The sequence below is a fragment of the Anguilla rostrata genome, chromosome 8, assembly GCF_018555375.3.
Source record: "Anguilla rostrata isolate EN2019 chromosome 8, ASM1855537v3, whole genome shotgun sequence".
Lineage (NCBI taxonomy): Eukaryota > Metazoa > Chordata > Actinopteri > Anguilliformes > Anguillidae > Anguilla > Anguilla rostrata.
In genome coordinates, this window is record NC_057940.1 from 42,710,329 (window position 1) to 42,854,507 (window position 144,179).

The 144,179-nt window shown below is 43.7% G+C and overlaps 6 protein-coding genes across 9 annotated transcripts in view; 4 read left to right on the plus strand and 2 right to left on the minus strand.

Annotated features, from left to right (window-relative positions):
* Nucleotides 1–10,659: 10,659 nt before the first annotated feature.
* Nucleotides 10,660–35,600, minus strand: zgc:63863 (uncharacterized protein LOC393372 homolog). The gene is made up of 8 exons (XM_064348367.1): nucleotides 35,324–35,600; nucleotides 32,283–32,468; nucleotides 31,099–31,179; nucleotides 30,696–30,882; nucleotides 30,138–30,239; nucleotides 24,750–24,891; nucleotides 23,427–23,611; nucleotides 10,660–14,408 (listed from the first exon to the last, which is right to left on the minus strand). The coding sequence occupies exons 1-8, from the start codon at nucleotides 35,397–35,399 to the stop codon at nucleotides 14,153–14,155; spliced, it is 1,215 nt and encodes a 404-aa protein (XP_064204437.1). The 5' UTR covers nucleotides 35,400–35,600; the 3' UTR covers nucleotides 10,660–14,152.
* A 642-nt stretch (nucleotides 35,601–36,242) lies between these two features.
* Nucleotides 36,243–63,305, plus strand: dgat1a (diacylglycerol O-acyltransferase 1a). Its single transcript, XM_064348368.1, has 17 exons — nucleotides 36,243–36,697; nucleotides 42,099–42,186; nucleotides 47,805–47,845; nucleotides 48,540–48,625; nucleotides 50,263–50,315; nucleotides 50,549–50,654; nucleotides 51,371–51,499; nucleotides 52,111–52,185; nucleotides 52,302–52,405; nucleotides 52,922–52,960; nucleotides 53,157–53,198; nucleotides 53,286–53,330; nucleotides 54,264–54,376; nucleotides 59,100–59,165; nucleotides 59,452–59,539; nucleotides 61,182–61,244; nucleotides 61,415–63,305. The coding sequence occupies exons 1-17, from the start codon at nucleotides 36,471–36,473 to the stop codon at nucleotides 61,592–61,594; spliced, it is 1,545 nt and encodes a 514-aa protein (XP_064204438.1). The 5' UTR covers nucleotides 36,243–36,470; the 3' UTR covers nucleotides 61,595–63,305.
* A 314-nt stretch (nucleotides 63,306–63,619) lies between these two features.
* LOC135261765 (cilia- and flagella-associated protein 20-like) lies at nucleotides 63,620–66,923 on the minus strand. Of its 2 annotated transcripts, XM_064348370.1 has the most exons (7): nucleotides 66,799–66,923; nucleotides 66,189–66,430; nucleotides 65,740–65,819; nucleotides 65,482–65,593; nucleotides 64,637–64,825; nucleotides 64,063–64,173; nucleotides 63,620–63,794 (listed from the first exon to the last, which is right to left on the minus strand). In XM_064348370.1, the coding sequence occupies exons 2-7, from the start codon at nucleotides 66,270–66,272 to the stop codon at nucleotides 63,789–63,791; spliced, it is 582 nt and encodes a 193-aa protein (XP_064204440.1). In that variant the 5' UTR covers nucleotides 66,273–66,430; nucleotides 66,799–66,923; the 3' UTR covers nucleotides 63,620–63,788. The 2 variants fall into 2 exon arrangements, with proteins under 2 accessions (XP_064204440.1, XP_064204439.1); XM_064348369.1 differs by having other exon boundaries at nucleotides 66,189–66,907.
* Nucleotides 66,924–67,965: 1,042 nt separating this feature from the next.
* Nucleotides 67,966–98,797, plus strand: trpn1 (transient receptor potential cation channel, subfamily N, member 1). The gene is made up of 28 exons (XM_064348371.1): nucleotides 67,966–68,412; nucleotides 68,846–68,947; nucleotides 74,415–74,510; nucleotides 75,954–76,067; nucleotides 76,416–76,520; nucleotides 77,275–77,373; nucleotides 77,604–77,705; nucleotides 78,066–78,167; nucleotides 79,970–80,068; nucleotides 80,697–80,897; nucleotides 81,196–81,297; nucleotides 82,085–82,183; nucleotides 82,312–82,440; nucleotides 83,371–83,499; nucleotides 83,983–84,099; nucleotides 84,680–84,778; nucleotides 85,359–85,559; nucleotides 86,828–86,926; nucleotides 87,314–87,520; nucleotides 87,971–88,072; nucleotides 88,393–88,491; nucleotides 88,860–89,009; nucleotides 89,973–90,080; nucleotides 90,367–90,564; nucleotides 91,035–91,241; nucleotides 92,113–93,457; nucleotides 95,739–95,885; nucleotides 96,552–98,797. Exons 1-28 carry the CDS (start codon nucleotides 68,266–68,268, stop codon nucleotides 96,740–96,742), a joined length of 4,896 nt encoding a protein of 1,631 aa, XP_064204441.1. The 5' UTR covers nucleotides 67,966–68,265; the 3' UTR covers nucleotides 96,743–98,797.
* An 11,227-nt stretch (nucleotides 98,798–110,024) lies between these two features.
* On the plus strand, nucleotides 110,025–113,040 carry LOC135261767 (G-protein coupled receptor 20). Its single transcript, XM_064348372.1, has one exon. The coding sequence runs from the start codon at nucleotides 110,025–110,027 to the stop codon at nucleotides 111,189–111,191; it is 1,167 nt and encodes a 388-aa protein (XP_064204442.1). The 3' UTR covers nucleotides 111,192–113,040.
* Nucleotides 113,041–130,233: 17,193 nt separating this feature from the next.
* Nucleotides 130,234–144,179, plus strand: part of LOC135261768 (solute carrier family 45 member 4) — a 74,529-nt gene continuing 60,583 nt past the window's right edge. Inside the window, exons 1-3 of one of the 3 annotated variants that reach the window (XM_064348376.1) lie at nucleotides 130,234–130,402; nucleotides 133,469–133,572; nucleotides 142,733–142,773. The gene's annotated coding sequence lies outside the window, so the exon portion shown is untranslated. Of the gene's footprint in view, nucleotides 130,403–130,845; nucleotides 131,733–133,468; nucleotides 133,573–142,732; nucleotides 142,774–144,179 lie in introns of those variants that run through there. The other 2 variants (XM_064348373.1, XM_064348374.1) reach the window with 2 other exon arrangements.

The window sequence follows — 144,179 nt, forward strand, 5'->3', positions numbered from 1 at the left end:
GCAGATTTGAATGGTTGGAAAGAAGAAAAATTAGTTTTGCAGTGGCCTAGTCAATGCCTTGACTTGAACCTAATAGAGATGCTATGGCAGGACCTGAAACGAGATGATCATGCTAAAAACCTACCAACTTGTCTGAATTAAAACAGTTCTGCAAAGAAGAATGGGCTAAAATTCTTGCATGTGTTTTGTGTTTACTCAGGTTCCCCATGTTTAATATTGTATTTTGTCTAAAAATATGAAACTATTCTGATAAATATGCAATCATAGAAGAAATCAGGAAGGGGCAAATACTTTTTCACGGCACTGCATATGTTCTTACTCAGCAGGATTACCTAACTTTCTCTAAAGGTCATTATTTCATTCCGTGATATAATCGTGAAGAGTCTGAGATTTTTCTCCTTCAATTCCAAGAGCTACAGAGGTTCTGAAAGGTCTCCTCCACCTTCAAGAGTCCCCTTTTGGCCAGGCTTGAAACAACAATATCATTTCTGTGGGCTTTTCTTTTGCCACTCTAGCATTTAGGGGCTGCCCATTCCGAATATGTGAGTCAAGATTAGAGGAAGATTGCAGGATTTCAGGGCCCGGTGCTGAGTAAGCTTCCGCTGTGATCTTTAGAAGTCCTCAACTGTGGCCCACGATGCGGTATCACCGTGATGCTGACTCATGCAAGCATCATGCTGTGGACTAGCCCATGCTTTGGAACTTTAATGCAGACTACACACACTCGCACACATATGCACAAGCTAAATGCATGCTCAGCCCACTTGCACAAGCAAAAACATATGTACACAAAACACATATACAGTGCACAAAAACGTACACATATGCAAACATGCATAAAAGTACACACAAAATATACACGCACAAACACAAACACACACATGCACACACACACACACACACACACACACACACACACCAAAATAAAAGATGACAAATTGGGAAAAGGGACTGGAAGCTTTGCAAGTTACTCATGACTTAGCAAGGTACTCATTGGTTCTAATTATTCCAATTCAGAGCAGGACAATTGGGGAGGGGGGGGGTGCATATGACTACTGTGTATACACAGTCAGAATATCAGCTGTGTAGACACTGAATCTGAACCCTCAGCGCAGATTACATCATGTCTGGGCCTCTGTCCAGCATACACTATCTGACATTCCGAGGTTGTTTTCTCCAGAACACCACAAATTGAATATAATAATGAATTCATGCTCTATAAATGCATTAATCTACCAAAAATTTGCATAGCTACCCTTCTGAATTGTGGATCTGGTGGACTAAACTCAGACAAAAAATTTTAATGAACAATTTTTAATTTACAGAAGAACAGCACTGTCTCCACTTCTCTCCCCAAATTTCCTTTTTAACAGTCCCACCGTCCCAGAGCAGTTCCATGGGATGTAGAAGTGGTGCCTCTCCCATTACAAACTTACTTAGTCAGAGACCATGAAAATCGTGGGAGGACCTGAAGGCAAGACACAGCATGTGACATTTTTACTCAGTCCGGTTTGCCACAATTCACCCAATGATCTGCTCAAACAAACATTCTCTGTGTGTGCTGACTAAAAGCAGCCCATCAGAGCTGGAGTAGAACAAAGAGAACTGTGCAAATAATTCCCTGAGCGTGCGTTATATATGTTTGCCGCATGGATTATTCATTTATTGTCATCAGAATGTTTTTGTCTGATTGCACTGACTAAGGAGTTTGACTGCAGTGAAATAATATGTGTAATATAATGTAATGTAGAATTTTTCATTATATTTTCTACATTTTACATTAATGTGCATTTTTGGGACAAACTGAGTATAATAATGATTTATCAGGATTATGCCAACAGTCCTTTCAATGTACAAAAATAAATTATGGGTGTCCAATGTGGGGCAGGACATGTCCAGTTCCCCCTAGTTTGGAATGTCCAGTTGGCTATTTGCAATTGCAGCCACGTTCGTACACGATCCCCATGGCCGAATCGAGCGAACACATCCGCAGTTCTCCTCCAAGACACGTTGTCCAAGACACATGGCCCACAGCCAAACTTACTTACAGTCCAGCTGGAAGAAGACCTTTCATATGCTGCTATTACAGGTACCTGCAGTCCGCAGGTGTCAATGATTAACCAGCATGATTAACCAGCTAGAGAGCAATGAAATGTGGACCTCTAACCAACTGAACCCTCCCTTAGCTTGGGAAATGCAATCACCAATTTTGCATCACCCTGTGCAGCTCCTGGCCACAGTTGGCACTGGCATGATCCGGATTCGATCCGAGACCACGGGGCTGTGCACCACAACATGGGGCCTTAACCAAATGACCCACCCAGCAGCCCCTACGTTAACATCTGTAAGTAAAACTTTTAAGTTTAAAAAATATACACATAAAACAAATACAAACAACAAGGTCCCTCCATAAAACACATCCCTTGTTCAACCCAATTTTACACAGCCACCTCAAACGTGTACAGTAACAGAGTGCGAAGAACAAACTACAGGAAAATCAGCAGAAAAGCAGAATTATATTTACTGAGTTCCACGAGCACAGATTATCACAAGCCCTGAAGCCATTTATCAGTCAACTTTATCTGGGAAACAATGTACCCTTTGCACCCTAGTGAATTCATCTCACTTTCAGACTTTTAAACAGTTTTGAATCCTGTCTGCATATTCTTCGCATAATCTGTAAAATATGTCAAAACAAAGTTGCATGTACAAAACACTGTACACGGTTACCTATGGTTTCCAGTCTCAGTTTGAGCAAGCTCTTGAGTTGCTGCGAATATCAATGCACCAAATGTTGCAAGCAAGCAGGTTTACTTTCTGGAGAGACGCAGACCTATTCATGCCCCTGATATCCATCAGTCTTCTGAAAGGACAGAACAGAAGGAAACCTGGATGCCATAGAGGCTTGGAGATCTCAGAGCTCTCTGTGCTGCTGTCAAGGAATGCAGCCCTAAATTTCCTTCACACCGCCTTCCTGAAACACTGATGCACAAAGAAAGAAAATAAGAGCCGGCTAGCAGCAGGATAGCACTTTAACCTCCACGATAAAGAGCACCTTTGATAATCTCCCCACTTTCAAGGGCACCATCTCCTTAATGATATCCCACAGACTCGAACACAAACAAAGATGGCTGGTTCCCTGTGCGAAATAAACATAGTTTCCATTAGCAACAACAGCAGCAGAACTACTGCACAGGTTGAAGTGTCGAGTTTGAAGTGAAGCCTGTCAGGAACATGCATTTGCACCCGCACAAGCGCACGCTCACAAAGGCACACACACACAGTAACACACACGTACATGCACAAACCTACAGTACATACTCACAGAGGCACACACATAGAGTAACACACACGTACATGCACAGACCTACAGTACATACTCACAGAGGCACACACATAGAGTAACAGACACGTACATGCACAGACCTACAGTACATACCCAGGCACGTACAACAGCATACGGAACGGGTGGGGGAAAAAAAAAAAAAACCTCCAACCAAGACAGTTTGCTACTGTAGTTTGTGGGTATCAATCACATGTGAAATTGAGGTCATCTCCCTCAGTGATGGGGTTAATAGTGGCTGCTCGGGGGGGGGGGGGGAGCACGACTCCGAAACAATTACACAGGCACACCGGGACGCGCGCTCGGGCGCCGGCGGAAACAGCGGAGGGGGTCGACAGGCAACGCTCGCGGGCGGGCCTCCGTCCTCCTCAGAATGATTACAGAAGCCCGGCAATCAACAGGGCTCCTCTGTTTCCCATTACCCAACGCAGCCCCACGGCACGGCGCACCGCACTCCGCGGGGCGGGCCGCACTTCAGAAGGAGGTTTTTAATATCGTTCCCACTTGTCAGCGAACACCCAACCTTGTTTGGGCACTCGACACGTCCCTACATTACATCATTTTTGTCGGTTAATCTTCCCTTTCACTCGCTCGCAAAATGCCGCCGCGCTCTTAAGATTCGTGGAGGGCCTCCACCGGCTGGCTTGATTCGGCAGCGGCTGCCCGGTGGAATGCCTGATTTATTATCCGGCCCGCCGTATTTCCCAGCCTGCGAGTTAAAATGTCTGTTTTCTTTCCTAACCACGCTCTGGGGCATTCCGTTTGCATCTAATATTTATTGCTAGTCGCCCGTTTACAGCGCAGGGAGAGGAACCATTTTTTTTTTTTAACGAAGTGGCGCGAGCGAGCGTTGTGAGTCAGACCGGCCCGATAATTTCTTTGAAGACCCCCAGTCACTTTTGGTAATGTGTTTCAGTGATCGCGAACGCCAGGGGCTCGACTAGCCGTAGACTGAGCAGTCAGCTCTCGCTGCGCAGCCAGCAATTCCTTATTTCTGACATGCCGCGCGCGGAGCATTTCCCTACTGTGTGCGTTTGTCACGTGCGGCCCTCTGCTGACGTGTGCTTTCCCCCGGTCCCTGGGATAAAATGGCCGTCAGGAGGGCGGCTCCAGCCGCAGAGGAATTCCCCCCGCGGCTCCTCTCTGTATTTCATCTTTACGGCACGTTCACCGAGCTTTATTTCTCCTCTGGCCTCGCTCCGCTGTCCCTGGACCTCGTCACACTGGCACGGCTGTGGCATTCCGCTGGTCTTTTCCAGAGGATACAGTGCGGCTGGCACTGAAAATGTTCCCCGGAGGACGGGCTTACTTCCTGTCATGGCCGTCAATGTCTTCCTGGCTCTCAGAAAAGCAATGAGGGATGAGAAGAGCCTGGAAAGTGTTGGCATTTACACTGTTGCGTCAGCTCTGGTCAAATGACAGGGGCAGCGATCATTTCCTGGTTAGCAGTGCTTCTTTGTCAGCAGCTAATTATTGCGCATGGATGCGCTATTCACAGGGCATGGACACCAGTGTGAAATGTACTTGAAACAAGCTCACGTAAAAACGTCGGTTAAAGCTAGCTATCAAACTTTACATGGTGACGAGCCCATAACATAAATTGGTGGCTATTGCATTCCAGTTCACAAGCACTCACTCACTCAGCTGTTACAAAGCTTTAATGGAGACCCAATCCCAAGGAGTTACATAGGGGTGGATACATTTGTTATGTGTTTATGATCACAAAGCCCATGATTTTACTGCAATGTAAAGTAAATTGGTCAAATGAGGAAGGACTCCCTTTGGACACCAGCACAGAAGAAATGTCCTCACATGCCATTAGAGACCTGGCATCAGTGAGGGAACATTGAAGGGGTGCAGCACTCAGCTTTATGAGTAGACAGCTCAACCTGAGCCTCTTCTAGAACTGCTAACGAATGAATGCATCAGTCAACGTGTCAGAACAATATTAAACTGTGTTTTACTGCGCACAAGTAGATATGGTTGTTCTTGCTTCACTGATTTGTGTGTGTCACTCAGAAACTTGTTCCCCTCAAAAACATAGTGGTTTTATATGGACCCCAATACACAACTGAGGTATATTTCAGATTTTTTGTGTGACTCAATTCCATTTAATACTCACCTTTATTGCATCACTGATAATACCAAAGAGAATCTATTAGCTGCTCGGCATAGCAGCAAATAACTGGGTTCCTACCATTTTGGTTTCATGCCTTGTTTGGGTGACCAGTCAGTCCGCAACTCTGAGTTCCTTTGAGTTTCGACTGTATTTAAAAATTATTGGTGGTAATTTTAGTTTCATTTTATGCCCGCCTTTTCCAAAATAGCTCCAACCCAGCACATCTGTTCTACTCTTCACTGCATTAAAAAATAGAGTTTCTGGAAGATATGCAACCTGTTCAATTACAGTGAAATTTGGGGTGTGTCGGGTGTGAGTGCCAGTTTCCCTGTGTCAACACAAGTATTTCCAGAAACTTCTGCACACTCCTGGGCCATCAGAGATTTCTGGACTTGGATATTCCCAATTAATTCATGGACTCACCTGGTCTGGACGCACTGAAATTTCACAGCATGATCTGAGACATGGATGGCTATGTCTGGTAATTTATGGTAAGTGTCTGGACAAGAACCCCTCCATCCACGAAATGATGTCAGTTTCTGATGCAGAACTGTGGTTTCCCACATTAACACACGCCGCACACGGCAGGAAATTTGTGTCCAGTGAAGGTGGCCTAGCTGAGCAGCCACTGAATTCCACTCTGTGCTCACAATCACAAACTTTCATTGAGGCAATTCATGTTATTTTACAGGTGATCCATGCTGCATTGAAACGACACCTTCAAGCTTGGTATCTTGATTGGTTTAATAAGGTGTGCCTTGTTAAAGCAAGGGTAGCCGTACTGAAAAGCAGAATCCTAGAGCCACACCACCATATGCCAGTCTCTCTCTCTCTCATTGTGTGCCATGGAGATATACAGAGGCACGGCAACTGTGTGCTGGCAGTCCTCCACGGACAGGAAACAAATACCCCATCCCCTCCCCCCACAGGAACAGGAACGAAAGGACAAAGCAAGTTCAATGTGCGAGCGGCAACCTCGCTGATAGGCCTGACCTCCGGCCGGACGCTGCCAGCTTGTTACGCCGGGAGCCAAGATCAATCATTCCTATGGAAATAAACACCGCGGCGCTCCGCTCATCCGCTTCTCAGCTCTCTCCATGCGCGGCGCCATCCCATAATGCCTCAGAACGGCACGGTAGAGCAGGAATACGAATCGCCTCACGAATGCAGCGAGCGCCGGTACGGCATTTTAACTGTGACATGATTTTCCACTGCATCCCGCCAACTCGGGAAAAAGAAGAGAAAAGGACTGCAGGAACAGGTGAGGGGTAGCAAAGCTGGCGGAGGTGAAGGACAGTGGCCCAGACTTCTGTCAGTAGCTGCACCAGCTGGCTCCAGGACCCCTGGCCATACAAACAGTGCGCGTCTGCCAAGAAAAAACCTCCATCTCAAACACAAAACCTGTTACATTATTTGCTTAGCAGATGCCCTTATTCGGGGTGACTTACATAGCGAACTCATTATCCGTTTACACAGGTGGGTACATAACAGAAGCAATTCAGATTAAGCACCTCGCTAAAGGGCACAACTTCACTGCCAAAAACAGGATTCTGACCTACCTTGTGGTTTGAATGGCTAGGACCCTAACCATTATGACACATTGCCACCATGTTGGTATTGAGCAGCATAATGCCCCACTGGGGCAACTTCTGCCACATTAAGGTCTGGTACAGGCTTCGTCAGGCATCAACCAGTTGAACATACAATCCAGTCAACATTAATATTATATAAAGCACTACTGTTATTATATGGAACGGGCACAGCATTAAGACTACTGTTCAACCTTGTAAAAAGCCTGTGGGAATGATGTGGAATTAAAATGCTTTGAAGTTCAGCGCTTCTGCTCTGTTCTGTTAGCTATACCATTAACAAATGCAGGCAGGTGGAATTCAGTCACGCTCCCAAATTGACTGGGCTTCATGTCCTTACACTCAACTCAACAGAGCGAAAACAAAAGCGGGAACAACCTGTTCCAGAAAACGTCTGACATGAATGTCCAGACGGGAGTTTTCGGCGGGATCGTACACAGTACAGGAGCCTTACCTTCACCTTCCTGGAGCCCCTTGTCAAATTACTCCTTAGCAGGAGCCCATGAGTGACTTGCGGAGGTCCTGAGTGTCACGGTTCTCTTTGATCCGGGCACAGCTGCTCATCATCAGCCCAGCTTTCACCTCCTAACCACCTGTTCAACGTTATCCCGGCTCGAAAACAAACAGCGTGACGGGTGGTCACGCAGGGCCGACCCGCCCCCCCCCCGCGTTCCCCGTCGCTCTGCGGGGTCAAAGGGCGCGACTCTCCGCTCAGAAAGAGCCGCGGTTTACAGGCGATCCGGCGCCAGTTAGCGGCGGCCAGATGGCGGCGCGCGTTTGACGCCGTCGTGTCTGGCCTGCGCCGGCCGCTCCGGTCTGAGCATCGTCGTACCTGTTAGCGAGCCCGCGAAGCAGCCGGCCAGCCGAGTTCATTCGGAATGACAATGAGTCTCTCGCACCTTTGCGGAGGACCACTTTGTCTTTTCCGTGGCTTCCTTTATCGAGCACCGGGGAGAGCAGCGGAGGGAAGATTTAGTGGGGAGAGATAATTATTCAGACTGATTATTAGTCAATTATGGTTCCTTTACAGGGCATTTGCACTGGAGAGGGAGAAAGTAATCCCAAGCTCAGCGATGTCTTGATAATTGTATTTTGTGCTCGCAATTTAATGTTAGGCACATTATCATCATTAAGCATTTGCTGCACATTTGTGGCGCAATATTCTGGCATGTGATGAAGTCTTCGAGCTGGGAGAATCTAATTCCACCATCTCAGAAGTAGGTCTGCCATCTCCTACAGTGACATTGGATCACCCTTGGTTCTCCTTAATGTGTTGAGACAGTCTGAAGCCCAGCTGCACACTATACCAGTCAACTGGCTTTCTACACAGTCAAATGTATCGTGTTAATTCAGCACTAACAGTATTAATTCAACTCTTAACAGATAACATTCCAGAGTGGGACCAAATGTTAAGCGTTAAATTAACACGGGACATTTTACTGTGTAGAGGAGCTGGTGGTGCAGACACTGGAAGGTTCTGGATCATATTCTAGTGCTGATGAAGTCGGGGATACAAAGTGAAACAGATACTCATCAGATGGATGGGGGATGATGAGTGATTGCCAAACATATCAGCTTGATCATATGCCTGCTATTGTTTAAAAGATATGCTGCATATCAATACACCTTAAATGTTGATGGAATCACAATAAAGTCATATGCAACTCGATAAATACAATTTATTTAAACGCTTAGGTCTATATCACTCACTTTATATTATGGCAACACTGATAAGTTCTAGATTTCTGATGTATATCACAACATAACATGCTGCGGTGTGTATAATTACCATGCTATGGGTGATGTGGTCTTTAGATTATGACCCATTCCTGCTGAGGAGTCCAGTTCAGACAGGAAAATGGCAGCATGCTGCGTGTTGTCAAATGACTACAGCTGGGATTCCTTCTCTTCCTCACAGTTTCCTCTATGGCTGATCACACATCCAAAAATAACGATCTGTTCTGGCACACAAATCAAAAAATGAGGATCGAGCCTGGCCCACAAAGCAAAATGTAGGATCAAGTCTAACCCACAAATCAAAAATCAGCATTGAGCCAGGCCCACACAAATCTTTGAGCTGGCCAAAGATCCATTATGCAAAGTTGCACAAGTTTCAGCTGTGAGTATCTGACCTTTGGTCAAAAACCGACAGCACCACTTCCAAGCTTTCTTCAGCGCCACTCGTTAGTGTGCTGATGACCTAATGGTGCCACCCCCACCTCCGCCCCCCTTTCCCCCCCCACCTCCGCCCCCCATTGGCATAGATAGAGATGCAGAACAGGGGCACTGTTGCCTCCTGCAGTGAACAGCGAAGAGGAATCAGAATAAATAACACGCATCCCCGTGGGCTCTTTGCCAAGAACAGGCAGGAGGAATTCTGAATGGGGAGACCCGGGGGGCAAAACAGCACTGAAAGCATCTCCGAACAAAACCCGCTCAGCAACAGCACACGCGCCTTCCCATCATGCCCCGCTCCCGCTTACTGTTGACACGCTGGGATCTTCCTGGGAGCCAGAGAACGAACACACTGTACAAGAGCTGAGTCAATAGTGAATCCACAGTGAATGGGAAAGCTTGTCTGGGTGTAACAGACTAAGCAGTATTTCAAGGCAAGATTAAGTCCATTTTCACCTCACTGTCTCACCGCTGTTTGTTTCCGCTGCTGAGGCATGCAAATGATATGCATAAGTGCATTCTGAAATACATTACACAGTATACATTATACATTACTTCCATCTCTGTAATTATGTGTAGGCCTACTATGTGAATTAAGTTCTAATATACTCTAGTTCTCTCATCCATGAATGCATCCAAGGAACTGAAATATTATGTTGTTATTGTAACACAGACTACTGGTACGTTGTATGTTTATATATTTTTGCGGTAGCTACTAAACTACTCTTCACTGGCACTAAAATGAGCGCGCTTTCCATCAAAGGATGGGGTGACCTCACGCGCGCGCTACACGCTCACCCCGCGCGGGCCAGAGGACAGAGCGCCGGGCGGCCGCGCGGGGCGAAGCGGAGCGAAGGCCGGGTCCTGCGACAGACAGTCCGCCCCGAAGCTCATTACAGATCTGGAGGAGCTCCGGGGCCAATTAGGCCCAGCTCATTTCCTCCTCCGCGCGCGGAGCCGCTGCGCAGTCACTCCTCATTATTAATACTTTAACACCGCAGACCGGCCGGGGGGAGCTCCGGGCCCGTCAAGCAGCCTCGCCGCAGACCGCTTTTGGAGGGGCCAGGGCCCCCGTGTCCGGATACCCCCAAAGCTGGGGTGGGGGGGGGGGGGGGTACAGGTCTTGGGCGTATGAATATTAATCTTCACCTCTGCAGTTTGGGGACGCCGCAGGCCCCCCCGAGCTCAGGGGCCAAACGCGGGCGGGGCCCGGCGGCTCCGGAGGCAGGCCCGGCGCGAGGCTTTCGCGGGTGACCTCTGCCCCCTTTCCCACCTCCTTCTCCACGGGAAGGCCAGGCCTTTCCCCGGAAAGCGTGCCGTCCTGCACCCGTGCGTCACTCACGCGCCGTGGAGTTAATCAGCTCTATTAGAAAGGTCTTCACGGGAAAGGCACGGAACACATTTAGGTACACAAACAAGTCAGGACACGATGCTTCGGCTGGTGATGCATTTCAAGTTTATTCATTCTCAATGTATACAAAATGAAGCAAGACGTATTTCCTTGGTGACATCGGCAAGCCATCAGAACAGGTTACTGCACATAGATTGCCACGATGCTAATGGAGCACATTTGCACATGCGCAGTGAAGAGAGAGCACAGCTCGCAGGTAATAAAACTAGGCTGCGCGTCACCGTTTCCCCAAACGCGGCCGTGTGCATGAGACAGAGAAACCGCAGGCTGTCCGACGGGTGCTGCTTTCACTACGCGCTGTCAAAGTGAGCCCAAACGGTCACCTGTCACTCAGGCGGCAGACACAAAGCTCCGCCCACTCCCTCCTCTACCCGCTTCACCCGGATTCATTCCCACCGCTCCTCCCCCTCCAACACACACACGCAAATGCACGCACGCACACACACATACTGCACACACACACACACACATACACACCCACTGCACACACACATACACACAAACGCATGCACATCGCACACACACGCACACACACACACACACAAACACACACATGCGCATGCACCCTCCATATCAGTCTCCCTCACAGTTTAAGGCCCTCTCTATCTACCTCCCTTTGTTTTGGCAGCTCATGCCCTCCGACAAGCAGTGGCACCTAAACCCAGCTGCTCTGGGTCAGAGCAGTGCCACTCCACTGCTGTGAAAAACAGACCCCCCACCCCCACCCCCCCACGCAGCGGCCCCCCTCCTGGGACCGCGGTCTCAGCCAGGCCGTGACTCTCCAGTCCCCGCGATGTCCCTCTGGGTCAGGAGGCAGATGCCAAAACACATTCCGCCTTCGCCATCAAGGGAACAGAGTTGTGCCCCCGATAAATACAACGCATTACAAAACTGAATACTAGGGAGAAAATATCTGTGTATCAAAATTTTCCTCATGTTAATACGAAAATGCAAAATGCCATTCAATCAGTCAATATCACATATAAGAAAACACGGTAAAACAGCTTTCTAATTCCCTTTGGGCAAGCTGGCAAGAAACACTGTTCATCTGTCGCTCTTTCTGCTCCCTTTGAGACTGAATCTGATGGCCATGGCTGGGGTCCATTCCACTACAATTCAATCAATTCAGGGCACAAATTGAAATTCAATTCATTATTGACAAATCCCTATAGAACATCGTGGACTTTTTTCTCCAATTCATGAATTGAATTTCAATTTTTTTTTTATTTTACCTTTACTCAACCAGGCAGGCCAGCCAAGAACTCAATTTTCTCTCGCGGCGAACGAATTGAATGGACCGAATTGAAATGGAATTGACCATGACCATGGTGACAACCTACTTTGCTGGGAAGACTCTGGTCTGTTTTCGGTCTTGGCACGGGGGGAGACCAGGCAAAATTGCACAGGGCAGTGTTCTAGTGCTCTTCGAGTTGGAAGGGTATAAAAGGAGCCAGAACGGCTTTGGCAGGGGAGACGCTCCAATGGAGGCAGGTAAAACGCCGCGTTTGCCTCCTAACGGCAGACGCTGCCAACTCTTAATGATTAAAACCTCATTATATCTCAGTTAACTCAGCGAGTCTCAGAAAAAGTATCCGCGGAAACGCTTGTAAGGTAAACATCGGACAACAGAGAAGTCTGAAGACTCCCGCTGTCATCAAGAGAACATCGCAAACCATTCCAGCCTCGTTTCACTTCATCCGGATGCCAACAAAAACCAAGTTAAACTTGGCCCAATCGGCCAATATCCCTCGCTTTCAAATTCCTCACACAAACAAGCTCGTCTGCCAATGATGCACACAAAAGCCAATAAACTTTTACCTCTTCTAGGCATAAATAGTGTTCTAGTTCTTAAATAATTCATACAAACAGCTTCCAATGAGATTTTTTACATTCTTAGTAAATGACATGTCACAGACATAATCACAAATGGCACCCTTTTGAAAAGAAAAACAAAAAGGAACATTTCCACCAGTTAGGTTCTATATGTATGACCTTAATAATGAAGAATGCACCCTAACTTCCTTTTGAATAATGCAGCAGATAATTTAAATTTACAGTGATCTTCAAGCAATATCAGCAAGCAATGTCACTGGTAACAGTCCTTTTCAAGCATTTTAAATTGCTAATCTTAAAAGCAAGTACAGACAGACCACCCACCAGATCTTTAGACAAATGAAATAAGTTAATTAGCTATTAGATTAATGAATGTCTAAATGAATGAGTCAATCAATAAATGAATGAATCAACAAATAAATCAATGAATAAACCAATGAATGAAACCAGGTGAACAAATGTATTGAATGAGTGGGCCCATGTCTTGGTATCAAAGCTATAAAGGTATAAAGGTATAGTATACAACTCAGCCCTAAGAGTGGACACCAGCAGTACCATCACCTGGTCCCAACCTACTACATGGGCCTGACCCAAGGCCAGTGGCTTTTAACCAGAATACAGAATACAGCTCTGCATTGGTTTCAATCAGTGGTAAAACACCATGTTTTTCAGCACCCTCTCTTTTCAGCAGTTATTGTGACAGGTGAGATGGACTCACTCAGTGGTTTTTTTTAAGGCATGAGGAAATGTTACAGTATCTATATGGTCATGTGATCATAGCACAAACACAGAACAGATTACATAGGACACAGTTAAACAGAAATTATCCAGAGTTATCAGACTGCTGATTATCTGGCTTGGAAAGATATTCGGGGGGGTCGTATTCGCGTTAAAATAATCATCTGAGTTTCCTTGAGACACGGGACCGCGGATGACCACGCCCAAGCCCCGCCGTAGTCCTGCCTCACCCGCGAGCTCGAGGCGCGGAATGTTCCGGAAGGCAGGGGGATCCCTGCCATCGTAGCAACGAGCCTGCTTCCTCAGCCCCCACGCACTGCAGGCGACCGCCACGGGCCTCTGGGGCGACGGCTGATATTTCGTCTCACTTTGCTACAGAGGAACGCTCGTGGTCTAAAGTGCTTTTCTGTGGAAGTGAAATGCCCTTCTTTAAACTGCGGGAAATTAATATGGTAGAACATTTTCAGACAACCTTATTGCCTTCTTGTTTATTTCCCTAGATTATACTTCTGCCGTTTTGCCGTCATGACTTTCGACAGAAAAAAAAAAGAACTCTAATAATTCCTACCTCTGCTGTTTGCAGGATTTGCCCAGACATATTGCTGACGGGACAGCAATTCAAAATGCTTATGATTACAAAAACTAATCGCCCACCTTTTTCACCCAATATTAGCACAAGTAAAATCTATAGAAATTCGAGAATAAATAAATCATGTTTCTGAAAACTGACTGCACTGGAGTACAGAGAACCCCCTCTCTCCCCCAACACCCCACGCCCGCCTGGCTCTTATAGAAGAGGTGGGTTAGGTTTAGGGGTTAGGGGTTAGGGTTCGAACATCAACGCATCCCATTTGGCACATGCTTCTTCGCTGCCCCGCCCACACCACACCCTGCCCCGCCTTTTCTCGACAGGGGGCGGGGCATGCGGAGAGAGGGGGAGGGGTTTAGAACATCTGCAAGAGGAAGTCAGGGGCCCACTCCATGGCGGTCTGGGCCACGGCCAGCGCCGCCGCCCCCAGCGTGGCCGAGATGCCCCACACGGCCACCTTGACCAGCTGGCTGGCGGCCGTGGGCGGGGCTTCCCCCGGGAGGCCGGGCGGGGCGGCGGCGGGCCCGCGGTGGAGCTGGCGTCTCAGGACGGCGTCCGGCCGCTGCTGCAGGGTGGCCAGCTGGAAGTCCTTGAACGAGCTGATGGCGATGCTGTGGAGGGGAGGGGAGACAGGAAGTGAGAAATTAATCAGGAAATGAGCGTTAATGATAAACTGCACCCGGGGCCATTCTCTGAAAGGTGTGGAAGCAGGGGAAAGCGTCTACCTGGACGAGCCACAAGAACAGTTCTTGTACACGATGTAGGCTGAGCCTCTCCAACCACGTTCCACTGCCCATGAATCTGCAGAGCTAACACTTTTTCTAGAGGAGTGAAATCCAATCTCAAATTGCAATTAGACAGGATTATATAATAACCGCAGGCTAACGGGTCACTTTCATAGGAACAGCCCTGGGTGCCCTTTAATATAATGACGATGTAAATCGCGTTCTCTCTCCCGCTTCTGCGCCAAAAAAAAACTTTTCCGGAAAAACCAAACGTCCAAAAGTTGAAAACACCGAATTTGACGGGAGCGTTCTGCGGAGAGCAGCGCAGACGTGGTTACGAGTGCGCCACGCGTACAACTCGCATCAAACGCGCACGCCGCAGCACTCCGCCCGTCTGACGCGGCTCTGCTCTCACTTGACCTTTAGCGTGGGGACCGCTTCTCACGGCCGCCCCGAGGACTGACCGGAGCACAGAACAGGGAGGAGGGGGCGACGCCGATTTTAATTAAACCGTTTTAGAATCACAGTTACGGGGGGGGGAGGAAAGAAAACATCGTTAAAAAAAAATGATAAAATATTCACGCGGCTCATTATTTTCCCCTCCAGAGGAATCCTTAAACATTACAATAAACGAAATGCAAATGGCTTCCCTCTCGGATTACGGGCCGACGCTAAGAAACACAGGTTTCCCCGGAAACCGCGCGGCGAGCGCGGAGGGGCTCGGTGTCTCAAAGACCTTCGCCTCTCTTAAAATTAGACTTGATTCTCATTCTCCGGCTCTCATTAGGATCCAGAGCTAATGCCGCAAAGCCGAAAATAGCTGACAGGTAACACCAGAGCAATTAACTTTTTAAACTTTTACTTTAGCAGCTCAAACCCCCGAGAGAAGGGGGCTTTTTCAATAATGAAACTTATTCCCCGCTAAGAGGCGGTGGACTGGCTTATTTATATTGCGAGTCCTCCTTCCGCAGGCGCCCCGGAGCCCCCGCCGCTCAGTCCACATTAACGCGCCGCTTCGCTTCCCGCTGACTTCACGCAGCCATCGAATCAGTTTGTTCAAATTCGTTTGCTTGGTGATGGTTGGGAGGGGGGGTGGGATGTTTGGGGTTGGGGGGGGGGGGGGTGAGGACGCTGGCGCTGACGGCATACATTAGCGATTAGGTTTATTTTGGTGAGCGGAGACGTTCCCGCGGCCTCCGCCCAGCGGGCCCGCCTCTCGTGGCGACGGGCCGCGGCGACGCTCGCGTCTCGGGCGACGCTCCCGTGACTCACGGTCCCGCGGAGCGCTCGTGATCGACAGAAGCTAATTTTAGCAGCGAGCGGCCCCCTTTATTCCTGTCAGGGTGCTGAACCCCCCCCAATCTCCCACCAGGGTTTTTAAATCTTGAAACAAAACAGAGCACTTCCAGAAACTGGACTGTGGACTGGAGAAATACTGGACGGACGGGTAAGTGAGAAGCACAGCGGTGGAGGGAGATAATGGCGGTTATGGTTTCGGTGATATGTAATGACGCAGGTGCTGATACCTGCGAGAACAGCTTGTTTGCCGTGTTTGCTGCTGCGCCTCGTTGCTTATGTGCACAGGCACTGCAGAGCAGCATTTAACGCAGATATAAGTTGTTTTGCCCAGAGGGGGTTCCAGCTCCTGCTGCGCTTCCGTGAGGGGGGGGGGCTAACTCACAGAAAGGAGACCCCCCCCTTTCCATTTCGCCCGCTCCTGGGGGAAACTCAAGCAGACGGGACTCTGTGCCGCAACACGCACACCAACCAGCCTCTGCTGAGCAATCTCAGAGCATCCCCTTCCACTGAGCAATCTCAGAGCATCCCATTCCACTGAGCAATCTCAGAGCACCCCCTTCCACTGAACAATCTCAGAGCATCCCCTCCCACTGAACAATCTCAGAGCATCCCCTTCCACTGAGCAATCTCAGAGCATCCCCTTCCACTGAGCAATCTCAGAGCATCCCCTTCCACTGAGCAATCTCAGAGCATCCCCTTCCACTGAACAATCTCAGAGCATCCCCTTCCACTGAGAAATCTGAGCATCCCCTTCCACTGAGCAATCTCAGAGCATCCCCTTCCACTGAGCAATCTCAGAGCATCCCCTTCCACTGAGCAATCTCTGAGTATCCCCTTCTACTGACCAATCTCAGAGCATCCCCTTCCACTGAGCAATCTCAGAGCATCCCCTTCCACTGAGCAATCTCAGAGCATCCCCTTCCACTGAGCAATCTCTGAGTATCCCCTTCTACTGACCAATCTCAGAGCATCCCCTTCCACTCAGCAATCTCAGAGCGTCCCCTTCCACTCAGCAATCTCAGAGCATCCCCTTCCACTGAGCAATCTCAGAGCATCCCCTTCCACTGAGAAATCTGAGCATGCCCTTCCACTGAGCAATCTCAGAGCATCCCCTTCCACTGAGCAATCTCAGAGCATCCCCTTCCACTGAGCAATCTCAGAGCATCCCCTTCCACTGAGCAATCTCAGAGCATCCCCTTCCACTGAGCAATCTCAGAGCATCCCCTTCCACTGAGCAATCTCAGAGCATCCCCTTCCACTGAGCAATCTCTGAGTATCCCCTTCTACTGACCAATCTCAGAGCATCCCCTTCCACTCAGCAATCTCAGAGCGTCCCCTTCCACTCAGCAATCTCAGAGCGTCCCCTTCCACTCAGCAATCTCAGAGCGTCCCCTTCCACTCAGCAATCTCAGAGCGTCCCCTTCCACTGAGCAATCTCAGAACCTCTCCTTCCACTGAGCAATCTCAGAACCTCTCCTTCCACTGAGCACACTCAGAGCATCCCCTTCCACTGAGCAATCTCCGAGCGTCCCCTTCCACTGAGCACACTCAGAGCATCCCCTTCCACTGAGCAATCTCAGAGCGTCCCCTTCCACTGAGCAATCTCAGAGCGTCCCCTTCCACTGAGAAATCTCAGAGCGTCCCCCCTTCCACTGAGCAATCTCAGAGCGTCCCCCCTTCCACTGAGCAATCTCAGAGCGTCCCCCCTTCCACTGAGCAATCTCAGAGCGTCCCCTTCCACTGAGCAATCTCAGAGCATCCCCTTCCACTGAGCAATCTCAGAGCGTCCCCTTCCACTGAGCAACCTCAGAGCGTCCCCTTCCACTGAGAAATCTCAGAGCGTCCCCTTCCACTGAGCAATCTCAGAGCGTCCCCTTCCACTGAGCAATCTCAGAGCATCCCCTTCCACTGAGCAATCTCAGAGCATCCCCTTCCACTGAGCAATCTCTGAGTATCCCCTTCTACTGACCAATCTCAGAGCATCCCCTTCCACTCAGCAATCTCAGAGCGTCCCCTTCCACTCAGCAATCTCAGAGCGTCCCCTTCCACTCAGCAATCTCAGAGCGTCCCCTTCCACTCAGCAATCTCAGAGCGTCCCCTTCCACTGAGCAATCTCAGAACGTCTCCTTCCACTGAGCACACTCAGAGCATCCCCTTCCACTGAGCAATCTCAGAGCATCCCCTTCCACTGAGCAATCTCAGAGCATCCCCTTCCATTGAGCAATCTCAGAGCATCCCCTTCCACTGAGCAATCTCTGAGTATCCCCTTCTACTGAGCAATCTCAGAGCATCCCCTTCCACTCAGCAATCTCAGAGCGTCCCCTTCCACTCAGCAATCTCAGAGCGTCCCCTTCCACTCAGCAATCTCAGAGCGTCCCCTTCCACTCAGCAATCTCAGAGCGTCCCCTTCCACTGAGCAATCTCAGAACGTCTCCTTCCACTGAGCACACTCAGAGCATCCCCTTCCACTGAGCAATCTCCGAGCGTCCCCTTCCACTGAGCACACTCAGAGCATCCCCTTCCACTGAGCAATCTCAGAGCGTCCCCTTCCACTGAGCAATCTCAGAGCGTCCCCTTCCACTGAGAAATCTCAGAGCGTCCCCCCTTCCACTGAGCAATCTCAGAGCGTCCCCCCTTCCACTGAGCAATCTCAGAACGTCCCCTTCCACTGAGCACACTCAGAGCATCCCCTTCCACTGAGCAATCTCCAAGCGTCCCCTTCCACTGAGCACACTCAGAGCATCCCCTTCCGCTGAGCAATCTCAGAGCGTCCCCTTCCACTGAGCAATCTCAGAGCGTCCCCTTCCACTGAGAAATCTCAGAGCGTCCCCCCTTCCACTGAGCAATCTCAGAGCGTCCCCCTTCCACTGAGCAATCTCAGAGCATCCCCTTCCACTGAACAATCTCAGAGCATCCCCTTCCACTGAGCAATCTCAGATCATCCCCTTCCACTGAGCACCCTCAGAGCATCCCCTTCCACTGAGAAATCTCAGAGCATCCCCTTCCACTGAGCAATCTCAGAGCGTCCCCTTCCACTGAGCAATCTCAGAGCATCCCCCCACTGAGCACACTCAGAGCATCCCCTTCCCTGAGCAATCTCAGAGCGTCCCCTTCCCTGAGCAATCTCAGAGCGTCCCCTTCCACTGAGCAATCTCAGAGCATCACCTTCCACAGCACTGGATAATACAGGAACTAAAGCCATGACAATAAAACCGAAGAACTGTAAAATACAGAAACGCGGACACACTAACATTAGTACACGGTAAAGTGCAACACACTGCGGCTCCTAATGAAAACGGTGGGAAGTAGAAGGCCGGAATGTCAAACAGGCCCGCGATCCCCCAGCAGTGCTGAGCTCATCGTTGCCGCATCATCATTTGGCAGACGCTTTCTGAAAGCAACAGGGGCTCAACGCTCCAGATTCTTTCATTACTCTGCCACCGCGCTTCTCTCATCCGGTCTCTGAAAAACTGCAGTTTAAAAAAAAAATAATAAGACAGACAATGATGAATTAATTCCTAAGTCGATCCCAAAAGATTATGCAAAAGCCCATCTTTCTCCTGCTGTTGCTAAATAATTAAGGACTGGCGGAAATACAGCGAGCAGCCCCCCCCGCCCCATCCCCAACTCCCCCCCCCAACGCTGATGCTCGCCGCATGCAGCGTCTCTGACAGACAGCCTGTTTCACAGAGCGGCGTCAGAGAGGCGCTAAACACAATCCAACGGGAGACTCTGGGGGAGTGAAAACACGCTGCTTACAGACCTCCCGCACCCCCTCTCTATGGGGCTATGGGGCCCCTCCCCCCTCCCTGGGGGACCAAGGGGGGTCCCACGCTATTTCAGGTCAGGAGGAGAGTTGCACTGGTCCTTTTGGGCCTGATGAGGCTGCAGTTCCTCATTCGGAACATTCCGCTCTCTCGTCCCTGCGTCACCCGTCCCTCCTCGATTACCCAAAAACCCGCAGGGGACAGGCCGCCTGGTGGGACAGCGGTTGGCCCCGGCCCAGCGATCACAGCAGGAAGAGAGCATGCTGGGATTGTATAAAGAAAAAGGAGGGGCCACAAGGGCGTGGTGGGCCCCAGGCTGACAGTGATGCAGTCGACTTTCTGCAAGGTCAAGAGCGAGCTCAAACAGCGCTTGTCCTTCAGAGGGTCACCTTTGCTGGCTAATCGGATCCACAGCCTGTTATTACCCAATCAGATCCAGAGCTCGCTATTACCCAATCAGATCCAGAGCTCGTTATTACCCAGTCAGATCCAGAGCTTCTTGTTACCCAGCCTCTATCTGGCCAAAGAGATGCACAAACATGCACACAGGGACAGAGAGAGAAACAAACAAGCACACACACATACACACAAGCATAAACACACACACACACACAAGCATGCATGCACACACACACACACACACACACGCAGTACTTTGAAAGCGCCGAAAGGCTAAACCACAGCAGACAGCTGCATTTTGCAGACACTTTTCGGGCAGAAGCACAGCCCCCTCTCTCAGAATTAAGCCCAGCCCGGGGTGACACAATCACCCACCACAGACTTGGCAGCCGCCGCCGCCGCCGCCACAGCCAGCCGCGCGGAATCCCGTCACTCCACGAACGCCTCCCCCCCCCACCCCCCCCCCAGACGGCTGGTTACAGGTGGAGGCGGCGCCCGCACCTCTGAACCAAACACGCACCGGCCGATGGGACAAATCACAAAAATAAAAAAATAATGGTTTCTTTAAGAACCGGTCGGGGTAAACGCAGACGAGCGTACCGCTGACGAGCGGAGGAGCGGCGGTCGCCAAAGCGCTCAGCCGCATCGCTAAAATTAACCGCCTACACACAACCCCCCCCCCGTCCCCGTCGCTGGGAACCGGCTGATCGCATGCAACGTTAAAAACGCGGAGACATCAATCAGCGGCCTGACAGCCGGTCCCAGGCGGGGGCAGGGCCGTCATTTCTGATCTCACAACTCGCAGTTTTTATGGTAGCGCAGGAGCTGCTCTTCCGCTGCTCATTTAGTGCACTGGCAGCAGTACACGCACCGTAAGAGCGCACGTTTCCCAGCCCAGCGCTAGCACTGAGCGCTAGGCAAACCTAAGGCTGATAAAGGCACAAGCAGATAGCAAATATACCCAGGGCTCTTTAAAAAGGTCTCTTTACAGAGAACGGATTTGGGGAACAAAGACAACAGGAAGAAGGGGGGTGGGGTGGGACCCTCTCTTGGGCAGAAGCGTTTGCGTTGGGGGTAGGGGGAGGGAGGTGTGGGGGGGGGGCACAGTCGCGTTTGGGAGACTGTATGCTTGTGGCTGCTGTGGGCTCCCAGGTCAGGCAGGACAATGGAGAGCAAGGTTAAAGCGCCGTGCTTGCTCATTTCATCACCTCCAAGAACAATGCGGGCAGCACCACGGCCCCCCCCGCAGTCCCGCACAACCCCCCCTCCCCCCTCCCCCCCCCCCGGCCCGTCCCCGCCCCCCTCCCTGGCCCCCGCCGAGGCCCTGCAGCCTCGAGAGGCCACAGATGCTGAGGGGAGGTATAATTTATGCAAAATTAGGCATGCACATAATTGCCAGGGGACGTGTCTCATTTATTGCATAGCTGGCCCCCATAAGGGGCCTCCAAGTCCCTTTTGACACCAAGAGGTGAGGCAAGACAACCGACAGCGCCGCTGAGGAAAACATGCGGGCTTTTCACGCTCCTCCAGTCACTCCTCTCACGGTTTTTACAGGGGTAAGCTTCCACGCGACAACAACAACAAAAAAAAAAAACCCTGCGTAAAAAAGACTTTTCATTTTCTCCCCCTCATTTCCCCCTGTTGTTACGGCCGATGTCGTAACAGGCTTCCTCCCTGTAGGAGACGGCATCTGCGGATTCAATCTCGGGCGCTGACAGGTAACGTTTAAGAATAAAGGGACTCGCGTTCAGACAGGCGGGACGCGCGGGCCGCCGCGTCACAATGGATCTGGAGCCGCCAGCCGCCATTCCGCACTCAACAGCCCCACCTGCTGGCCACCGGCGGCACGCCACTCAGGGAGAGCGAGGAGTGGGCGGTTGACGTACTGTTATTGACAGGGCTCTTCAAAAGTTCCCGAGCTCAATAGGAACTAAATTAATTTATGTTCTTTGACTTCCCCTCGCAGGCTTACAGGTAATTGCCTCCGAGATAAACAGAACAACAAAAACTCACACAGAGACAGCCAAAATATGAGTTCCTCATATTGTCCGGCTCAATAGTTGCCTTTTGGGTCGATTGAAAAGATTTTACACACCCTGATTTTGTTTCTGAGGCAGGGAAACATGAGAGCATTAGAGCATTCATGCATACAAACAATGCAGCTGCCACTCTGACACGTGTCAGTCAACTGGCCAGCATATACTTTACTACAATATGAGTACTAGAACATCACGTTGTACATTTACAAGGAGAACTGAGGCAGTGCAAACCCACTGGCCTTTTGAAGGCTTTGAGTTTGCTGAAGTTGCTTGTTGATAGCTCACTGTGAACATTTAGACAAGGTAGTTCTTCGGGGAACAAAATTATTGGATGTAGACAGTAAAAATGATAATTTAGGGAGACACAAGACATTTCCTGACTGTAGCTCAATACATTCTCTTGAAAAATATACGTGTCTTTTCAAAAGAGAAGCAAGTGTTAGCGATCGGGTCAGCCTAACGGATGGAGAACCTGAACCCAGAGTCCGTTAACCTTATGAAGCGGACTCACGAACACTCGGCACGTCCAACCAAACACCTTCCCTGGGGTGCACTGGGCTACCAGAACAACGTCCAGCGCCTTGAGAGCGGTGAAGGACTGTGTCTCGGCGGTGGCCCCACCCACCAGCCGCTCGCACGGCGCCCCTGTCCCAGCAGCGCCTCCACCAGCGCTCACGCCTGAGCCAGACTGGGCAGCTCAGGGCACCCCTCGGTAAGACAGTAAGGCGCTGGGCTTGTGTTTCACGCAGCACCTGCGTTATAGATTACAGCCACAGACAGGGGAAAACGCAGAGTCCAGGAACAGGTCGGTGGGGGGAGGGGGGGGGGGGGGTGGGGGGTTGGTCTCTGCAACTGTTTACCACTGGGGGGGCCACAGGCTCGGCGTTCCCACCTGGTTCATCTAACGCCCTCCCGTCACCGCGAAAATAAAACAAGGAGCTTTAGAAACTCTGCTTTCAGCGCAACATTACATAAAACACTGAAGTACCAAGCCCTGTGAGTCTTGGCCTTACGCAGGTCTGTTCCAGTTCTCGTCCAGCCCGGTCCGCACTCGTCCCACCCCGGCCCAGACTTTCCGTGTAGCTCCCAACTCCTCAGTGACATGGGCAAAGGCCAAGCCTCCCTCTGACCACCGCAGTGGAGACCTTTAACTCAGGTGTGCTCAGCACGTATCATCCATCATACACTATCAGACACTGCAGAAAGGTTTATAGCTGTACAGCAGAAAGGTGGGGCCTCTTTCACCAGGAGTGGGGCTGGGCAGGGTGGGGTTGGGCTAGGCTGGGACAGAGACGGGCGGGACTGGGCGGGGCTGGGACAGAGAGGGGCAGGGCTGGCCTGGGTGTGGCTTTGCTGGGCTGGGCGTGGCCGGGACACAGAGAGGGGCGGGGCAGACTCACCTCTTGCGCGACTGCAGGGCGGCCCTCTTGGCCAGCAGGGCGGGCGGGTAGCGGAGGAAGAGCCTCTGCGCCCGGACGATCAGGTCCTCGTACGGAAGGTCCTGGGGGATCTGGGACAGGAGGTGGTGCACGCTGGCCATGTCGCACTCGCACGTCTTCACCTCCTCCTCCCTGTGCAGGACGATCTGGAGGGGGGGGCGGGGACACGCACAGGGGGCGGGGTCAGCCGGGGCCGCTCCAGCGTCCGCCCGCACGGGGGCCCGCTCACCCCCACTCGCCCCCCGGGGGGGAAAGGGTTAAGGCCCCCCCCCCCCGCTATCAGCCCGGCTAACAGGCGGACTGAACTACATTTCCTGCCTGCTTAGTTATCCCGACTTCAAAAGGCACCGCGCCCCTTTTGGTTTCCACCCCGTATCGAGCAGGGGATAGGCTTATGGAGAGAGAAGAAAGGAGCCATTTAAACTAATCTCGCACAAACAGCCCAAGTCTTCCAGAACAATCCTCCAGTGAGTTCATTAGAGTTGTTTAATTAACTGGTCTACAACAAAGTGCCCTCGATTCCCACATGATGCGCACAAGAAAAAAAAAAAAAAACGGGGAGGGGGGAAAAATAAATAACATTTTTTTTTGGAAGGTGTATGAGGCAGAAAATGAGAGGAAATGCAAAAAATAAATAAATAAACAAATTTTTAAAAAGTAAAGCAGTGAGGGAGGAGCCTGCAGTGGAATCCATCCCCATGGTGTGAAAGCCGTCCCCGAAGCCCAACGGTAAAGAACAGAAAATGACAATATGGAAAAATGGCGTATTAATGGAGAGCGGCGGCGACATTGAGGAGTCCTAGCACGCGCGCTTTAACTAATGTGCACCGCGCCCCGTGCGCAATGCCAAACTGCACAGCGTGGTTCACCGGATTATGAATGCAAGGTCATAATTACCATCATTAATTGAGAGTAGACTAATTAAGTTGCTATGGAAAAGCAATATGAGAAAAAAAAAAAAAAAACGACAAAATAAAACAGCAAACAAGATTTCAGGTCAACTGTGGAAGATTTTTTAAGTCACATGCGTCACAGCCTTACCACTTGGTAAGATCTAACAGGGCAAAAACGAACAGTACGGGAGGTAATTTCACTATTCGATAGACTCAACGACACGCCAACAGGGTCTATGAAGCTTCCGCAAACGGCTGTGGCTAAGCGCGCGCGTGGTCCGGAGAGTAAAAGGGGTGGGCCACGGGACCAGCCCTACTCCCGCATGCACCTCAGACGCCGCGGAAGGCGCCGGAATACAAAGAGGCCCGCGGTGAGAAAATTGATTCTTACCACTGCGGCGAAGTAGATGGCCATGAGAGGGTGGGAGGCCAGGAAGAAGTCGTAGAGCCGGAGAACGTGCCGGAACTCGGAGAGGACGTGACCGTACCACGTAATCAGCCAGCTCAGCGCGAAAATGGTCCCCACCTCCGCCCTGCAGAACCAAAACGGCGACATCGGCGTCAGAAGCGGCGCGTGCCCCCCCCCCCAACACCCCCCCCCCCCAGAGGTGGGACTTTAAACGGTCCCACCTACAACCTTTTGACACACTGATACACAAGCTGCTCCAGCAGATAAAGAAAGTGGAATCTCAGGTTGTTATTGCCCAGCCAATGGAACAGAGGGGCTTAAACGATCCTCCCTCAGCTCGCATTCGCGCGAAACGCGCGCGTTAGCGGAGACCGGGATTGATATTCACGTCATGACTCACGGGAGCTCGCAGCAAAGATCCTGAACTGAAGCGTATGTCAGCCGCACGCGATGCTCACCACACCTTTTCCCTCAAACAATTAGGCAACAGGCAACAACTCAAAAGTGTTAATGCAGGGCTCCCCAACACTCTTCCTGGAGATCTACAGTCCTCCGGTATGCTTTCCCTTCAACCCTAGCAAGTACACCACATTCAACAAGTCAAGTTAAGTTCATTTGTATAGCACATATTCATACAATTGAATGCAATCCAAAGCGCTTTGCAGAATAGTGATTGATTTGACAGTACATTAAAAATACATAAAATAAATTTAAAAAGTAGTAAAAAGTAAATAAACATTCAAATAGCTGGGAGCTCTTCTCAGGCTGCAGACATGTATATGAAAAAAATAACAGCAAAAGTGCAATTTAAGAAAAGTGCAACTTAAGAAAACAGCTGGAGATCTCACTGAGCTGCTAATTAGTGGAATCAGGTGCGCCAAATTAGGGTTGAAACGAAAACCCGCAGGACGGCGGATCTCCAGGAACGGGACGGGGCAGCCCTGGTCTAACGAAACACCGACGGCCCAGGCGCTCGGGGTCTTGAGAGACCCCAGAGAGCCCTGTTCTGAGAGCACAGCCCAGCTTTTCTTTTTGTTTTTTCTCTCTCTCTCTACGGACGGGGGAAGGTCCGCGCGGCCCTGCCCGCCGGGGAGAGGTGCGGCGGCGCAGTCCTTGACTCGTCTCGCGAAAAAGTGCTGACGAGGGCGAGCGGGCGCGTCAGATCCGCCGGGGATCGGAACCAAGATAAACCGGCGCTCGGCCGCTAATGACCGCGAGCGGCGGCGGCGGCGGCTCCGCGGCGATAAAGGCCCCCGGTTGCCGGGATGAGTCATCGCTCCTCTCGCAGCTTCATTACCGCTCCAAGGACAAAGTTCTGCCCGAGCCGATACTTTTTTTTACCCGGGCCCGCGCTGCCACCACGGCATCCTGGACGAGGGCCAGCTGGGTGTCAGCGGCAGCACGGAGCTCCGGCAACTTTGCAGCACAACAGAGGGAGCCAATCAGCAGCCACTTCGGCAGCACTCTAAAAAAAGTCTGAGTGAGCGCTCGGATCGGTGAGTCGTTCATAAGTAAACTTCTTCGTACAATACACGCTAAATAAAAACTTTCACATGCAGTGAGCTCCGTAATGTTGGGGACAAAGCCTTTTTTTCTCGATTTGGCTCAGTAGTTCACAATTTCAGATTTGCTATCAAACGATGCACATGCGGTTGAAGTACAGATTAAAGTGCGGTTAAAGAAACCGAACATACCGGACTACTCTGAAACACCTGTGAAGCCATTTGTCCCAAACATTATCCTGCCCTGAAATGGGGGGCTATGATTTTAAAAAAAGTTCTGTAAATTTCTACAGGGTGGAACAAAAATGTATAAAAATACCCTTAAATAAAAGCTGAGAATGTGCCTTTTTTCCCACGTGTGAATTGTTTGATTATAAAACCTAAAACCGTGGAGAACAGAGCCAACTCAAGAAAAATATGTCTTTGTCCCAAAAATTATGGAGCTCACTGTATATATATATATATATATATATATATATATATATATATATATATATATTCATACAGTTGTACTATCATCAAGGCTACTTTTTATGCTTTGGTTTAACAAACATGCAGTTTCATGTACTAAGTAGCTAATCTAGCTGTACAGTAATTGCCAATGCCACGATTAAATGCCATGAGCTTCACTGACAATCTTCAATAACAAGTTCAAGCGCAATAACAAGTATTTTAAATTACCTAATGAGAACACTAAAATGCAGCTAGAATAGCCTAATTAAATTAGTGTTGATGACAGTATTCATACAACTAGCTTCTGCTGCTAAGCTGCCTGATTCTCATTGGTATGAGCAAGGTCATTAAGGCAATTTCATCTGCTATTAAAAATGCAATCATTTTAAAGTGAAGCTCACTGAAGCCACAGATAAATTTGAGCAACGTCCACGGTATCTTATTAATCGTGTAACACAAGCATAACATCTGAGGTGGCAAATACCAGAAAAATGCTTTGTTAAATTTCAACTGTGCAGGAAATAAAAAAATAAAATAAAAAAGTAGCCTTGTTCCCTGTACTTCTTTGTTGCAGATAATGGATAGCCAGTAAGATTTAATGTACAGTAATGGCTGGAGCCTGCAGTGAGCAGCTTATCTCGAGTGAAATACCTACCACCGGCACCAAAAACGGGCTCATGCTACTTTGATTGGAATGAAGATAGCACAATAGGAACTTGGGGAATGAGGGGAGATTATGATTTGTACAGCATGCGCAGTTGTGACGCGCATCTTGGAAGGGTTTCACTTAGACAATCTTGCCAATTCAGCCAGCGACAGACAAAAGTGCAAATCGATTTCTCCACGCGGCAGCCCAACTGTATGCATGAGGTACTCATCTCCCCCGTTTTATCATTTATCTCTGCATGGGCGCAGCTCCCGGTGCCTGCGCATCTCAGGGATGACAGACACGCGCTGCCGGGTCGTCTGATTGATTGCACAACATGCTGCTTCATAAGAAGGGCTATGGGTAAAACTATCTGAGAGCACACCAATGTTTAGCACCAGCGGTATAACTTCACTTCTACACTGGTGCTACTGTATGAGATATGCGTTTAATTTACGTAAAATTTTTTCAAACTTATCACAACTTGTCTGAAGCCGTTACTAAATAGTGTTGTCAGGCCAAATCCAGTACCAGAACTGTAGCCAAATATAATTCATAACTTTGAGGCGGCAGTGTAACAATGGTTACAGAACTGTGAGGTGTACGTTTGAATGCCAGGTAGGGGGGTACTATCACTGTACCCTTGAGCAAGGTACTTAACCTTCATTGCATGAGTAAATATTCAAGAAAAAAATATTCTATACCTAAGAAAGCTGTGCATGTCACTCTGGATAACAGTGTTCACAGAAAGCAAATGTAAATAATGTGGACACTGCGAGACGCATGACATTTATCACTTGTTTTTTTCATGTATCACTTTTCTTTTTTTTTGGTTGTTTTTTTGGAGGGGGGGTGCAAGGGTGTGTAAATACAAGCTAACAATACAAGGTCTTGACTTCTACATGCAGCCACATTCTGCTCCACATTTTCCCCTCCACACTAACAGTGAACAGACAACTCAGGCACCTAACCTAAAACAAGGTAAAGCAGAAACACGAAAATTTGGTAAACGGGGGTAGGGGGGGTTCACATTTACTTAGGCTCCTGGCAGTATGACCAGACAGCAGCTCGTACACTTGCGCCCGGCTCCTGGGATGCACGCGTTCATTATTTATTAAGAAGCTCTTATTCTCTAAATTTTAAATGCACCGCTATTAAAAATAGCTTTCTTTTATGTCTAGCGCCCTATAAGCTGCACGCGAGACCACAGGTCTATGCGGTTTTTAAAAAGAAAAGAAAAAAAGAACAAAAAAAGTGTAAATTATCCATGGGAAATTTCATGCGTGTGTCGAGTTTGTCACGCGCAGCACGCCAGGTAAGTGCACCGTCGCCGGACACCGCCAATAAGATGAAAAAGGAGTGAAAAAAAAGTCATGTAACACTTAAGTTTCCCATCCGAAACACTGATCGTCTTAAGTGTTGTTTCTTTCCAGTTGGGGGTGGGGGAGGACGCATACGGTTTTCCTGCAAAGCTGAGTCAAGCTATGCGAGGCAACTCGCTGGCTTGACTTGTAAACCGGCACAAAATGGACCGGCAATCAAGAGCCGCGTGACACCGAAAGAAAAAAAGACGAACAGACCTGCAGAGTTTTCCACTCTCCACTACTGACAGCTCCCTGGAAATAAGGCCACGGAAAGCACTAGCCTCCCCAATTATATTTTGCAGAGAGCTGTACTTTCTTGTCAGGTAATCAATTATGCACGTATAGCAACAGGAGAAAAATTCCCCAATAAACAAGAAATCTACTGTATTAATTTACAGCGAAACTCTTTTTCAGCCCTCGCTCCCTCCCCCTCCTGCGTGGCATTAGGCTCTGCTGGCGCAGTCGGAGGGAGACGGAATAGAAGCTGGGGAAATCAATAAAATAGATTTTCTCCATATCTCTTACTTTTGATCTATTGCAATTAATATACCGCGACACGCCGGTGCCGCGTGCTCTCTCTCTCTCTCCGCGCGCTACCCGCTGAGGCAAAAACCGGCGCCGCTCCCCCGAGGGAGGAAGCCATTTCTGTTCAGTCACATCTCGTCACGGTAACGCAATACTGAATCAGGCGGAAATAAAGAGTAACAGACGAGAAGGGGCCGCGCTTCTGCGTCAGCAGAAAAGACTCCGAGCCCTCTTTACAAAATAAAACATGCCTCATTGGCACCAATTTCATTTGGCAGTAAGTAAGACTTTGCGTTCTTTAAAGAGTGCCTAGACTTCTCTCTGAAAGAGGGGGTAAAACCAGTAGGTGACCTCGCAATTATTATTTTTGTGAAGGCTACCTCTAATTGGCTGGTACATCTAATTGGAACATTGAAAATGTTATTTTTTCCAGTTAAGTCTGTAAGTATCTGAAAATAGCTCCAAGGGAATGCGTTTAGCCAGACATACTGTATCATGCACCCATAAGTAAAAACTCCTCACAGAAAAGATTTATAAATCTGGTGCCCCAACAAACCACATTTCTTTCTTCCCAAATATCCACGCACATTACCTTTTAAAGTTTACTGTAAATATACACAGAAAACCCTGTAAGGGCATCTTTAAACAAAAGGCGACCTGCTGCAAATTTGTAGCACAATGACCGAATTTCAAAAATAGATACAATTCAGACCCTCGGCGGTGATATCCATGCGCTGCTACGCTTTGAGTGTGTCCAAGCTACGCTAAAAATAAAGGCCTACACGCGGAGGGGATATGGAGGGCGCTAATGAGCTAAGTGCTGCTGTTTCAGTGCTGTTTGCCGCCAACGCTAATTCCCCCGCTGTTGACATAATGGTACCTCAGCATGAAGCAGTGCAGCTCAGGGTCTACCTCCTCCAGAATGGGCATCAGGTAATTCAGGATGTGTTTGGTGCTGTCCATGGTGGGGTCCATGAAGTCCCTGCACAACAATACGCCGTCAGCATTTTCTTTTGTTTTAATTAAAACCGGATTCAGTTACATCAAAATGAGCAACATGCGTTATTCACTGTGGGGATGAAGGAGAAAGGGGAGCTCAAAATTACAGACCACTCTCTTGTTGTGCGAAAGAGTACAGCAGCAGCCAACAGCCAAAATGTAGTACAACCGGCTCTGTCTAACCTCTCCGAAACATTAAGATATTAATGAAATAAGATAAACCACTTTCAAATGAATGTAAATAGAAGACTCCACTCAACCCCCTCGAAGAAAATAAATAAATAAATAAATCAGTCCTGGAAATAAAAGAATTCTCTCGTACAATTTAAATTTAATTTGGTTGTCATTCAACTTTAAAAAAAAAAGAACAGCCCCAGGGAAGCTTTTTCAAGGACGGTGGCTAAACACAGGGCGGCCAGCAGAGGGCGCGCTTCCTCACCGGAGGTGGTGATTGGACAGGGTCTCCACCATGGCGATGGCCATCCGCTCGCCCACCACCAGCAGGAAGGTCACCACGATGTCGTGGTAGCCCTGGTAGTAGTGCAGCTGCGGGTTCCTCCGCAGGACGTCCAGGATGATGTCAGTCAGCTGCTCCTGGAGGACCTCCCTCTGGTCTGTGCGCATCCCTGGGCAAACAGCGCCGATCAGCCACCCCCCATCACGCATGCTGGCATTTGCATTTAGATTGGTGGGCGGGATGAGGGGGGGGGGGGGGGGAAGCACTGCGCTTCTTTTGCTCGCTAATGCTTTCATTTGCTCGTTCATTAACCATGCCGTTTAAACCCCCACCGAACGCAGCCCGTGTCTCTCCGTGCCAAAACGGAGACAGCGACGGAGTTTACCTTTAGGAAAGCGCCGCATTGACCTCCGGACGTCCAGCAGCACCTGGTTGTAATCCTTGTGGCCTTCTCTGGCATCTTTAGCTGAAGGTAAGACAGGATAACCGTATGCAGACGTGCTGAACACTGCTCACTGTTTAAATGACATTCACTGATAATTGCTGTGTCACTTCTTCTGCAGTAAGTTGATATGTGCGAGTGACGGAGGTGCCAAGGCTCAGAATGCTTTCAGTGCCATACAGTGCATCACCAGCATGTGTGAGAACTCTAAAATCTAAATATAGCTTTATGCACAAAGAGAAAGTATAGCACTGACAACGGGTCATACATAAATACCCACGTTTCATGGCTATTTTCTGCTCTCAATCTCTCAGCCACACAGATGTAAACACATACATATACACATGCCCACACTCACACAAACATATGCACATGCACAAACACATACATACAGTACGTATAAAGATACACGTACAATAAGACACTAATGAAAAAAATAAATGCACAGTGCATGCTCGCTCATCGGGCAAGCTCACACATAAACACATGCCCACAAACACAGACACACATGTACAGTACACATACTCACAGGCTCTCACTCAAACTGACCTACACGTATACACATACACAAATGCACGCTGACACGTACGCACATACACAAATGCACGAACACACGTACACACAAACACAACGCACGCTCACACATACACAAACGCACACACACACGTACACACAAACGCACGCACACACGTACCCACAAACGCACGCATACACATGCATGCATACACAAATGCACGCACACACAAACGCACGCTCACACGTGCACACAAACACAAACGCACGCTCACACGTGCACACAAACCAAATGCACGCATACACATGCACACATACACAAATGCACGCACACACAAAACGCCACGCTCACACTCACAAACGCACACACACACGTCACACAAACGCACGACCACAATGCACAGCACTGCACACATACACAAATGCACGCACACACAAACGCACGCTCACACGTGCACACAAACGCACGCACACACGTGCACACAAACGCACCACACGTGCACACAAACCAATGCACACACACACGTGCACACAAACGCACGCACACACATGCACACAAACGCACGTTCACACGTGCACACAAACACAAACGCACGCACACACACTTCTCTTACAGGGTTTGGCCGGCAGGTTGTACACGTTGACGCTGAGCAGCTTCGGCCACACTTTCCTCCTGATATCATTGGTCAGCAGCCCTCCCTCGCTAATGGCCGCTGTCCGCAGGGTCTCAATGTCCACAGGGTCACTGTTCAGGGCCTGGTGGATCTCAACCAGTTTCTGCTTCTTCCTGGACTCCGGCTCTGTAGGAGGAGAGGAGAGCCATTATGGCCTCTACACATAATGGACACCACAGGCTGAATGTACATCCTCTTACCTGGTTACAACTACAGTAAACTCCTTTCTTGTTCACACCCTTGACAAAGATTCATTAAAAACTGTATAAAATAGACTATACAAGTATGGATGCATATTTTATGCTCATAAAATACAGAAAACAACGCATTGGCACGAACCACAATTGAACGGTTCACAAATGATCATTTTTCCCCAGGAAAATCAAGAATCACAAATATTCACTCCTCTGTTATCAGTACGTGTGACAGTTCGGACAGACTCTCTGAAACAAGATGGGTCCACGTACAACCTTCTCTGATAAGTACTGTCTAAGCAGTCCCACAGTATAGCTAATGGGAGCCACTGTGCGCAACCAACAACAGGAGCTCGACAGTGTAAGTTCTGCCCAGTACACAGCCAGCCTGCGGCAAGATATTATAGCGATAACTGAAAAGCATTTTAGCTGATGAAATTACTTTTCTAAAGGTGGTTTGTTAGCCTTGCATGAAAGGACATGTATTGTTTCTCCAGAATAAACAAAACAAGTTTTTTTAGTACACATGCTAAAATGTTACGCGCTGGCAAGAAAAGTTCTTGAGGTTTTATGCCTATAAAGGATGATGTTTCCCAACAAAATTTATTTTGCAATCCCTAAGTCTAAACAAAAGACTTGAATTTTGGAGGCCTTAGACAAAATCACTCATCTGAGTGAATACAGTGAAAACAGCTTTGACTCCACAGCACAGGGCATGTGCAATGAAGTCCTTGAGTCTGTTTTATATTGGTGAGAATTAACATTCTCAAAATATACATATTATTATTCAGCACATTAATAAATAAGGAGTAGGCCTGATTTTGAATAATAAATGTGGCGTGTGAAATTGTGGGACATGCTTGACATGTTGATGGAGATTGGGTATTTGACGAAAACTTCTATAAATGGACCTCACTCAAACTAGTAAACTAGTTAGCTAATCTAGTTATTTTCTACAGCCTGCTGCTGCCAGAGAAGGCAAGGGGAGAGCAAGGACAGGGAGGTGGAGAGGAGGTGAGAAGGCGAGGGAGCAGAAGGGGGAGGGCGTTAGGCAGGGGAAGCGAGCTAATTTCAGCAAAATTCCACAAGCATATTGTATACAACACATTTTTGGTGGTATTGTCTTCAAATTTACACCAGGATTTGTCCAATGTTCGGACATGGTTCTTGATTGCAGTTCAGATGTAGTTTGGCAAATTCAAGACCTATTTTGATGAATTGTCATTAAAAATGTCTCCCCTCTGGAAATCCTGCGAAAAGGCCATTGTTATTTTGCCATTGTTGAATGGTAGCGTAGGATACCCTGTAACTCTAAAATGGCAGGTTGTTTTGTAGATCTTTAACTGTGCCTCTTGTGACATGCCACGCTTCAGTGTAAACTTGTACATGTTGAAATTACAGAGCTTTGTGATGCTGTGATGCACATCCCCCCCCCCCCCCCCCCAATCTCCATGTGTATCTTCATTTTAGCGGTTTACCAAATGTAAAAAATAATAATAATAATAATTTAAAAAATTGTATTTCAATCTCATTCATTTGACTGCTACATTGATTTGAATTGTGTATAGAATAGGAAATCCTCACCCTGGATGCTTGACAATTAGAGAGGGGGCATATGTATAGGACGGAATTTGGAGAAATATATATATATTTTATATATTTTAATTTGGCCTGATCAGTTTTCATCACTGGACAAAAACTGCAAGCATTAGTGCAATCGTCCACAACATGCCTTGAATGAATTTACAACACAACTGGAATCATTATCACAAATGCACAATGGAGGTAATTACATTTCAGACACTTATACATAAACAGCAGCTCACCATCTAGCTACTGAGCTAAATATAATCATATGTGCACATACGCAAAGGAAACCAGTCACGTGCCACATGAACAAAACAAATATATTTGAGTGCGATCAGTCACAGGTACAGTATTATCATAGAGAATACATTTTCTTGTTACACTGTCTACATGGGAAACGTTGTTTACTGCTTTTTTTTGAGTTTTTTGGACAGACAGCAACTGGGGCATATGTGCTACATTCATATTCAAATATATATATATATATATATATATATATATATATATATAGCCTAATACCTATGCTTTAGAGAATACTGCTTGCCATACAGTCAATCCGGCTCCAAAATATATTTTCGGTTTCAATGTCTTAGGGCATTCTTAGGAATTCTACTGTAGCTAGCCTATATCATACACATAAAGGCTGGAAAGAATGAAAGAAAGTCACGTGAATGTTTTCCATAAACTTATGATGTGGCAAGAAAATTACTTCTGGAAATGCAAGTAAATATTGGTGTCCTTTTCTAGATATTGTGTCCTCAATCGTTGTATGCTGTTGGCCTAAAACAAGGGTGCTACGCAATGATTTCTGGCTGGCAGACATTTCACTATATGGTGCGAATGGCATGTTGTATGGTATCGTAACAACTGGGAAACTACCACTGCTATTCATTGTCATTGCTCTTTAAATTCGCTGAGATTTTCATGACGCTTCAGCAGCATTTCTTTAAGAGGAAAAACTGGTTAAGCAATGCTATAGGCTATTTGTTTTTTGAACGCTTCCCACTGAAAAACCGAGTGCAAAATGCATTGTACACGTAGCAAGGAGAGATTGCCAAGTAGCTCAAATGAGGCCAACTGATGCGATGGTTAGCTAGCTATGTATGTTTTCGATGCATCCTCTCTGTTCGTTCCAATCTATGTGAAACGGTATTTCTATCATCAAATAGCCCATAATGTGTGCACATTTAGCCGGCTTACCCCCTTGTCTCTTCACGTTTCCATTTCCAGTCGCTTGAGATCCAGTGTTATGTTGGTGTTTCTTGCCTTTCCTCATTTCCTTTTAAAATACCAGATAACTCGTCTCTACATATTCTCATGTGCCTTAGAATGTCCAGAGGTAATAGTAAGAAGAGTTAAAATGGAAAAGAATATGAACTATTATGAACTGCTATTTACTTAACACGCTAGCTAGATGTCATCTGTCATACAGCTGTTCCTGCTCAATCGAATCTTGTCACTTTAACCTAACTTGACTAAACGCAAGTACATAGCAATACCAATTCTGTCCAATTGGTGTACGCGGAGTCTTAAAACGCGTGGGTTTTGATTGGTGAAATTCTCAACCACGGAAGTCTTTCTGAAACCCATTGAATTGTCGTAATTGTAGTATTACAATCATTTTCAATCTTCGAAATGACAGTATAGGTACATTATTTCCAAAACGACGACTTTTCATAACGCGCGAGAGTATTTTACAACATACAGCTGTATAAATAAAATGACATTTTTTAGTTAGAGACCTACATGCGTTTAAGGAACGTATACCTGTCAGTATCAGCTTCATCTCATTTTTAAGATTGTTACCTATTAGTCAATAATTCAAATATTAATTAAGAAAGGGGGAATCATATTTTGTAGTTTTACTAGTTTTCAGTGGTCGTATTTAGGCTACAAAACTAATATGGCTAGTCAACATCAATCAAATAAAACATGTTTCGTTTGAAATATATGTAAGATACTGTTTTGGGGGTTTCCTATTTAAGCAAAATATTAGCATAGGCACACATTTTCAATTAAGTCTTTTTTTTTTACTTACACCTAACTTAGCCGAGCTCAAGAATGTAATATATTTCTGTAGAAACTTCAACTCCCAGAAGTCCATATTTCTCTCAACTTCGAAGGGGACAGTTCAAGTCCCACGGAGCGAATGTACAAACTAGCTAGCTGGCTGGTTCGCCGTTTACCTCTGTTCACCTTTGGTTGTCAACGTCAGTACCAACGAAGGCTCTCTATGAACAACCAGGCTAACCCATGGTATTCAGTTTCATAGCTTGGTAAAACGTAGAGGTTTGACTAATTGAACTCCCATTGCTATGCAGAGATTTAATGCGTTTTAGTGAAGAAAATGGGCGATAGGCATGAGAAAGGCCCCATTACTCGTAAAAGAAGAACCACTGTCTCTGGAGCATGGGGGGCAGGTTTGAAACAGGCGAATGGGAACAAGAATGATTCTGTAGGTGACGCTACGAAGGCCATTCACAACGGTAAAGTAAAGGAACCAAAGGCACCAGAATCACCCTCAGCATCACGCAAGGAAAAGGGAAAACATGAATGCATTTACGATAGGCTCAGGTAAGGTGGTCGCCTGGTTTCGCATGAAATAAATCACGTGCCATCTTATTTGTAGCCTATATGCCAATGCTGTTGACGTAGCAAGAGTTTCACATCATCTAGCTCAGTTACATTTTCGTGATTGTGAGGGAATTTTGTATAATAATGCAACTATCTAGCCAAGTAACTGTGTGGCAGACTTCCTATTTATAGGCTAAATGGGAACAGAAACCCAGTAACATCCAACTGGCTTCCTCCGATTAAACAGTATTTAACCATTTCGTCTTATACTAGTTTGCGTAATAGAATCACAATATTCATAATGTATACATAGATCCATTGGTTTCAATGGCAGGTTGTGATGCACGGGTATGGGACATCGCATAAAGACACTTTATCTTTGAAACGACACGCTTTGTGTAACGGTAACTTACTCAGAGAAGCTTAGACCAATGTTGTAAGCGTTTGATGTAGGTTAAATGTCGCTGTAGCTATATGGCCTAACTAAATTGCATTACAACACTGTGTGATTGTCTAGACATTTGCGTGTATTCGTTTCAGATGGCACAGTTAAACGAAGCACACGTTTCATACTTCTGCTTTTAAGTATGTGTTGTTGCATTAAGCCGTCGTAAATGAAAGGGAAATGTTGCCTTGGTTAATGAGCTGATATGCTTCTTTATCTGAACTGTAAAGAGCTGACATTGAGCTGGGTGGGTGGGACGTCTCTGTCTCTTTCAGATTATAGTCTAAAAGTGTTTTTCATTCTTTTTTGTTCATACTGAACTGCTGTGAGTCTTAAAGTCCCCAAGGGAGTATTTAATACTTCGTCTGGGACAAATGACCGGCATAAATACATTTATTATTATAATGCATTGATGTGAATTCATTTTTTAATTAATTTATTTTTTAAAGTAACAAACATCATTCATGAACAAAATATACATTTATTTTGATTATAACCTGTCTTTGGACATAAATTCCTTTCATGAGGTTTATGGGCCAAAAATTCCCACAAAATATTTGCTTTAATTTCAAGTTTCTAAAAAATGTTTGATACCAAAATCTCAAGTATGCATGTAATATCCACCTCTACATTGGATGTTTCTTTGTGGAAAATTTCACGGAAATTCTGAGACATCAAGGGGATTCTTAAGTTTTTTTAGGATTGCACTTGGTGAGACCTAATATGCACCTTTGTAAACTGCACATAGATCAGGTCTTTTATTTTGCTTTGTTTTCTCTAGTACAACCTTTTGGTGAAAATAAATCGTTTATGATCTACTTCTAGTGAATCGTAGTTTTTTTGGGGTAGTCCTAATTAACGTGTGTACTAGCGAATAAGCCACAAAACCAAAAAGCTTAAAGCCAATATGCACCATTAATATATGTTAATTATTCACCCAGCCAATGGCCCTTCAAGCATGTATGGGTAGTTAAACTGCTTTGGTTTACTTCATGGAACTACTAAATTTTGTGGCACTACAGGGGTCTGGCACACGTATATGAACCAGACAAGTACAACACATGTAAGAGCAGCTCATGGTGCAATCTTGCTGTAGCAACACTTTACAGTTGGAAGGCATTAATACCCATTAATGGGTGCATCCACATGTTTTTTTTTTTCATACCTTGATGTATCACTTGTTTGGTAATGACCGCAGCCCTGCAACAATGAACACTGAAAAAATGTACGCATTTGCATGTAATTCAGGCAGTGTTCTTTCTACAAATCAAGCAGGAAAATGGCAAAATTGTAATGTTTTAAAATGATGTTTTGGGGCATGGCACATGTGCCATTACCACTAGTGGGTCTAAACTAGCATGTAGCGTGTTATGGAAGAGCCAAACACAGTGTGGCCTGTAGGCTTTGATCGAAGCAGTTTAAAGGCTTGGGAAGTTAAAAGGATCAACACCTGTCTTATAACAATTGCTGTAATGCTTTAGTGCCAAGAAGAGAGTATAGTTTTTTGCATAGTGGGGACCTTTGTCTTTAGTCCGTTGCATTATTTTGTCTCATGGTGGGCTATGTAGCTGGGCACGGTTATGGAAGATTATGGAAGATTCATCGCAGACCTACTCCACCACACTATAAAAGTCAACTAATATGAATATGTTAAGTGAAGCTACTGGCCAAAGAGTACTGACCAAAGTGTACAATATATGAATGAAACATTCAAGTGAACTTACCAGCACTGCCTTAGTTACTCAGAAAGTTGGTTTTCAAATAACCAACAGAAATAGTTGGGCGAGTGTGGCACAGTGGGTAAGGAACTGCTTGTAACCGAAGGTCGAGGTTCGATTCCGGTAAGGACACTGCCGTTGTACCCTTGAGCAAGGTACTTAACCTGCATTGCTTCAGTATATATCCAGCTGTATAAATGGATACAATGTAAAGTGCTATGTAAACAGTTGTGTAAGTCGCTCTGGATAAGAGCGTCTGCTAAATGCCTGTAATGTAATGTAATGTAATAGTATTATTCCCTTTCATTTCTCACAGAACTTTGTCATTGTGTTCCATCTTTCCAATAATTTAAGCTGTTGTTATTTGTGGCAATGAGCCAAGAACTATAAATGGAATTGTGAGATAAAGGTTGGGAAGAAGTACTGTAGCATTAATTAACTAATCACCACCAGCACCAGATGATATTGGCTAAGCACCAATTACTGTACAAGCTTTCCACCCAACGATCCATAGCCTTTCTGTCATCTGTGGTCTTCTTTTTGTGTCACAATGGCTGATAGTGAACACAGGTAATGAATCGTGTATTATGTATGATCTTTGTGTGGATCGCGCTTCTCCCAAAATAATACTTGTCAACAAGAAGACTCCAGAAGCAGATGAGCTGTCATTTTCACTGATAGCTGGCAAGCTCAGCCTTTCAAAAGAGTTCCCTTTCAAACACATTGTATTTATAGTGTAGCTCGTTATCAGAGGTAATGTTTGTTATATGGCCAGCAATAGCACAGATTGACCATACCATTCAGGCTGACATGTTAGCTAATTATACATTACAGGGATGTGTGTGTGTGTACATACACAACTAATTACAATCATGGAAAATGAGGCAAGGATAAAGGGGCAGCAAAAGGACACATTATGAATGACATCATTATCGAAGTATGCGGTATCCAACCAACATTGACCTATACAAAAGTTAAATATGGAAATATGATAATCTGCTTAATAAATTGCAGAAGGCAGAGATAATGCCAACAGAGGTGCCAAACCTGACAACTGACAGTTTTTCAGTCTGATTTCAGCACTCATCAGTGCTGTCTGGAGGAGACTGAGGTAGAAGTGTATCCATAGTATCCACAGTAAGCCAGCTGTTTTCAGTGAGGATTGTTTCACTGTGCATCTGTGACATCATACTCTTCATTATGGCAGGCTGTGATGTCATCTTTCATCGCCAGACTGTTTTAGAAACAAAAAAGATAAGTAATGGCATCATTTTATTTCTTAAAATGTGTTGTAGTTCGGTTAAATCTGGGTTATGATGTGAAAAATACTGACGTCGTCCCTGTTCTGTCAGTTTATTTCATATGAACCCGCATTTTCTTTCAAGTTTTCCACATTCTTTTTAGCGGGGGAAATAATAAAGTTTAGCCTACATCTCTGATCTCTCCTAGCATCTGAATCCCCCATAGTTATTATTAGGCAAGCTCGCAGTTATGTTGGCTTAATTAGTTTTCAAATTGCATTGAGTTTTAGTGTTGAATCTCTGGATTCTCCCATCGCAGAAGCACTGAAGGGCTTGAAGTTAAGACCCGCCCAGAAGCCGAATGAGGCTAAATTAGTCAGCATTAACAGCCACTGAAGCAGGTGTCTGTTTATCACTGACTTTGAGTTGGATCCTCTGATTTAGCATGTTGCAGTTTCCATGCAGTCCAGCTCCTTTGAGGAAAAAAATCTTAGAAATGCTCCGGAATGTCCATTGTTCATAACATCAGGAGAGAGACCTGAGTAACTACTGTAGAAAGTTTGTGTGTGTGTGTGTGTGTGTGTGTGTGTGTGTGTGTGCGCGCGCGTGTGTGCTTGCGTGTTTGTGTGTGTATATATATATATATATATATATATATATATATATATACAGACAGGTGACAAATTTAAGGAAAACCCTGAATAAATGAGTGGAGAAACATTGCATGCAGATGCTTCCATACAGGTGTACTGCATGATACAATTAAGTAATTAAAACATCCTGTCATGCTCTGTGCCATGTATATTAAGCAGGCCCAGTTGACCTCGATTTTAGATCAAGATGGCCCGAGGAAAAGATCTAGGTGACTTTGAAAGAGGGTTCATTATTGGGGCAGAGATGGCCGGAGCTTCGGTCACAAAGACTGCTCAACCGGCCAGTGTTTCAATAGGAACAGTGCCTAAAGGTCTATGGGAAAGACGTCAGTAAATAGGGTCGGAAATTGTGGCCGAAAGCGTACATTCAATGACCGTGATGCTCGTGCAAAATGTAAGGAAGAACAGAAGAGCAGCTCTTCCTCAGGTGACTGACAGTGTCAATGCAGGATGTGATCAGACTGTGTCAGCAAGAACAGTTTGTCCACAACTATATGGAGAGGGATCTTATAGTAGGGTTGCAATAGTAGCGGATTTACTCTGATTTTCACTCATGATGGCCTGCTTTACTGACAATGATGCTTATTTGTTCCTCATGTTGAGAGAATAGCAACATACTACAAATGCAAACTCTTCATGAAGAATCAACTCTTAACAATACTTTTTTTTTAACTTACTTGTGCATGAACACACAGTGATGCAAACACACACAACTGGCCAAGAATCAGCTGGGCAGTCAAATGTCCAATTACTGTTTAGTTACATCTAAAAAGGACGGTAATTCTTACATTGGTTACCCAGTATTGATGTAAATACCCTCATATTAAAGCTGATTGTCTGCTCTTTAACTTATTAATTTTATTTCATATCAAATGTACTGGAGTACAGAGAGAAATTGTGTTACTGGCTCATTACTTTTTGTTACTTTTATTAAATTGATATTTTCTTGACATTCTTCGAAACATATTAATTTGATACCTTTTTATGTTATTAATCATAAGATAAAGAACATAATTGTGATAATGTAGCCTAATGCATCCTGGAACAATCACATATAATAATGAAAACTTTGTTCAGAAGTTAGTGGAGAAGGCTAGCATGGTTGGTATTGCAACAGCACAGTTCAGTTTCATAACTTGAGGAGAGTGGATATTGTTGTCTTGGATATGAGGAAAATATTAGATTCTGAGCTCTCTTTATTCCACAGGGGACTGTACAGTAGATTTGATCTCTTTGTACTGTAGCTCCAGACCTTGGAATCTTATTGAGGTTTGGGGTATTAGTGCTAGCCTTTCCTTTTCGTGAGTTTTAAAGTTTTTTATTGTTTGTGTTTTTGTCTGCTAGCTGTCACAGCGTGCAGGAGTCCTTGCTCAGCTCAGCCAGCGGCTACAGCAACTATAGAGGGATCCTCAACTGGTGTGTTGTCATGCTGGTGAGTGCTGCGTTTGCTGCTGAACCTCAGCATGTCACTGTGACAACAGGGGACTGCCGTGACACCTGAGGATTCTGGGGTGGAGGGGGTCGTCTCATGTATCCAGTGTCTGAGAGCATCATGTTAGAGGCCTAAAGCAGACATTTTGGGCAGAGTTTCCATTATTCCCTCTGTCTACTGGGAAACTACCTGTGCAAGTACTTGGACCTATCACAGCATGCTGTAGTCGTGTTTTTGGCCTTTTATCTGTGGTTTCAATGGCTTTTGAAAAGCAAAAACACCTGCATTAATGGCCTGGGGCAAAATTATAAATCTTAACTTAATTAGGCCCTACATCATAATTAGAAAATGGTACTTTACATTTCGTGAAGGACATTAACACTGTTATTATTTCTTTAGCTTGTGATCATACAGTTGACTTACAGCAAAGTAAAATCTGGCTTGTGTGCAAGAATGGCTTTTTGTGGATGCACGCTTGCGTATCTTATTTACAATGCAAAAATACTTGCTTCCTTATCAGTTGTTTTTGCATGTACATGCTTAGCTTGCCAAGATAGATAATAGAAGAGACAGAAGCCACTGGATTGTGCAAGACCAGTTGTCATTCAGGCAGGTTTTTTTTTTCTTCCAAGTTCTGTTTTTAACCAACGAACATTGCTCTGTATTCACCTGTGACATCAAGGTAGATATTAGAACAAGGAAAAATTGCTGAGCTGATTATTGTGCCAAGAATGCACCACTCAGAACACAACTGTCCATAAGCACCAAAGCTTTCTGAGCATGATTTATTATTTCAGACTTTAGCACTCTTTGTGGGGTGAGCAGATTATTATTATTATTATTATTAGAAGTAGTAGTAGTAGTATTAATAATAGTACTAATTCATTAATTAGTTTCATTTTTATTTAAAATGTGAAATCTAAATGACCTTATCTCTCTGACTGTACAGGTTTAAGGTATATTAACATTCGCATATGCGCAAGCAGCCAGTATATTTATTTGAGAGCGCAACTCGTCTGGAAGTCCCTGGCCATGTTTGTGAACTCGAACCCAGGTGTGTGCGTGTGCGTGTGCGTGTGTGTGTGCGCGTGTCTGTGTCTGTGTGTGTGTGTGTGTGTGTGTGTGTGTGCATGCCCGCATGCTTGTGTGTCCATGTTCTTGCACTCATAGCCCATTGATCAGCGTTGTTCTTGTTCTTTTGCTCTTTTTTGAAAGTAAGTTATAGCCTACATTTTTTCTAAGTGGGGCATGATTTCAAATAATGCACTTTTAATATCTCACTCTTCTGCAAACTTTCTGCATCTCTCTCAGACTCTGCAGAGTGATGTGAGCGCACCATTAGTATTGGATATGTGAACAGCGATGACTTTAGCTGCCATCAGGTCACCAGGCTTTAATTTTAGCCAGCGCTCATGGGCACTGTGTGCTGAACCGGGCAGAAAATGTAATGCCAACAGAATGTGAGTTTCACCCAAGTGCCAACTGACCTTTAACCCCATAAACTGGGGAAGCCCGTCCTGCCAAGCGTGTCTCGGCCAACGCATAACAGTCTCCTGCCAAAGAGCACTCTTTTTCAAAAGTTTTAAGGAGTCTTTTTGTGTTGTTCATGAACTTATCTTGCCCGAACCGTGAAAATATATCCTGGGCTCTAGGTTCAAGCCGAAGATCTTATAATAATGACACAAAGGATTCTAATGATAAAAGAATGACTTTTGAACAAAGGATAGGGCTTGTTTATCCGAAATGTCGCTGCTTCAAATACAACGACCAAGTGGGTCACTTCAGACCTCTTTAACTGACGACCTCGGGGAAATCTGCGACTGGGAGTGTAACAGAGACTCTGGGAACGGGGCTGGCAGTGTATTCAGCCGTTCTGAAGATGAGCCAATTTTTTCTTGCTCACAATAACCAGTGAACAGGTGCGATTCAAGTGTACAGCCAACTCGATACAAAAGTCACCAAAAAAACAAACAACTGTTGCCCCCCCCCCTCCTTTTTACCCTCTATATTTACCCCCTTATCTTTGTAAACATTGTTCTGTCTCTGCTACTCGAATTTCCATTTATTTGCCTCTGGCTTAGTGCACTGGTCCCTGCCTGTCATTTTACGTCTAGTGCTGGTGAATAATTCTTTAGAACTGTTTAAGTAGCCCTGTTGTGTTAATAATTTTATCTTCGACTGCTTTTTGCACACTTTGAGTAGGTATAAGTTCTTAGTTTTCGTATTTGTACTGTTGTGAAACTTTGAAAATGACTCTTAAGCTGATATGTATTATTCTTAATTATTCATTGAAAACTGGGTTTAGGGTGTGTCTGACTGTTGAAGAAGGTCCCATGAGTCAAGTGTGAGAAAAAATGTTGATATTTAAAATAATTTTTTTTTTTTTTTTTAAATAGTAATTCTTCTCAATGTTGATTGGCCAAATATGTAGTCTCCCCACATTTGAGATGCCCCTCCTCTGACTACACCGTTTCCTGTTAGCGTCCTCCGACGGAGCGCAGAGCTACTTTTAACTGCGCAGCCCAGCCGCTGAGCTGCGCAGCCGTCGCGTGGGGGGAAGTACACAGGAGCGCCATTTCAAGAGCAGTCCCTGTGCGATGAGACGGGGATGTCCCTGCTGAGTGAACCCCACCCTCCCTGGGCTACGCGGCAGCCGTGGTCTCTGAAGTCCTTGATTCAGTCGACTGAAGCCTCGCCCCATGGATGAGGGATGGGGTTTACACAGTCAGTGAAGCTGAGCTTCTAGTGTGCTGTTAAATACGGTGCCAGGTGTGCTGGCACACCACAGGATGACCCTGCTCTGTCCTCCGGCCTTGTTGACGGACATCTTAAATCCTTTTTTAAGCCCTGAGCCTCGTGACTGAAGGGTCAGCGTGGTGATGACCTCTGTTCTGGAGGTTTTCATTTTCAGCTTTGAAGTTGGGTCATGTATGACAACAGCAGGAGATTCCGACCACCATTATTCACAGTATAATTAAGTGTTCGGCAATTATTTTCCCCCATTTAGCAATGCACGCTAGCCAAGTTCAAGGCTGTTTTGATCATTCTGATGTACTTTCAGTGCCATTCTGTGCTGTTGGCTCTAATTTTCCTGCATTATATACATTTTTAATTTGTCTCATGGCATCTAAAAATAAACACACTGCAACAGACGACTCCTCTGAATTCAAGTAAAGTCTGGACTCCCGCCATCCTGGTCTTCTTCAAAGCCACAGAATGGATTTCAATTTCAAAAGCTGCTATTAATCCAGTCTTTGAAACAAGATCATTTTGACATCTGAATAGCTTTTTCATATACTTTGAACTTTCATCATATTCTCGCAGAACTTACCAGAGTCTTTGGGTGCAATAATGAAAACTTTTTGAACCAAAGTGGAAAATTGCCAGCAAAAAAATGGATCTTCAAGCGAATGAATAGACCACACCATCGCTGAAGAAAGTCCTCCACACTGACGTTCTGTAGTGTAGCTCGCGAAAGCAACGGGCAAATGTTTCGTGTGTAACAATGTAGCCTGAGTAATTATAAGCGCAAACTCTCTGCGTACATGCAGTGTCTGCAAATTATGAATTTCATGTCATAACATTTCATTAAAATTTGATCTTGCTTATGGTGCTGCTGTGGGATATCGCATGCACACATGACGACGTCTTCCACAGATGTTTTGCTACAGGTAGGTCTCTGGACTTTGCTCAAGTGTTTGACCTGGGTTTACAATCTCTAGGAGGGAGTCTATACCACCTCAGGAATCAAAGTTGTTTTAAAGCTCACACGCTCAATGAGCAAGGTTACAGAAGTTCCTGCTTTCCTTTCTTAAACTTGGGTGTGTGGGTTCATGTAGGGGTTATCGTTTTCTCAAGTTCAGAATTTGGGCTGGTCCACTTCCCCACAAAGCACTGTGTCATCAAGTGTTTCTAGTCTTGGTGTGAAAAGAATAGCCTATGTCCACTTCCAGATGTGTTTTTTTCATCAATGAAAATAAACCAAGCTAACCAAGTCCGAGGATTTTTGGTTGGAGCGGCAGAAGTTACTGATATTCTACCTCACTACACTCAAGGGCGTTTGACTCTGTTTCGAGAGTGATCTGTATTTCTTTCTTCATATTGTCATGCAGTGCTGATGATCAATAGTAGGTCTTTATTATCCGTGTACGTCCAATGTGGAGTGTGTATTCCAGAAAAATGGGCTGGTGTGCAAGTCGCCTAATGAGAGATTTCGCGGTGCGTGTTCACCAGCTGGTGGATTGTAATTGGTGTTTCTGTGCGAGCGAGTGCAATATAGTCTATAGTTAGCTGTGCGTGCTACTGTCATCAATCTAATCTAATCTTTGAAGTGGCCAAGGGTCATGAAATTTCAAAATGCAACCTAGAGTTTTGAAATTTCATGACTGGCCTACCCTTCAAGTCCAGTGTGGCAATGAGAGGTTTTCCATCAGGGGACTGAGGGTGCACATGTGTTTCCACCATTACAACTGCCATTACAGACTTTTAAAGATTAGTGCCCTGTGCATTTGTGTAAAACACAAAGTATTGCGTATGTTTTCTAGTTCCTAATTTGCTGCCGCTTGATTGAATGGCAATGAAGTGCAAAAGACTCGGAGCTGTCAGCGGTGGGCATGAGACTAATGGGGACCGGTAGTAGTTGCCAGGGTTACGCATGTACTGTATTGCTTGACAGCAGCCAAGGTGCTGTGAGAAGGAGCCCACAAAGATTAGTGTAGAGCCAAAGTGTGCCTCCCCACCCCCACCCCACCCCCACCCTCCCAACAACCAGCGGCCCAATTAAATGTGTGTGTCTGTGGGGGCGCATCGGTGACCACATGGCATAAACAAGGTCAGGCCTCTGCACCAGCAATCAGCTCTGTGTTTCCACATGTCATACACACAATTTACACTTGTAACCTTCTGACAGTAAGTCTGCTTAGTCTCTCTCTCTCTCTCTCTGTCTCTCTGTCTCTCTCTCTCTCTCTGTCTCTGTCTCTCTCACTCTCTCTCTCTGTCTGTCTGTCTCTCTCTCTCTCTCTCTGTCTCTCTGATGAGCAAGTGGATTGCACATTATTAATGATTGAACTTCTGCAAGAGAAGCGAGTTTATGATTAAAGGCGCAGCACCACAGAATGGCTCTTTGTAGCGCTTGCCTGCCTGCCTTTGTTTTTGCGACTTGTGTACTGCGCGTTTTGGACACTTTCAGAAAAGAGTAGCACACACACGAGCTGATTCCTTGAGTCTGCTGCAGACTGCTTCATTTATCCAGAGCCTTAATGTTGAAGACTAACAAGCCATAAAATTGCGTGACACACACAGCCGTTGGTTGACTGCCTCTCACTCCTGCCCGTAATCTCCAGATGTATCAGTGCCATTCTTTTGCGGTGATAAACCGGCAGGATTTTCAGGTCCCGCACGCTGGGAGACTTTGATCCGTTGTTATCAAAGTACACATCTCTCGATGTTTCGATAGCAGGAGCCTCGCTGCAGACTTGAGGCGATGTATGTGGCATTTCCTGAAATGTGAAATTCTCGGCCGGGCGATAACGACAAAACCGTCCAATGCAGTGCCGTCCCGCCCCTCCCCCCCAAAAAGACCGAGCTGCCATTACACAATTTCCTCTCTGTCTTCGCAGGTCTTGAGCAATGCACGCCTCTTCCTGGAGAACCTGATTAAGTAAGTACGTCTAAAGTTTTGCGCACTTGAATGGAACGCGGCCCTCCTCTCACACTCTCTCCCCATTTTGCCTACCAGGGCAGGCAGTGCTTCTAGAACTTTCCTTTTATTCATCCGTAGGTCAAAAGAACCGCATGGATTTCCACTGCTGAACCTCTTGCCTTAAAGAAGTGGTGAAATAATGCGTCAGTTTTGTTCTCTCAAACGTGTTATTTCAGAGGAAGCAGCAGGGGAAATTAATGCAAATAAGTACAGCTAGAAGGCAGATAATCTTTTTCTGCTCGTACAGGGATGAAGTTGTTATTAGGTTCCCATTTGACTGAGAGATTTTATAGTGAAGGAGCAGGGTGGGGAAGGCGGTAGCCATGCTGGGAGGGCCATATGTTGCGGAGTGGAGTTTCGCGGTGTTGAGGCCTGCTGCAGTTTTCCCAGAGGCCCTTCCTCAGCAGCCTCCTCTTGCTGCATCTCTGTATTACCATTGGCCGGTGGCTGTTTTCACATGCTTTCCGTTCACTGCATCTGTCTGGCTTCTGGAAAACAGTTGACATTTTAAGTAAAATGCTGTTCAGGAGCGGTGTCTCACAAGACTATTTCTCTCTCGCTCTGCTCTCTTACTCTCTTTCTCTCGCTCTCTCACTCTTGCTCCCTCTCTTTCTCTCTTGCTCTCTCTCTCTCTCTCTCCCTCTCCAATTAGGTATGGGATACTAGTGGACCCGATCCAAGTGGTGTCCCTGTTCTTGAAGGACCCCTACAGCTGGCCGGCTCCATGCCTGGTCATCGGTACGTGCGCCGCGCCCCTGCGGGGGACGTTCGTCGCCGCCCCTCGGCCCGGGCCGCGCCCGGCGCTCCTCCGGCGGTGGGAGGTTATCGCTCACGGCCGCGCTGCCGCTGTCGCTGAGGAGCGAGCGTGCGAGAGCGGGCCGAGGGCCGTACGTCTGTCCCCGCCGCGGCTGTCTCCAGCACAAACGGCCTGTCCCTCCCCACGGGGCGGCACCCTCCGACCCCAGCCCCGCGTCCAATCAGCATTTGTCCTCGGCTCCGACTTCTTTTTTTAGACAGTTCCCTTTTTTTTTTTTTTGTTCACAGAGGCAGTTTTTGAGTTTGTTTTGGTGATCGCAGATTTAGCGAAACTGCAGCTGCGACAAAATAACAAAGCCTACGCAGTAAATTCCCGAGTCTGGATTGAGGACGAATGTTCATTGTCTCAACTTTGAAATCGCCAAGGTTACCATTACAGGAAAACGTTGCCCCGGGCAGTTTGTTTCGGAAATGCAGTGCAGTTTAAACAAATAAATCCCAATCGGCATTGCCAAACAAGCAAATGTACACTTCTTTACTGTGTGGAGCAATCCCCTCTATATATTTGTTCTGATATCTGCTCACACTGTCTGTTGAAACAGCTCAGTCTTAAAAATGCAGGTAGTTCCTCAGTAGGTGATTTATGCTGTGCTGGGCTGTGCACATTAATAAACTGTCTCTCCTCAGGGTGCTTGGCACCGTTGAGCCGGTTAATGCTCAGGGTAAGCAGTGAATCACAGAATGAGAAATACAAATCCCTTCCCTTACAACGGCTTATCGGAAACATCACCTTTTCAAGAAGGAACGAAGCACATTCTTTATTTTGTGTTTTTTTTTTTTAAAGAAATCGCTCGGCTCTCCGAAGGAAAGTTTTATCTGTTCCGTGACCAGGGTCCAACTTCGCCCTGCGCCTGAAAGAGCTGTTTGCAAAGGGCATATCTGAATGAACAAAGAGTTCGAGGCCACTGGGGTGCTCGGGTCCATGCCTGCGTGCTTTATGCTGGGTATTCTCTAGTCTGTAGGTAAATGGTGAGCTTAGAGGGGCTCAGGGGCCAGTACTTTTCATCAGAAAAGACACTTTACTCCGATGGCCACATGTCATTCATTCCAATACACAAGGTATTTAGCGGACAATGTCACGAGTGTGTCTTACACAGCTTACTTTGTAACATACAGTCCATTTATAAAGGTGCATATTTACTGAAGTAATTCAGGTTAAGAGCTTTGCTCAAGGGCGCAGTGAGCAATGTCCACCTGGGAATCAAACCTGCAACCTCCGAGTTACACAGTCCTCTAGCTTCCCCTGAATCTTTCCACTAAAACCAGCCCCCCCTAGAAATTGATATCTCTTAGCCAAGATGGGTTTTTTGTGAATTTCCTCTAGCCTGCGTAGTACTAGTCTGTACAGCAGGTGTCAGGGTGGGAGCTCAGAACCATATACTTTATTATCTGAGTCTGACCTCAGTAATTGAGCTTAGAGAATAATATACTTTCTGCAATAAAAGTATGAATAATTTCATACTGCCCAATGTATCTTAAGGATTGTGTAATGAGTGCTAAGCAGACGATGTTTGAGTGCCCAAACATAATCTGTTTGTTTCTTCTTTTTTTTCCCCCAGTCTCTAATGCGTTTATAATGGCAGCTTTGTACACAGAGAGGAGGCTATCAGTGGTAAGTATCGCGCCGTAATATGCTAAGCTAAGCGCGGGGATGAAAGCGGACTAATTGCATTTCTGAGCAGCCTCTGTGAGATTCAGTTCAATTAAGATTGTGTCTGTTACGCGTTTTGGTTACTCCGTCCGTAATTGGTGTGAACGTCGCTTTTCCGCGGACGCTGCGTTGCTCTGGTTTTTGAGGATCACGCAGTGCAGGGTGCGCTCTCTCTCTCTCTCTCTCTCTCGCAGGGCGCGCTCTCCGAAGGCTTCGGGACCTTCCTTCACGCGGCCAACCTCTCCGCCATCCTCTGCTTCCCGGCGGCCGTGGTGCTGTCGGTGAGCTCCATGACTCCAGGTCGGTCCCGCCTCTGTGTCTGTTGACTCTCCAGGAGAGAGGCTGTTAGCGCTTAGCGGCGGGGCGCTATTGGTTTAGCAGCGGCGGCCGGCCTCAGATTCGGGAGCCGCGCCAAGCGTCCCCATTGCTTGTTCGGTTTGCCGTTCCCCTTCTCACGTCCCGTGTTCGGAGGGTGCGGCGCCATTCCCCCACTTCACAAAAACGATATCTCTGGACCAGTGAATTTACCGATTTGCCTTCCTTATCTTCACTCATGGTGCTTGGTCCATTCTATGATACAGTTGCGTTAGCACTTTCTGTGCCCTATTGTTTTTACCTGTATGTCCTCAGTGTGCTGTATTTGTTCAGTTCAGTCATGTGTTTCGCTGCAAAATGCTATACATTACATTACAGGCATTTGGCAGACGCTCTTATCCAGAGCGACGTACAACAAACTGTATAACCAAAACCAGGAACAAGTGTGTCGAAAACCCTAGAGGGAAGTACAGTTCCAAGTGCAGGGAACAACCACATAGTTTAACTTGGACCCTGTAGGTTATAGAATGGCCTCAGAATCAAACTGGTTCACTTATTTAAATTGGTCTTGTACTATTGTAGCCTCATGGAAACTTGATGCAATGTACTGTATGACGTAATGCTGCACATTTGTGTCCGTGCCCTAATGTCAGCAACGTGCCTCACGGCTGTATTGGTGTTTTTCCCTCTGTGTCCTGCAGTGGGCGCTGTTTTTGCCCTGGGCGTGTACTCCGTCCTCTTCCTGAAGCTCTACTCCTACAGAGACGTGAACAAGTGGTGCCGGGAGATGAGGCAGGCCAAAGCCCGCACCCTGTCCAGGTCCCAGTCGTGTAAGCGCGCCCGGCTCCGCCCCTTCCCGATACAACCCGACCCCGCCCTTCCCGCCGCAGCGCCTCCGCGCGGGCTTCTGAGCCGCGGCTCCCGTGACGCAGTGGCGTGCGTGTGGCGGGTGCGGTGTGGGGGGGAGGGGAGGAGGGGGGGGCGGGTGCGGGAGTGGCAGAGCGCTCGGTTTTCTCCCACTCAGCAGCGAGGATGACGCTCGGAGCCCGTTCGCCTGCGGGGCTTGTGTTTAATGCAGGGAATCACGATGACCTTCCCGCGTGGCCTCTGACGGGCGGAGGAATAAAAGAGCGTAATGAGGTTTATGACTAACTTCTGTATAAATAACTTCTGTGACCCACTTCCTCTCAGGCTTCACTGTATGCCCCTCGGTTTGTTTACTGTGAAAAGCTTTCTTTATTTGTTTAAATATTTATTCTTTCCTTTGAGCGCACAGACTCACAAATACACGTATGCGATGTGCAGTAAGTGCATTCTTTAAACGTTTACTGTGCTGCCCTCAAGTGGCTGGAAGGGGAATCTGTCTTTGCTGTTTTTGCGAGAGTCGGTCTTCTTGGCTGCGAATGGCCCAACTCAGATTTGCCCATAAATTCCTCCACAGGCCCGTCTGTACCCAAGTCCAATGGCGCCGCGGCGCATGCCCAGGTGTCGTATCCGGGCAACCTCACACACAGAGGTGAGCGGCCGACAGGAGGGCGTGACCTCAGACAGATTCAAATCGTATTTCTGAGTCCCGGTCCTTTCAGGGGATTGGCCGAAGTTAACGGTTGAAACGGGTTGATGTGATTTCAGATTTGTACTATTTCGTGTGCGTGCCGACCCTGTGCTACGAGCTCAACTTCCCGCGGTCGCCGCGGATACGCAAGCGCTTCCTGCTCCGGAGGCTTTTCGAGATGGTGAGTGGTGCCAGAGCGGCACCGCGACGTGTTTGCCGTTGCGTTAGGTAATTCCTTAACGCGTGTTCTTATCCACTGTGTTACGCAGGTACGCTCTCAGCATCAGATTTGTACAGCGGATTTTTAACCGCAACAGCGGTTAACGATTACCGTGCTACGTCAAGTAAATGTTAAAAGCGGGTTTTTCCTGCACTCGTACTTTTGTGCAAGAAAATCTACAGGTAGTGCTCGATCTTCAGATAGTGGAGTTGGAGTTTCTAAAGACCGCTCTGTGCCTGAGCTCAGGCAAAACCGCAGTTCAGAGCAAAGATGGCTGCTCGTGCGTGGGGTGATTCCACTGCAGTGCTTTGCTTTTGTGTGATGGTGTTAAACAGAATGTGCAAAGATCAATGGGCCCAGAAGCCAGTCTAAACCAGTGTCTGCACATACAGGATTTATCTCATTCATTTAGTTAAGGAGGACCTTGTGGTTTACTGTACTGTTTGTATTAAAGATGCAAAATGCTCCTTGTTTCAGCTTTTCTTCATGCAGTTGTTGGTTGGATTAATACAGCAGGTATGTTTTACCCCTGCCACCTCTGTACCACTTCATTCATTGCTTTTAGACGATAACAAATCTGTGTGCTTTTCTTTTATACCTATTAAGAATGTACTGATTATTTTTTCTTTTATTCAAGGATCAAACATTATTTAGCATTTCCTCATGTAGACAAGTATGAAAGTTACATGTATTAATAAATTCTTATTCGCAGTGGATGGTTCCGACTATTCAGAACTCCATGAAACCCTTCCAGGTAAGCTGCAGTTTCAGTGTTTGAGCGCACGCACTCCAACGCCTCTTTGCTCCTCGTTGCTTACCCGCTGTCTTTGTGTCCCTGCAGGATATGGACTTTTCCAGAATGATAGAAAGACTCCTGAAACTCGCAGTAGGTTCAAGGGAGAAGCAAAAGCGCTGAAAGGTCTTGACGAATTGGCGAAATGAAAAGAGTGACTTTAGTTATGCAACATGTACAGGTAGTGTGCGTGTTGTATAACAGGGTCATGGACCGCTGCGTGTGGCCAGTGCGGTCTGTGTGCGCCGTGGCACAGAGCAGCACGTCCCGTGCTTTTCTCATCTCTAGGCCCCCTGAAATCACCCCCCTCTGGGTCAGAGACCCCCTACCCACCACCCAGCCACCTCAGTAAAACGGTTTGATGCTTGACGCCGTTGTCCAACACCAACAGCAGTATGCAGTGCTATAGCCGTTTAACACACTAATGCATGAAAGCTTGCCTGAAATGAGATTTTTATGTGGAATTTATACCAGACATGTACATAAATAATGGAGTGATTTTTGTGAGGCACTGTATTTAGTAGTAAATAAATGTGTAATACATTACAATGTGCTTGCAGTTCTAAGTGTATAACTATGTAATTAATGAAAAGGGGAGATATGAGCAAAATATTCTTAAAAGGGGAACAATTATGTCTATTCTGCTGAGGGCCAACATGCAGTTTCTTCCCTGATTCCAGGGGTCTCGAACCCCAGTTTGTGAACCCCTAACATAGAGGGTGCAAGCATTAGCAGTTTTTCCCGATGAATCTGACACCGTTGTTACACAAGCATATCAGAGGCAAAACATTGCATAATCGTAGAAAAATGTATTGTGGGACCCCACACCATTGCACCAGAATGCTTCTCTGTCATGTTCCATTTTCTTCTGTCTGTATATTACACTACATTATATGACTCCATAAAATAATCAGAAAGTGTATGACAGTCATTCATATTGTGATTATGGTGTACGGTGTGAGTTTTCTTTTAGCAGTCAACGCAGTCTAAAAACAAGGGGTGTCCTTCTCCTCTCTACCCCAACAGGTGCCCAATCACTTAATCTGGCTCATCTTTTTCTACTGGTTTTTCCACTCCTCCATGAACTTTATCGCTGAGCTCATGCAGTTTGGGGACAGGGAGTTCTACAGGGACTGGTGGTAGGTGCAAACGCTTTACCTTCACTGTCCTGTTCGTGTGTGTCGATGGCGCCCAGCCACTCCTTCAGTGCAGCCTGCGTAGTGCGTGTTTAGTACTGTATCGTGGAGCCAATGGTTACCAATGCGAGGTCAAGATAAATAGCACAAGATGTAAGAAAGGGAACGAAAGCCTTCGTGTTTGGATTGTCACAGAGGAGTTCCTCTGGTGGTTAGTGCCACGGAACAGGTGTGAGAACTGTCATGACGGTGAGGATTGAGTAAAATATGTTTATGTTCTCATTCAAGCAGTTTTATCAGCTATAACGTTCAGCACTCTGAATACCGAACACAAGTGCATCGACAATTAAAACATATGGTATAAAATATATTTATTTGTTTTAATTTGGTAATTATTATTAAAGATATTATTTATCAATTAAATAGCCTAATTTGTTGATAGACAGAGCAACTTGTTGGATCAGCCTTTATCAAAATGTGCAACCAGATTGAAATTAAGCAATGTATTAAATTACACAAAAAAATTCAATGTCTAATCTCAAGACGAAGTTCAACCTGCTATAACTTAAGTTTACTTCTGATTCTAACAACAGAAGTGATATTTGTAGACAAATAATTGTTGAATCCAGCCAGTTCTAATCTCCACCCTCAGGCAAAATATTGTCCATGTAATCAAATCGCACCACGTTGGTTTCCAATTGAAACTGGAAATGCTTCTAAAAATATATATTTCAACTATCAGGCCTCAATAAGCATTATCTATATTGACATTAAGACATTGACATTCAATTATATGTCACAGATTGCATTCAAACTTAATATCAAAAGGAACATGATATTTGTGTGTTCTTTACCCATGCTGGGGCTCTGACCCCCAATAATTCTGGTGTGCTGTGTCTTAAAGTAATAAAGTAATACAACTTTCAACGGAGAGAGAACTCCAGGACTCCCCCGAGTTTTTGTACACAAGTTAGAAGACCTTCAGAGTGACTCTAATTTCCCAAGGATGTTCCTGTGATGTTTGAGGAGGGGAGGGGAGACAGACACAGAGAGATCAGTCCTGTGGTCAAACAGAGCACGCTACCACATCATGAGTGACACTGCGAGTTTGCCGGATGAAATTATATTGTCTGTCTCTCAAAAGGGATAATCCTAAAACCTGATATGCGACAGATCCAAATCGCCGGTTTCTCAATCTGTCATTCCTTCATGGCTTAAATTATAGTAGTGGTTCTGACTCTGATGTTGCATAACTTTCAAAACCTTGTAATTGGATGACTTCAGTGATCGGCCACAGTTCCACACAGTACAGAGCAAATTTGCGGCGTGTTGTGTCATTGGCTAGCTTAGTGTTCTGAGAAAATGTCAGAACTTGAAATTGCACTGTCAAATACAGTGTAAATGTTGTCAAGTGCAGACCTACTCACCCAATCAGCAAGGGCACTGGGCATCTAGCCTTGGGAAAAAAGTAATTGCCTTCAAATAAAAACCAAAGTTTACCAATGTTCTAAGGTTCACTCTTATCTTTTAAAGAATATTCTGGAATATTATAAGCAAAAACTGAAAAATCCTTTTGTACATCAACATTGTCGATTGACTCCAGCAAATGACCTACGGCATAATGCGTGTTGCGTCCCAAGTGGCATTAGATGGTGGGCAGTGAGAGATATAGGGGCTGAGTGGAAATGAAAGGGTAATACAGAAAGAAAATTATCCTTGATGTATTCTTGAAGTTGTTGCTGCAGTAAGTTTTTTTTTTTTTTTTCCAAGGCATCACAATAATATCCACTTACAGTTAACAGGTTTCAGGTACACCACGCTATATTGAATAGTGTCGGGGGATGGAGGGGTAATGGCGGAAAAAAAATGCAATTTAGTTTGAGAAATTGTCTTCCTAGTCGCAGAAACCCAGAACATTTCGTCCCCCGCTTTGTTTAGTTTATTACCGCGGTCCATGATAAATGTCAGAGTCATCTCTCGGATGCAGATTACGGATACGAGCGAATATTTCACTTTCCTGTAATGAGCTGTTAAAAGATGTGCTATTCATAATTTGAAATGCTCAGAAGGGAGTTTGGCCAGTCCTCCGCCTGGTTTCCCAGACTGCCTCTCACACCCCTCACCCAGCTCGGGGTGAGTCATAGACGCTCCGGCGACTGAACTGTTTGCCTGCGCCTATGCTGGAGCGGGTGTGCACCCCCTGGTGGCAAGGACTGTACTGACCGTACCAAAAGACACACACCGCCTCAGACAAGCAAAGATTATCTCCCTAAATAATCCTTCCCGGACTGGTCTCTTTTCATAGCTTCTGCCCAGAGGATGCCATTCTACTAAAGGCTTAAGTGCTGTTATTGGCCTGAAATAGTGATGATAAGAGAACAGTCTTTTTTTCCCTTCTTTTTATTGAACTTTCCAAGCAAGGCATCGCAGGGGTCTGTGCATAAAATAATATAGTTAATACATCAGTTAATTTCAGCCCAGATCTACCCCCAACCACCATCCACCCTAGGTCCATCACAAAGAAGTCAAACGAACATAAACTTCCACATAAAAAGTAAGTAAATGAAGTTAGATGAATAAATCGGAGTATTAACATAAGTTAATAGTTAGGCTAACAAAACTTATGTATAACTGCTCTTATGAGATACAGTGGGTATCTCTTGATAAGTGCTCTAATTATGAGCATACATGACAAATATTTTTTTATTTGATTGAGGGCAGATTAAAAATAAATAAATAATAACATACTGAATATGCATATTAACACATATCGCCCATATACCTTCATGGCAAATATTAATATTGATATGTATACCCACATACTTGTGATGCATACATTCTAGACATTACATGAATACATTAATATATACGCTAATTATGTCTCTATATACACATACCAATTCTTAAAATAAAAAAGAGGTTACTCCTTACAAGCTGTAGTTCTAATCATGGACACACAAAAGGAATGAAAACGAAAATGAACACCAGGTAACTGTCATCCATTCTCTCCTTGGATTTGCTGGAAGGGAAGTGCACCCTTTTCAAATTGGGTAATGTTCCTCGCTATAGGTCATTCTCACGGAAGCACGGACGTCAATTTTTTATAGCTTATTGATAAGGTTGATGAGGCTTCCTCTAGCCTAGCCTCCTATTTGGACCTGTCCTTGGGTTTCAGCTCAAAATGTATTTTATTGAACTTATAGTTGTTTGAAAACCTAAATTCTCTCTTTCTTTATGGAGAGATGAACAAAAAGAAGCATTTACAGTATATGTCCATAGCAAAGGGCAAAGAGTGCCTGATTCACATTTACACTTACGGTAGCAAAAAAGCTCAGAGATAGAAATACTGTATCATATTTACAGCATATATAGGGACTTATGTGTAATTCATGAATTATCCTATATTGTGTTTCATATGATTTATTTGAGCTGGTAATAGATTTGGCACTTTTTATAAAAATATTCTCGTGCAAATTAAAATATCTACCCATTTTGTAACTGGGGATAGAGTTTAGATCTAAGGCTCCTGAATTTAGGTTCCTGATTTGTACATAGTGGGAGAACTGTGTATGAGGAATAAGAAATTATTTCTGTAATCGCTGGAATGATTTAGTTCTTCACCCTCAGAGTTTGAATTCTTGTGATATCAGCAGCCTTCCAGTCCTGAAAACCCTCATCCAAACACGTGCGTTCAAAATCAGGATTATTTACAAAGGGAGCTAAAAAATTAATATTGACTGTTATTCCAGAATGTCTTGAAATGCACTGCACAGATTTCAACAACAAAACAATTCACTATAAAGCTTTTTATTTCTGGTTGAACTTTTGGGCAATCTGAGACAGAAATCTTTTCCAAGTCTAAAAAAATGAGTGGTTATTTTTTTATTCAATCTGTGGCAAATCACAGTTTTGAAGCCTTGTGATAGCACAACAGATTAGGCAATGCTAGTCCCCCTTTTCTCACCAGCAACGGGTGTTTCTGCAGTTTCAGCCTAGTATGTTTATTATCCAAATAATTTTACACAATGTACTATGCACTTATTTTAAAGAAGTAGAAAGGGACCAGAGAAAGCATCTGTATTGGATACAGTAAACATGGCAATGCATTCTGTTTTTACAATAGCCACTGAAGCTATTAGAGAAACTGGCAAGCGCGACCGTCTTTTCTTTGGAGATTGTTTTTAACCTTAGTTTCCGCAGGCTGTACATTAAGTTTAATTAGACCATCAAGATTAGCAGAAGTAAGTATGCCCAAATAAGTAAAGACATCGCAAGCCAATTGAAAAGGCAGATATTCAAGCATGCCAGACCCTCTTAAAGTGCGGAGTGGTAATGCAAGTGATTTCCTGTAATTAATTAGGCCTCAGTACGCCCCTGCAACCCCAGTCCATCCCTGGGTCAAGGTTAGTTTTTATTTATTTATTACTGCCTTTGCTTGGAGTGACAGTTAAATGCATATAATGTGCGGTGCATGGTGTTACTTGGACCAGGGCCTAAATATTACAAACACATTTTATTAACTGCACAAGATTTTGCATTCATCTTTCCGAAATAACAAAAGTTCTCATGGATTTATTTATTTTTAAAAAGGCAACACCATTTTCAAAAAAAGTAGTACACATCACAGTGCTGTATGCTTTTTCACAGCCTTGTTGTGTTTACAGTAACATAAATTCAGCTACCGTTGAGACAGTTCCATGGAGTCAGCAGTCTACCTGTTTTGCAGGAACTCGGAGACGGTCACATACTTCTGGGCCAACTGGAACATCCCTGTGCACAAGTGGTGCATCCGGTGAGTGCATTGGTCTGGTTGCGCTAGCTTGTTCAGCAGTGCTTAGTATTGTTATCTTGTGCAACACAGTGGTGGATATTTAATATATCATCAACGCACAGCTCTGCAGTCTTAGCGCACAGCATACTCTTTTTCTTTGGGAAATAGTTTCTAGTCCGTAAGTACAGTTTATTCTCAAAGGTATGGTTCAGCATCTGCACTGAAAATAGCCTTCATGTCACATTCTGTGGCCTGTGGCTAATGGAGGTCTGGCTGGCCCCTCTTATTGGTCCTCTCTTCTCTGAAGGCATTTCTACAAGCCCATGCTGAGGAGGGGTGTCAGGAAGTGGCCGGCCCAGACCGCAGTTTTTCTTCTCTCCGCCTTCTTCCACGAGGTGAGGCTCGAGAGGGTGGTGTGCTGTCATCCTGTTCCCACTCCATTACATATAACTGCATTTTATATTTGGATGTCCTGGTTTTTTCAATGAATTTTTTTTTTCCCTTTTATTATGTCTGTAAGTTGCAGCTTTAAAAAAATGTTCTCACTTCTAATGAGTAAGATATGTCACCAGGAACCAGTAGAGCTGTAGATATATGTACCCATGTACACATAGTGGCTGTAGTGTGTTTATAATATAAATATATGCACACACAATGAGTGTGGAAAAGTTGTGTAAATGAGAGATGAGACCAGTTTTTAGCCAAATTTACTTTGCCGTTGCAATTGCTGTACTTTCAAATCTGTGGTCTAAAACTCACATCTTATAAATCAAGAAGTATTAACACATTATTGCTTATTGGTGCTGTATTGTATGCTGAACAGAGGGCCTACTGCTTCCTGGATCAAATAAGTTCTTGCCTCTCCATGACCCTTTAAAGCTATTTCTTATGTAATATTACCGTAGGATTTTTATTGCATAACTTGTGGTTTATCTGCTTGCTTAAACTGACATTAGCTGATTCTATCTTGCCTAGCTGTCACTACATTAAGGTAAGCTGAGTTGGCTAGCTAGTAGTCGCATAGCAAGGTAGGTAGTTGGCATTCAGATAACAAGGACTAGCTATCAAGCTAGCTGACAGGTGTAACTAGCTACAGTCAAGCTGCTGTTGGTGGCCTAGCAAGCAACCAAAAATTTCAAGAAGTGTCTTTGGCTTCTAGCTTCACGGCCCTTGTTATTTCAATGATGCCAGACTATCTAGCCCATAGTTGTGAGAGTTTGTTAGCAAGCTAGCTAGCTCGCAAGCAACAATTTTGATAAATGATCGTTAGCTAGCTATTTTTAGGTAGTTAGGTAGCTATTTTGTTAGCTACTGCAGAGCTGGTGTTAGCAAGCTAGTAACCAAGTGCATATTTTGGATAAAATATCTTCATTAAAATGAACATATCCCGACAAACAGCAGTCTGCCCCTTAGCCCTCTGCTACAGCACATGCTAATCAGCGAATCACAGGTTTCTTGCTGAATTTTATTCATTTTTTAAGCATTCCATTCGTGTACAGCAGTTGAGCCAGTTAAACACAACCAGGTGCAGTGGAGAGATCCAGTCCTGTCCCAAGCTTCTCTCTCTCCGTGACTCCACCTGTGTGTGAGGTGTGGCTCACCAACACAGACTGTACACCCTTCACAGTGAAAGGCAGACATGTTCTTTTCTGTATACATGTTGAAGCTATACATACAGCGACAGCTATACAGCTATACATTGAAGCTATACATCCATTTGTGTTGAATTCTTTACATTGAGGAGGAAGGTCAATGTCAGAGGAAGGTAGGATCGCAAAATTAAAAAACCAAATGGAGACATCCGTCTCCTTAAATAAACGTTGTTCTTCATGCTGCCCGTTGACTGATCAGGCCCAGAGAAACAGGACCCCTGTGAGAAATCCTCTCTAATGTATATTCAGATGTTCACCTTCAGAGGGGACGACATTAATTCACAGCCTGAGTAGCATCTGCAAAAATCCCTGCAGGAGGTTAGCTGCAAACTGCGGCTACAGATCCACACACTGAAGGTCTCATCTGTCCTTTGGTCCCTTTCAGTACCTGGTGAGCGTTCCTCTGAAGATGTTCCGTCTGTGGGCGTTCATGGGCATGATGGCTCAGGTCAGGAACGTCCCTCTTCCATCATGGGAAATATTCCTTTCTTTACATGCATTTGCTGACATACTGCACGCCGTTTATCTTGAAAGCATTAATCCTTAGTAATGCTGGTAATATGTATCTGTGTGAGATTATATTTTGAAATCTTTAAGTTTTCAGTGCTTGCTTTGCAGATTCCTCTGGCCTGGTTCGTTGGCCGATTTCTAAGGGGAAACTATGGCAATGCAGCAGTGTGGATCTCCCTCATCATTGGCCAGCCAATCGCCGTGCTCATGTACGTCCATGACTACTATATTTTACACTTCCAAGAGTCATCACCAGGGGATCCAGGACAGACCATTCAAATCACGTAATTCCCGACACTCAATAGCCTCTCTAAATGAGGAAAAGTTGAATATCGTTTATTTTTGAGGAGAAATCTAACTTTTGCTGTGAATTAGCAGCAATAATGACTGGACAGGATGTGGAAAAATGTCAGTGCAATCCTTCAACATTCAGACACCAGCCCTTTGCACTTTGCTATTAAAGAAAGACTGGGCTCTCCGAGGACTACGTGCAGTTATCCTGCATCACTGCCTGCCCAAAGTGAAGTTTCAGTATATTTGTATTCCTTTTCGTTCTTACTTGAATCTGTGCATCTGTAGAATTCTGATATTGATGTAGCCGTCCATAAAATCTGCCTATCCATGTGCTTTTTTCTGTTTGTTCAACTTGGCTTTGTTGCCTTTAGGAATATATACCCCTGCTCCGTCAGATTATCATTGCTCTTATTTTGTATCTTTTGTTATGGCTACAAGTACCATAGGCAGCAGTGCTGTAGCCTCATGTCTTGATTTATTTGTATTTATTTTTATTTTTTGGCTTAATTTTAAGTTAAATATCAGGGGTCTTGCAATAGAAAATTGAGGTTGCCTTTTCTGAATATTGATTTCATTTAGTTATTTATATTGTGTATTTGCACTATTTGCATACTGCATGGTATTTTGCATACATTTGCCAAGCACTAGACAATGTACCTTTTGAGTGCTTTAAGACATTTTCATAAAATGAAATTGTGTATAATTTAAGACTGGAAAATGGTTGGATGCATTTTATCTTGCCAACTGCCTTCATAATTCAGCCTTGTTGAAATCATTTATTGTTGAAATCGCACATTTACAATGAGGCAGTTTGACAGCATAACCAAGAAGTGGAAATGACTAAACTGTAACATCATATAAACAGTATTTACTGGTCTCTTCATTCCATTCCAGAACTTTGTTTGCACTTTAACCCTTCTGCAAAGTAGTATCAGAGGTATATACTGGTTTCTATTCAAGTCATTTTAATGTATTTGGAATTCAGTTATTCAACGAATTATTTTTCTAATGACCATTTTGACTATGACACTTTGTTAGCAGGTTTTAAGAATGACACGGCATTCCAAATAACCGTTTGATGAAGACAAGTCTTTGTGCCTGTGTCTGATATTTTCACAAGTAGTTCAGTAATACTATTCAGCCTCTAAGGAAATTCTGTCTTTATTTTTTCCCTTTAGAATACAAAAATAGTGTTATTTGGGTTGTAATTCATTGGAAAGTATTGACTTGGGAAAAGTTAATTGTACCATAATAAGAAGGTATAAATATTCAGGGATGTGAGTGCTTGATAGTTCAGGGTTGACTTTGATCCTCACCAAAAATAGCAAGAGAATGTATAATTTAGTTGAATTACTTGCAAGTGTATTCAGAGTTTTATAAAGGTGTGATTAGCATTTTGTTTAAAAAAGTGATTTATTTAATTAATGAAAAGCAGGGCCTGTGTTTGAAAATGTACTTAGTATTTAAGTATCAAGAATTTTTTTTTTTTTTTCCAGAATACAAATTACCAATTCAGAAAAAGGCCTAAGGGGAAGAAACAAATCATTTTCAATGTAGATCCTTATGGAATCTGTGGTTGTGACCCCTCTGTGGTTAAATTTTGTAAATCCAGCTATTATAATTATAAATTATATGCTTTTGTTCACTGTTCTTAGCTCTCCATTTGGAAGCTGTAAAATAAAGTCCTGCTGGTGGAATGGTCAAAGTATCCGTTTCCAACATTCGTCTGAAGTCACAAATGATTTAATATTGTTGGTACATGCAACGCCTTATTTTGTTCACAAGCTACACCCTGTCTTTAAATCTGTTTATTAAATGTTGAATCTCAGACTACTGCAGATGTTTTAAAATACCGTAGTACAAAGTGGGGAAAATAAACAATCTTGATTTTGGCCTTTTGATATAATCTGGATATAATTAATGAAATGACTCGAAATAAAGTAATTCCAGGGTGTAATGTTTCACTACCTATGTTATTATACATGTTAGTTTAGGTTTTAAACAGAGAGATGATCAATCTGCGTTCTTCTTCAAAATTTATTGTGCAGAGGACAAGTAATTGTGGAAAGAAATCACTGTTCTAAAATAAATACAATAATCAGGGTTTTGTCACAGTGACGATGATACGCAGGGGGAAGATCTGAAGATGTACTTAACATCCAGGATGAAGAAAGGGAGTCACTTTATCCTACTGCTGCAATGAAACAAAATCATTGAGAAATCATTCACTCTTTCTGCTGCAAACATTGCATCTCATATTACAACTGCATCTGCATTTACAACAGTTCTGCAAACATTCAATCCATTTTTGATCGCCTCGGGCAAATGCTAACAACCGCATACTTGTGCCGAATATTTTGCACAGCTTTGGTGCAGCCAAAGGAAAATGGTAGACATTTAAATTTCCTTGCATCATTATGTCACAGCCAGACACAGTACATTTTAACATGTCAGGTGTTTACCTTTGCTTTATTCTGAACAGGTAAATACAGTTTATATTCTGCTGGGAGTTCATCTTCCGAGTACAGTCTGTCTGAGAAGTATACCCTTCTGATGCGGCAATTAGCATGAATCTGTAGGAATAAACACATGGGTTTAATTTCAAATGGGAATACACCATTGACATGGGTCTGCACTGGAAAAAGGATTATGCATCTTTTTTTCCCCAAGTAGTATTATTGTTTTTTTTTTGTTTGTTTTTTTTTCATTTTATGTTCGTCGGTTTTACGATGTCAAAACTTCTTCAAATACTTTAGGCCTCCATTCTGTGAGTGACTATAGAGCAGTCCATAAAATGCTATTGCTTTGTTTTTAGTTTTTTTTTTTTAACAAGTCCGATAACAATGCATTTCTATGTTTCCATTCACTTCATAATCTCAAACTGGCCAGATACCGTGGAATACTGTTGCACAGTTCATAAAGTCAGCTGGCCTGTAACATCGTGTCCTTAAAGAGACGCTGGATGAGTGTGGCCCGGACTTGCATGGCCTCGGCCCGTGCCCGGGCGCTCCCCCGCTGGTCCCCCTGCTGGCTCACCTGTACGCGGAGCGTCTCGATGTAGTTGGTGCCGTAGGCGCGGCGCGTGAAGTCCGACAGGTTGAACTGGATCTGGTTCCAGCCGTCGTCCAGCCGCATGGGCATGGTGCAGATGAAGGGCTTCACGCGGGTCGTGCTCTGGTAGTTGCTCGCCCGAAACCGACGCCGCACATTCTTATCGTCCAGCACCTAAAAATCAAGAGGGCAAAGTTTCGGTTCTGCTTTAGATCTGTGCAAAAGCAAACCTGAAGGTGCGCTGTCCAAGAAAACAAACAAGAAAACGCATCCACTCTTTATCACTCTTTTTGTGAAGCTGGTTAGTATAATTTAAACATCAAACACGTGACAATTATTCTGAGGTTGCACATACTGGGAATCCATAAGGTCTTTGATGAGAATTTAATTCAGAAAAGTCATGGCATGCCCATGATTAAGTGTGTGCTTTAGGAAGGCACTGCTGTATCTGGGGGTCTTGCACATTGGTACAAAGACCCTAACAAAATTTCTAACAAATTCATCCCTGGTCATTCAGCAAAGGCCCATCTCCTGTAAAAGACAGTGGATGACCGAGGGAGTCTATGTGAAAGAGGATAATGTAACATATTTTGGGAGTGCATAGTTTTTTATCTTGCGATTTTGGCCCTACACTGTTCTCATTTGTGTAAAGTGTCAGAAATCTAAAAAGGCAAGAAACTATTATGCCAACTGTCTCATTTTTCTCTTTTTTTTCTGGTTCACATTTCCAGGGTGTAGCAGTCTTATGTTTCCTTGGATAGGGACATTTGACAAATTCCTTGCCAAAAACAGTAATAATCATTCATTTGCTCTATATGATTTTACTCTACCTGAACCTCAAAGGTGAAATACTTCTTTAAATTCTTGATGATCATAACCAGGAATGGAAGTTTGATCCCAAGTGTCTTCTTTGGATCTGCCGGACATGTGATGAATGTGGTGCTATTGGGTTTTAAAAAATAAGTCATATAAATTGTTTAATTATACTCAGCTCATGTGCCAACAGCCAAAAGCAATGTGTTCACTGTCTTTAGTATTGCTGATTTCAATACAACAGCACCTGATGCACAAACATTAGACCCACCCACCTGACGTTAGTTCCTTCTACTTCCAACACCAGAGACTGAATGTCGTTATCCGTTATCCGCTTAATGTGACCATTTCTCACCTGCAATGACATACAATACACAATGACATAGAGCCAAAGGTGATGTTGGCTGCTTGCTATGTTGGAGAAGCACGTGGCACATGGTATACTAAAACCACACTGTGTAATGCTTTCAAAAGGACAAACCAAAATCATTCTTTGTATTCATACACTGTTCATATTCTTCAGCTAACGTTACCTAGATGCGGCACTCACCTAACCTTATACCTGAGCAGTGCACTTTAAATAAGTTTGCAAGGTGTCCACGACACTGATTTATCTGCAGGAAAATGGTCATTCAAAACAATTTTATGCTATCGATAGATTACAAGTTGACAGAAACGTTCTTATTTGCTTGCTAGCATGGTAACTAGGTTATCGTCCCCTTACCTTTTTATCCCATATCTGGAGTGGCTTGCTTCCAATACTGTAGAGAATGGACAGGAATCCACTCTGAAATGTGTTTTTAAACATTTCTTTCACTGTATGTATTCGCCTATCCACGTGCGCACTCAGACACCCCCTTGCAGGTACAGTTGTTTGTATTGGCGTGGGTGTGCCCTCAGTTCAGTCCGTTCCGTGTGGTACCAAAATTTCAACAGGATGATCAGATTAGCTAGTCCGTTCCGATTCTAAAAAATAAAATTCTTGAGGGCACTGTAAAATCTTGTGACTTGTCAAAGTGTCTATATTTCAGTCACACTCAAAATATTTCAAATCGAAAACCCGTGCCTTCTAGCAATGACTGGCTAAATATTTGTTAGATATTCACTAGCAAGATAACTCACATTAAGAGTTTACTGCATCGAACATTAGTTATCTGTCTTGCTTTTTTTACTAAGTTTTGTCATAGAATAATAAATTACAGCTGTCAGCTTAATTTAGCCAGCCAGCTAGATAGTCATCTACTTCCTACAGAGATGTACCTCTGCTACTGCAAAATGACTACGGAGTAATACAAATCAAATACACGGCAAATATAATATTAAGACAACATTACACATATAAACGAATCCCTGAAAACAGAAGGACTGCTCTGGTCTGAGCAGCATGCGCAGCACCTCTTCTCTTGTATTTGAGTTGCTATGAAACGCAGCGCGGGCACCTTATCGGCTCGGACTCTTCATTGTTGACATCTCAGTTCCCATAGCAACATAAAACTCAGTAACACTTTATTCCAGTGGGATGTGCTTCCCAGTGGATTACGATTTAGCTACGTTTAAAGTCCTTTATCTATGAATATCAGAAGCTTTGCTAAAACCTTTTTTAATTATTCAAAAGAACAGCACAATGTTGCTATTGGTGTTGTTTTTGTTGTTGTTGTTTTTGTTGCTGTTATTTTTTGTTGGTGTTGCTGTTGTTATTTCAGCTTCCGGTAAACAAATTGGAGTGAAGTATCTATTTACTGTAGTCTACTCTCTTCTGTATGTTGTTCCAGTTTCTGAAATTAAAAAAACTATTAAGAACGGTTGTTATAATGAATTGCAGCATTAAACCGTGTAATAACCTATAATATATGTTAGCCTAACTTCACATGTGTAAATTCACAACAGATAAAATGAGCCATAGGCTGACATTGACATTAGATCGTCCCCTTTCTCTTTCCAACATATGCAATAGCCTACTTGACTTCTCATCTGCTACTAAATTAATGATTTAAGATTTATCTCACTGAACATATGGGAGAAATAAAAGCCTAATTAAGTCGAGGTCTCTCATTTGGTCCCAATGAGCTGTGTAAAGGCCCTAAAATGCCAAAAATAGGCTACACTCGCCTACACGTTACAGCTGCATAGGATACTAATAATAATACTAATAATAATAATAATAATAATAATAATAATAATATGATAGCAACAACAACTATATATATATATATATATTATTATTATTATTATTATTGTTATTATTATTAGGCTATTATTATTATCATTATTCGGCGATGATTGTGTCACGTTTGTGCCATAAGTAGTAAGACAAGCTTCACCTAGCCGTAACTTGGCGGATGGTAGGCTACCTGCCATCCCAAATTCACAATATTGTAAATATCCATTGTGTATAAAAAATAACAGCAACACTGAAAGCGCCGTCGCCTATCAGGCAGCCTGACTGCTATACAGAAAACAAGCTTTTTTGGCTAATCCGCTGCCGAATCCAAGGTAACCAGAGCACAAAGGCGGAGTTAGAAAAAGTTTAACTAGCGGCTGTGCGGAGGGGCAGCTGATTGCCGGAGACAGAAGAGACAAAACGCTTGCTACTCCTACCTCCTACCAAGACAGTAAAAATTGCGTCAATTAACTGAGCATGCTGTTACAATGCTCCTCTCTGAAACACATCTGCCTACAAGTACTTTTTCCAACGCAGTGAGTTACCAGGAAAAGTAACCTTCATGTATCATTTAACAAGAGGATTAAATGGAAGGAATGTTAGATGTAGGAAATTAATGTTTTCCTGAGGCATTTAAAAGATGTCAGAAACGTCTTCAATCAACTCCAGCTCGGTAGTTTCCAAACAACGAGTCTTGCAACTCGCCCTTCGCGGAGAATGGATTGCACTCGAACAGACAATCAAAGGTCTGGACAAGGGAGACTCAGAAATTTCCCAGTTCGACGAGGTCAGTATATTCATTCATACTTTGCAGACCGTTCCAATCATCTACATTAATGTTTAGTGACGAATTAGACATGCCGAACAAAGGCGCGCAATTAAATAATAGCCTCTGTATATGTTAGCAAAATGTATGAATTGTATAAAGTGTATGACGAGGTGTATGTTGGTATTTTAATATTATGTTCAGTGTGATAGGCTACGTTGAGTGGTTTGCAGGATAAAATAAAAAGACGCCAATTTAATTAGCACAATATTAATATTCAATTGCATGATTAGGCCTTTATTCTCTAGTAGGCTAACCGAGTGTTGAAAATTATAATTTATATATTTTTCAGAAGAATAACCAGTTTTTTCAATCTGCATAAGATGCGGACATGCAGTTATTAATTTACTGACACCGACATGAATTTAGTGAAATTTTGTTTTTGCGGTTTTAGGAGTCTGGCCTGAGTCTACTGATGATTGCAGTCAAAGAAAACCGTCTAACTATCGTTGACAGGCTTCTGGAGTTGGGGGCAAGCCTTAGCGAGCGGACAAAGGTAAGAGGCACTCATAGGTCGTAAAATGGTTGAGAGTCAAATACCAAAACGGTAGTAACATTGTCCCTATTCAGTCGTCAAGCTGAGGGGCAAACATAACCAGGAAGGATATTGAAAGAGGACCTGGTGAGCATAGCAAATTATTGCATTTAATCCCAGCTTTACACAACTGCATTTTCTTTCCTTTCTTCAGTAGGATGCATGGTTTCAGGAAGTGCGATGCCCATTTTTTGGGGGGTTGTTCCATTCTTTATTTTCTCCATGACTGAACTGAGGAAGCTGAATAAAGGCATTAACTTATTTCTGGCCTTCATGAAGCTCCTAGAGAGAAATTCCTAGAAGTGCCGTGCTCCTTCTTCACCAACATGTTAATCCATCTTCATCTTCCTCTGCTGGACGCAAGAGGAATGTTGAGTAGATATTTCCTATTGGGTGGTGGGGGCAAGGGTGGGGGGAGTGGGGAAGAGGGGGTGATGTTCCTCAGTGAAAAGGTCAGAGTCAAAATAAAAAGGGGAGGGCGAAGACATAGAGCTGGAAAGGATAAACCAGTTGGGGTTTAACATTGACCTTTAGGTAGAGTTACTGCCTCTGTGATTCTCACTGAGACACCTCTCCTGCAGGTTATTGTGTGTGCTATGTACAATCACAATGAGTCTGTCACACTATCAGCCCTGGTACCCGTTGCATGGGGAAGTAGACTGTCAGCCAGTGGAAGCCAGATATGTTTGTGAAGAAAGAAAATACAAGTTACTCTGGTCTTAGAAATTGAGTCTAAGATCAGTTTGACAGCAAAGGAGTTTGACCTTAACTTGTTTCTCCCTTGACATAATGAGTTTGGTGGTAACTGAAGTTAATAAAATATATTTTGCAATTAATGAGAGAGAGAGGAAAAAAACATTATTTTTCTAATTTAAGGACCAAGTACTTTGTGGTTTGTCTGAATCTCAGCCTTGGAAACATAGGGCTGGAAGACTGAGTGGGAAATGTTTGTTTTTATGAAAACAAAAAAATGTGGTTTCCATTCTAGAGTCCAGACAACAGCGCTATGGTGTTAAAGTACCGCCCGCCACAAAAAATTGACTGGATCTTGGAAGTGGTTTGAAACAATGGGTCCTTAGAGGAAAACTTAAAAAATGGTAGCTTCTCATGAGCAAACATTTACACAAGCTTTTTCTCCAAATGACATGCCTTGTACATCAGTCGATGGGAAAAAAAAAAGAAAAACCAAAGAAAGAAACAATGGCAACACAGCCAACAACGGAGAATGCTGTGGATAGGTCTTCATAATTTATATCATCCTGAACGTTCATTTATCATCAGGAATATTGTAGGAACAGTATTGTAATGTTATTCAGTTGTTATTCTAGTTTTTTAAAATTAGAATTGTTAATGGTCATTCATGTTCGTTTTATCATGATAGTTAACAATGTTTAATGATTGTGGCCTGTCAGTTATTACATTTTCTGCATCCTCAAAATGTTATTGACCTGTATTCTGCATAATGTTTCTCATGACTAAATTATAACCACACGGTGATATTGTCAGAAAGTTTGTATACGGCATGGCTAGAACATTTTTTCTATGACTGTGAGCAATGAAGAGCAACTATAAAAATAAGTTCTGTATAAGAGAACCTTTTCATCATAATGCTGCCATGCAACTGAATGAAGATGGAACCAGAATGTTCACAACATTCTTGAAAGATTTTTTGGCTGGCCCTAAGGTATTATTCAATTCAATTCAATTTTATTTGTATAGCGCTTTTTACTGAGAACTGTCACAAAGACACTTTACAGAGTAGCAAGGCAAGAGACAGAGCAAAAAGTAAACAGAGCAAACACCAGGCCTGAACCCCCAAATAGCAGGTACATAAGATTAAAAAAAACTCCCAGTGGGGAGAAAAGCCTCAAACGACGGCAAGAAAAAACTCCCCAATGGGAAGAAATCTTGAGGGGAACCCGGTTATTGAGGGGGAGCCCATCCTCCACTGGCCAGGCTGGTGTAAAGTAGCAGACAGCAAATTGAATGGGTTAAGCAGCTTACAGCTGAGGTGAAAGTTAACAGGAATAGACCAAATGGTGTATTTCAAAATAGTTCTGTTTATAGGAGCTGGGTGATTAGAATTCTTGCCCGATTCCTGTTGTTGATTGTGACTGCTAAAATCCTGTGTCTCTATCATTCTTAGGAGTGAAGAAAAATATTTCCAGATTTGGTATTAACTGTAAGTTAGATACTAATAGATTGTATCTGACTCAAAGACAGGGATCATACCAGCCTATTAGCTGGAGGTCATTGAGCCCTACCGATCATATTGATCCAGAAAGTGAAGAAGAAAGAGGTGGAGAGGAAGTATGGATGCTGGGAAAAGATGGCAGAAGAGGTTGTGGTTCCGCAGGATTTTCTTATGCAGAGAAAAAAATTTAGAGGAAACATATGTACAGTATATATGTAGAAAAACGTGGTTTATTGACTCCTTGAATCTCCTCTCATTAATCTTCACCTCTGCGGAGTTTATCTAGCACCTCCTTGCTCTCAGAAACACTCCCATCTGGATGAATTATTAGGCTGGCTAGCACTTGATATAGATGTTCTTTCTCCAAATTTAGGTTGTGTAAATTTTAAATTCACATAGTACTGCTTCACTCTTGCATTGGAGTAAAAGCAGTGACATCTTGAGTATTAAAAATGGAATGACCACAAAACCTCATTGGAAATCTGCAAAGGCTTAACAGTGGGATATTGTTCTAGAAAGCGTTTAATAAACTGTGGTTTATGAGTGAAAACTGGAGGGAAACTATATGAATGATTTTTAAGAAAGCACCGCCTCTCAGGACTTCATGATTGCTTTGAAAAAACTCCAAAGTCAACTGTAATCCACCTCGGGAATGAGTAATGAATAACACTTATTGGTTTCTTACCGAACATTGGTATGATGTGCTATTTTAGAGCATGTGTTTTGGCGACTGGGTCTAGTGTTATGAAGTTCACAATGGTAAAACTCTTTTACTGTGACGTGGATATTGTCAATGCATCATTTATAGACTTGAGCTCTCCCAGATGTATTTCACTGCTAATTATACTTAGACTCGTAGTATCATTTTTTTTTAAATGAAACATGTCCTTGCCAAATAAAAGGTAATTTGGTACTACAGTCCATATTCCAGTGCTTACAAGCTCTTTGCTATCACCCTATTCAACCAATATCACCAATTCAGTGAGGGAAGTTGCTGATCCAATAAATAGCTGATATTTGGATTAATTAACAACAATCAATAGTCAATAGTGCGAAATGAGCCTTTTCAAAAAAATATGTCAAATGTCAGAATAGGATAAATGGGAAAACACTTCATTTGATTCCTTTTGGCAAAGTTGTATGCTGGTTATGCCTGGTCAGTTAACTTCAGCGCACTAGCCCACTAGCTAGATAGCCCAGTCAGCGAATTCCCATGCTAGCTAGCTAACTTTTTTCCTGACAACCATATGACTAAATGACTAAAATGCTAAAATTGGTAGTTTTCACAAGCCTTCAGCAGTTTATGTTTCTTGCGATGTCAGAACATTTATCATTTAAAATATATTCTGCCACAGGAATATCGTAATACAGTCAAATGCCCTGCTGTTTCTGAGCCAAGGTGACGGCTGTTTGTGCCAACGGTTTGTCTTGGGCTTGTGAGAGTTTTACAGTCCACCAGCAAGGAAAGGACATGACAGATTGCCTCTGCAATAACTCCAGAAACACCTTAGTGTGCATTAAGTCCCTTTCATTAACCACATGCTGCAGTTCTGCACTGTAGTCCCTGAATTCTGGAGCCAGGCAACAGCTGAAAGGGTTTAGGGGATTTGGCATGGGCATCCCTTTTTTGGGCGGCAGGATGTGATGGCAGGCCGTTGCCAGCATATTCCTGCATCTCCTTTGACGGGGCTGCGACTGGGAATCAGGAAACCAGAAGGGAGTTTTTACGGGTGAGATCATGCGCGCAGACTCCTGTCTCCGTCAGAATGTATGGATTGTGGGAATAGAACCCTTTGTGTGGACTGACGCTTCGCTTTGGAACAGAGAAGTGTGGGCAAAATCGAGCCTTTTAGTTGCCCAGACCTTTCATGAAATAATCAGTGCTCTGCAACTCAACTGGTTGATGGGCAGTTCCCAGACAAGGTCAAGGGTTTCAGGTTTTAGAATAGCGGGCTGTTACTGGATACGGCTAAATGGAACGCCAGAGAGCGTTTGTCCTGGAAGCATTCCGCCGAGCGTAGAATCAGGGGTAGTAGATCATACCTCTGTAAATTCACAGTGCAGAATTTCACACCCTGATTTTCTTTCCATTTTCTTCTTGGCCAGAACATTTTGTGAGCTATCAGACTCCTGTTGCTGTTTGTTCAGGGTAAGAGTTAGTTAGGTTGAACCCAGTGCAACACTCATAGCCCAGTAATTTCAGAAATAATATTGGGATTATGAAATGTCTTTTGACCTTGGTCATAGTCATAGTATTTTCTTTGCGGTGCTCCCCGGAATGAAGTAGCTCTACATCTCCTGTAAAGCTATACAGTGCCCATAAATCGCTGCCCTGTTTGAAAAGTCATAATCATTTTCCCCAGATTAGTTTGAATGTTTTAATATAGTAATCACTGGTTATCTATTGTGTCAGTGTGTTGTTTGCCCTAAGGAAAAGGTATTAGTGTATATCATATTTTTAAAAGTAGTCAGTAATTAATATATTTTGTATTTACTATTCATTTCGCCCAGTCACATGTACTTTTATGTATGTATGGTTGAATGTATTTTGCAATATATGTAAATAGATGAGATATGTAAATGGGATAAAACACTGAGGTGAATAAAGGAGGTCATATAGAATGTCTTTGAGTAGGATTCCTACCAGCAAAGCCTGTTTTGTTGATGACTTTGCAATGAAATTGTGCATTTTTGAACCATTTGAACCATTTGTAAAGTGCATGTCTGTGGTCCCTGAGACAGAGAGCCTGCCAGCTTCTCTAGACAGTGAAAGTGGCTGAATGTTAAGTGAGTCGCTACGGTCAGTGACGGTCAACTTTGGCTCAACGTTGATTCAAATTTCCATATGTGATAAAAAGCAAAATCAGATTCTTCCATAAGCACCATATTTTATGTTTGGCCACATCCAGGGTAACATCAGCGCTGGCTTTCATACCTATGCATTTGAACTACAATGCATTCCAACTCCAAAAGATGCCACGTCATCTAATTTTATAGAGGACAGTGAGGAATTATGAGTAGTGATAGTTGTTTCCATTGGTCACTGTGGAATGTGTGGCTTGTGTGCGGTGGTGAAACCTCTTGAGTAGGCGACCGGCTGCTGGCTCAGGCGTTCACCTGTTCATCCTCTTATCCAGCCACGCCATGCGCCGTGAGTCAGAGAGTGAACGGAGTCGTGCCGGTCTTTGGTTGCAAATAAAGAGCATGTCTGTCCGTCCACGCTTACTCCCGCAGGACGGACGGACGGCATTGCACGTGGCCGCCGCCCACTCCAAGGATGAGATCGTGAGGCTGCTGGTGAGGAGAGGGGATCCCAACGCGCCGGGAGGGGTAGGCCCAATCTCACAAACTCCGTCTTTCTTCTGTCTGGCGAAGCCTTTTTCTCCACGGATTATTCAGAGGACAGGCCAGGAAGGATCACATTCCTCAAGCACACTGTGGGTTGCCTTTTTTGGTCTTTCCCTAACCAGTAGGATCTCAGAACCTTAATAATTTGAATAAGTACTGACTGCCAGTTCCATTTTTTGGCTTACAGTGGGTGTCTGATGGGCACGTACTTTCAAGACGTCGTTACAAAAACATGGCAATCTCAGATTTTTTTACATTTACATTTTAATGTTATATTTAGACTCTTTTTTTATCATGGGCTTTTTAGAATAAATCTATTTTGCTTTCATTTTTATGCACTTATATTACACCAGCAGTTGTAATAACTGTCATCCAGAAAGTAAACATATTGATATGCTCTGAAATTGAGTTTCGGATTACACTGTGGTTAGCAGACCATTACGGCAGCGTTTCACCCATAGCTGCCAGAGTCTAGTGTTGTCTCTGAAGTGTAAACAGAATGAACTGTGCCCCCCAGGAAGTTTGTTGACAATGGCCCAATGGCTTTGGAGAAGGGGAGTAATGACAACAGGCTTCAGAAAAGGCGGAGCGAAAATGAGAGCCGAGAGCATTTGGCCATTTAATCCTTCCAAGTAGGGCAGTGTCATGGCGCTTGTCTGAGAGAGCAGCCGGGGAGAATTCCCCACACGCGGAGCTGGCTGCGCAGGCCTCGCACAAAGGCCGCTTTCACGCTCGCTGGTGAGGGGCTCTCAGAGCTGACGTTCCAGCGCCCGGGAGGAACATGACCCTCACCTGCCATCCACACCCCTCAACCACCCCCACCCCCCCAGTCCACCCCCCACCCCCCGCGGCCTCCCACTGCTGAGACAGAGAGGAGGTGGAAAACCTTCCGCCAGACACAAGAAGCAGCCAGTCATGCGGGGTCCGTCCATCCTACTCACTGACCTCCTGTGGGAAGGGCTACCCGTCACACGCTGCAGGCGTCAACAGATTCATCATTACTTTAAGGACTTGGGTAGAAGTCCTGTGTTCATCATTCACATTTACTTTTGCCACCAGTGATTCATCGTTTCTCGCGGTTCATACTATTTTGTGAGCTATCTTCGGCTCTTGTGTTGTCAGTGAAAATGAACATCTCTTGATAATCCCCTGAAACAAAAAAAAAGGGGGTATAATTCTCATTGGTGGATGAGATTGATAAATAGTCTGCACCTGGCTCTTAAAAGAGATGTTGCAGTGGGACAGTGAGTTGGAAGACGGTGCCTGCTTCATGTGCCATGTAAGCACTTAAGCACTTCTTCATCTTGCATAAAGCGCAAAATGTAATAATAGGCCTACGTTCTGACAGCCGGATTGTGTTGACATCATCAGTGCTGTTACTGCCTCTCGGGTGCCCTTGCCTGATGGCGGATTTGTGTTGCCCAGGCCAAAGATCAGCTGGCCCTGCACTTTGCTGCGTCCCGACCCACTGGTGCCCTCAGCACTGTCCAGACCTTACTCAAGTATTCCTGCAAAGAAGCCCGCCTTATACCAGACAAGGTAACGTTCAGAGGAACTGGGGCAGCAGTCTCCGATCCCAACTGTTTATAATATACACTTAGGCCTCAGATAAAAGGAAAGGGCATTTTTTATGCTGCTTCAATCAGATAAAAATAACTTCTTGTTTTTCGTAAGCTTATAGAAAGCAAGTACTGAAATAATACTTTGTAAAGACAAAAACTCAAATCTCACATTATGTTTATGCCTCTCTGTATTGAATACTGTAACAAACAAAAACCATCACACACATGTTTTATGCATATAGTATGATCTTTAACCCTGTGCTGAGCTTTTTGATCCAATTACTATATGAGTTCACTGTGTCCAATTCCATTTGTGTCTCTCCAGGATGGCTGCATTCCATTGTTTCTCGCGGTTGAAGCTGGGAATGTTGGAATAGTCAAGGAGCTCCTTGGAGCCTTGACAGAACCTCAACTCAGGGCTCAGAGAAAGGTAGAGCCTTAATAGGATCCACATTTAAACATCAATTTATGTTCTTTACATTTAAATTTCAAATGGCAACAATATTCACATACATTCCCTAAACCTGCATAATAATTCATTTTGTTCAGTTGTGTAAGAACGGCTTTAATAAAAAATAAAATTAAATGAATTTAATTAAAATATGGCTTGGCGTTGGACTAAAATGTAGCGTTTGATCTCAAAGGCTCTGTGGAGAATCATTCCAGAAGTTTTTCTCTCAGTTCATGATTTTAATAGCTCACTGAAATTGAATTTGATGGCACTTTAAATTGCACTATTAAGTCACCACAAACGCTGTTGAAAAGGGTATGTTTCCAATTATGACTAAGGCTTTAATAAATTCTTGTGAGAATGAGAACTTTTCAACTGATCCAACTGAACTAGCACTTGAAGAAAGGAAATTTCTTTGGCTTATCTTTTTCATCTCAAGAGCACTTTCTCACATTTTTCTGTCTTTCTTTTCAGTTGGATAGTTTCAATGATGCATTTCTACCTCTGGTATTTCAACAGTATTTTTTTGTTTTAGTAAAACAATGATGCAATGTTGCGGCATCTCAAACACTGTCACATTTGCCATTGTGGTTACTTTTATGTACCGTCATTCCTGCATCCCCTTGACATGTAGAGATTGTTGAATAACAGTATCCCCCTTTCAGAACAGCAGGGAATATTTTAACAAAGTGCGATTTGGCCGTGTGACCTGATTGGTTGTGTTGTACGCCAGGGAGCTGGAGATACTGCTCTCCATGTCTGCTGCCGAAGAAAAGACACGGAAATGGCAAAGCTCCTCGTGGAGCATGGAGCCAACGTGGACATCCAAAACGTAAGTTGCCTCTTTGCTCTGTGGATATTTATCTGTAATTCAATGCTGCAGCATTCCAGATTGAATTTCCGATTCTGGCAGTCCAGGAATTCAACATTAAGCACATAGTTCAGGGAAAATGATTGCCCTGTGCAACAGAACTGGCAGATGATTTGTTACACCCCAGCTGGGGCAGTGGAGCTGGGAGCTACTGAAGGGGCTTTTGTGACCTGGTGTCACTTTCCCGGCAGGATGAAGGACAGACTCCTCTCCATGTGGCTGCCTGGGAGGGGGATGAACTCATGCTCAAGTTTTTCTACCAGTGCAAGGCCAACCCCAACATTGTGGATAAGGTGATAACATTTCATTAACATATGCATACACACATACACACACACACACATACTGTACATACGCACATATGCTTGCTCTCTTTCTCAAATACAAAAAATACAAATACAAAAAAGTACATCATATAAATAATAGAAAAACATATTTCTTAAGTGAGAAGGCTTTATGTTGTCGTAAATGTATTACCACACTTATCAGCAAGTCAGAATCAAGTATCCATCCAAGCCCTGGTATGATTCTATATACATAACAAGGTACATGCATAATATGTAAAATAACAAATAGATGATATATGTAACTGCCTGTGTTGGTGAGCTTGTGATATTGTATCTGCTGGCTGACTGCTGTCCCCTCTTTCTCAGCTGGACAGGTCCCCTTTGCATATCGCTGCAGAGCGAGGCCACACTAGCGTGGTGGAAGTCCTGACGGAGAAATTCAAGTCCAATGTGCTTGCTAGAACCAAGGTACGCTATGTAAGCACAGCCACTAATATTGTTACCGGCTTATTATTGTCCACAAATCGAAAATAACAATTTAAAACATAGCTGCAAGCAGCAAGTAAGGGGGCCAAGCACTTAAAGTCACAAATACATGCGAATGCAAAAGACATGCTAAGACATGTTTCTAATTAGATTCTTAGTCAGCTGATCAAGTTTCAAATGAATTTTTCCATGTTTTTAATTTGTTGAGCTCCATAGGGCCACCTGGTGATTTTATGGAGCTAATTCTGTTGGATCATCCTCAGCTTCATCACTTTTGTGTCTAACCATTTGGAATTTATTAGCCTTTTGTTAAAAAGTTACACCCTTATGCAAATTCATTGGATTACTGCAAGAACATTTTTAAGCATAGCAACTACTGTATAATTTTAAAGATATTTCCAAGTACGTGCGATAATTAAAGTTTTCTGAAAATTAGTCAAACCGTCTAAGAGATGTCTTTTAAGTGTTTTTCAGTTTATCCAAAATTGTGGTAAATCCATAATCCTTGGCAAATGGGTACTTGAGACAAATTTATTTAGTATGTAAAATGGGATATTATGACATTAATTACTGGTCCCTAAGTCAAACGGAGCTGACTGCTACTGTGGCCAATTGGCACCAAATTTGATGAACAGTGGTTGTGCCAATTTCCATGTGAATCAACCCTGTAAAAGTCAGAAAAGCGACACATGAAAGAACAAAATCCAAAATGGCCACCAATTTAAGACTGTGGTCACCAAAGCATGCATAGACATATAATCACATCACATATGAGGTGATTAGTCAGGGTAGCAGGTTTGAAATGCCTGCAAAAAACAGTGAGTTTTACTGATTTTTTTTTCTAAAAAATGGTTGAGCTCTTAAAGCTCCACGCTGTTGTTGAATTGGGTCAATTGTTCTCAGGATGGAGCTATCAATAGACACACCACTTTGGTTTCACCATTTTACGTCATACCATTTTGGATTTATTAGCTTTTTTTAAGAAGTCATGCCCACATGCAGGTTAATTTGCTTACTGCAGCCATAGTTTGTGGGATACAAACAAGATTTGAGTAACTTTTAAAGAGTAACATCGAATGAATACATCAATGAAATTTTTTTTTGCTAATTGATTAAACTTTGTAGGAGGAGATGTGAAGTGTTTTTTCGTTTTTTCAAAATGGTTGAAAATCTACTAATCACACCTTTTCGGCCAACAAAGTTGTTAATTATGAGGAGAGGCATTTATGGACTTTGGTTTCATGTCCCTAGGCCAAATGGGGCAGGATTTACACCCTTTCAAATTTTGTATTTTCAATCAAGCGCTATAGCCAATGTCCAATTGGTGGCAAAATCTCCTTCTGTGATACATACAACCTTTGACCACTTTGCAAAGTTTCATAAAAAGTTATCAGACACACTTGGCAAAAATAAGCAAAACACCAGAAGATATAATAATAACTGACAATAGAGTTCAAGTCGCATCACTGCTTGGACCCCTAAATATGCTTGGTTAAACTTCTAAGGATACATTACTACATCCTGTACCGAACTCATTTAATCCACAAGGCCGAGGGCAGAATCTTATCATAAAAAATTATATGATCTCTGTGTTAGTGTCACAACCTGCAGTGAGTTGCTGCCATTTTGGCGAGTTGGCTTAGCCAGTCAGTCTGAGATGTATGACAGTGAGCTAGTCTGTTCCGCTCCTACAGCACTGGTCGTGCAGTAGCTTCTCCTGGCATGTAGGAGTGCCTGTGTGGCCCGGTCTTTGAGCATCGCTGGCACCCTCTCTCTCTCCATAGGATGGTAGCACCCTGATGCACATCGCCTCTCAGTGTGGGCATCCAGACACTGCCCTGGCATTCCTGAAGAGAGGCGTGCCCCTGCACATGCCCAACAAGGTAACCAGCCTGGGGCACCCTCTGTGTCTGGAGTTGCGCCTCTGCTACATCGTCAATATGAATACATCCATCTATTTTATAAACTCTGAGAATCAAATTTAATAATCAATTTTTCAATCATCATTTTAAATTGCATTATATTTTGTTATTTTTATTTTCTTTAATGTTTATCAGTTGTACTACAGTATGTGTTATCTACATAAATACATAAGCCTAAAGCACCCAGGGTCAAATGAAAGGCAGAGCACTCAGATTACTAGTGCAGACCCCAATGTGCATTGGCATTGTAGATCATGCCTTTCTTTTTGTGGGTAAATTCCATTATGAATATGAATAATGTAGAAAACCGAGCAAATACTAAAAAATGAAATGGCTTGCTTGAATGAAAAAGGAATAGGTTGTTTCTCCCTGTAACCACATACTTCAAATGTCTTCCACAATATAGATCTGCTATATACTATGTAGCTATAGGTTACATGTAAAGTACTGTACCTGTAACTGTAACCCCATTGGTTAACTTGATTACCATAACCTCCTGTTGATACAGTAGTTGTCATAAGACAGGGCCGCAGTCTGCAAACAGGAAATGGAGAGTTTGTTAAGCTAGCCGAGGCGTGGTTCTCCGCAGTCAGGTGCAGTCTGCCTCCACGCGGCGGCGAAGCGGGGCCACACAGCGGTAGTGAAGGCGCTGCTCCTGAAGGGGGCACACGTGGACGCCACCACCAAGGACCGGCGCACTGCTCTCCACATCGCCGTGCAGAGCTGCAAGCCCCTGGTGGTGCAAACGCTGCTGGGGTTCGGGGCCCAGGTCCAGCTCAAAGGGGGCCAGGTAACGTTTCGCTAAAATGCGTTTGGAAAGCCTCTGGCCCAGTAACTGCATGGCACCGCTGGCGGACGGTGACGTGAAATTCCAAATTTATCTCCCGAATTGACTGAGCATATTACTGCTGTGGTACAGGCCTGCAATTACTATTTGACCTTCAAAATGAAAAAAAATCTATTTGCCATCTTTTAAAGTGGTTAAAAAACTGCCTGCGCAATGGGTGTGTCTGTTGAATGCGGTGAAGTTTTATATTTCTGGTTTTGTGGTGTCCTAAATTTGCTGACTCCCCGGCCCCTGCACAAAGGCTTTGGAGACCCCTCTGCACATCGCCGCCAGGGTAAAAGAGGGGGAGAAGGTGGCGGAGATGCTTCTGAAGAGTGGGGCGGACGTCAACGCCGAACAAGAGGTCAGGCTTTCACTGTAAAACACATTAATTCCACACTGAAAATATACAGATACTGTTAAAATACAAACAAAGGCAGAATTTTAGACTTTTTAAATTATGCTTTTGTGCACATGTTGAGCCACATTTGGTTCCCAGGTCACCTCTTGAATAGCCCTTTCCTGTACTATATTCCCAACTGACCACATTCTTCAAAGACACGCCCAGTACCTTCAAAGCTACCTAATGTCCAAGATTCCAAGACAGTAGATAATACAATCCTGTTGATAAAGAACTATTTACTGTATTTTCACCAAATGAAATGCAGTTCTGTCAAATATGGCTCCCTGGCTCATTTGCTTTTGATGAGTGAAGTCATTCTGGTTATTCTGTGTGCGTGTGTGTACGTGTGTGTGTGCCTGTGTGTGTGTGTGTGTGTGTGTGTGCCTGTACGTGTGTGTGTGTGTGCGTGTGTACTCTACCTCTCACTGCTTTTTCTGGTTATTCTGTGTGTGTGCATGTGTGTGTGCCTGTGTGTGTGCATATGTGTGTGTGTGTGTGCGCGCGCGTACATGCGTGTGTGTATGTGTGTGTGTGTGTGTATGTATATGCGTGTGTGTGTGTGTGTGTGTGTGAGTGTACATGTGTGTTGTGTGGTGTGTGTGTGTGTGTGTGTGTGTATATGCGTGTGTGTGTGTGTGCGCACGTACGTGTGTGTGTGTGCCTGTGTGTGTGTATGTGTGTGTGTGTATGTATATGCGTGTGTGTGTGTGTGTGTGTGCATACTCTACCTCTCGCTGCTTTTTGTCAGAACGGAGAGACAGCCATGCATGTGGCCGCTCGCCACGGCAGCCTGCAGATGATGAGAGCTCTGATGGAGGACGGCGGGGACCTCACCTGCCGTTCCAAGGTAGCCGTCACGAAAGACCACGTTTCTGTGCTGTTCCGCGGTTATAGGCCCACTCCTGCAGCTCCCAGTTCTCCTTGTCAGCCAGTTGTCTAAGAGAGACATGTCCCCCACTCCCCCATTGTTTGCAGGCAGGCGAGAACCCTCTGCACATTGCGGTGCGCCACTGCCACGCCCACGTCGTGCAGGAGATCATCTCTTACCTGGCCAACAGGAAGTGCCGGAAGGAGGCGGAGCTCTGCGTCAGTCAGGAGAACCAGGTTAGCTAAGCCTGACGGACCGATGCGGGGCTAGTGCTGTAAACTAGAAATGTCTTTTCCTGAATTTGATTATGTTTCTTCTATAATCAATAAATACATTTCTGCTACTCCCCTTTACTGTAATGGTGGTTTCACTCCTTTCTTACATGCAGTTTTCTCTAAAGACCTCCCAACGAGTTCCCTGATATCCACAGTTGTAGTTCGGCCCAAAGATTCTCGGTGGTATTAAAGTAAGGTGCCTCGGCTAATTACCCTGGCTCTAATAACGTTGACCCTGTGACAAATGGAATTATCCTATTATCCTGTGTATCTCAAATCTTCTGCCTGTGCTAATCTCAGCCATTGTGTGTAATCCTTTGTGGGTTTATTCCTTTTGATTCTCGGTGTAGTTGCTGACCGCCAGCTTTCCCGTATCCCATGAGAACTGTTCCAAGCCGAGGAATATGCTTGTTCCTTTTTTCAATGATAATTTTACTTTTAAATGAATTTCTCTGTAGACACAGGACTCGTGGGGCCCCCTTGTGGTGCTAAAGTGCAATGACAGCCATGATATACAAATAGGAAATGCCTGACAAAGCAAGATCGCGGTGGAAAATAAATGGGCTGGATGTATGTTGACTCAACATTTCTCTGAAGCACATGCACACCCCTCGCACCTGCAGCTGGAGAGTTCCTCCAGAAACTGGGCCACTGCAGTGTTTTAGAGAATTCAACTTGCAGGAAAGTAAGCCTGCTTGCCCTCTGGGGGTTGTTCATTTTGTTTATCCTTTCCGTCCTTTTAAACAACCACTATCCCTGCCATTAAAAATATGAACAGTGCTTAACCCTTAAACTGCAGTTTGGCTCTGGCTTGCGCTGTGCTGTTAAGCCTGTGTGTGGTGTGTTTCCATGGAGACCTTTTGGGGGTGTTTGGATCTCGTCTGGCTGCAGGAGGGGGAGACGTCCCTGCACCTGGCGGCAGGGCTCAGCAAGGAAGGGACGCACTCGGAAGGAGAGGACGTCCGCATCATCAGGATGCTCATGGAATACGGGGCCGACATCACCGCGGCGACCAAAGAGGTGCGGGGCGAGGGCGGGGCCCTGGTCTATGTAACGTTACAGAACTGTCACGTGGTGACACACTGGTTTTCTGAGGGGACACTCTGGTTTGCTGAGTGAGACTCTAGTTTGCTGAGGGGACACTGGTTTGCTTAGGGGACACTCTGGATTGCTGAGGGGACACTGGTTTGCTGAGGGGGCGCTCTGGATTGCTGAGGGGACACTGGTTTGCTGAGGGGGCGCTCTGGATAGCTGAGGGGACACTCTGGTTTGCTTAGGGGACACTCTGGTTTGCTGAGGGACACTCTGGTTTGCTTAGGGGACACTGGTTTGCTGAGGGGACACTGGTTTGCTGAGGGGACACTCTGGATTGCTGAGGGGACACTGGTTTGCTGAGGGGACACTCTGGTTTGCTTAGGGGACACTGCTTTGCTGAGTGACTCTCTGGTTTGGTTGTTTTCTGTACCCACCCCTCCCCCCATCCCCGACCCGGTCGCCGCGCAGTCTGGGGAGACGCCCCTGCATTACTGCACCAGAGTGGGCAACACCGACTTGCTGCAGGAGATGCTGAGCACCGTACCGCCCGGCCGGCTGCAGCACGCCGTCAACAAGCACGCCAAGGTACCGCACGCGCACTGGGGGCGTGGCCTCAAACACCAGCCCCACGGGACAGTCACAACCATAATCTCAATTACAGTCAGCATTTACAGTACAGCACGTTTCATCACTTTCAAGGGTCTCAAAGCATTGTTTTATGGGGGATGGGGGGCGAGGAGTGGCCTCACTGGACCTGGCACTCACCAAACACTGAGGCAGAGAGGGAGGGACTTTTTCAGCTGGCTGAACTGGAGGGAAATGTACCCGAGGCAACCCCTGGGCCTGTGCAATAACAGCCACTGGGTGTTTAATGACCACGGTGAGGTCAACCTTGGTTCAGCTTCTCGACTGAAAGGCATGATGGAAGGGGTTTAGGAGTCTGGTAAAGTGGTCTCCCCAGGGTGCAGCTTGCTCTATTTCTCGCCGGTCGACTGAGGTGAAGTGGTCCAGCAGAAATTCCAGACAACTCTGGAAACAGCCCCGAATGCAGAAAAAAAAACGTGACCAGGCAGGGAATCAGGAAGTGTAAAGAAATGCTCAGAATTCTCTGGGTGATGCTGACTGGCCTGATGCTGTTTGGTTGGTCTTGTGGGCACACTGACAGAACGGCTGGTCGCCCTTGCTGCTGGCAGCGGAGAGGGGTCACAGCGAGGTCGTCCGGATCCTGCTGCAGAACCACGCCAGGGTGGACGTTTTCGACGAGGTGAGGCTGCCTGTTCTCTCTTCCCCGGGAAGAATCCCCCTTCCTCAGGGGATCTCCTGCCATGCTTCCTACAGGCCGGCTGTGTGGCACGGTGTTTAGGGAGCTAGGCTTGTGACTGCTACTTTGAAGAGGTGTTCAAAAAAGAATGCAAAGATTTGTTCCTCAGAGTTCATGTCAAAGTACACAGTCAGAGTCTATCTGGTCCTTTGCTACCTCTTTCACCATCCGCACACTTTTTACCATTGTTGTAATGAACAGCAGTGGTCCTATTTATGTTTGAACAGACAGAGCCATTACAGCTATTGTATTTCTGAAAACATATTGCCTTACTTATACGGGTAGAACAATGACAACCATTGTGTTTTTCTGAACACATTTGGCCTTGCTTTGAACAGGTAAAACAATGGCAGCTATTTAATTTCCACAATCATTTGACCATTTTAACTGGGAGAGCTATCACGGTTGGTTATTTTACCTCTGGGTGCGCTCACCTGATTCAAACGGGTAGAACTGCGGCGGTCATGGCCTTTCCGCAGCTGTGACACGGCCGGCCCCCGGTGTTTCCCTTTCCTGCATCCAGCACGGCAAGGCTGCCCTCCACCTGGCCGCCGAGAACGGGCACGAGGAGATCGCCGATGTGCTGCTGTCCCACAAGGCCTTCGTGAACGCCAAGACCAAGCTGGGCATGACCCCCCTGCACCTGGGGGCCCAGAACGGCTCCACCGGCCTGGTGAGGCTGCTGGTGGAGGCGCACATGGCCAGCATCGACGCCCTCTCCCTGGTGAGTGTCTCGGAGCGCCGCGCCACCTGAGCGTAGCTAATGCCGCCCAGCCGCCAGACGCGTCTCAGCCGTTTCATTGGCCACGGCTGTGCCGCGCTGAACCGGCCGTCCAATGACATCGGGCCTTGATAGCTGTCAGAAGCCGTGCCCGGATGCGTTCTCTGCAAATGACCTTTCCGAGCCGTTTGCCACCGTGAGCAAACGTTTGTGGTAAACAGACTAGGTTCAGTTTTTAAATGCCTGAATGTTTATTGCCTGATATTGACTGCGCATGGCTTTGATCTCAGGAAAATGAGAGTCAATGTATTGCTTAATAAAGCATCTAAAATAGGGCCTTGTAAATCCTTATATGGCCTTATAAATAAGGCCTTCTAAATCTTTCACTTCAAAGAGTTTTGTGGTAATTGCATTCATTTTGTATAGAATTTTTTTTTTTTTTAATTTTTTGGCTTTTTTCTCTCCAGTTTTGAAATGCTCAATCTTGCTTCTGCTGCGGTACTTTACACAATGTTTATTGTTGATTCAGAAGGATGTAGCATGTGCTCTCCTCTGAAGCATGCGATGTCAACTTATTGGTTCCTATCACACCACAGTTCAGTTCAATGCAGCACAGATACATAAGTGTCAGATTCAGACACTTCTTGTGCAGTTAAAGAAGCAAACTCGTGGGCAGCCGATTGGCCAGTAGAGGTTGCTGGTGTGCAGTTAGATGCTGTTATCCCAGCTGACTGAATCCCTGAGCGATGCTGGAGCCAATTGTGCTTGGTGCTGCAGGGCTGCTGGCGCACTAGGCACAGGCACGATCTGGATTCAGCACCAGACCACTGGACCCGCCCATACACTAGCAACACTGCCTTAACAGGATGAGCCACCCAGTAGTGTTAAACGTACATAACTTTTTTTACAAAATACCTTTTAACTTACATGTACGAAAGTTTCAGGTATTTATGCAACTCCTGACACATCAAAATAATTCATTTTATTTTTGTATCACTGTATATGGACATACAGTCAATGGGGTGGCTGACCCTCCTCCCCGACGTAAGACCCCTGTGCAACCAGGGGTTTGATTACTCCACCATGACACTTTCTGTACTTTGGTCCCATCTCTATGTGTAACATTTTCTGCTTTCCCCCTGTCTGAAAAAAGGAAAAAATGCATAAGAAAAAAACAATTAATAAAAGCTGTGGCATGTCAGTTTGTTGTGTGGTGTGCGCAGTAAAGCCTTGATGAGAAGCAATGAGATGCTGGATTGTGTTCCCCTCAGAGTAAACAGACACCCCTGCACCTGGCGGCCACCAGTGGACAGCTGGAGGTGTGCAGCAGCCTCCTGAACATGGGGGCCGACATCAACGCAGCGGACATCGTGAGTCTCCGCCCTGCCGCTGTTTCCTGGGGGACGCTGCGTGGGTTGGGTCTGAGGAACCTGCGGCATGTGACCTGCCTCACCCGCCTCTGTCCCCCTGTCTGTGCCTGTCCTGTCTGTGCCTGTGCCTGTCCTGTCCTGTCTGTGTCTGTGCCTGTCCTGTCTGCGTCTGTACCTGTGCCTGTCCTGTCTGCGTCTGTATCTGTGCCTGTCTTGTCTGTGTCTGTGCCTGTGCCTGTCCTGCCTATGTCTGTGCCTGTCCTGTCTGCGTCTATACCTGTGCCTGTCCTGTCCTGTCTGTGCCTGTTGTGTCTCCGTCTGTGCCTGTCCTGTTTGCGTCTGCCTGCCGTCTGTCTCTGCCATCTGTCCGTATGTCTGTCCCTGCAGCACGGACAGACCCCTCTCCACCTGGCGGCAGAGAATGACCACTCGGAGGTGGTGACGCTCTTCCTGAAGCACCGCCCGGAGCTGGCAACCCTGGCCAACATGGAGGGCGCCACCTGCACCCACATCGCCGCCTCCAAGGGCAGCGTGGCCGTCATCAAGGAGCTGCTCAAATTCAACAAGGGGGGCATGATCTCGGCACACAACAAGGTCAGACCTGGCAGCCACTGCAAACATGGCACGCACTGTGTCATTAGAGAGAGACTCTTCAGTCTCTTCCTGATTATAATGTAGGATTACTTAATTTTGTTCCTGCTCCAGATTATAGTGTGGGATTGCTTAATGCTGTTCCTGCTCCAGATTATAGTGTAGCATTACTTAATTCTGTGCCTACTCCAGATTAACTTGTTGGATTCTCTTATTCTGTTCCTGCTCCAGATTATATTGTAAGATTCTCTTATTCTTTTCCTGCTCCAGATTACAGTGTAGGATTCTCTGTTCCTGCTCCAGATTATATTGTAGGATTCTCTTATTCTGTTCCTGCTCCAGATTACAGTGTAGGATTCTCTGTGTCTGCTCCAGATTATATTGTAGGATTCTCTTACTCTGTTCCTGCTCCAGATTATATTGTAGGATTCTCTTATTCTGTTCCTGTTCCAGACGAACAGCTCCTCCCCGCTGCACCTGGCAGCCGCTGGAGGGCACACGGAGGTGGTGAAGGTGCTGCTGGAGGCGGGCGCTTCGGCCGCCGAGGAGAACGCGGTGAGTGACTGGTTCAGGGCCTGCAGGGTTCAGCACACTGCTGAGCGCACGCTCGCTGCTCAGGTTCCGCTCTGACGCCGTTTCTACTGCAGCGACGCAATACATTACAGCAGGAAGGTATGGACCTAATTAGGAATTAAGCAAGGAGTTACAACGTGCTGTACACTGCTGTAAATGATTCTGTTTTGTCAGTATAACTTCATATCTGTGGTGTTTCTCAGAGTCCTACAGTGAGTAATGAGAGTCCTAGTAGTACTTTGCTATGTATTAATAGGGGAGTATCATGACAGACAGAGTATGTTTTGTGTTTGTGTCTCCAGGAAGGCATGACGGCCATCCATTCTGCAGCAAAGAATGGGCACACGCACATCCTGGATGTGCTCAAAGGCAGCATCTCCCTCAAAACCAGCAGCACCAAGGTGTGTGATACTGTTACTCTCACTTAGCCCACCAGTACAAATCACAGCTTCCAAACGGATATGCTGTTGCATGTAATGTCACAGATTCCTCATTCACTCATTTTTCAAAATGTAATTATGAATGCAATTATTTTGTTATTTTATACAACTGGTTATTATCTTTCTTATAGAATAAATCTTATGTTTCCATACATATGACATACTGTGTTTGTGTGCGTGCGTATCTGTGTGGGCGGCTGTGTTTGTGTGAATGTTTATCTGTGTCTGTGTGTGAATGTGTATCTGTGTGTGTGTGCATCTGTGTTTGTGTGCGTGTGTATATGTGTCTGTGTGTTTCTGTGTTTGGGCCTGACTGCCTCCTCTCACAGACAGGCCTGACTGCGCTCCATGTGGCAGCCTGTTTTGGGCAGGTGGACTTCGTGCGGGAGATGCTCACCAGGGTGCCGGCCACCCTGCGCAGCGAGGCCCCGAGCGCCAGCGGCTGGGAAGGGGCACCTGGGCGCCAGCAGCCCCCCGAGGTGCCAACCCCCGCCCCCCGAAACATTTGCCCAATTTCACAGCACAGAGAACCACCCCCAACATTACCCACAGCACTACCCTTACCATCCTGCCTTCAGTTATCACTGCTGCTGTTGTTGTTGTCCATGGATGTGCTGGTGTGTTGAATTGCTGATGTATTTGTATGGGCACGTGAATAATATGTGTGTTTATGCATGATTGCATGTGTGTGTGTGCGTGTGCATTTGTGTATGCGTGTTTGTGTGGGGCACCTGTGTGCGCGCACGTGTGTGTGTGTGTGCGGGTGCATCAGTTTGTGTGTGTGTGTTTGAGTGTGCACACCTGTGTGTGTGTGCGCATGAGTGTGTGTGTGTGTATGGGAGCACGCGTCTTTTTGCATATGTGTGTGTATGTATGTGTGTCTTTCTGCGTGTGTGCTGTGTGTGTGTGTGTGTGTGTGTCTTTCTGCATGTGTGCTGTGTGTGTGTGTGTGTGTGTGTGTGTGGGATTAGTGTCTGTGCTGTTGTGCATATGTGTGCTGTGTCTGTGTGTGTGTGTGTGTTTAGTGTCTGTGCTGTTGTACATATGTGTGGAATGTGTGCTCTGTGTGTGTGTGTTTGTGTGTGTGTTTAGTGTATGGGCTGTTGTGCATTATGTGTGCTCTGTGTGTGTATGCGTGTTTGTGTGTACACGCCTGTGTGTGTGTTTAGTGTCTGCGCTCTTGTGCCTATGTGTAGACTGTGTGTTCTGTGTGTGTGTTTGTGTGTGTGTTTAGTGTATGGGCTGTTGTGCATTATGTGTGCTCTGTGTGTGTGTGTGTGTGTGTGTGTTTAGTGTCTGCGCTCTTGTGCATATGTGCAGACTGTGTGTGAATGTGTGTGTGTGTGTGTGTGTGTGCGCGCGCACGTGTGTCTGTTCTGTTGTGCATATGTGCGCTCTGTGTGTGTCTGTGCTCTTGTGCATATGTGCGCTCTGTGCTCCAGTCAGGGTACACTCCTCTGCACCTGGCTGCGCAGTCGGGCCATGAGAGCCTGGTGAGGCTGCTGCTGAACTCGCCCGGCGTTCAGGCGGACGCTGAGACCGACGTGCAGGCAGGTGGCCCTCCTCACGCTCTACAGCAGGCCGCTGACATCACTCCACTCTGTTTATTTCAGGGCCTACACACATACTTTTCATTTTCCACTTCTTTAACATGAGCATTTCCAAGAAATGTAAATGTATGTTATGACTAGACCTCCACTTGGATATTGTCTGGTTTTTAAGGGGGCCATGTTTCATGTTTAGCGTGCTGTTTATACCAAAGTGTTTTGGGAGGGCGGGCTGAAAGAGGCGGACTCTGTGAAGGCCTCTGTTTGATTGACAGCGTCTCCTCCCCAGGGCTCCACCCCTCTCCACCTGGCAGCGCAGAACGGGCACACGGCCGTGGTCGGGCTCCTGCTCAGCCGGTCCAGCTCCCTGCTGCACCTGAAGGACCGGTGCGGCCGCACCTGCCTGCACCTGGCCGCAGCCAACGGGCACATCGCCATGGTGAGGGTTCTGCTGGGCCAGGGGGCGGAGATCAACCACACCGACAAGGTGAGGAAACGCACATCAACCGGACTGGAAGGTTCTATTCAGTCTCAAACCCCCTGCTACTGACATAGCAGGGTTTTATTTTATTGCAGTTTGCAGCTGTAAAAGTGTGCGGTCCACATTCACGGTTTAGTAAGAAGACCATAAATGGCAATTCATCTTAACTTTACAAGCTTGGGCCTAAAGCTGCTAGACTGTGACATGCTGTGCAGAAACTCGAGACAAAGGCTGAATGTGTGGCTAGGACACAAGGCAAGATGAGTGAGGAAACATCAGCCATGTTTTCTGGGAATGAAAAACCTACAGTCCTGCTGAACGGGCAGTAGCAGAACATCCTCAGAACCTGAGTGAGAGGAACACTCAGTTCCTCAGCGAATGGCCACTATTGGTGAAGTCCCCTCGAGGGGCTCATGCCAGTGTGTGCATGCGCCATCAGTGGCGCCATCATGATGACACTGCAGGCTCCCTTCCAGAGCGTCTGGACTCCCCTGCACTACGCGGCCAAGTCCGGCTGCCTGGAGATGGTGCGCTTCCTGGTGGAGAGCGGGGCGTCGGTGTGCCAGGAGTGCCGGGATGGCAGGACGCCCATCCAGTACGCCGCAGAGGAGAACCACCAGAGCACCGTCAGCTTCCTGCTGCGGAGAAGCAATAACACCCTGCGATTGGTGGAGGACAGGAAGGTGAGACCGCCCTCCAGCGCCAGCTTAGACCACCTGAGCCGCTCTCTTCCCTATATAATGTGCGTGAGAAGCGTCAGGTCTGTAGCAGGCCTTAAGAGTATCAACGTAACATTTTTCAATCTGAATTGACTTCTGGTAATGCCAATACAAATCCCAGTCCATGCAGTTCTTTCACAATTACTTATTCCTTTTCAGTATTTAATCTGAAAACTTGAATACTTTATTCTGTGCACCAAGAATGACACAAACCGACACATGGCTTTTTGTTAAAGTTGGACACAAGAGGGCGGTATAGATTCATTTTGAAAGGTTCCCCTGCTTCCTGTCCTATGGAGTTATCCAAGCTGGACTGTTCATGTATGTTTCTGTGGGTAACAAATGCTTGATTTTGGTAGGGAAACAAAAATCATGTTGGTAAAAGGTGAATTAATGAGAAGAGTTTATGCATTTCTTGACCTTTGTAAACTTTCCAAGCAGACAAATGAGCTAGATACTACATAATACATTTCCCCAGTTCACCTTTTGGTTAGAGTCAGATGAGCACAGTCCTTCATATGCTCAGAAAACAGAGATAAATTAAAAACTTTGGTTACTTGTTATAAAAAAGATGACAAATTAAGGACTGTTACATCTACTGAATAATTGGAAATTGTATAATCATTGAATAATTGAAACAACATTCTTTCTCATGTAATTGGGAATAATAACATCATGGTTTTTAAATGTCTTGTTTTCAGTATATTTCAAGACACAGCTTAAGGTGAACCATGTCTTTTCATTGTCCAAAAATGATTAAAGAACTCAGAAAATGTGTAGTGATACCAGGACGTTTATAATTGCAGTATCCTGCGTGTTTGTTTTTGCTGAGCAGTTCATCTTTGACCTGATGGTGTGCGGTAAGCTGAACAGCAACGCGGCGATCGAGGAGTTTGTGCTGTACTCGGCCGCCCCGCTGGACACGGCGGTGAAGCTGTCCCGCGCGCTGGGCCTGGCCGCGCTCCGCGAGAAGGAGCGCTCCATGGACCTGCTGAACGCCGCGCGCTACTGCGAGGGCATCGCCGCCGAGCTGCTGACCGTGGCCTCGGGCGGCAAGAGCGCCGCCGCCATCCTGCGGGCGCTGGACCACCGCGGCGCCAGCGTGCTGGACTGCCTGATCGAGGGCCAGCAGAAGGCGGTGGTGGCGCACCCGGCCGTGCAGAAGTACCTGAGCGAGGTGTGGTGCGGCAGCCTGCGCTGGGCGTCCTGGAAGATGGCGCTGCTCTTCTTCTGCCTGCTGGTGTGCCCGCCGCTCTGGCTGGCCGTGTCCCTGCCCCTGCGCCACAACTTCAACACCGTGCCCATCATCAAGTTCATGAGCCACCTGGTGTCGCACATCTTCCTCCTGTGCCTCTTCATCCTCAGCATCGTGTACCCGCCGGTGAACCCCGTGTACCTGGGCCGGCTGCTGCCGGGCTGGAGCGAGTGGCTGCTGCTGGCCTGGCTGTCGGGGATGCTGGTGTCGGAGCTGACCCAGCCCGGGGAGCGGGCGGGGATGGCCTGGATCCGGGTGCTGGTGCTGGGCTTCTCGGCGGTGGGCTTCTTCTGCCACCTGCTGGCCTTCGCCTTCCCCGCGCCGGACCACCTGCACTGCCTCTTCGCCCGCAACATCTTCCTGGCGGTGGCCATGACGCTCAGCTTCGTGCAGCTGCTAGAGTTCCTCACCTTCCACCACCTGTTCGGCCCCTGGGCCATCATCATCAGGGACCTGATGAAGGACCTGGGCCGCTTCGCCGTCATCCTCGTCCTCTTCCACACGGCCTTCACCATGAACCTGTCGGCCGTGTACCAGCCGGTGTACCCGCCCGACCCGTCCACCGGGGGCAACGGCACGGCGACGCAGACGCCGCTGGACATCTCCATCCAGCTCTTCTTCGCGCTCTTCGGCCTGATCGAGCCCGACTCCATGCCCCCCCTCGGCCGCTCGCCGCCCTTCGCCGGGGTGGTGACGCACGTGGTCTTCGGGATCTACCTGGTGGTGACGGTGATCGTGCTGGTCAACCTGCTCATCGCCATGATGAGCGACACCTACCAGCGCATCCAGGCGCAGTCCGACACCGAGTGGAAGTTCGGCAGGGCCGTGCTCATCCGGGACATGAACCGCAAGTCCGGCACCCCGTCCCCTTTCAACCTCTTCACCCACCTCTTCTTCTACATCAAGATGCTCTGCAAACACGGAGGTGAATTCTCATTGGTTCATATTTGTTAAATGGCTTCTGCCTTGTTCGTTGACTATTCTGCTGTCATATGACACTATTATGGGCTGTGAAAACAGCAGGTATAGCTAATGCTGAATAAGATATCAGACACTCAAATGTCTGAATGTCAGATATCATCAATTTGATGATTTCTCATTTTACAGTTTACAGAAAGATGAAAGCCAATAACTTTTTAAGTAGGGTCCATGAAAATTCTCTGTCTTTTACTGTCTTTTACTCATTGCAAATTAGCAACCATTTGCAACTGTTTAGCAGTGACCAAAATGCACGCCCATTCTGTGTAAAAAGTGCTGATCTCAAATCACAAACCTAAAGTGGAATTGCACTTTATAACACTTCTGCTTCTCATGACTGATATTGTCCTTCTAATGAATGTGTCGACCTTCATTTTTCGATTAGCTATTTCATTTTGTTAATATTTTACGCTGTTTTGTTGTTTTCCTTAACAAATGCAGGAAGTAGACCCAGGCAGTTTAGTGTCGAACTCGAGGAATGCATATCATTGCGTGACTTCTGATGTGGGCATACCTGCAGACAATAACATTAGGTTGGTCATAGAAACAGTGTTGTATGACTACTAGCTAGTGAAACCGAAAATGTCTGAGGACAAAAGAGATTTTGTTTTTGATCATGGGATTGTTGTGCCCTATCAATTCGAGCCAGAATACACAGAAGAGCTGGTTAATTTTCAGGCTGATCGTGCAAGAGCGAGTCAGGAGCGGGCCGAGATTGAGGAACCACAGGCTATTCCCAGGACAAACGGCAACTGGTAGTAGACATCCTATGTATCACAGACAGACGCAATAGCGTTAGCCAGCCCGCATAATACCTACCTCGAGCGGTTCGATCAATGATGGAAAAATGGTGGGTACAGCTCCAGGCTTCAGACAGTCACCTTGGTAGTCGGTGCCTTCAATGTGGTCGCTGCATACCCTTAGTCCTCGTTTGCGAACTTCTTTGGCTGTTATGTTCGGGTGTCTGATTACATCCAGCCATGTCTGGCACAAAGTTGCCTCTCGGTGAAAACTATGAAAATGTGCTTTCAAGTCAAGTTTAACGGGGGCATTATAACAACCGGGTACAATGCACCTCATTATTACACCGATATCGCATCAAACAAAAGCTAGCAGACGTTAGTTTGTTCGATTTCAACGCTAAGTTAACGGAATGTTTTGCTTCGCTTCTTCTCGATTTGTCACGAAACAAAACCGTACTACTATGTGGACTTGCACTAAAAAAAAAATATGTCTTTGTTTCTAACATTAGACATTTAAAATGAAATAACTAATCGAAAAATGAAGGGCGACATATTTATTAGAAGGACAATACCAGTCATGAGAAGCAGAAGTGTTATAAAGTGCAATTCCCTTTAAGATCTGTGGAAAACTTTACTGAACCTCCTCAAAATTCTCCATCTAGATTAGTACTGTTGATAGGTGCTTATACAATCCTTGTTTAAATAAGATAACTTGACACATATTGACACATCGAATCACAAACTTTGATCCCAGTGTCAGGTCCACATTTCACACATCTGGTTTGAGGGTGGGTAAGTCTGACCCTGGATCAGTGGAATGGTGTGGACAGAACCGGGAGTGAGGTCCATAGGAGATAGGACCTGCTGGCATGTGGTTCTGACTCACTGTGGTCCATAGGAGATAGGACCTGCTGGCATGTAGTTCTGACTCACTGTGGTCCATAGGAGATAGGACCTGCTGGCATGTGGTTCTGACTCACTGTGGTCCATAGGAGATAGGACCTGCTGGCATGTGGTTCTGACTCACTGTGGTCCATAGGAGATAGGACCTGCTGGCATGTGGGTGTGACTCACTGTGGTCCATAGAAGATAGAACCTGCTGGAATGTGGTTCTGACTCACTGTGGTCCATAGAAGATAGGACCTGCTGGCATGTGGTTCTGACTCACTGTGGTCCATAGGAGGTCCCTGCTCACTGTGGGTGTGACTCTCTGTGGTCCATAGGAGGTCCCTGCTCACTGTGGGTGTGACCCACTGTGGTCCATAGGAGATCCCTGCTCACTGTGGGTGTGACTCTCTGTGGTCCACAGGAGGTCCCTGCTCACTGTGGGTGTGACCCACTGTGGTCCATAGGAGATAGAACCTGCTGGAATGTGGTTCTGACTCACTGTGGTCCATAGGAGGTCCCTGCTCACTGTGGGTGTGACTCACTGTGGTCCATAGGAGATCCCTGCTCACTGTGGGTGTGACTCTCTGTGGTCCACAGGAAAGGTCTGCTCCTCCGAGGCCAGGGACCTGATGTCCGAGGAGGAGGAGGTGGACGGGCTCTCGGACACTCGCTCTCTGGACGTGCTGGCGCACACGTCTGTGGGCTGGATGAGAGGCAACAAGAGGACTCAGATTCTCCCAGAAGGCACGTGCAGCCGCCTCTTAACTTCACCTTCCTCTCCAAATTAGTTCTAATGCAAAAATAGTTTCATTAGCGTGGCCTAGATCACACTGCAGATTTGATTTAATATACTGTGTCAAACTGGGGTTTGAAGAAGTCAGCCAGCTTTCTTGATGGACTTGGCGATCCAGCTCGCTACTCCACACCGCAGTGACATCCTCTCATTGGCCACAGCCCTTTGGGGAGGTAGAATTTCCTGCTTCAGAGCGTCACATTGCATAAAAGATGTCACTACATGTTTGTTACAGTCAACAACGTGTCAACAAACGTATGAGGCCACCTGTTTGAGTTGTGCTGATTTTGGGCCTGTTTGGTTTAGGTCCCACAGCTAGGGTTTCCAGATACCCAGATTTGGACCGGAATGTCTGATTTTCAAAGTATGTTTACAAGTCAAGTGGTTTGTGGTCCTGGCCGTACAATATAGATGTCCGGTCTGAATAATTGATTGAAATTTGAATGCTAGTTTGTAATGAATCTTCCGTCTCCACTGTTTCCTCTATGTCCCCCCCAGTCCATGACTGGTTCTGACCTCACTATATGAGCAAGCTTCAATCTGCCCTGTTTCGCCTATGCGTGTGTGTATGGTGTCCATTTATTGTTAATTCTAAATCTGGCAACCCTACCCCGCAGGTGGCTTCAGGTCCCCCAGGCAGAGCGGACAGGTGCGTGTGGAGCAGGTGACTGATTGGCAGGCGGTTGCCCTGCGTTACCTGGCCCTGCGGGGACAGAGCGACGGCACCCTGCTGGAGAGGGACGTCGCCCCCCACAAGGAAGCGTCCACGGCTCAGTGGCCTCGCGGCCTCTCAAACGCAGTCTCCTAACCGGGGGGGGGGGGACCCCGACCCCGACCCCGACCCACAGCCTCCTCATACTGTCTGATTCAGCAGCCCTTGTTGGTATAACAGTTCCTGTGGGACAGATACCTTTACAAATAAATTTTACAGTTTAAGGTTCATCTGAAGGCCATGAAACACCTATTTCAACATTTTCGGGAGCAAGCCCTTAACTCATTTTTATAATTTACGACACTTGTCTCCGTCCAGCTCAAGGCCTCAACATATTTTTCGCCAAGGTACAAAAAGCTGAAGAGTTCCAGGCTTGAGTATGAGAGCAGAGGCCTGCCGATATTCTGAGCACTGCCCATAGGCCAGATTGGGCCCGTTTTAAAGCACTCTGGAATAACAAGGTAATGAATTTACTCTGCCTGTCAGACTTGCACACAGGGTTAGGAGGATTATTTTGACAAAGTATTCCATCACCGAATACTGAACTCTCAGTTCTGGCTGTAATGCACCCTTTGTAGGCACTCCTAATGAGTTCATCTTTATAGCTTTTACAAACTTTCTTTCTCTTCGCTCAGCACAATAGCGAAGGCATGTTTAATGTGGCAATAATTTACTGCTGTCTATTGCAGTTTTGACCTGGCATTGCACAGTTAGATTCTTCTGTGTCCTCATGCTGAAACACATTTTACATTTTTCTTCATTCCACTTACTACTGTTCAGTATGGTTTAAATGAGCTACGAGGCTAAAGGACCTTCCCTAGACTAAGTGCAAATTCTGCACTTCCTGTGTAGGCAGGAAACTGAACAGGTTTCAAATATGGATCCAATTATCAGGTGTTAATTTTAACAGCAACAACCTTTAAAGCTGGGCAGTTGGCCTCTCACAAAACAAGGCGCCTTCTTCCTGACCACATTTGACTGAACAAAGCCGGTCCATTACCAGTAAGAGGTGTGTAATACACAGTATATGACTTTTATATTTGTGTTTGCTTTGCAAACCTACTTGGCCTGTGCTTTTCAATGTGATGTACAGTACATTCTTTTGGTATACTGATATGTAGGTGTTATTTTGAGTTACAGTGTTAAAAACAGGCAAATATGGCAACAGCCATAACTTTGTCAAAGTCTTGCACTAGTTTTCTGATTAATCTTAAGAATAATCTTGCTTTCCTTGTAAAGTGTAAAGTGTTGTTTTAATCTTCCTTGTGTATGCATAGAAATTAACATATCTGTTAACATTACCCAAGGTTCTTTTCAAAAATGAAACTAGCCAAAACAGCTGTAGCCATGAATGAACTGTAGTATGTGGTAAATTGAGTCTTTCTTCTCCTCAGAGAAGGTGATGAGACCATTTCTTTTCTGTTACAAGTAGAGTGGGACAGAATGTGCTTACTTTATAATTCACATATTTTAAACAAACGTGTTATTACTCAGTTAGGACTCCACTCCGCTTAACATAACTTTGGACAAGAGGGGAAGGTACAAAAATAGCCCTCAGTTTGAAAACGTTTGGGATGTACTCTTCTGTGTCTGTTTTTGGGTTTTTTTCTTGTTCATGATGTTCATTTGTGTTAACCTGCCAGCTGAAAGATTAGTGGAGCAGGGCGGAGAATCCGTCTTAACAGAGTGAGAGCACATTGTGTGGTTGCAGAGGGGCCCCTATAAGCCAATAAAAGCTGACATGTTGTTTCAAATGTTGTGGCAGCATTGGCGCACTAATGTAATCTCAAATGACAGCTATGAGCGCGTGCATTCACTTTGAAGATGGCTACAGTTTATTTTTTTCACCGTAGTTGCGAGTTAAAGATTTATTGTAAGACCCTTGAATGTGACACTGGCTTTAATGTGAATGGCCAACATTTGTTTTTGTCTGTGCAACGTTTTGTACAAAATAGCCACTCCACAGAGGATTTGGCACATTCCTTAGATGAGAACTGAAGGCCAAATGAAGAAGATCAGGCAAACATCCAACATTTTAAAGCACTGCACTGCACGCATATATCTGTGTACATTGCGCCAAGCTTCCTGATACAGTGTTAAAGCAAAAAAGAAAAAAAGGAATACTGGTGAATAAAGATCCTTTGAACAATATTATGAAGTGACATTATTTCTTCTTGCAGTTTGTGATTTTCAGAACTACAGTTTTAACATACAAAAACATTGACAGCATCCCTTTACTGAAATACATCTGAACTTGTTCTCTCCCTGCCTCCTCTCTTTGGAGAGCGTTTTATTTGAAGAGCCATTTTACTGGCACAATACAATGCTCACTTTTAGTTTTAGTGGGAGTGCAGAAAGTCTAAGAAATTTAAGTTGAAAAATTTAAATTGATCATTTTCCAAAACCAAAATGGTTGTCTTGTATCAAATCCATTATGCAAACAGTATATGGATGAATCTGAAATCACAATATGTTCTCACTTATAGTCTGGAAGAAAGCTTGCTTGAGTTACCACTGTATATTCTGGAGATAATTTGTTTGCCAAAAGTGAATGAATCAGTACATACAGTACATAAACACATGCATGCATGCATACACACATACAGTGCGTACATACATGCATACACACATACATACTGTACATACACGCATACATGCATACACATACGTAAATAGGGAGGTCAAACCTCTTTTGGCGATATTTCAGAAAACATATTTTGACAGTTTATTTTGCATGTATATTGTCATAAATGCTACAGTGTAATCAAATAACAGCATATAAATCACTAACTTGCCAAAATATAACTTGTTTGCTTTAATACGATGTTAAAAATGAGTCACTTCCTTTGGCATGTAATCACTGTTGTTGGAGGGAAGCGCATCATTGCCTGTGCAATTATTAGGGTGGGGTTATCTTCTCTTCATCAGCATTAACCAATATGTAGTGGTATTCAGATAGTTAAACTAATGTAGTGCCTGCACTTACTCGGGTATATTGTTATCAGATGCATCGTTTCATAAAACATGTACTCTCAAAGCGCTATATGTGACGAAGCGTCTCAGTTTCAAACCTAGCGGCTTCAGAATTCTGTTGCAGTTGGGGACTTGAATCGACGAGGCTCACACCCCATTTGTAAAAATAAAATGCTTTATACCACACTGTAGACAATATATTGGTGAAGACAATACATATAAAAATATTGTTGTTCAAACTAGCTTAACTAGTGACATAGCCATCAGAATACATGTAGCTACACTGGCAGGTTAGCTGGCTGTGGCATACTATTCCAGCTGCTGGGGATTCTCAATCCAGAAGGTGGTGCACATCTCCTTTTCACCATAATTACAAAAAACACCCATTTGTAAAACTAAAAGGCTTTATACCACACTGTAGACAAGATGTTGGCAAAGATATAAATACAAGAATATCATTGTTCAGTTGAGGCTTAGCTGTCTAGCCATGTCAGAAAACATTTCCCAGTATAACTTAGACAAATCGAAATTGAACAATCAGGATGATGTCAAGACAGGGTTGGGCTACAATTTTAATAACATTTCATTTCAGCAATCCCTTCTGGGGTTATTTTGAATAAGATAGTGAGCCCCACTTTTTTTGGTGCCATTTCACTTCTGAATCAGAATTCCCTGCAGCTGTAACATTTTTAGGACACATACATTTACGGACGTATGAATAAATAACCAATTAGCATCTAAAACATTTCACTGTGAGTGATAAAATGTGTTATAATGCCTTCAGTGTGGTTAGATTTTTTATAATGACCCCACTGATTTTGGTGAAGCGTTAAGTCCAGGCCCAAATACTCAAACAGAATCAAATTAACAATCATTTCTGACTCCTAAAGTAAAAAAAGAAACATCGTTAAACTGTCATTGCACTTTTGAAACAATTTAGTAGTTTTGTCTACTCAGATTTTGTACATTTCCTTGTTAAATGACCTGTTAAAGTGAGCCCAGATGCCAGTTTTGTTTTATGTTTGTGTGTGGGACGCCTATTGTGATTACATTGCAGGAAGAATGTTTGACCTCCCTAACATAAATACATACATACATACATACATACTGTAGCAGGAACAGGGGTGTTGGGGTAACAACGCAGCCGAGTTTGATAACGAAACAACAAACAAAGGTAGGAGCAATCGTAATTTATTTAGGGAAACTTACAAACAGCGGGGAGGGGAATCAGGCAGTCAAACAAAGTGCGTAATCCGTTCTCGTAGTCAAAAGTCCGTAATCCAAAGTTTCAAAGCCAACTCGGGTTCTCACAACAAAAAGGGGTTGATGCTCAAAACAGGTTCTCAGTCAGTCCAGGTCACAACGATAATCACAATTCTCTTTTTAACAATACTCTCTCCACCAACGCGTTTCCCTCTCGGTACTTTGCCACGATTATAGTCCGTGGTTCCTTTTTATAACGTGAGTCCTCAGGTAACCAAGGGCATACAGGTGCTTCTCATTGCTGCCGGAACTCCAAATAAGGCTTGTAGGTGTAGCCAGCATGCTCTGATGTATCGGCTCTCAATGACCAGCCCCTGGACCTCCGCCAGCCAGCTGCCACAATACATACACACACACACACACACACACACACCTACACACACACCCACGCACACACACACACACACACACACACATATATACATAGACACATACATATACATAAATATAGATACATACGTATACACATACATACATATATACATACACACATACATACATTATTCAGTATTTTTATTGCTTAACAATTACCGTGAGAATTTTGGGGGGTTTATATCTTTAAAAAAAATCAACCAGAGACTGTTTACACAGCCTGTAGAGCGTAATTTCTTTTTCTCTCGTCACTGGATTAACCTTCAGTTTCCCCCAGGGAGTAGCCTATGTTCTTCTCTCCTGCATTTCCTGAGATGTGCGTGGACTGGCCCCATGTGTGCGTGTTGTCAGTCAGAGCTCCTGGAGCTGCGCGCATGAGAAAGGTGCAGCTGTGACAGGGTGCTGCGATGCTGGGAAATCTTTGCAGACGTCAGTGCAGAGGGGAAATGTGTGGGTCGGCTATGCTCCACCAGGATAGCTTTCCAAGAAAGCTTCAGCCCATTCCCCGCGTTGAACAAAGTCTTGACAATATGCTGCCAAAACGTACCAAAACTATACATGTACATTATACATGTATTGTCTATTTATTTGTTTGTTTGTTTGTTTGTTTGTTTTTATTGACAGATGTCTGTCAGCATGTAGTACTTTCACATAGCATGCGTGCTGGATCCTTCTAACACTTTGTTTACCTCCTTGGATGACAACTGTGAGCCAGTCAACAACCAGAATATCCATGCATTCATCAGTGGTGTGATCACTGCAGTCATAAGTGCTTCCGCATTTCCGTATTAGTTCTTCTCATAAATGTCATCCGGTTTCTGCGGAAATTCATGGAAAGAACATGTTTGCATAGGGAAAGAGCATTTGACAGTCTTCCAAATTATTAAAAATGTTCATATTTCTCTCATGTTTCGATGACGTTGGCCCAGATAAAATCGAGGGGGTCCTTGTGGCATATTTAGGCACACAGAAAGGAACTTGTCAGCCCTCTTACAAGTGGCAGACAGGTCAGGGGCATACAAAGATTGGTCTTGCTGTGGAGGCCAAAGAAAGAGAAACCTCTTATTTCATTATTTTTTCACAGGGGGACCAAAGCACCTTCCAAGCACTGCAGTTAATGTATATTGGAGCATAGCATTGCTATGGCTTGTACTCATTGCTATGGCTTGCATATATTCAATAACACCATTTAGCCAGGGCTGTAAGCCCTACCATGCGGTCGCCAATGATGATTTGTATTGCGTCAGACTACAGGGTTGTGAGGGCGTGAGGCAGTCACTGCCAAGTGCCACTGGGTAAGTGAGTGGGTAAGCAGTCTACTGCATTGCGTCATGGCATGACAGCTTTCCACACTTCTAAAGCTTCCCATCCTGGAGTGGTCAATGTCGATCCGACAAGCCTGCACTCACACACAAGTGAACCGTGTGGAGCACTGGTGAGGAACAAGAGTCTTCAGCTGTCCAAAAAGTGTACAGTGCAGCACAAACCTGGCCTCTCAGTAAGGGAGGTTTTCATTGATCTTTGTCTCACTGTGCACCAGACTCCTCTAGTTCATTGGGGTGCAGAAAACTACCCATGAAGTGTAATCCTACAGTGAAATGGCTGCACAGCTCTTCAGAGTGGAAAGAAGTAGCAGCTGGCAGTGATCTACTTTAGAGGAGGGTGTATTCTCCTCAAATTTATGGAGGGTAGTACAATGATAATGCCAAATTTGGAGAAAAGAAAAAAACATGGGTGAATATTAGATAATAAAAATCAAATGCATCAGACTGAGTTGTGGTATGCTGGCTGTAAATCAAAAGATTCATTCAGAGGACAATGATGGAGGAATCAGACCACCCTGAGTTAGTCCACAGACAGGCATATCCAGTCATCCCCAAGCACTAGTCAAGCAAGTATGGGAGAGCAAAGACTTCTGGGAGCTCAGAGGAGACAGAAATAGGGATTTTATTCTTTAGCCACTTCATGAGATAACCACCAGCTGTCTTCAGAATCATTGAAAAATGCAGTGCTATTGCCATATTATCTGTTTCATTGTCTGCGAACTGACTTTCAGGCATATTTAGCATTAACTTCTATCTGTGTGTCAAGTTTATAAACAGCCCTATTGAATACTTTAAATGTTTAAATGTATAGCATAGTAGACAGGTACATTACATTACATTACATTACAGGCATTTTGCAGACGCTCTTATCCAGAGCGACGTACAACAAAGTGTATAACAATAACCAGGAACAAGTATGACGAAAACCCTAGAGAGAAGTACCGGTCCAAGTGCAGGGAACAACCGCATAGTTCAACTTGGACCCTGAAGGTTAAACTGAAGGTACCTATGGAAATGTTGGGTGTGAAGCACAGAGAAAACCTGAACCAATCCTGTATCACACATGTATGACTTTTATCAGTTCTAATTTTTCATCGTAGGATTTCTCGGCAGAAATAAAAAAAACAGAAAGCCCATATATTTAAGGTATGTCAATCTGCTTAAACCGTACAGTAGTGCTGTACTTTCAACAAGGCCGGATTACATTTCTCTTTGTCCTATTTGAATGGCAGTAAAAATGTTTGCATATTGGGGCAACATCTTGGTGCTTTGTCTAGCTTTCTTCCACGGTCCTATTTTGGGCTCGCATGCAGCGTTTCTTCCCAGTGGAATGTTTGTCATGAAGAGAGAAAAAAAGTTTTCTATATATATGTCCCCAGAGAAAGGTTTCCAGGATTTCTGCCAGCATGGAAATACCTTAATTTGTCAACAAGTGCTTTTTTCACATGATTGAGTTAGAAGGCCCAGACGAGCCAGGGTTTTATAGCTGCTGTGGGCGATCTCCATGTTATAGTCGTTAAACGAGTGAAAGTGTGCCAAATTGTTAACAAAAATGGGTCAGCATGACAGCCTGTTATGTGTGGGGATCTTTCGGATTGCTGCACCTTATATCATTTTTGGCTGGACCGCAACAGCGGGGCCAGCCCTATAAACGCGAATGTCTGTGAGTGACTAACTGACTGAGTGAGTGATGAAGTTACACCATTGGTTGGCCGGATCACGTGTGTTAGGTCCAGCCATATATTAGGTTTTAACCAGGTCTTGTTAATGCTAATGTTCTTACATCCTATCATGGTGTTATACATTATTATATGAATTTATTGCATTTATGTTTCCCTGGTTATAAGAAACTGTACATATCCCACTGAAGTTTCCTAGTTTATATCCAGTCGAATGTTATAGCTACTGTACATTCTGATGCTCGTTAAAAAGAAGAATCAGATTGAATATCTGTATGAACATTTCAACTTGTGTCACTCACTAATAGTCCTATCCTAAGGCTGGGAGAAATATCCTTGTGTCCATGTTTTGTTCAGTCACTCATAACATCAACCTTTTGCACCCCATCCTCCCAACACACACACACACACACATAAATGATGCTATGATCAATCATACAGTGAGAACTATATTTTTTCCTTTTTAAGTGAAAAATACTGGAATAAATGTGCTCCAAATGTTTAAAGATATTCCGTAAAAGGGAAACTGGGGGAAAAAAACACTTCATCAAGGTAAAATGCTATCATTTCTGTTGCTTCCTTGAAATCAGCATCAAAGCTGGAATCCCAGAAAGACTGTGATGCAGGGGTTTACAGGAAATGCACTATTGGACGTGACAAAAATAAGCCCACAAATTGCCACTCCTGGGAGATGGCGACCTAGAGAAGATCCTTGGGATGTGCACACTGCTTCTGAGAGATGACTCATCTTACAGGAAATGGAGGATTTGTTTAGACACCTCTGGTGAAAAGGATGTGGATCTTCTTTCCTGTGACCTGCACTCTATCATCCTCATCAGTATGAATACATGAACCTGTCTTGGGAAAAGTGTGACGTCTGTCAAAAGAAGTGGCATGAGAGATTTTTCCCCTTGAATTTAAATGCCACCTTCTCTCTTTAGTTTCTCTCTAATCCTGATTGGTGAAAAGCACTCAGCTCAATTATAGTTGACAACAGTCAACTGCCAACTGCCATATATAGCTCATTCCCCCCACTGAGCTGTGTAGTGGTTCTACTCATGGGCAAAAAGAAGGCATCACTCACACACACGCCATGTCTAAGGAACAACCATGGCCCTATTTAATTGCTCATGTGTTGTGTAAATAAGAGATTCTGCTCTAACATGAAATCTGAGACATCCAATGTTATGCCCTTGTCAGTAAAAGGTGCAAGATAAACTAATTTTTGTCAGCAAAAATGCCTGACCCACAATATTTCTGCTATTTTTGTAAAACTCAACTCATTGTACCTTCCAAAGTGACTTAATTTGATATTATTTTTGTTTTAATAGGAATTTATATGACATTTTGCGGTTTATGGTCATCTTTTAGTTTGAGCTACCTTTAATGAGTAATAATGAGTATAGTTTCGCAAGCTACATTTCTCTTTACAGCTTGACTGGAGTTCAACTACTTTCAGCATGCAGTAATTGGTTGTTTGTACAGTTATGCTTTCAGAGTGGTTTCCCTAACACCGATGGTAGTTTAATATCTGCGTTCTGATGAGGCCAACTGCTTTTACACATTAACATATGGTCATAATAGAGAAAAAAAGATATGTCCCTTCCTTTGTTTTTTGAAGTTGCATGTCAGTCTCTTTGAATCCATTTGAAAAATTATTTTCCTACATAGCTCATTGGCACCTTATTGAGCCCATTTCGTTGGTAAGCAACTGCACAGCTCCTTGTGATGTCAAAGCAGCAGTAAACTCGGAAAGTTCTGGCTCCTCCTCAAGAGTCTAAGCCCAGGAGAAAAGGAGGGAGCAGAGGGCTGCAGCCAGACAGGAGAGCGGAAGGCAGAGGGCACTCAAAGAGAAACTGACACTGGGAAACAGACAGAGATATGAATCAACTGAGAGCCTGGGAGAAACTGGGGAACAAGGACAAAACATCAACAAGAAGTGCAACTAACGTGGACTTTGAGACAAGAAACAGAGACACTGAGGACCAGAGAAAATAAGATACACTGAGAAATTCAGAGACAGGTGAACTGAGAAACGATGAGACTCTAGGAGACAGGCATACCCTGTGGCTCTTACAGAACCGAGAGTGGACATTATTTAGGCAGAGTGAATGAAGATGCTGCACAGAAAAAATCAGTCCCAGGGTGCACTGCAGCTGAACTTCGGCTCCTGTAGAGGAAGGGAAAAAATGGAGAAGTAAGAGCATCTGTCAATCACAGCTCGAATCCTTGGATCCTGAAATCAGACTTGCTTTTCAGTAGGTGCAGATTTTCATCTACTGTGTGCTGGTCAAAAGGTCAAACTGCCTTTGCATGGAGGTAGGTAAAACGATTATAAAATGAGATGAATCTAGTTTATTTGGGATTATAGTTAGTTATTTTTATTAAAAATGAGTTTTCTATTAAAAGGCACAAGAGTAATTATATAAACATTTAGCAATAGGCAAAGTTATCATAGTTTGCTTTCTTTACTTTGCTGAGTCAGACTTTTATTTTAAATCTGTAATTAAGGTCCTAGACTAAATATCCATTATGCTTTCTCCTAAATTTTTTTCAGAAAATGTTTAGAAATAATTCAGGCAGAACTTTTTGGATTGGCTTTGCCAGTAGTAAGACGTGCGTGACGGATCTAATGTTTGTTTTTCTTGAAAATAGGCAAAAAAATGTGTAAATGAGTGAAATTAGACATATAAGACAAAATTGCATTGTAAGAGACCACGAGCAACTAGACACACTGTACATTTAGGAGTGCATTACAATAATGAAACAATTAAAGCTATTATTTTTCTTTTTGTGCTAGCCAAGGCTTCTTTGGAATCACAAATTAGTGCATACTGATTGACACTTCTCTATGGGTCCTAAACTCATTCTGTCTAGTGAGATTTGATGAGTACTCTGTCAAACAATAAAGCCAAAGATTCTCATGGATAGAAAAAATAATGGAGTAGATATTTAATGAGATCTTAACCTCTCTCACACAACATATTTAGCTGGTCAGTTCTCCCGTTTCCTTTTTAAGCAGGGCTGTTCTTTGATTTTTGGCTACGGCCATGTGCATATTATGAATACTTAGCCCACATCAATCCCTCGCTGCTGAGAAATGGAGACATTTTGGACTTGGGAAATGAGGAAATATCAGGAGCAAAGCCCTCAGGTTTCCATTACTTTTAAGTTGTTTTAAAACTAGTTTAACTGCTACAAAGCCAGCTGGTTTAAAACCAATATAAACTGCGGTTCACTAAAACGTTAGGTCATGTGTTTCATCTACTTTTAGCTTCTTTCTTGGCATTTGTCTTGTTGCTGCAAATCAGAGTCCTGTGCGTTATGGGCAGAGGATAAGTGGACATCATCGTTTGACCCCAGTCAAATAATTCCCTTATTTGGGAATTAGCCAGCGTCAGGCTGCATTTCTGTGTTTAACTTTGACCCACTCAGAAAAGGCTCCTGCCCTGAAGGAAAAAGTCGTTAAAAAGTTACATTAAAAATATTGGTAAAAACCCAGCCCTTCTCTATGTTTAAAACATGGGTTACATTCTGACATAAAGCAAAGTATTATGGGAATGTAATTTCTGAAAGTGAAAGCACATTTAGAAATGAGTTCCTCCGCAAGGTGACGAAATTCAGATTAAACGCGAATGCTTTGCGTCCAGGCTCTGGGATCTGTGCACGCTGCAGAAGCAAAGGAACCGCGCGCGACGCAGGGGCCACAGGCCATTAGGAATCGAGCTCACGCAAGTCTAAATCGTTAGCAGCAGAGAACGGGCAGCGCACACAGGGGCTCTGTCAGCTGCGCTGAGGCGAGATTCCCTTAGATTATGTGCTGTACACAAATAAACACGGTCACACAATGCATTTCAAAAGGCTTGGAGCCCTCTCCACCCCCTCTCCCTCCCACCCACATACAGACACGCACACACAAACACACGCACACATGCACACACACCCAGCTCTGCGTGTGGTCGTGTCTCTCACAAACATGTAGGATGTTGGCTGCTAATGGGAGGCTTCCTGTGGAGTAGAGCTGTTAGCCTCTGCACATCATCTCTACAGTTTGCAGATGTCAAAATAGTATTATGTATCTGTAATGGTTTAAAATTTGTTGCACAGCAAGGGAACCGACTAAAGCTATGACACAGTATGAATGGACTACAAACTGTAACTAGTCTCAACGCAATTAAATTAGCTAAAACTAGCCTTGTATTTCAACAGTTCTAATATGCCAGCTTTACCTATTTTTTTTTATTTTTTAGTCTGGGTTCCAAAGGTGTTGATTCAATTCTATTCTCACATTTGATGCCAGTTCTGGGGTGTTTAGAAGCTATCCTGTTAACTGTCCATCTGTCCCTTTCAGTCAGCTTTGACTTGCAAGTCACTATTCCTCTTTGCTGATGCTCTTTGCCATATGCTGTCATCATTTCCCCTTGCTAAATTAAATAATTCAGCAGTTTTTCTGATTGATGTGCCTGAAATTTAGCTCTCGTTCTCTGGAGCTCTGTTAATTTTCTCATGTTGCTTTGGAAACTGGAATATCAAAGTGCTGACGGACTGGAAACTGGAAAGATTTCTGCTGACAGATTTGGAGACTGATAAATCAAAGCGCTAACAGATGAGTCATATTAAGTTGAATGCCAATTAAAAATATATATTAATTGGCCTTTGTGTAATTGACTTTGTAATTTAGTTGCTTCAACGTTAAAATGGTTTTTATACGATGTTTCCACAGGTAGTTTTAATATGCTTTGTTGTTAATAAGGCATTGTATCCATATTTTGTTAAGTGTCTTTTGTTTTATTGAAGTCTAGTTTGATCTTACCAAGCACATGATCAGAGAATTGGTCTTATGAACCAAACATGAAAATTTGTGACCTTATTTTTTGCTTGCTATAAAGCAATCCAAAGCAAACAGCTCCACTCAATGTGGATGAAAGAAGCCTCACTCTCCCATCAGTAGTTGATGCATCATAAAGAGGCTTTAAGTAGTGGCAATTTAAATAAATACACCAAACATGTTGTAAGAGTATTTTGCTCATCAACTCTAATGGTGTGCTAAAGTGTTCTGTAGCATTTTTTATCTGAAATAAGCAAGGACTAAACTATGTCCCATCATAGTTATATATGTATAATGCACTTTGAAAAAACTGAAACAACAGAAAAGCTAATGAAACAAAATCTAGTTAGCTGTGAAAAAAGTCACTTGTCACTAAGTATTACTTGACTGCATCGATGACCTGCTGGATGCATAAATGTGTCTGAACTGGTGGGCGTCACACTTCAAAATAGTGGCCAATTGAAGCATGCGTTTCTGCTGAAAGACATGAATAATGAAATGTAGCTGTGTATTTCTCTATTACTGACAAATTACTGAACCCTAATCACACTGTACTGAGAGGTATGGTGCCACCAGGGATTTTGGGCCCCATGAAAAGATCTCACGTTGGGCCCCAGCACCCCAGAAAATCCAATGTTCTAATAATTTGAGGGCCCCTGTCAGTCAGGGCCCCTGCAATTGTCCTAACTCCCCTCGCCCCCTCACAGCACCCCTGATGATTGGCAGTAGCGTGCTGCCTTCACATAGACAAAAAGAATCCTCAATACTCTTTAAACAAAGCAATTCTGTGTGAAGAAAGGATTAGATTGAAATGTTTGTTTATGTCATTTATTCCAGAGCAGTTTATAAATCCTTGTAAATTTGTGAATCATGTCACTTTTCAGGGCATGTCTTTCTTTTAGGGATTGTTTCTCAAATAGAAGTTCAACCACATTGCCATGGAGACGTCCATGAGTGTGTTCGTCAACAGCACGTCTGGCCCCATGGACAATGACTCCCTCAGGGAGGAGCCGTACCTGAAGCAGCTGGCACACTTGGATGAGGGCCTCTACAATGACTATTACAGCCTGTGGATTGCCTTGCTGGTCATCAACTTGCTCATCTTCAGTATGGGCGTGCTCCTCAACAGTCTGGCGCTCTATGTCTTCTGTTTCCGCACGGTCGCCAAAACCACACCCGTCATCTACACCATCAACCTGGCGGTCACAGACCTGCTGGTGGGCCTGTCCCTGCCTGCCCGCATCGTGCTCTACTACAGCGGGGGCAAGTGCCCGGCCTGCTCGTACGTCCACATCTTCAGCTACTTCGTCAACATGTACTGCAGCATCCTCTTCCTCACCTGCATCTGCGTGGATCGCTACCTGGCCATCGTTCAGGCGGAAGCCTCGCGCAAGTGGAGAAGCCCCGCCGTTGCCAAGGGCGCCAGCGTCTGCGTCTGGCTCTTCGCCATCGTGGTGACCTACTCCTCCCTGACCGGGGCCTTCTCGCAAACCTCCTGCTGCCTGTCCAAGCTCTTCACCCTCACGGTCTTCGAGTTCCTGCTGCCGCTGGTGGTGATCGCCGCCTTCACCATGCGGGTGGCCTGCGCCCTGGCCAGCCCCCGGCTGATGCGCCGCAGCCGCGAGCACAGGATGAGGGCCATCCAGCTGCTGGTCACCGTGCTGGTCATCTTCACCGTCTGCTTCACGCCCTTCCACGTCCGGCAGGTGCTGGTCCACTTCTGGCCGGACCTGCCTCACCACGTGGCCGTCTACCACGCCACCGTCACCCTCAGCAGCCTCAACAGCTGCCTGGACCCCGTGGTCTACTGCTTCGTCACCAACAACTTCCGGGCGGCGGTGAGGGGCGTGTGCCGACGGCCGGAGCCCGAGCCGGGCAGTGGAGAGGCGGCCAGCGTGCAGAAGAGCTCCAAGGGCTCAGGGACCGTCATGGCGGCAAACCCTAGCGTGAAGACGGCTAACATGAACACCTCACCCCACAGTGCCCTGAGAGAACTACAGAAGGGGGCGGGAGAAAAAAAGGGAGACTGTGTGGAGGGGCAGGGGGAAGAGAAGGGGAACAGCCAATCGGCAAGCAAAACAAAAGACATAACAGGAAATACATGAGAGGAGGAACGACCTTAAGAAGGCCATCACATTTGACTGAATTGTGCTGGTATTTTGATTGAGTGTTAGGTCGGTACTCAGCCCTGGAGAATATGAATGGGTGGTTTCAGTGAAGGATGACATATGATTACTTTTCTATAATGTATACTGCAATTTGGTGTTTTTTATATGTGTATAAAATATGCTTATATATGCATTTAGAATGCTGTTATTTGTAATATTTCATGTGTTTGCTTTTAAAACCCATCACAAGTCAGTCGTGACAAAAGCCAGCCTTTAAAAAAAACACTTTCAAGAAGTTTTATCAGATTAAACAAAGAAATTGTTTAAATCCTGTCAAAAATGTTATTTTTGGATTGTTTGCTTTGTGTTTAAATTCTCCTAGAGCTGTGCAGACTGGGAAATTAGGAATAACTTACGGTTGTTCATCCTTTACTGAATTTAAAAAATAAAAAAAACAACATCCACCATATTACCCTCTCCGGTGTGGTGTCACCAGTTGAGCCTCTTAAGTGCAAGGGTCACTGAAACTTAGTGTGGGTACGCAGTAAAATGTCCAGTGTCAATTCCATTCTAACAGTGTTAATTCAATGCTTAACAGATAACATTTGGTCCCACTTGACCTCCAATGCATTCACCCATGGGTCAGAGACTGTTTAATATTCTACAGGCTGCTCTTTATTACAGAGAAGCTAGAGCAGACTGTGGGAGGTATCTCTATCACAGATAACAATATCATGTTTTGTTTTGCTTTGTTTCATTCACTTGCAAGAGCTTTTGTGAGGGATTTGAAAGTGAATGTGTAGAATAGTTAGTTCGTTTGAAAGACCAAGAACATGTCCAGAACTGTCTGGAGCTTGATGTTGGTTTCTATGTATGGCTTTCTATAGATATTAAGCTTTCCACCTAGAAACTGTGAATTTCAAGGATTTTCCTGTACTCATCTGAATGTGTCAGAATGCACTGCATTTCTATAGTATAACATTCTAAAAGAACATCATAACGAAAGGAGAGGGGTGATTCACTTCAACCACCCACAATCTGTAAGATCCACTCGGGTGATGCACAGCAGCCATTTTAACTGGATTGCAGATTATGGGAACAAAGTGGTCATTGCGCATTTCTTTCCATGTTAAATTGAAGAGAGTAGTGGCACAACTTCAAAGGGTTTGCATTTACATTTTCAATTGTGTTGGCTTGGAATATTGCTATTCCTTCTCAGTATAGTGTACATGGATGACTTCTTTGCCGATAACTTGTTGACTGCAGAATACTTAAGTGTTTTTATATAATTACTGATGTACAGTGCTTCACCCTAAATGTCAAATAAAAAAAACACAACACTGGATTACTTTGATTTCACCATGGAGAACATTTTATAGACAGCATATGTGCAATATTAAAGTTTTAAATGCACACAGACAGATATGGGCACATAGTACTTTTTTCCAACATACTATCTAATGGAAAATCTTCTTGAGCTAATGTGTTTACCTTATGCTTAAACAGATCAAACAGGCAGATTTTAAGCCCAGCCCTTAACCTCACAAGACCTGGGGACTCTGGGAAATTATAAAAATGTTCTTGGATTTAAACTTTAACATAATATCAAGTTATTTCTCAAGTTGTGCTTATATTTAATTTACAAAAATAACTAAGATTGAAAAAAGTTACATTGATTTAAAGCAGCATATCTGTGTCTCATGCACCATGACATTTAAATTAAAAAAATTAACATTTGAACGTTAATAATGCGAGAGCTGCCATGATTGTATTATTGTTTTCTCGTGTACTATTTATAAAACATTTTATCGCGTTTTAAATAAAACACACCTGGGATTGATCGTGATTCTCGCACTCTATATGCCTAAAATTGATCATAAATTAAATGTTATTCTTAAACCATGCACACAGCCTGCTTCAGAGATTCATGAGCTGCCCTCAAAAAACCATGACTAAGTTGCTATTTCTAAAAGTCCACTTTGACATGTAAACTTTACGCAGAGATATGATCATATCGACGTAAAAGTGGAGTTTTATAAATAACTACTTAGTCATGGTTTTTTCATAAGCCACTCTTTAAAATCATTTTACTTAAAATGTCTCTGCTAAAAGAAAGATTCCGTGAAGATATTAAATATGGCACTCCTTGGTAAACATTTTTATGAATTGTTTAAAGCATTTTTCCAGTAAGTGCAACTAGATTAAATATAATTTCCACTTTATCTTGTACTGTATATAGATAATTTTCCGGTTAGATATGAATAGAGAAAGTACAAAGTAACGTGACAATTCCTCTGGACATCTCTAATGGAATATAAGTGACTGCCCAATTAGCATTTACCTCAGTGCTTAAACACTTATGAGAAGGACTTATTTGGAGACTGTAAAATATCATAATGTTTAGACTTTGGCAGATGCTTATTTCTGTTTAAAAATGGAATGACGCTGTTTCCCTTTCTGCCAATGCCTCTGAGAATGTCTGTGCCACATTCCAAAGGCAGAAAGAGAAAGGTCAGTCAAGAACTGGTTCCAGTTCACTTTCTATAACGGGCCAGGTCTGATGTCCCTTGTGTAAGCTGACTGTACACTATTCAGTTTCTTGCTCTCAAAAGGATTTGTCTCTTACATGTTAATCTATTCTGACACCTAGTGACCAAATACAGTATGAGAGCAAAAAAAAAGGTTTGAGTATGGTATGTACTAGGTTTCTGGGAGTTATTCCTAAGGATCACGTTTGAGTATGTTACAAAGCTGTGGGAATGAACCATTAGAAAGGAGTCTGACCAATTATTTTGTGGCTTTTAGTTTAACATTACAACTTTGAAAGGAGCAGCATATCACATATATATATATATATATATATATATATATATATATGTTACTTAAGGGTTTGTCAAGAGCAATTTCAAATAGACATAAGCCTATTGCCAGTGTTTAAATAATAATAATTTAATGAGTACAATGAAATTGAATCATGGTACAAATATGGATAGCCACGTTTCATTTTCCGTATAAATTGTACGCCGGTCATATTTTGAATTGTAATTACACAATATGAATGCATCTCTTCACTTTGTATGACAGAGAATGCACAGACGTACTTTCTACTTTCTTACTTTGTGTGGTCTCAAACTTCATTAAAAAAATTAAACCGAATGTTTTGGAGACTGAAGAATATTTATGCATATTTATTATTCTTATTTAAATAATTCTCACACAATTTGGAGTGAATCTTTACTCAGAGTGACTTTGTGCTTTTGCCCCCTTTAATTTAGCTGGTTTTAAACACGGTTTATATGTTTTCTTTACCAAAATTATTACAAGAAAGTTATATTGATGCACTCTTACATGATTACAATAATCATAATGTGTTGCATATTTATTACGTATTTTGTTTTTGTCCCTGTGTGCATTTCTGTCTGCAAAGGGCATCGCTGTCAGGATTCTGCCACTGTTGTTCAAATTCTATTGGGATGGCAAGTTACGCCTTCGCGGGGGCATGCCCCATACCTACACAGCACCGATATGATAATGAAATGATATCTCATAAAAAACACGTTTTCAACGTAAAAAATGCCAAGTTACTCACACATACAAGACATACACCACATATAACTTATTCATTCCGACTGCCAAAATCCAGGCCTGCTACCAGCATTGCTTCGGAATACATCTTATTTCATTTCGGTGAGGCAAGGTAGCCTATATTGTTTGTAGTACCGTAACTTGGCGTCATTTTGATATCAATATGCTACTTTTAATGGCTGCCTGGATTTTGGCGGTCTGAATGAATGAGTTATAGATGGTGTATGTCTTGTATGTGTAAGTAACTTGGCATTTTTGTACGTTGAAAACGTGTTTTTTATGAGATTCCAACTACTTCACCAGCTAATTAGCTAAGCAAGCAAAGCCAGCTAACAGCTTGACGACGCAAAGGCAAACTAATGCTGGAGCTAGTTTGCTAGTCAGCTAAACAGCCTCTTTCTCAATTATCTACTTCACTTATTTTACAACTAAAATGCCACTGTGACGATAATGTGCTTCTTCCACCGGAATTAGTACTGTCGGCTAACCGCTTTATCAATTAAAAGACTTGAAAACGGAACCAACGCACAAACGGCCCGTTAAGGTTAACAAAACAAACTATGAAATGGACGTACTGGTCAAGTCGATATAGACTAAACCATTAACACAAAGGTTTGTGATGATTTAAGCAAGTTACTTTACCGTTCATTTCAAAAATATAGAACGAACAGAAGCATTATCATATATGAACCAGAGAATATTATTTACCAGCAAGAGAATTCTTGGAACGTTAGATCACAGAAGTCAGCCTTCTTTATGAATGGTTAGAATCTCATATGCTATTGTCGGGTTAAGTCACAATAGTAAGACGTGGAATCTGCTATAAATTAAACTCACTTTACAGCAGGTTTTCAGATTGTTAGCAGCATAAGAAGAGAGAAGCACGAACGAAGAAACACAAAATAATTGCATAAAAACGAGATGGAAAAAAAGTTGGAGGGGATGGGCGGAGAAAAGGAGTCGATGGAGGGAATTCTACAACAGCAGCAGCTGTTTGATGGACAGCTTACAGGGAGTGTCATAGACGAGGAGGAAAATAAGGTAGCATATTTTAACATGCGTGCTAAGGTTAGAACATAAGGACAGCTAAAAGGTTCTTTCTGATTTCCCAAGACCACAGTCAGTAATCCTAACACTTTTTTCAGTGTTTCAGTAAAAAGAGATAAAAGTGCGTTTGTGTAAATGACAGTACATTTCTAGTAAAATGGTTACATTTGCAGATGTTACTGAACTCGATTTATAGCCTAGATGGACTAAACGGCCTGTTCTCATCAGTAGCCTACATATGTTTTTCTGTCCTTAGGAGACTGGGACTGAGCAGGTGGCCGCCATAGGGGCACAGGTTAATAATCTGTCAAAAACAGTAGAACAGGTCCTGTTGATGATGGAAACTATGGAAAAGAGGATTGCTGGCCTGGAGAAGGCTCTGTATGAACACCGCATGCCAATCCGGGAAGAAATTGGAAACGCGATAGTGATGTGTGCTGGAGAGAGCACAGGAGAGACCTGTCAGCGCGAAGGAGAGAATAAGGGCGATCAACAGAGCGGAGCGGAAAACGGCGAGAAAGAGAAAGGTGGGGAGGAGGGGGAAAGTGCAGAAAAAACTCCAACTGAGAAGGATAAACAAGGGAAAGGACAGAGAAAGAAGTGGACCTGTTGGACATCAGCTAAAATGTGTGGGCACAGGAAAAAAACTGCCAGATCTGAGGACAAGAAAGAAATAACAAGGGATGAGGGGAAAAGTGATGGGGAGGAGCAGAATAAAGCTGGGGAAGGCATGAGTGGGAAGGAGGAAAGACAAATTAAAGATGAAGAAAAGAAAGAAAAGAATGTGGGACAAAGTGAGGAGGATGGAACTGAAAAAGAAAAGAAGGAAGGAGAGAAAGGCCAGAAAAAGAGATTGAGTTTTTGGATGTCGATAACAAAGAGGTGGCAGAAGAAGAAGAGCAGGGCTGAGGAAGAGAAGCAAGGAATGAGGAATTCAAAGAAAGAGAAAGCAAAATAAGAGGTAATAAATGAGTAGCAGCGTCCATGCAGCAATGAACCCTAGTGATTGTGGACTAAAAAAAAAAAATTAACTGCAATGTTGTAAATTTCATGTTTTTCACACTGCCTTTTTCTTACTCTCTTTTTCACTGTTTCATTCTTAGCCTCTATGTCTCTTTCTTGCTCTCTTCTGTTTTTCTGGTTGTCTCTCTCTGATTCCCAACCTTTCTTTCTTTTTTTGTTTCTTTCTTTTCTTGCATACTCTGTTCTCTTTCTTGCTTTCTTATTCTTTTTCTCTTTCTTGCTGTCTCTCTCTGACACCCTCTCTTTCTCTCTCTTGCTCTCTTTCCCTCTGTTTCTCTCTCTATTTCTTTCTTTCTTCCTCTCCTTCTCATAGCTTCTTTCTTTCTCTCGCTCTTTCCTTATTAAATATATTAAAAGATTTGGTTATGAAGCAGTTGTATATGTGTCTTTCATAATCACAACACAAACGAGAAGAGTGCACTCAGTAGAGCTTATACAAATGCCAGACCAAAATATGTTTCAGCAGATTAAATAATTAAGAGCAGAAGTTGGCGCAAAATCCTGGAATAGATTTGCCCTTGCTGGGAACCCCGGGGTTAAAGTTGACTTGCTAGTGACAATGTTTACGACCAGAGCATTATCGAGTGAGTAAAGCTCATAGTGTAACTACCGCGTGTCATTGGGATGGCAGGTATACCATCCCGCCAAGTTACGCCTTGGCGGGGGCATGCCCCATACCTATACAGCACCGAGAGTTTGGCACTTTTTCAGGGTTCCCCACAGAAATAACCACAACAGCCACAGACACTCAGCCCTTAAAAACATTAAATTCTGTACATTCTGACCCCATTTCAAGAGACAGATTTCATAAACAACTTCACATGTCCACACAATAAAGCCGCAAACTAAGGGGATTTTGCGTTTTCTCCTTCTTCTTCTTCTTCTTCTCTTTCTTCTTCTTCTTCTTCTCATTCTTATTTTTCCTGCCGCCTATCCCACTAACAACATGTCTCCCCACTGGACATTTTACCGACACCAGCCAAATCTTCACCTACACGACCCAATCAAAAACTCGCATACACACGCAAAATACCCATACCTTTTTACTCTGAAACATTTCCAGTTTAAACAGCTTGTCTGCCTGTGGCCTCGTGGGCAAGGTTACAGCCTTGGGAACATGAGGTCCTAAGTTCAAGCCCAGCTAGAAACACATCTCTTTAACCTGCTTTTACCCTCACTAATAATTGTCTACTGCTTCTCAATTATTGCTTTTGCACCATATCTACCCGCCGTTCACCGAACGTATACACTGCATTATGACGTACCGCCTGCACGTTCAGTTATTAACCGGCTACAACATTGCAAAGCCATATGGATTCAACGGGAGCTCTTCTGTGCTTACTGGCCTGTGTTCTTCTTTAAAACTACAGACAGGTTTGCTAATGATATTTCACGCATTGCATAGCTATGTCATGGTGCTGCACTAACAAAGTCACAGACTGGTAAATCTCCGGTTGAAGGATTGAATCCCGCCTCGCCCTCAGGCAGATCATTTCCTCTTTTACACTAATGTTTTCTTACGCTTATATTTGCTTTACCAGAACTCACTCACGGCCACCCATATGCATTTCATGACGGCAAATGTATTCCTTCTATTAAAAAGTTACACCAGTTCACCACTGTGCCATTTCTACTAACTATATTTCTTCACTTGGCTACCGTACAAAACCTTCTTATCAGCAAACGCCTCGTTTCTACATTCATGTTACCTCGCCCTGTTCTCTATCTAGCCACATTCAAACAATTACTACGTATGTACGTTCTGCAACTCCACATTAAAACATTACATTTAAAATCATGACTCACTCATAATTATAACTACTACTGAACATGACAAAAGCGCATCGCTGAAATAGATTACACATGTTACTTAACCCTCCACTTCAATGACTAATGTTTTATACAGACTGTTATATATACCGTTCCTATATATATTCCTTGAAAGAATTGAGGAAATATTGGGTAGCATTGCATTCGGAATACATCTTATTTCATTTCGGTGAGGCAAGATAGCCTATATTGTTTGTAGTACCGTAACTTGGCGTCATTTTGATATCAATACTTTTAATGGCAGGCCTGGATTTTGGCAGTCTAAATGAATGAGTTATAGATGGTGTATGTCTTGTATGTGTGAGTAACTTGGCATTTTTGTACGTGTTTTTTATGAGATTTTATATTACCCCACTAGATGGCGGTAGTTGTAATTAATTTAAACTCAGCTGGATGCCTTTGAACAAGTTGAATTTTCTGCAGTAAAGACTCTGGTCGTCTGACGTCCAGAGAGATTTTCTTACAGACCTAACATGTCAAGGTCAGATACTTACACCACATGCAGATTTACTGGTTTCATTCACAGGGATTAAAATTTAATTTCTAATCATGTGATTGGTCTGCCAATCTGCACAGCAGCAGGTCTTTGACATGGTAAATGGACTGCATTTATATAGCTATACAATTGATGCCTCTCATTCACCCATTCACACACTCACGCCAAAGGTAAAAGGCTGCCATGCAAGGTACCAACCAGCTCGTTGGGAGCAATTAGGGGTTAGTTGTCTTGCTCAGGGACACTTCGACACGCCCAGGGTGGGGGATCGAACCAGCAACCCTCCAACTGCCAGACAACCGCGCTTACCTCCTGAACTATGTCGCCCCATGTCATCGCCAGTGTTGTGTAAAAGAAAAGTTGCCATTTTGGCTTTTATAGTTACTCAAAAATCCTAAATGATAAAACCATAATGCTTATTGGTAAATGGGAAGAGAATCCCACAGCTGTGGTTCTGTTTCTTGGGCACTGTACCTGATAACTAGGAGAGGGGAGCATTCAATTGCACGGAATGGCCCTCCTGCCACATGTTCTGTAACCTGTGTCTGCTTATTGTTCTCAATGTTTTTATATGTCCTGCTTCCAAAATGGGCAAAATTCCCTTCTTGAATGCAAGAGCCTGTAACACAATGATTGCACATATCCATCGGACCCACAAACAGCCTGTGTCCGTAAGCTGAAACCTGCTGACTACTGAGTTTTAAGGGTTAAGCATCAGTAATGAAAAGTATCTTGGAGACTTGATGGGATTGCTGTAACATTTTTGTACTGCACAGCTAGATCCAGAATAGATCGTGATACCATAAAACTGTTGCTACAGGGTTTATTTATTTATTTATAGGTCGTAGAGCATTTTGAAAAACACCAAAGTTTTTACATTTTACACCCTGGGTGAAGTGCTTGCGCTGCTCAAGTGAAAGCACATCTGAGCAGCCATTAGTGAGGACGTGGACGTTTATTGTCCAAAAACCATCGCTTGAACGGTGTTTCCCTTGCCAACAGATACAAACGCTGCCTAACCCAAACTGCTTTGCAGGCTGGCGCCCTCTTCAGAGGCCCAAAAGTAACCCTGAAGCACTGAGACAGAAGTGTCACCTGACTAATGTGCTGTGTTTCTGACGCACCTCATACCCTGTTTGAGAGTGACTTTGTCACGTTCCTGCCCTGGATGTGAACACGGCACGGTCAGCCGGTGAGGTTCACACATAGTTGCTACAGTGTTGCTGACAGCAGCTCATCCAGACCGTTTCGTCAGAACAGTGTGGTCTTGGCAATGGGAGAGTGTTTTGCAGAATAGCCTTGTAACCTATTTTATCTGGTCATTTGCTGCACGCACTAAAAACAGTCATGCTTCCACACAGCAGTCACCCTTGCAAATTCATCAGTAAACCTACAGTTCACAGACTCTGCACTGAAAAAACCCTTTCCGTCTGAGGAACTGGGAAGAGAAACAGGACCTTGAAACTGCAAAGCACAGATTTTTAATGTGCTAAACAACAGAAATGTCTTCCTTCTATTGCCCCACTGTAACCACAGCTCTAATGTTAGTAAAGAACTATGTATAAATAAATATTTTTAATTTGATACATGACTTAGAGTATCAATATGATAGAAAAATGAACATATTGCAATATACTACCACTCCCACATATGAAAAATTTAATCATTTACATTTTTTGCTGTTTTTTTCTTGGTTTTTTTGTTTTTTAACTCTGATATTGCATTAATCTTGGAATTCTGTTGTTATAGTAACCTAAGAGAGAAATAATTAAAGCAGTAGCCCTGTAATAAAGGTCATGTTTACCAGTCTCTGGGAGGGAAAAAAGATCTTTGGAATCCGTTGACTGAGCCGCACACGTTGTGACTCATTTATAAGCTGCGCCCCAGGCATCAGGCTGGGCCCACATTCCTGTGGCCTGGGATTAAAATTCTGACAGGAACTCAGGCTTCGAATGGAGATATTGGTTTATATATTGACCCTGAACTGAAAGACATATTCCTGTTGGCGTGACCACAAAACATATTGTATTTTGTACATGTATTTTGTCCCGTACCAGAAACAATGGCAGCTGCAGAGATTCAGGCACTGCAGAAGAGAGAAAGAACCGCACTGACAGTGACCGTGAACCTGTTTTTCGTGATGAACAAACTTGCCGGTTTTAACAACAGCGCTGATCAGCTGATTCACAGGCATGCAACAGTTTAAACTGGGCCGCATATTTGGATCAGCCCAAGCCAGTGCTGCGGCTGGCGGCCATCCAGGGGTGGCGTACAATTGGCTTTGCATCACCCGAGGGAAATATGGATTGCATCGCCAGGGGCAGCAGGGTTCAATTCAATGCAATTTTATTTGTACAGCACTTTTTTATTGCTTGAGCAACCCCTGCTGCTCCCGTGGCTTGCTCTCTGCACACGTGTATAAGTGGGTCTCCTCTGCCCGCTCTGAGCATGTGCAGCTTGTGTCTACGGTGTGAAAAGAAGCAGCTGGCTGACACCACATGTTTTTTGAGGAGAACCACGAGTTGTCTTCGCTCTTCCAAGCTGGCAGCAGGGGGCATAGTTCAAAGACTGGACATTCCAAATTCAGGTGGGATTAGAGATGCCAAATTTAAAAAATAAAACAGAAAATATGTTATTTATTTATTGTTTTAATTGGGCTGCGTAAGATATTTTTCATTATAACAAAAACAAACATTTACATTTAAAACAAACTTATTAATTTTAACTCAGATAATTTCATTTGAAGCATACAGAGGTGGAGCTCTTTGTAGGTGTGGTGCATGAAAAGGAATAATCTGATAAATATGTTATCTGTATTTGAGCTGGGAGGCTTGGTAATCATGCAGAACGATCAAAAACAACAGCAGGGTAATAATCAAAGTCCCGTGCATCCATTATTTTTAGCTTGTCAACTCTAACTGCCAATAATACGTTCTGCATTTAGAAACTATCCATCTCATTGTGTCAACAAAAACAGTGTGTTCTCATTCATAAGATACCTCTCAGATTATATCTGCAGCCTTCCACAAACTTCAGGTCAAAGACAAAGCAGATGACACACCCACTTATAAAGAGAGGTTGCCAGGTAACCAACCAACACAGTTACCTGGCAACCTGTTCTAGCCCAGTTTGAAACTTCTAATAACATGCTTTTTAATGATAGGTAGGAAGGCCATAAGAAGTGTTAATTTGATCTAAGATTTGCTTATGGGACGCTCAAGAACGGCCCATGACATAACATAGATGTCAGAGCCTAATATGCATTTCATTTTATATACACAGCTACAACGTACTCAATGGAAATTGTGATAAATATAATAAAGATGAAATATCTTGGTAGCACTGTCACCTCACAGCAAAAAGGTCCTGGGTTTGAATCCGGCCTGGGCCTGTGTGGAGTATACATGTTCTCCCCGTGTTCATGCAGGTTTCCTCCGGGTACTCCGGTTTCCTCTCACAGTCCAAAGACATGCAGGTAGGCTAAAGGGAGACTCTGAATTTCCCGTAGGTATGAGTGTGTAAATGAGTCAATGGTGTGGATGCCCTGTGATAGATTGGCGGCCTGTCCAGGATGCATTCCTGCCTCTGGCCCAATGCACGCTGGGATAGGCTCCAGCACCCCCCCACGACCCTGCCCAGGATAAGCGGGTATAGATAATAGAAGGATGAATGGATATTTTATTATTTCAGTCTGTTACCAGTATCAATACCTTGAACCATGCAAATGGTTGTCCTTCAAGCGATTAATTTCCCTGTTGAACTCAATGGAAAAAATATTCAGGAGAAACAATGCTTGTAGTATCTACTGCATATCTGGCAGCAGAACAGTGGTTTGAGGCTCATTTGATACCTTGAACCCTTGATGACTTAAAGCCATTTAGCCAACAAATGTGTTCCATACTGTATCAGCATAATTTACAGCTGAATCTAGTCCCACCCCCAAATTCCCATAGAGATCCATTCAAATGCAAAGAGTTTTTGTATCATTTGTAGGACAACCTGACAATAAGATATCCAGACTATGATGATTTTGATAGTTCACAGACATCAGGAAGTCATGGCATGCAAAGGATATGCAACCAAATACAAAACATGACTCTTTTATTTGACTGATTATGTTCATTTGTCTAAAACACTGAAATGGGGGACTACATATAAAAAGTGCTGTAATTACTACATGGTGAAACCAAAATGTATAAGGATACCCTTTAATAAAAGCTCTGAGTCTGCACTTTGACCACGTGTGAATAGTTTGATTGCAAAAATAAAATATTAAATCAGAAAAAACAGAAAAATGCAGGTGGTTTTAACGTTGTGGCTGATCAGTGTATATATATATATGTGTGTGTGTGTGTGTGTGTGTGTGTATGTATGAGACATTCATACATCCAAATACCATGGTTTGAAATGCTTCTGTGACCACTCTACTCAATACTTTAAGAAATAGCATGAGTCATTAGGCTAGAGGCATTGCTGGTGTTCATTGCACAGACAATCTACACCCAAGAACAGCACAGCTAGTTGTGAGAGTGGGCATTTTACATCATATAAGTGAACAGAAGAGGTGAAAAGAAATTATCAGTAACACTTTCTATGAAGCCTATGGGTATAATGCATTATAACATAATAATATGCTCATAATACAATATAATTACAGTTGTAAGCCCTCATAAATACTCATAATGCTTTATAACAATAATAATGGCACATTATAAAGCATTGTATAATGAATTACCAGTACTCAATTTATTCTTTATTTATTTATACCATTGCTCAAAGAAAATCATTTTTATTCTGAAAAATGCATGTCACAATTATTGACACCCTTGCATTTGGTACTTTGTGCAACCCTCGCTTTGCCCTGTGAAATTGATGACATTCTTTATGAAGATGAGCAAAAAATGTTGTTGTTTATCGGCAACAATTGTATTTAACCTTTCACCTCAGATAAGGTTAGACATCTCTCCTGTTTTGAGTGCACAGTTGTGCCTCCTCTGTTCCCACCTCCCCGTAGTTTTTGTCCTGTTTCGCACTCCTTAGTTTGGTCTACCTGCGTCTTGTTATTTAGTTCATTTATTCAATCATTGTTTTCACCTGTGTCTCTTTGTCTTGTTTCATTCTGCACCCGCCTGCTCGTTGTCTGTGATTGTCTCCAAGTGTGACCCAGCCTATTTAAGTTCTTTGTTTCGCTGACTCGGGCACTGGATACTCCTGTGTTTTGTCCTGACTGGTTTCTGCCCTTTGTTCGGTCTCCGCATTTCAAGTATTTTGAGTATTTTGAGTTCCCCTGCGTGTTTTCCTGTTTCAAGTCTTTTGAGGTTTTTTTGAGTTCCTTTGCATGTTTTTTTCTGTTACAAGGATTTTTGTGAGTTTTTTGGAATTGCCCATCATGGCCTTTTGTTTGTTGTGAAAGTAAAGTCTTGTTTAGAAAATTACCTTCTGAGCCTCCAGTGTTTTTTCCTTCTCTGCACCTGGGTCCCAACCCGCTAACCTTGACAAACTAATAAAAACAACATGTTTTTTATAACCTGTTTTGCTGTCCTAACTAAGGGTGCCAAAAAATCTGTAGGGCACTGTACATACTATATATACAAACACATGAAAAGAATGCCTATCCCTTTCTCAGCCTTTCTCAGCATTGCAATACATCAACAATAAATTTGTTGATTTTGTGTGAAATCTGAGAAAGAAACTGGAGTAGAATCGATGTCTCATTGCTATCGCTGTCATCAATATATTGACAGGACATTACATAAATGTGTGAATGCCTGACAAATAAATCCCTGCAAGCCCACTCATGCCCCCTTTTGTGCTGTGTCCCTTTTTTGTAACCATGCTGTTCGTTCATTGACTAGTAACATTAATAAGATTGCATGAAATCCAAAGACTTAAGTTTTGAAGAAGTATTTATCGACTTTAGAAAATTATGCAATGAACAAAAAGTCTTTCTTCATTTTTTGGCATCAAATCAAAACAACGTCTTATCTTTAAGCTGACCATGTGGTTGGAATGAAGCAGGGCATTTAGCATAAAACTAATCTCTTGAGATCAGTAGTTGATTAATTAAAAAGTAAGTCAAGTCTGCTTGTCAGAGTCATGGTAACGCCAACGCAGATTTCTGAGGGACAGTGGCCAGCCAAAACTCTGGCGGAACAGTACGTTCCTCTTCCCTGTTTTTGTGGTGTAAGGAATAGTCCACAGCTCCAGGTGGTTTTGATAGTTTGCTGCAGAACATGTGGCATTCCCATTCTTTGTGTGCCAACACATAGCAATTCTGTATCATTCATCTGCATCCTATTGCTTTTCTATTCTTGTACTGGTCATTGGTTGTGTAAAAGGTCATTACACCATGGCGTGGCATTGATTCCAATGAAGATATGCAACTAAGAGAGATCAGAAATGAGAGTCAACGTTTCTGTAAAACTGCATGCTAACATTCAGAGACACTGAAACTAACTCAATCTATTCTTTGAGTTCAGACTGTTGCAAACTGAACAAGAGTTAATTCTCAGATTTCTCTGAAAAATACTAACGGGAATTTAAATGTCAGCAGTCAAGAGCAGTCAACACTCTTATAACAGTTATGACACTTCAGATTTGCAGAGCTATTCTTGCATTTAGCCCAGACTATATAAAGAAGTTTGTCACACCTTGTAGTTGCAAGCAGCGTCATAATCAGGTTGCCAATTAAAGCGTGCGATAGCTGAGCTGAAGATCTTTCTCTATGAGTTAATGTCCAGCTGAGAGAAAAAAGTCCAAAGTAAAATGTCCTTCCCAGCCTCGTGTCCAATGGTCTGTCCAATTGTAATATGCTCTGTACTGTGACGTGTTAGTCTGCTTCTGTTTCCCAAAAAGCAGGGAACACCATCCATAAGAGCTTTTGTCCCTCTTCATTTTAGAGCCGCTTTGTCAGATACTGGAGAGATATTATTCTGCGCCTATGTTCTGACCTTGGGTAATTAGCTCTTGTCATTTGTCCATATTTATAGACCAGAGGCACCAGAGTTCAGGGGAGAGACAGTGCCATGTTTGGTCAGAGTACTGCTTTTTGTTGTAGCTTTTATTGTTCTGCCGGGTGTGAAAGTGAAGAGACACTGACACTCCAGATAATCACCCACTTGACAAAGAAGAACAATAGCCCCTGGAGTCTGGCCAAGATGCAGTTCAGTCCAGCCTTGAGACAAGACTGCACCGTCTTCCTGTTAATACACGTCTTGCTCTAAGTGAAGGATAAAGGTCTAGACATACAGTGCCATGAAAAAGTATTTGCCCCTTCCTGCTTTCCTCTATTATTGCAAATTTGTCACATTGAATGTTTTCAGATTTTAAAACAGAATGTGATATTGGATAAAGAGAAACAGAGTAAGCACAAAGCACATTTTTAAAATATTATTTTTAAATTTATGCTATGAAACAAGTTATCAAACATCCAATTTACCCATGTGAAAAAGTAATTTCCCCCTCAGTTACTCAAGTAACCAGTTATCCAAATATAACTGATAATTACATTCAGCTGATGGAACACAGCCAGACTTGATTGCAGCCAGCCCCATTGAACCTAAACCTCACTCAAATTGAATCTTACCACCAGTGTATTAAAAAAAGTAATTATCTCGTACAATGAAAGAGAATGCTGTCCCACACTATGACTGTTCACTCAGAAAATTTCCTCACCAGAAATTCTTTGGGAAGAAACTTAGGGACAAAAGAAGGTTCAGTCTACAGGTTCATCCAACACTATCCTGCAAGCCGTTCATGTAATCCCATCACTTTTGGATCTCCTGGACATCAACAAAATTTTTCTGAAACATTCAAAGGCCAAAACAGGCGTCTCTTTGATGATCCGTGGGCACAAACTGATTAAATGTAGAAGTCTGAGCTCATCATCTTAAGACGTTCTATCCCCTGTGGGATTGCATTGTACCAAAGTTCTTTTAAAAACTTTTTTTAGATTTGGAATGATAATGTTATAGGTATAGCTTTGTGAAGATAGGTTAGCTTTGTGATAGTATTTATTTTTTATTAAAATACTTTAATTTTTTTACTGTTGTTATTTTATTGTTTTTATTTGCTCAGCTAACTTTACATTTATTGATTTTAAATGGACCTTCTGTGCTTTCTTGTTGATGCCACACTTAGTAGTCCTGACATTAACATTGATGTTCTACACTTTTTAAAGTCACTGGATAAGTATCTGCTAAGTGACTGTAACAAAATCAGGAAGTCTTTTGTATTATTTCTTTCCCAGTGGGATGTTTTCCTTACATGTATATTACACCAGGAAGTTCTTACTTGGCATCTCCTTTCAACTTTAACTCATTTTTGTTCTAGTTTCCCCTGTCTGGGAGAAAAGATAAATAAAAATAACACTGTTCCCAGCTTCGGGAGAACACAGAGTAGCTGTTTCCTTACTTCAGCTTACCCGTTTATTTCCGATATTCTCATGGCTCCAGACTTGTTGGCTGTTTTATAATGAAGAAAAAAGAGTAAAACTTGCCAAAAGGACACACAGTGCCATGTAGCCTGATGGCTCTGTTTAAATACATAAGGGGGACACCCCCATATACTGTGTTAATTTTGTGTTATGTTTGGGGTCATTGTCTTAGGGTCCATCTATGGCCAATTCTCAGTCCCCTTGATGAGGCATCCAGGTTTTTGACTAAAATGTCTTGGAGTCTAGTGGAATTCATTATGCCATTGATCTTACCGAGAGCCCCTGGACCACTGGCAGCAAAACAGCGCCAAAGCATCAATGATCCACCTCCATATTTGACAAAGGTGCTTTTTCTCATATGCATTCCTCTTTTGACACCAAACATAAGGTGTACCCGGCCAAAAAGACACACTCGGGTCTCATCTGACCATAGCATCTGGTTCCAGTCATAGTTACAATGACATTTGACAAAGTCCAGATAGTTGAATTTGTTAATTAATAAAGGCACTCTTCATGCAACCCTTGCAAACAGCCTGTTGGTATGGAGGCAGTGTTTTATGGCTGATTTTGGTACTTAATGGCTAAAAGATGAGGTTAACCTTGTCAGTGCTTTAACTCTGATCCTCTGGTTTTTTTCTGCCTCCCTTACCACATTCCTAACTGAGTACAGCATGCAATTGCATCCTCTTCCTGGCCAGTTTGCAACAATTCCAGATGTTTGACAATGAACTGAAATAAGTCAGATTTTATTGCAGAGTTAACTTTATTTGATTTTAAAAGAATCTAAGAATCCAAAGGCACTAATTCATTTAACACAATATTTCACACTTGCATTGCATTATAACAAAATAATATATTTTTCCAGTATCTTTGAGCATAAAATACAATTTATTGTTTGTGTGTCGCTCGTTTTATAGAATTATAAGCCCTCATATTCATTAAGGGTGAAAATAATTATAGATCTGGCTGTAGCTATTACATTAGTACATTCCATGATCCACTCCAGGGATACATTGAAAGCAAACTGGGCCAGCCTCCTGCCTTTGGCTGTTTATTGATCATTGGCAGGAGAAGACCACTGTCCAGCAATCTGTACAGATAATAGTACATAGTAAAATAGATCATACATTAGGGGTTACTTGGCAATAATAGCCAGATTATTTGGTACATCTGTATACATCAAAAAAGTCAGCAGGAACAATACATGGATTATACTATATAAAGCTAGGAAAAATAAATAGGTAAATATGTAAAAAAAAAGGGGGAAATATGTCTCAATTTGTTACAAGGCACAGAGAAATGCATGAACATCATTATATAACGATTTGACAGTTTTAATTTGATCTTTGGTTACACATTTTATCGCCTGAGAAATGTCATGCTTAATGTCTAATTGTTAATAAATAAACAATATACTGATTTATTAGAAGTAACATGCATATTTTCATCTCAAAGACGGTCACAACGCAAGAAGACACCCAGGAAAAAAAAGACATCAGCCTTTCCAGATCAAACTAGTATGCACACTCACAATGGCCAGTTCATTAGGTACACCTAGTACCGGGTAGGACCCCCTCTTGCCTCCAGTACAGCCTGAATTTTTTACTGTATGGATTCAACAACTGAGGCCATGAAGGGATGCACATTGTCAGAAACAAAGCCTAGGTATGCTGTGGCATTCAGATTATGCTCAGTTTGTATTAAGGGGACTAATAAATACCAAGAAAACATTTCGCACACTACTACATCACCACCATCAGCCTGCAACATTGGAACAAGGCAGGATGGATGGATCTATGTATTCATGCTGTTTGTAGCAGAAATCGAGATTCGTCAGACCAGGCAGTGTTTTTGTCTGTCTGTCCCTATGTCTGTGTATGACTGTTCCCATCACCAATATCAGTCTGCTATTTTAAAAAAATGTGTTTATTTGTATCCATTTGTTTGCTAAATGTGTTTATTGGAGGAGAGAGAGAAAAATATCAGGCAACATTTCCCAATATTAAATCATCCAGTTTTGTTGTTTACGTGCCTACTGTAGTCTCACCTTCCTGTTCCTAACCTACAGGAGGGGAACTCATCTTGGTCATCTGCTGCTGCTTTAAGGTTCAACATGTTGTGTATTCACGGATGGCTGTCTGCACACCACTGTTGTAAACAGCAGTTATTTGAGCAGCGGTGGCCTTACTGTTAGTTTGAACGGGTCTGCCCACAGAACTTCTGCTCACTGGATGCTTTTTGTTATTGCACCATTCTCTATAAACTCTACTTTTATACTTTTATAGTTTCTGGAACCACCACGTTTGACACCAACAATCATACCACGGTCAACGCCACCTATCAGGCATCTTGCCCATTGTTATGTTCGGTCAAACAAAAAAAACTAAAGCTCTTCACCATATCTGCATTTCTTATATATTGAGTTGCAGCCACATGATTCGCTGTTAGAAGGAGCAGTCTATTAGCGTTAAACAGGTGTACCTAACAAAGTGGCCGGTGAGTATAATAAGCACTGACAGTGGCAACCTTTTCCAACTCGCATCAATTTCTCTTTAAATCCAGAACCCCTCCTCTTTATTCAAATCACCTATTCATCCGTCAGCGGAAGCGGCGCTTTTATTTCCGACAGAAATATCTTTAAAGGGGAATTAAAACAGTGGCATCTGCAAGACGTCCTGGAGGAGTGTCTGAATGCAGTCAATTGAAAATTCGTTTCAATGGGCGTTAAATGAAAGGAAAAATTTTGTATGAGAAACTTACCCCAACAGTTTCCCCACAGTAGAAGCCATCAAGGTAAGCGTTTAAGCAAAAGCTTTGGATTTGTCAGGTATCACTAGAGACCTTGCCAACAAGCCAGCTATATATCTTGCTTGCTGCATCATGAACGTTGGCTACAGTGATGTAGATGTGACATGTAATTACGTTTCACCTCAGATTCCTTCGAGAATCATGAAAGTAGACATTTTCCTATTAATTTAATCTGGTACCAGCTATTTCAGCCAGTTTGAAACACCAAGCCGCAACATTCATTCACGACAACACTGAATTGTCAGATAGACTAACGATATTTGGTAGCTATCTAGCTAGCAGTACCCTAAATCCTGACACTGCATATCAGCTAACGTTACCCTTATGCTATTGATTTAGGGTAACGTCGACTATCGGCTAAATAGATGCTAGCAAGCCAAGCCGTCGTTTTTGCTAACGGTACACCTGCCGAGTCGGCTATTAGACTATTTATTATAGCTGGCTAGCTAGCTTAGAGCAGCAGCAGACGCCTCGGATGTTCCCGTCTCCAGTTACAGGTGCATCACAGACAGTAGAGCAAACGTTAGCTTGCTAGCTAGCTTTATGTTTGTTGTCGTGCTGTCTTAATATTAACGTAAACGTTAGTAGCAGCAAATCGCTAGCGCAGGAATTATCTTCAGAATCGCCAGAGAATAAATGCAAGGTCTGTGACTAGATTATGGTCTCACAGATAGCCTCGCTAACTCTCCGGACTGGCAAGCTATCTAGTTCTGGCTTAATGAACGAAATACAGTCCGCTCTAGCTAGCTACGTGCGTTCGCTAAGCTTAGAAATCGTGACTTTGGAGCTAGATTTAGTTGATATATCATTGTATTACAGTTTGTTATGAGGTCGCTAAAATGCAGCTGTTTGTAGGTGGTTGTAAATCCTAAAACTTAGGTAGCTAACAGTTAAATGTAGACTGTCGTTTTTAATACGATTTTTATTTTACGTTCATTGCGAATGCGATGAACTGTTGCTGACCTTCGCTAACAGTATATTTGATGACCTGGCTAAGTGCGGTTTAGTTACTTCGCCTTTTTCATTTTTTTCTGTGTAGAGAAATTGTCTAACAACTATTTGCAAGATAGTGTTTCTCTTATGTCAAGTATAACTGGCTAACGTTAACGTACTCTAGCGGAACAATACCGCGTTTTTAATCACCGAAACAACGTGATTTGCTACAGAAGACATTGCTGATGTTGTTGCAAGTTTTCTTTCTAGTTCTCTTGTTGAAATGGTAGTCTAGACGAATCAGTAACTGCTCGGCTGGTGAGTTCGTACTAAAAATAAACAATTGTCCTTGCAATGTCAGCATACCATAAACCTACATTAGGTAAGTTATTTTACGTTACCTTACCTACTAGGTGACTAGACACAAAACTGTTAAAATTCAGTTGCCGGACCTATTCAGTGTTTTGTTTTTCATAAGGATTGTGAATTAGCTAGCTGCACAGCATGCCTATGTTACTATGCTAACGTTAGTAACGTACATTTTCTCGCAAACAAAGGTTATGTAAATCATACGTGTCGCTACCTAACGTTATAGACCATTTGTTGTAAAAGGACTCGATTTTTACACTGATGCTTTTTCAATGCGCATCTTACTTTATAACGGGTGTTGTGTGCGTGGAAGTGCTAACATGGGGTTAATCGTGAAACCTCAAGTTAGCTTTTCTACGCTAGCCTGCGGAGTAAGCAAGCTGACAGAAACAGAAGTCTTAAAAAACAGCCATACGAGTCATAGTTACAGCTAGGTGATATGGCTTGTCTCCAAATGACAAATGCAGGCGTGTCTTGGACAAGAACCCAAGAGAGCCCGGTGGTGTAATTCAAAAAATGTAGCCCGGCCAGTACTTTTCCGTTGCCACTTAACGTCGCTGATCTTACCGTGTTTAGCAACAGTATCTCAATAACGATGCCGGTTTATATAATCCAACGGCAGTGCGATGAACGTGCAGTGAGTCTACACTGCGCTGAATGCGCAGTGGCGTTAACAACCTAGGTAACTGTTAATTGCATGAAACAAATGCAATTTGAATACTTCTGCTTCTCACCTATGATGACTTTCACAGCAGGCTCGCTTACACGCTTATGTCATGAAACAATCGCGTTGGGATGACTGGTCTACATAGGTAGTATAGAATGCTATTGGACCTTAGATATTCTTGGACTGGTACTGTCAGGCAATAACTTGTTCTGAGCACAGACCTAGTAAACGCCTGCAAATGTAAACGCATTATTGCAATTCATTTTAGGAGCGCAATAATCACCACGTACACTCATTGTCTGGCTCTTTGCATGTAAAATAAATTGTTGTTTATTATTTCACTGCCGGTTGCCGCATTATCTTGTGTATTCTACGAGATCCTATACATAACTGAGGAATCATTATGTTATTTAGTTTTATTACAAGCCTTTTGTCTTCAAAGTTAAACTAGCCTTGCTGTGATTAAATTATTTGGGCATTTAAATATTTAAACGTGCAGCTCCTGACAAGTGTCTTGACTCTTGTTATCGCCTTCTGTCAGGCGTGCAGGTAATGTACTCCCTGTGGCCTTTCCGACGAAATGCTTTGCCGTTTAATTGGTACAGTACGGTATTTAAAGGACTGACATGGTTCAGCCTGGCCATATCTGTGACTCCATTCTCGTGCTCTGGGGTCTGGAACGCCACTGTTATTCGGTGTTAAGGCATTCTTCACATTCTTTATTGAAAGCTGCTGTGCCCCAGTGTCAAAGCTTGCACCAGTGAAAATGCCATATTGAAAAGAGTGGTCTAATTTAACAGTGCATTATTCAGTAGTCATTAAAAATCTTATTTCACAGGGTGATCGGTAATGCTGCCATTAGAGATGAAGTAGTGAGACCAACTGCACTGACACCATTTTGGACTAAATTAATATGTAAATTTGTCATTAGCAAGTGTGAGACTGGACGGAGAGCACAGTACACCGGAGCAGTTTTTTGCTGAATAATGCTATTAAATGCCTGAGGCCTCACAATGCCACTGGGTTGTTCGTTTTATTAATTTTTTTAATTTCTATTTTCTCCCATTATTTGACCTTTACAGGTGCCAAGACTGCTGCCCTGTTCAAGTTAGACTAGGGAGTGCGACAGTACTCTGACCTCTGCTTGGAACTAAATATCAATATATGAAGCTTTCAAGGCCTTTTGGTAAGTGAGATGGATGTTAATGTATTTGAATATTTTGGCAACCTTCCCATTTTCATCTGCATAGTCTGGTTTTCCATGTTTGTTTCCCTGCTGAACTTTCCCAATGTGGGGAAAAAGCCAGACTTTTGGTACTGGCAAAATAATTGTAAAAATTAGATGACTCCTTAGGGCAGCACGGTGGTGCAGTGAGTAGCACTGTCGCCTCACAGCAAGAAGGTTGCGGGTTCGAATCTTGGCTTGGGGCCTTTCTTTGTGGAGTTTGCATGTTCTCCCTGTGTCCATGTGGGTTTACTCCAGGTACTCCAGTTTCCTCCCACAGGAGTAAGTAATGTTACTTTTAGCTAGTTACCTTGTGCAGCTAGATGCCCGAGGTTGGGTAGCATCTGTATCAAATTCTGTTCTTCTGTCAAGATGTCCCCCCCCATGGGAACTGCTGTTACTGTTTATAGTTGCAACTTTGCTAGCTTGGTAATTCACCTGCATTTATTTCAATCAGAGAAAATTAATTTTATACAGTATGCATTCTATATAGCTAGAGTAACTTTGCATGTAGCTAACGTTATGTGTAGCCAGTTTCACTATCAAAGCTAACAAAGTTGCTAACAACTTTGAAAAGGCTCCGGATAACTTCATGGATAATTCATTCACTTTACAAGTATATCAGCTAGCTATGATAGACCTATGGCCTACTAATGTTGCTTATTCCACGTGTGATTCCGTGTTTACATCCCAGTTCTAACTAAATGTACATGGGGGGTATTTCAGGAAGCAAGATTACTGAGTTAGCTGGATAACTGCGGTGGAAAACCCAGAACAGTTCTTTTTCAGTTCGTTCAGAGTTTTACTCTGTGTGTAGTTATCCAGCTAACTCGGGAATCCTGCTTCGTGACACAGGGCCTAGAATAGGCACTACGGAGTAGCTACTGTACCGTTCCCATGTGCTAAGAGGTGCACTCAGTGTGAAGATATTTATAACACTACCTAATTACTGTTACCATCTATATGGAATAATTCATGTTGCTAAAAGTGCTATTTTCAATATCTCTGACCACCTCACTTCTTGACTTTGCTTCGCTTGTAACGCTCAAGGGTGTGTCCTCAATGGAGGTGTGGGTAGGGTTGAGGACAAAGGTGAGTGGGATTTACAAACACAGAATCTATTTAATGTCAGTTTCTAATTGAGATTGACAGCCAGGCATTGGTGAATGCATTGCCATTGCCATCGCTGTCCATATTGGTGCTTTTGATCCCAGCTGGGTCTGCTGGGCCTCCTCCACCATATTGTCTTTGTTCACCACGCTTTGAAAACAGGGAATAAATGGGAGCAAAACAGTTTGTTGAGTGAAATACATTTTGCATACTCACAATTAGAATTTTCCTGGCTTATTAAATATTTTGCCCAGTTTGCCAGAACTTTCACATATCCACCTCTGGTTACCTTTGAGGTTGGTTATGCAGGAGTTTCCTGTACCATGTGACTGAGACTAAAACTGTCTCAAAAAACAATTTTGACCTGATTTTGTTGGTTCATATTTAGGCAATGCATATTAAACTGATGGTTGTTAAACCTAGGTGTTAATTCAGGAACGGTTGTTTTCAAAATGGAGTCGACTTTATGTGTAGGCCTAACTGCTCAAATTGATGAATATGCAAAGATTCAAGTAGCTGGACCTATAGATAAAATCTATTCCTTTCCTGTAAAAATGTATATTTCATTTTTGTTTTCTAAAAATATTTGATATGGCAGTGATTTCGATTTATATTTTACTCCTGTTATTTAATAAATGAGAGTCTGGTTGGTTTTTTCTTCCTTCAGTCAGCATTAATTTTCTTTTTTGCATATTGAATTACAGAAGCATTGTATTGTGGATCAGTGTTTCTCAACCCTGGTCCTGGGGACCCACTGCCCTGAATGTTTTAGATGTTTCCCTGATTAAACACCTGATTAAAATGAATGGGTCATCATCAAGCTCTGCAGAAGCCTGATAACAACCCATTCATTTGAATCAGGTGTGATGGAGCAGGGAGACGTCTAAAACATGCAGGGCAGTGGCTCCCCAGGACCAGGGTTGAGAAACACTGGTGTGGATCTTATGTCAGAATATTTATCATTGAGGGCTGAATATAGGCTACCCTTTCATGTCTGTGTGTTGGATCAGCTAAAAATTTTCAGCCATTTACAACTGTTTCTGTGTCATTTTCAAGTTTTTATCTGAAGGCTTGTTGTGGGCTGGCAACAGTTTCTTGACAATGTACAGCATAGCTCATCCTTTTTTCCCAAGTGCATTCTGAGACTATGCTAGTGTCATCAAATTAAATGGCATAATCTACTTACTTCATTGTTTCACTGACTTTACTTTTCTTAAACCTGCTGTGGATGCAACTTTCACATGTGTATTATGTAGGTCTGGACTGCGTCATTCTGGTAGATCTTGGTATAAATTCCAGAAAACCCTGTGCTTGGAGTTTTGTGTGAGTGTGTGTTTGGTGGTGGTGGTAGTGGTGGTGTTGGGTGACCCCAGAGAGAGATCACTGAGTCAACATCTGTGATGGCCTGTTCTGTAAATGCATCTAATTTCCAAAACCAATCCTTTGGTATCTGCAGTTTATCTGTAACCCGCAAGTAAATGGGTAAGCAAGGACATTACCCTTGTGCTTGAAAAGCAGAGGCGCTTTACAGATGATGGATAAACTGAAGAAATAGTGAGGGGGGAAACTATTGCATATATTTTGCTTTTAAGTTTTTTTTTTTGATTATTATTGTGGTCTAGGGATGTGAACAATTTGTCGATTGTCAGTCTCAGGCCCGCGTTGAATGTTAAATCATCTAAAAAATTTTCTCAAACCGTTCAAAATAAAAGATTGCCAATGTTGCCTAGTCCACTACTCTAAATGGGTATTAGAGGGGGTGGGCAGGGCTTGTTGTCATTCACTTTAATGTTACTTACCGTCAGTTGGTAAGATGGCCAGCTTGCAAAAGAATGCCATGTGTGGAGTGATGTTGAAAAGCTCAATGAAAACACTGCTCAGTTAGCATGCCACACATCGACATCCATGATGTTAACCCACCTGACAACCAGATATCCAAGGACACTGGATCACAGCAAACAAGCATCCAACTTAGCAGTGAGGCCTCATCAGGGTGGCAGCTGTTCAGCTGAAACCACAATACATTTAATTGCTGAAATGGTAACGAAAGACATGATCCCTGTCAGCATGATAATGGTTGAAGGGTTTAGGCTCTTTCTGACATTTGTTGATCCGAAATGGACTCCTGTGCAGTGTACTGTTGTGCTAAAAACCATCACAGCTCGACTTAAATGCAGTCAAACAGTCGCCTCTCTCTGTACCTTTCCAAGTTCTACAATGTCCTGATAACCGTCTGTGTGTGGACAGCACTAACTATGTTGAGTCTTATGTGACTATAACTTGCCACTTCATTTAAGATATGGTTGTGTCTTCACCTCTTCAGTGAGCAAAGCGGCATGCAGTCATTCTGGGAAAAATATATACAGTGCTTATTTTTTACTTTTTAAATGTTTTCATCTAGCGATTCAAGTAGTGTCGTGTTTTTCTTAAATCCAACAACAAATTTGATTGGTCAGTTCCAGACGGTAACTAGTAGGCCTAGATGGTCAGAAATGTATGTCGTTGAAATTCCCCATTGTGGTCTGAGTGGACTGGCGTGTGCCAGACATGTGATGGTATCTCAGCTGAAATTTCAATCTTGCAGAGTCTGCTTTGACAGGGTTCATTATGGCTGGTTTCCTGATGCTTCTGCAGTGAAGGTCATGATTGAAGTCATTACTTCCCATTGGCGGCACTGGTTGCGAAATGCCCCTGATGACTTGGCTGATGTGCATGTGACTGGACCGCAGAGGAAATAATAAGATGTTATTATGTCAGATTAGATGGTACAGGAGTGTAAATTACATGAATTATATTGGAGTTGATGGACGATTTGAAGTGTATTCTTAGTCTAATAGGTTACTGGGCTCCCACGTTCTCTTGGAACATCTTGCAGTTTTCAGTAGATCATTAGCTTTTGACTTCTATTTTGCTCATGCAAATTCTCAGATGGTCAGTAAATTTCCCAGTTTTATAATAGGAAAGTCCACATCATTTCACATTCTTAAATTCTCTGTGTCTTTTTTTTAATAAGCTGCATTTGTGACCCTGGACAAAATTCAGCTGGGCTTCTAATGCAGTTACTCAGTGGGTCTACATGTTGGACTTGAGCCATTACACGTGCAATCAGAGAACAGGTACTGGCTAATCTAGAGATTAAAACTTTTTTTGTTTTCAGAAATATTGTGTATTTTAAAGATTCATCTCTCACTCTATACTAACCTTTTCAAAGTTGTGTCTTTTGAGAATTCATACCTGCCCCCTAGTAGTATGGGTGGTACCAATCACAGAATTTGGACTTCTAGCATGTCCAGGATGCATTAAAACAGACAAGCACACCACAAGTTTGCGCTCTGTCTTCAATGGACACCTCTCTGGCAAACAAAGCCACTTTTTCAGCTCTCAGGACAAGAAAGGGCAATAAAACCAAAGGAGCCTCCCCACCCTCAATCACTTATTACACACTAAACCGCATCATAAACTTATTTTGTCATGCTTTTTACAGCTATCTTGTCTTTGATGTCTTTGCATGAAGATATTGTATACCCTTTCAGCTTCCAGAACCATACCTGAAATGTCAAATAAATAAATCAGAAATATTTTAGAAAGTTTTAAATGTTTGTATGTAATATGTATTGCATTCACTTCTGGTATATCCAGTAGGCCTACTTGCATCTTTGTTGTTGTTGTTTTTCTGTAAAAATGTTTTTGTAATCCAAAATGGCTCCATTCGCATTCAAGCTGTAGCTGAGACACCATTTTGAATTCAATTCGATAAGTCTCCACTGAGAAAAGGGCACAGAGACAAAGCGACTGACGTCAGATTAGTTCCTGGGGACCGGCTAGTTTTGGTTGTCTGAGCGGCAATTGGTGTCCTTACAAGTTGTTCGGGCAGCAGAGCGAACTAGACAGGACCCAAAGCTTTAAAATGAGCCCTGGGTGAGGTCTGTACAGTTGAGACAAAAAGTTTACATACACCTAGGCTAAAGATTGTTTTTCACAACTCTACACATTTCATGTTACCGTACATTTCTTTTGGCAAGTCAATGAGGGCATCTACTTTGTTTACATCAGGTAATTTTTAAAAAATCGATTAGAGACGGATTTATTTTACTATATTTATTCACTATATCAGAATTCCAGTGGGTCAAAAGTTTACATGCATCAATTTGACTGTCTCTTTGAACAGTCTGGAAGATTCCAGAAATTGATGTAATGACTTCTTAGAAGATTCTGATCGGCCAGTTGTCATAATTAGGAGTTAGTTTGGAGTTGATTGACACCTGTATTTAAGGCATACCTTAGAGCACTGCCTTTTGCCTGTCTGGAAAATCCAAGTAACTCCCAAAGACACATCAGAAAATAAGATTGTGGACTTCCACAAGTCCGTTCCTCTCAGGACCAATATCCAACAACTGAAGGTCCGGATCGTACGACAATTGTATGCATATAAATTGGGACACACAGCCGCCGTAGAAGAGCACAATCTCCAGGACTGAAGAACTTGCTGAAGTTCAATGACCGACACAAGAATGTGAAGGAGTTGAGCATCGGTCAGTACATTTAAGAATCCTCATGCCAGGCTGAAGGCTGTCGCGCAAGCAGAAGCCTACTCAGACCAGAATATTGCGTGATACAGGCCAGCCGTTTGGAGGAGTGTTCTCTGGTCAGATGAAAAAAAAAGTGAATTGTTTGGCCATAATGATCAGCGCTATGTATGGAGGAAAAAGGATGATGTTTTCAATCCAAAAAACACCATCCCAACTGTGAGCCATGGGGGTGGCAGCATCATGTTGTGGGGGTGTTTTGCTGGAATAGGGACTGGCGCACTTCAGAAAATAGATTGCATCATGAGTAAGGAGGATTATCTAGAAATACTGAAGCAACAGTTCAAGACATCAGCTAGAGTTAAAAGTTAGAACTTGGTCGCAACTGGGTCTTCCATCAGGACAATGATCCTAAGCATACCTCCAAATTTGTAACAAAATGGCTTAAAGACAACAAAGTGAAATTATTGGAGTGGCCATCACCAAGCCCTGACCTGAATCCCATAGAAAACTTGTGGACTGATCTGAAAAAGTGTGTCTGAGCAAGGAGGCCCACAAACCTGACTGAGTTACACCAGTTCTGTAAGGAAAAATGGGCAAAAATTCTGTCAAAGTACTGTGAGAAGCTTGTGGAAGGCTACCCCAAGCGTTTGATTCAAGTAATTAAAAGGCAATTCCACCAAATACTAACAAAGTGTATGTTAACTTTTGACCCACTGGAAATATGATATAGTACATAAAAGCTGAAATAAACCTGTCTCTTGGCTATTATTTTGAAATTACCTCATGTAAATAAAGTAGATTCACTAATTGACCTAACACAGGAAATGTATGATAACATGAAATGTGTGGAGTTGTGGAAAATTGAATTTGAATGTATTTTAGTTTAGGTGTAAACTTTTGGCATCAACTGTAGGTCTGGGGCTTCTTATCTTATCAGCCAGCCCAGCTGGGCGTCTAGTTCGCTTGCAGTACAGGGTATGTAATGTGCCCTCCGTGACATTTGGGACATAGACATATATATTTTTTTGATTTGGCTCTGTACTCCACAACTTTAGATTTGTAAATTTGTAGATTTGTACATTGTGGTTTCATCATGTGGAAAATACAACACTTTTTTTCCAGTGGTAGGAAACATTTTGGAGTTTAACTGTGTACCATAATGTTACCATTAGCTGATGTGGATTTTGAGTTAAACTGTAGACCAAGAAAGTATAAGGCACTTTTTAAACGTACATTTATGTACGGTATGTACCATGAATACTTCCTCACATATTTCATAGGTTTCAATACTTTAGTCTTGATGGTACACTTGTGCCCTTCAGATACTGCCATCGTCCATGTTTGCTGTGAGTTACTACAAAGTTATAACGCTTTATTTAAGAATAGTGCAAACCAGGCAAAAATAGCCTTCTTGAGTGCACAGGAAGATAGGATTAAAGCCCATCGGTTACCAGCCAGTCACTATGACAATTACTTGAAGTGATAAAGGCCAATAGGTTTCTTTTTTTTTTTTTTCTGCTAAACTAAAAAAACACCCACATTGTGTAAAACATTGGCTTTATTCTGCTTACTGAGAGGTTATACTCTCGGAAAGGTAAACATCCAAAAAACGCACTGCTATGGGTGAATGTGACAATAAGTCCATGTAATGGAATACAAAGAAAAGATATTGTGGACTAGACTAGTGAGGATGTCCCTCAGTGGGAGGAATTGCATGTCTGTAATTGTATTATCATTCCCGTACTCGCATGAACGACAACTGCAGGAGCCAACTGTGAGTACCTTCTCTAACAGCAGTTTTATGTGAACCGAGTGCATGGCAGTGTTAACAGGCACTGCCTAGGCCTCATATATCATCTAACTATCACCAGCCGTTTCCACAGTGAATTTAAAAGAAGGTCAATGAGATGAAATAACATACATTTCACTTGTTCATTTACATTACATTACATTACATTATAGGTTCTTAGCAGACGCTCTTATCCAGAGCGACTTACAACAAGTGCATTACAAAACTCAGAGACAAGCGCTTTACAACATTCCTGCAAGAGAGCTACAATAGGTATAACTTTGCAAAAAGTGTGAATTGTACACCCTTTTTTTTTTTTTTTTTTTTTAAATTTTTTTTTTAGAAAAAAAATGTTAGAGGGTAGTGGGGGGTGATGAGGTGAGATGTAGCTTGAAGAGGTGAGTCTTCAGTCTACGTTTGAAGACGGCCAGGGTCTCTGCTGTTCTGACTTGCACAGCAGAGACCCTGGCCGTCTTCAAACGTAGACTGAAGACTCACCTCTTCAAGCTACATCTCACCTCATCACCCCCCACTACCCTCTAACATTTTTTTTCTAAAAAAAAAATTAAAAAAAAAAAAAAGGGTGTACAATTCACACTTTTTGCAAGTAAGGAACTGGGCTTGTAACCGAAAGGTCGCAGGTTCGATTCCCGGGTAGGACACTTCCGTTGTACCCTTGAGCAAGGTACTTAACCGAAATTGCTTCAGTATATATCCAGCTGTATAAATGGATACAATGTAAAATGCTATGTAAAAGTTGTGTAAGTCGCTCTGGATAAGAGCGTCTGCTAAATGCCTGTAATGTAATGTAATGTTAAAAATTCTTAAGCACTGAGTTGTGTTTTCTGTCCGTGTGCCTTTTTGGGGCCAAGGGCGCAAGGCTTTGCTCTGCATGTAACTTGCATTAGCGGCAAGGTTCTGGTATCCCTGGGTTGTTTTAATGATATTTAAAGTGCTGTTCAATAATGCACAGCGCTGCTAAGTATAGCCCATGTGAAGAGTGAGCCCATTCAGTCAGTGGCCTCTGCTGCAAGATCGTGTGTGATCGAATCTCAGAACCTGACACTGAAGCCAGCGGGAAAGCTGCTCTCCGTGTTGTGCCTCATTCTTTTCTCTTCACTTGGCTTTGCTGTCGGGATGTTACTGCATCACAAGTTTAGTCTGACGCTGAACAGGTTTTTCTGCCTCTGAGGGCACGTTTCTAATAAGAGTTTATTTTTCTTTTCTTTATTGGAGATGCTAGTTTGTGTGCTTTTGTGTGTGCGTGTGTGTAATGATGGTGCAGTTCAGGGCTGGACTTTCATAATTTACCGTCAGTACATGTATTTTATGTACTGATATTGTATTTGATACCTCAGCTGTATGTATTTGCATATAATGGTTATGGGGGGAGGGGGGTGGTGGGTGGAGCCTGGAGGATGTGGATCTATGAGAGTGCAGAGCTATGAAAGGGGTGGGGCCCTGCAAGTATTTTCTGTTTAAAAGCCTCTCCACCAAGGCAAAAATGTTCAGCGCTGAGTGATTGCTAAATGCCACTTAACTGCTTCCAGAAAGATATTCTCATTTTCTTCATCATGTCTGACGCATTGCCTGTTGTCTGAAATCTTCTGCTCTGCCCCTGCTCTCTGTATCTGTTTTCTTTGTTGGCGGGAGCTGGGGCTCAAGGCTGTTTATCCTCTCGTATCTTGTGTAGAAACGGAGATGACTGTTTCCAACACCTGACAATCAGACCAGGTAAGCGTTGGTTTCAGCCTCTTGTTTCCAGGCAGGAGTGCAGGCATAACGTAGGGAGTTGTTTGCGGACTGACGAGATCATGGTCGTTTCTCCATTTACACGGCAGAAGCCTACACTCATAAAAAAAATTTTGAAAAAAAAATATTGGTCTGGTCGTTTTGTTCTTGGGGTTAAGAAATAAAGCAAAACGAGCGAGGAACAGTTTTTCATTTTGAGTTGTTTTCAGTCATTTTCAGGATTTCCTTTGCGAAGGATGTAGCTGATGTTGTTTCTGCGTGGCTTATTTGATAGTCTGGTGCGTGTAGACGGTTTTTATAAGAGCTTTGTGATCTCTGCCTGACGGTGTTAACTGTAACCGGGGAGTTTCATGTGCAGGTGAGGAGTAAATGACTGAGCCACGGGGCTTGCCGAACAGAAACGGTATCAGGACCAGGCGATTTAACACCAGACGGCGAAGCCCGTGTGGTTTAGCATCAATCAATGTTCTTTTGATAGGCAGTCTAAAATTTGAATGCATTTCTTCTAAAACTCAGTGTAAGTTAATATAAATATTAAGTGTGTAAATTATAAAGTAAACGACTTTACAGGACTCCCTGCTTCAAACAACTTAGCTGGCTGCCATCTCCTGGGAGCTGGTGATCTTGTCTAAAATTTGAATTTGGCAATGTCCTTTTTTTTTTTGTTAAAGTTTTTTGTTTTATATTGAGTCCTGACCTCTCATGGTCATAATGATTTGGTCTTACTTCATAGCAGTTAATTGTAATCATGACATTGTTTTTTTACTGCAGTATTTGGTTGTTCTACATGCAACAAACAGTGGCATTTTTTTGAAAGGATGTTATCAGTGTGGTTTTGAGTTTGACAGTTTGCCAAAGCCACAGTTATTAGTGGCAACAATCAACAATAGCAGAAACTCAACCAGGGCAGCTTGCAGTGCATTACAAATGCAACACAATGGTGACCCAAAAACAATTAGGTTTATTAAGAACATATGATGCAATAAATAAAAATGCATGTATTTTGCAAGAAATTTGAATTCCGTTTGTAACTATGTAGGTAATTTATCAATATTTATGTCAAGGAAAAATGCAAGCTAGTCTTTATACTGCTGTAATTCTTAGTTTAGGTTAATAACCAATAATTAAATGACTGGCTAGCAGTATTTCTTTGAAGCATTGGTTACTTAATTTTCAGTCTGCTTTCAATGACCGGTTTTATTTGGTCTCCCTGCAGAATATGTATATTTTTGAAAAGGTCTTATTTTTCTATTTATTTGGAATAACTTTAATTTATCTGGCCGAGAGGCTTCCAGCTGTGTGATTGGCTTCCCGGTTTTATACCCTGTTTTCATTGATTGGTCAGTCCAGAACAACATTGTCACTGTAGCATTGGACTCTTCTATTTT

Excerpts from the sequence above, each read along its gene's own strand:
- zgc:63863 (XM_064348367.1), bottom strand. The coding sequence starts at position 35,399 with ATGAGGAAAGGCAAGAAACACCAACATAACACTGGATCTCAAGCGACT. Across the intron at positions 32,469-35,323 it reads AAACGTGAAGAGACAAGGGG|AGCCGGAGTCCAGGAAGAAG; the intron begins GTAAGCCGGCTA and ends CTCCTCCTACAG. Across the intron at positions 14,409-23,426 it reads GCCCTGCAGTCGCGCAAGAG|CATCGCCATCAGCTCGTTCA; the intron begins GTGAGTCTGCCC and ends TCCCCTCCACAG.
- dgat1a (XM_064348368.1), top strand. The coding sequence starts at position 36,471 with ATGGGCGATAGGCATGAGAAAGGCCCCATTACTCGTAAAAGAAGAACC. Across the intron at positions 51,500-52,110 it reads CCTGTCCAGGTCCCAGTCGT|GCCCGTCTGTACCCAAGTCC; the intron begins GTAAGCGCGCCC and ends ATTCCTCCACAG. Across the intron at positions 52,186-52,301 it reads GGGCAACCTCACACACAGAG|ATTTGTACTATTTCGTGTGC; the intron begins GTGAGCGGCCGA and ends ATGTGATTTCAG.
- LOC135261765 (XM_064348370.1), bottom strand. The coding sequence starts at position 66,272 with ATGTTTAAAAACACATTTCAGAGTGGATTCCTGTCCATTCTCTACAGT. Across the intron at positions 65,594-65,739 it reads GTAGAAGGAACTAACGTCAG|CACCACATTCATCACATGTC; the intron begins GTGGGTGGGTCT and ends AAAACCCAATAG. Across the intron at positions 64,826-65,481 it reads ATTTCACCTTTGAGGTTCAG|GTGCTGGACGATAAGAATGT; the intron begins GTAGAGTAAAAT and ends CTTGATTTTTAG.
- trpn1 (XM_064348371.1), top strand. The coding sequence starts at position 68,266 with ATGTCAGAAACGTCTTCAATCAACTCCAGCTCGGTAGTTTCCAAACAA. Across the intron at positions 93,458-95,738 it reads GATGCTCTGCAAACACGGAG|GAAAGGTCTGCTCCTCCGAG; the intron begins GTGAATTCTCAT and ends TGTGGTCCACAG. Across the intron at positions 95,886-96,551 it reads GACTCAGATTCTCCCAGAAG|GTGGCTTCAGGTCCCCCAGG; the intron begins GCACGTGCAGCC and ends CCTACCCCGCAG.
- LOC135261767 (XM_064348372.1), top strand. The coding sequence starts at position 110,025 with ATGGAGACGTCCATGAGTGTGTTCGTCAACAGCACGTCTGGCCCCATG.